General features: G+C 45.1%; 1 protein-coding gene across 1 annotated transcript; it reads left to right on the top strand.

Annotated features, from left to right (window-relative positions):
• Positions 1–66,167: 66,167 nt before the first annotated feature.
• ARHGAP20 (Rho GTPase activating protein 20) lies at positions 66,168–128,347 on the top strand (the record flags this gene model as incomplete). The annotated part of the gene is made up of 15 exons (XM_082305035.1): positions 66,168–66,266; positions 76,050–76,135; positions 95,212–95,382; positions 100,669–100,818; positions 102,709–102,750; positions 103,746–103,830; positions 106,691–106,768; positions 112,507–112,573; positions 114,519–114,701; positions 119,173–119,351; positions 122,279–122,440; positions 123,857–123,966; positions 124,954–125,143; positions 125,609–125,720; positions 127,293–128,347. The coding sequence occupies 15 exons, from the start codon at positions 66,168–66,170 to the stop codon at positions 128,345–128,347; spliced, it is 2,769 nt and encodes a 922-aa protein (XP_082161161.1).
• Between the last annotated feature and the right edge of the window lie 15,832 nt (positions 128,348–144,179).

Below are 144,179 nucleotides of genomic sequence, written 5' to 3'. Positions count from 1 at the left end.
GCTCCATTGAGGGCCTTACCTGCACCATCCCTGTTACTGCTGTTGCTGCAGATACTTGAGGCCACTCTGGAATTAGCTTGTCTTTTCCAGTATTTACTGTTCTTGTGGGTTTTTTGTTTCCTTCGCAAATGTAATCTCGGTATATTGACACCAAGGAACCGCCAAGGACAAATGTTTGCTTAGAGGTTTCCTGTGCAGTAACACAATCCAGGAGGAGACACGAGGCCACTGAAGATGGCTTAACCACAGGTGAGACCTTCCTGGCAGGGAGGCCCCCAGAGAGTGGTTGCAGTGGGACACGTTTGCCCCCTCTCTGAGCAGCAGCCCTGGGATCCCCCCACTAGAGCTTTTGCTGAAATGCAGCATCCACAGCACTTCTTTTAGATAGGGAAGGCAATTACCAGGGAAGGTTTATTCGGGGATGATCAATCATCATCCCCAAATGTTCCGTGTCTTTTCTATCAGCACTTTGATGTGCTGTGTCATAAAAATGTCGGAGAACTTTGGCTAAGATCCAATAGCAGATTTTTACTGTTCAAAACTACTTCTTTAGAAATGTTAAACAAGAGGAAACCAAGCTAGAGGAGGAGGTATTTATACCAGAGGAGTGAATCCCTGCAGCATTTTCCCTCTGTGAACACTGTCCGTTGCTGATGGCCGGGGTTACCTGCCACTCCCCTGTCCCATGCTCAACAGCCTGAGAGGAAAGGAAAGAATGGGTGTGAGAGGACCACGCTGCCCTTCATTTCATACCATAAGCTTTTTCTTAATTTCATTTGAGAAAACATAAATCTCCCCGGCGTGGGCTGTCAGCATGAGCTGGTTTGGGGAGGGGGGGTTATACAGAGATTGCCTTGGGGTAAAATCAACCTCCCCCTCCTGATTTGCTCAAACCTTTGGCAGCCCCTAGGAACATAAACCAAGTAATTTTGTAACTGTGCTTTATTAAAAACAAGTTATAGAGAAAAAAAGAACAAGTTTTAAAAGTGGATAGGAGTGGTGATGAGTTCCAGACCTGGTTCTGAGCGGCAGGTGGTTAACGGGAACCTTCCGAGGAGCCGGGCTTGGGAAGGTGCCCCAGGGACGGGCTCTGCAGTCGTATCTGTTAGCAATAATTTCTCCAGCAATTCTCTGAGGTTGTGAAACAAATATAGGCTTCAATAAAATAGATGGTGCTTGTATTTAATGATGACTGTGCTCAGAAAGAGCTTGCACTGTGTCAAGAGGGCCATAAGGTGAACAAAGAAAGTGAAATGTAACTTGAAGAATATTATGCAGCTATGAAGCTACATTTGGACTGATTAAATGGATGAGGAGAGGAAAAAATCAATGTAGGTCCTCCACTCTGGGATATGACTGTGAATGCGTTACTCCTAAATCCTCCAAAGACAGGTGCCAAGCAAATTCCCTTATGGGCACTTCCATCTTTCACTGACTGCCCTCAAAATGAAGCCCATTCAATGAACTCAATCACTCTTAAGGCACGATTTTTCCAGGGACCCTATATCCAAGAAAATCAGCCTGCTATAACTTCCAAGTACAAAGCACAGATGTCAAGCTCCAGATGCAGGTCCTGGGTTCATTCCCAGGGTTACTCAAGATGCTGGTTTCTGCACAGAGGTTGGGTGCTTCACCTGGCAGTTTATACCCCATCCGTAACAATGATTCACTAGAAATGACTGAAATAACTATAATGAATTAGCCATAAACTTTGTCATTAGACAAGGTGGATGTGCAGGGACACTAATGCCAGGAGAAGCACTGTAGCAATCACAGAAGTCAATCACCTCATCACAAATGACAGCAATACCTGATTAAGCAAAACGAGTGAAATATTTTGGAAGTTTCCTCGAAACAAGCCCAATTCCAAGCCTCACTACCCACAGGCTTCTGAAAAATAGATTTCAACTGGGATGAAGAGTTAAGTGTTACAGATCATTCTCTTTTTTTTCATTCCAGTGTATAAACCAAATTTTAAAAATTGGGGCAGTGCTAATTTTGTTGGTTTCTACCTTAGAACTTTGTCCAAATGCAGTACATTTATTTTTTAAGTTCTTTTCATTATTCTGTAATTATTTTGCCAGTAACGCTCATTTATCTTCTAATTCATAGAGCTGCTCCTGAGTGTTGGGATCATGGTAGGTGATAAAATGGAAGCATTAGCCTTCTTTTTCACTGTGCTCTCTCTTTTTCATCAAAAAGAAATTAAACTCTGTAAGGAAACCCATAATTTTTTCACAGCCATTTTCAGATGCTGTCTCGTTCAATGTTTTCAGTTGGAATAATGATTCTTTAAGAGAAGGCCCAATCCATTTGCGTGTTGTGGGATTTTAAATGGACACCTTGAAGAAACTGCTATGAATTGCAGTGCCCCAGCCAGCATGGGGGAGCATCAGGTCTTCCAGCCAGGAGAACGTCACTGTGAGACATGCTGCCCGGCACTGACAACATGCTGTGTGGCTCCTGGGGAGCCGCTGCAGACTGCCCGGGGCTGTAACTCTTTATTTCAGCTGTAACAGATGAAATGTAAAATTCCCCTTTGCAAGGAAGCCCTTATAACTCAGGTCTGGTTTATTCATTTGATGCTGAACTGCGCTGAAGGATCAGTGCCTTATTGCTATGTAGAGCAGAGAAGGTCAGTGTGAAGGTCATGCCTGGTTTGCAAGGCTGTGTGATGGGGTTCATTGGGACCCACTAGCGACAGAGGCTCACACGTGTTACTGAAGCATTGGCATGACACATGTCTTCCAAGGGCATCACCATCTCTGTGGGAGCGCTAACTGTTGGGCCAACTATGTTCACATATTGTTGGAAATTTAAAAGCAGGTCATGCCCAAGGCAAAGTTCACCCCTGCAGCAGAGCATCAGAAAGAGCCTTGAATTTGCGATAAACAAAGACAGAGCTGTTGACTAGAAAAGCTTGTAGTGTGCAGGCCTCTTCCAGACCTTCGGAGGAAGCCCTTTCCCAGGTTCCCACCAAGCTGCTCACAAATGCTGAATGTGATGGGGAGCTGGGGAAGGGCACAGACAGGCTGAGAATCTTTGTAACGCACAGGAGTAAAGAAAGCTTGGCCACATCTCTCCTAGTAAATTAAACAGGCCAGGGAACATCCCTGAGCACTGCAACTTGACTGTCTGTACTAGCCCTAGCTGTTTATTGGGGGTAGTTTGCAAATGGCTGCAGTTTTAGAGGCTAAGAGATCTACCTGTAGGTCACTCTGGGCCAGCTAGCCTTGCCTTCAGAGGACAGCCCTAGGCACATTTCATTGACCAGTACAGACACAGCCCTTTTGTATATGATTTTTAGATCATGTGTCATCTCAAGAGGTCCTGGGCATGACTGAAGTGCCTGCAGAGGAGTAAAGTGTTGTCCTGCTTCATTAGACAGACAACGTAGAGTCTAGCTCACATGATGTGGGTTGGGTTGATCTCTATAACATGAAGCCAGGTTTTATGGAGCAGGCAATGAAGCCTTAGTCAGAGCATGCACAGCGGTTCTGGTCCTTGCTGCCTTTGCAGAGTGCTGCCTTGTGTGTGTGCAGTAGGTGCCACATCAAAATGATGCCACGTTGGCTCAGGGATTTCTCCAAAGAACAAGTTCTGCTCCAAAGGACTTAGATCTTACTGTTTAGAATAGGTTGAAGAAGTCAAGTTGGAAAACAGAGGGAGAAAGGTTGCAAGATGATGGATGAGATAATCAAAGCCCAACATAAAGGTGTGTTCAGGGAGATGAGGGCAGCCTCAGAAGATCCAGAGCCACTGAAACATATGCAGAGGAACCATCAAATATGCTGAAGGCTCAGTGAGATGAGAACAAGAATGCAAAGCTCACTAAAGACCTTGGAGGTGACCAGCATCAATCGCACAATGCTGACAAATGTAGTAATTTAGGGGATCCAGGAAAGAGCTGGTAAAAGCGTTAGGGGCACAGGTCTGGAAAAGCTTACAGATAAAGGGAAAGGAGAAGGCAGGGTGTTCACTGCATATGCTTTGTAGGGGAAAGAGAGGTCATCAGTGGGATTTTGAGGAACAATGAGAAGATGCAAGAAAAAATTTGATGATGTTGAAGATGGAAGGCTTTCTCTGTAACAGCAGTTATCTTAAATAGCAGTGTGCTGCCGTAGAAACTATTATGTCCCTGCAGTAACACATAACCATTTGTTTATCCCCGCCCTCCTTCCTTTCTTCTTTCCCTCCTTCCCTCCCTCCTTCCTTCCTTCCCTCCCTGCGAACACTTACAAACTGGAACACTGCAGGTCTAAGACAAGCAGATGGTTTGCAGGCAGAAAGAGATGTTCAAGCTGCCTGGCCCAGAGGCATCACTACACATCTATTCAAACCAGGGTCTATTTTGGGCTTGGCCCCCTCCTTGGCACAGTCCCGAGCTCCTCCTGTGACTCTGCCAAACTGTGGGCTGAGTCTCCTTTTTTTGACAGAACTGGCACATGTTGTTCTTCATTCACAATCTGTTTTTCAGAGTCATTTTTATAGCAAATAGCCAAAGGAAACAACATTTTATTGCATAACAAGACAGCCCAGAAATAGTGAAAAGAAGGTGAGAAATGCATTATCAGGAATGAAATTAATAATTAAAAAAGAGGTTTGAGAGCAGGTTAGCTCATGCCTTTGTGCTATTTTTATGACTCCTACTATTGCATTGTCATGTCCTGGCATAGCACCATGTCTGGAGCTCCAGCCTGTGCTTCTGACTGCAAAATAAACACTCACTTTGGAATGCTTTTCTCATTTTGTAAAGCATCTTTCCCTAAAGAAAATCAATGAGCAAGTGACCCAGACAGTGGGGTTCGCTCACTCCAGCGGTGCCTCAAAGCCTGGGATGCCAAGGCCTGGCTTGGCTGTGCCTGACACTTGCTGCTTCCACCATGCGTTCGAACACCGGTTAAATGGAGCAGGAACAAAGCCACCTCCCCCCAACCTCCGAGCAAGGTATGCAAACGAGGGCTCCTCTCTAAGAAAGGCACCTGCCATGCTGCCAGGTTTTTCCAGCATTGAGCTCTCCAGCAGCCCTGTTTGAAACACAAACATCGCTTCCACGTTCTTCTTCTTGAACATGTGCCATCAATGGTACCCAAAGCGGTTGCATCTCTCCCATCAGTCTGCATTGCTCCCACACCTCTCTCCTCTAAGTGCCTTCTCGGAACCACAGCTTTTCCTAGAAGGGTAGCCATGGAGCAGACCGGTCATCCTGTGAGCCCCAGGGCTGTGTCTGTGTTGGCACATGGGACATGCCCAGTGCTGGCGCTGAGGCCAACACTGAAGCAACAGGACAGTTGCACTGAAATGGTGTATCAGGAATGCCTCCTGAACTGTGTCCAGTGACTGGTTGGGGTGGATTAGCTGTTCTGCTCCAAAATGGTGCTGGGATTGTGCTATCAACTTAACAGGGTACACATCCTGGGGATGTTCCCAGGCACTCAGGTACAAACCAGGCTGTCTAGCCAAGTGAAAACGATGGGTGCACAATGTCCTCCCTGAAGGGTAACTGGCCCCTCTGAAGTTGTCTAGGGCCAAGGCTCCAGGTCTGTCAGAGCAGACCAGCCCCAGGTTTCCTAGTCTTGGCCATCTTGAAGTTTTGCCCATCAGGAAACCAAAGGTGTCTACAATGAAAATAAGGATGGGCAGAAGGAGAGAGAACATTTTCCCTCCCCGGCTCATGCCTACCTACAGACCTTGTTCTGCAAAAGAGAGCAGTGCTGGCATGGTGAAAGGAATCCTTTTCTTGGGAGGTTGTGTGGATGGATGGATCAATGAATGGATGGAGAGATGGACGAAGACCAAGTGAGAAAGAATAGTTACAAAATATGTAAAGGCTGTAAATACAAACATAAAAGAAAGATAAAGATAAGGAAAAGGCTGTCTTTCTAGATCTATGTTTTTAATTTAGCCACCACAAGGCATACAGCAACACCTTCTGACTGTAGGGACCCCCACCCCAGTCTCAGCAGCTCTGGCCTGGCCCCCCTGAGGTCCCACAGAGAAATGCCCACTTCCAGCAGCTGCCCTGCATGTGGCATCCAGAGCAAGCACCGCACATTTTAATTTACTTCAGTTGGCTAACACAGACAGAAACTGCTTTGCAGGAGTCTGTCCAACGGGGTTTCATGCCTGCCTCTGTTAGGAGCATATTTGGTCTCGGTGCCTGTGTAAAGCATGGCCTGCAAGTGTCCAGCAGATGACCTTTGGGGCCCGGCATGTCACGCTCCTGGGCTTTGTAGGCTGGCTAAAGCTTGTCATACACAGGCAGGAGTTTCCTCTCACCGCTCTATAGCAGCCACCAACAGGCTCGGTTTGCCCAGTCTGGCTTATGGGAGGCACTACCTGATAACCCTCTTCTAACCACAGACACCGGGTAACTTCCAGCTATAAACCTGTAAACGGGTATTAAATAGGAGCAACTGCCCTTAAAGTCATGGGAGCCATTTCACATGTAACGGCAATTATTTTTAGCCTAAAACTTATCTTGCCTACCCTTATATGCCCATAAATGTTGTTGTTCATATATGCAGACACAGACAAGTACTGGTTTTATACAGGCCTCTTTAACACATACATCAAGAGAACTAAAATTAAGGGCATACTTTTACCTTTACGTGTTTCGTGGGAAAGACTAACATAAAATGAAGTGAGTACTTTGCAATGAGCACTGCACAGGTCAAACATAACATGTTTTGTTACAAACTGACCTTGGCTAGACTGGAGTTTTTAAGAAGGTTTCATATCTCAGTGAACTGAAGAATTGCAAAGACAGCTGGAGAAATTTTAGCCTCTAATTTTCCCTTGAAGTCTCCCTGCTAGGAATTCAAAGTTCACATTTTTGCCCATGGACAGGGTGATGTATGTGGGAATTCATGTGGTGTACGCTGTAGTTCATTAAAAGAGTAATAAAACTTAAATCTTTCTGCAGTCGTAAAAAACTACTTCTCACCTGAATCACCACTATAGAAGGCTGCGAATGTTTTCAGCTGAATTATACTTGAAATATAAAATGTTACTAAATCAAAATAATTTTCAACCCTTTGACATGTGTACACCAATACATCAGCCTTACCATGTATGTCATGAATTTCATCCATGTATTTCCTTTACCTCTCTTTCTTCTCTTTTTACTTCTATTATTAATTACTAAAACCCACAAAATCTAAGAAAGTAGAAAAAAATGTTTTGATTTCTTGGGACATTACTTACTTACCTGCAGTTCTCCCACAGCATAAGGAATACACACTCCTTGTCTTCTCTGTCTCATGGCTCTCCTCTTTGAATGACCAGGCTGGGTTTCCTTGTCGCTGCAGAGAACCATGTCCCACCCTCCTCTCCTTTCTAGCTGTTATGCAAATAATTTAATTGGTGGTACCAGGGCTATTCCAACAGATAAGTGCTAGCCAGCACAATTTGTACACGACAATCTACGGAAAAATACCCTGTGCTCAGTAGCTGGATTAAACTGAACTCTCCTCATGTAAGAAGTTATTCAATGATAAAATCAATTCATGACCTTATTTTCTAACTTCAGATATTGTAATTATTGTTTCTGTGAAACTACTGCAAATTGATTGATAAAATAAATTTTAAAACATTTTTACTTGCATAATTCAAACCTGAAGTGATTTTTCTTTAACTTCAAACTCTGCATACATTTCTCACCGGAAATCTTGCCAGACAAATCTCTTCTTTGAGTGTTTTTCTTTATTACTAACTTATAAATTTCAGAAAGTAAGACAGTGTATCTAAATGTTAACATAACCTTAACTCTAGGCTCCCACATGACATTAGAATAGTTATTTCTGTGGAGAAAAATAATATAGAACCATAGGAAAGAAGAAAGAACCAACACGATGGCTAACACCGTGCTTGTGCAATTAAAAAAAAAGCAAACCAAGAGAAGGTAAGGCATAAAATTCACCTCTGTTTACAACAGAAGCTGTCCCATATCTCAGCGAGCCTGCCCATGGTGGCACAGAGCCTTGCAGTCTTCCACTGAAGCAGTGCCATGCTGGTGGGCTACCATAATGGTATGAAGCATCCCCATGTTGCCACTGAGTAGCCCATGGTCAGAAGTAGACCAAGCTTTCTGTAGCTGACATGAACTACCACTGGTGTAAGTAACCCATGGCTGAGCTTTCCCCCAAACCCAAGAACCTGCCAGTGCTTCAGACGGATGGTCTGAAATGGGAGGATCTGAACTTGCCCGGTCCTTTGCAGCAGGCTGTGTCTGGGCTCCCACAGCCTCCAGACTGGGAAGATCTTGTGAGCATCACAGCCCAGATTTAGGGCCCAGTTTTAGGTAAAATTTTAGGTAAAACTGGCATTTTACTGAGGGGCTGGGCAGAGATTGCCCCACTGCTGAGCTCTTCCACTGTCTTCCTTGGTGGCACTTGAAGTGACTTGTACAATCTAGATCACAAGCAAGACAAGGTGAAGCTGCGCACCAGCCAGAAAGGTAGCCAGGAAGGGAAGCAAGAGCAGTGAGGAGGGCCTGGCTGTGGTTCAGGACATGGGGAGAAGGTGGGGATGGTGGTAGCAGCAAAGGCAGGCTAAAGTAACAGTAAGGATGCCTGGCTTTGGTCAGTGTTGCTTTGAGGCAGGGCTTTTCCCTGGGGGAGCAAGGAGAGAGCTCTTCCCCTGCAAGAACTTTTGGCCAGAAAACTCCCCCAGCTGACAGAGAAGGCAGCAGCTTCCATGCTGGTACTGGGGCTGGATGTGGCAGCGGGCAATCAGGAGCCACTCCTGTGCCAGACATACTTCTTTGCACAGCAAGAACACGTCAGACCAGAAATATGCCCGGATGCCTACAAGTCAAGCCTAGAGCATCTGCTTGTTTATCTCAAACCCTGGATGTTTTTGCTCCTTCCTCTAGTGTACATGACCACATCCACATCTTCCCGGGCATGCAAGCATGCTGCACCCCCACTTTGTACATTGCTCTACAGAAATATCAGGACTGGCATTGCTGCGTGTATGTCCCGGACAGAGCTGCTGTGCCTTATTCCTGTGCACCGAGGTGCTGTGCTTCGAAAAGAGTGGGATGTGAGGGAAAAAAAAGGCATTGGCTGAATCCTGCAAACATCCCACTAATCGTTCATTAGGCTGCCTGGCAAAAACCCATTAACAGCGATAGTCTAATAAAAAAGGCAATTACTTGACATCTGTCTATACGCACAAAAGACAGTAAGAAGATCCAAGATGACTTTTGGTTTAGAAAAGACAAAGACGTTACATTTTGTCTTTTGTCCTAGCAGATGCTTGGTCTCTGCCTTGGTTCCAAAACAGTAAGGGCTTAGCTGATGGTTTCAGGATCAGGCAGGTCCTCTTTCATCCCAGGACGGGATTGCTGTTCTCATGCTTCTGCATTTTCTAATGAATTTCTTTGTTTTTATGAACATGTTTTGCAAGAGCCATCGTGCTGGGTCTTAGCGTGTGTCTGGGCATGCGGTGTAACAGCCACAGTGAAGCTGAACGAGCAGCTTGGCAGCGAAACAAGATCCCTAGGACTGTGTGCAACAGGCATCCCTGAAAGAATGGGAACGAACCTCATACTGGGTGAGTGGGAAAGTATTCAATTGCTGGGAAACAAGCTGAATGTAACGAATGAAAATTGCTCCTTCGATTGGATAGCACAGGCTGCCAGCTTTTCTCAGTATCTGCCTGACAATCAAGTCCTGCACCCAACATCTGACATGCCACGTGTTTTCCAGTTTCTTGACTTTCACCCCAGCTGTTGACTGTGCTTTTTCACTGGTTTCTCTGGCTCCTGCTTGGGGTTGCCCTTTGATTTGAGAGGTGGATGCCATTTCCAAACCTACTGCCACAGACAGTTGATGGAAGTTGAGCCTCTCTCAGGCAAGCATTACTAATAGCTTCCATTTCTTACAGCTGCGATAGTAGTAGGTAAGGGTCTTGCATCAACTGCAGAGTCTTCTCTTAAGTTGTCTGAAATGTCTCAGCCCTCCTGAACTGTGCTCAAGTTAAAACCTTGCACTTAAGAGGTTCATGCAGAACAATGTTCTTGGAAAAATATGTCAAAGGCATAAACCAATAATTTTCCCTGCATCTTTCCTACATTTTCCTTCAGTGTAGTGCTTCATCTATCTCCTCGTACAATCTGCTGTAGATTAACATTGGAATGGAAACTTGTGTAACTTATTTTCTAACACAGAAAAAAGCAACTTGCTTCATTGGTACTTGACATATCAATGTGCATATCATCCAGAGAAAATGTCAATAGTTGGGACCAGCAATTTCATCAGAGGGAATGAAATTAAAGTGAGCAAATGTAATTGTAGCTAATTTCCATTCTCTGGAAGAACACGCTATTGAAGGTTGTTGTAGGCGAAAAAATAGCTTAAATTGTGAATGCTAACAGGCAGCAGATCATTGGGTATGTGTGTGTGGGCGTGTGACTGTCCAAAATTGAATTTTTGAACGCTGAAGCAGAAACTTGCTACTTGCTAGCTGTAGCTGGGATGGTCTGCTTGCAAATTTTGATAATAGATGAGCTAAAGAAAAGCAGAGCAACCTGAATACTCCAGTTAATAGAGCGCCATGAGACAGAGCCACCAGGTAGGAGGCTGACCACGTGCCGGGCTTCTGCACATGGACCATTTAGGCTGGGTAAACAGGGGTCTTGGAGTTCTGGAGAGAAGAGCTGGTCCCAGAAAAGAAGGGTCCCTATCAAGAAGTGATCTCAGAAAGAAAAACAGTGGAGGGAAGATCCTGGAAGTAGGGGAAGATCCCGGAGATCAGGGAGATGCGTGGAGACTAGTGCCAGGGGTGCCTGGGGACCTTGGCCGCTGATGCCCAGGGCCAGTAGCAGGGAGCAGCGGCACAGCAGGAGCTGACCCAGCTTTCTGCCCGAGCATGGCGGCGCAGCCACGACCTGCCTGCGGGAGGGATGCGGAGGCCTGGGAGAAGTGGGGAAGTGAGTGCAGGAGATAATGACAGAGGGCAAGAGCTCAAATCGTGTCAGCTCTTAAATAAACCCCAGTACCCAGATCCACTATGTGGTGTTATTTACTGTCTCACTCCTGGCAAAGCTGTAATTAAACCTTCAGCAAAGCAGAGAGGACTCCATAGATGAATAATGCAAGGAGGTTTTATTTAAACAGGCATCTGTGGAACAGAAAGGGGAGAATGCCTGACTGGACATTTTCTTTTATAAATAAATTTTGGGGTTTTTTTGAAATGGGAAACAGTTGGCCCAACAGCTGCCAGTTATTTGACTGCATAAGATTTGCAAAGTGGGATGAGCGTATTTGGAATACATTTTTGCTACCCTATTAAAAATTTGTTGGCAGGGGAAGAGACACTTAAAACTATTTTTTAAAAGTGTACAGATTTTATTTTCTACATCTGAAAACGTTCTTATCCCGAAAGAGTCCTGTCTGAATCTGAAGCAAGTTGTATGGCAAGCAAATAAAGGCAAGGCAAAGAATGATAATTCTGTGTCAGAGAAAATGCAGGTGTGTGAAATGCAGTTTCCTTCTGACAGGTCAGACAAAGCGAGCTGCTCCTGCAAAGTGAGGCACTCCTCTTTTTTTCTGACCAGCTTTACAGTCAAAGCATGTCTAGAGTTTGGAAAAGTTTATTACTCATTATTTTTTGCATTGAGGAGACTGGGGAAGACCATGTAAGAAGATACATAAGCCACGTAAGAAGATATTCCATGCCTCAGAAAACTCACAAATGTGGAAAAGGAGGTGACTGGGGTAGCTAGCCACAGGAAGCGGGAAGGATGCTGCCCATAACACAGTCACGGCTGCGATGATGAACGGCACTCATATATCCCTGGTAAGTGCATTTCCTAACTAAGGGCTCCAGAACATCATTCCCGAGGTGGATTGATAGTGCCTAAAGCTGTACATACACTATGAAAAGGAAGAGGCCAGGGAAAAGGGCTGAGCATCAGCCTGTATTTAGTGCACACCCAGGCATGGTACTAACCTGTGACACTAGAGCTGTCCCCAATAACATCTGGCAACTCCTGGTAAGCACCTGGGACGTGCTCACCCTGTGCTCCCTGAGGAGCAGCTCAGCTAGAAGCTGTGAGACTGAGGAGATGGAGGCTTGTGCAAATGTAAACCTCTGCCCACACAAAGTACAAGCCCAGCAACCCACCCAGCGCACACCGGCTCTGCTGCCCGGAGCTGGCAGGAGCCACTGGGAAAGGTTTCACTACAGTTCATAATAAATAAACATGAAGAGGTTCTCCGAGCTTGTGCCAATATTTGCCTTGTGCTGGATTACAGCATCTGTTTGCACACACTCCTGGTGCCTCAGCAGCAGTGAGCACAGCATCACTGAATTTTGGAAGGTGTCTGCAGAGGGATGCACTCGTGCCCTGCTGTTCCGTGCCACCGATGCTTTTTGTCCCTGAGGTGTACCGAGGGGTCTCAGAGGGAGTTATTGGGGCAAGTGTGAAGGGAGGTTTGTACAGCCTGCGTCAAAGTCTGAGTAATGCACAACAACAGCTGTTTACAGTGTCTGGTCCAGGCCCTCCTTTTGCTGTAGTTGAGAGGACAGACAGTGAAATAGTTACTTTAAAGACTGGCTATTATCACCCTATTTAACATTTTGCTTGATGATTTTTTTTTTAATTCTCCTCTTTAAGCCAGAGGGTTTGTGTCTGTAAGTGAGGAAAACTAGATCTGAGCACCAGAAAGCTCATTTAAACTTTCCCAGGTTTCGAGGTGGCTCAAATTGGTGTTTTATTGGTGACCCCAGAAATCTGCACTTTTCCCTTTTTGCTGTTGATCAGAGAGGTTGGAAAGAAGGGTTACCCAAAATAAAGATCTTGGTGCTGGCTTTATGTATGACTTAGTCTTGTCATTCCCAATTTTCAGATGGCAAAGTTCATCCACTCTCCACATGCTGGAAGCCCCAAGACACCCCCGGGAAGCTCCAGCTCAGCAGTGATGAGCTTCGGAATTTCTCCATTTTGGTCAATAGTTTCTCCTCTCTCCTCCTCCATCATTTCCCACGGCGAGGTTTATGCCAGACACAAACAGCATTGCTTCTCAAATAACGCAACCTCATAGAAGGAGGCGAGCTGTCATTTATTTTTTGTCTTGCTCAAATAACTCATAGTCTGAATGCCTAATTTACCCTGTGCTCGGAGAAGGACAGGAAATATCAGGGGAATGCAAATAAGCAGACAGATTTTGCAAAGCCAACCTTCAGGCAGGCTAGCTTTCGCCATTTAAATTAATGTCCTATCCCCCTTCTCCTCTCACTCCCTACGTCCAGCGGACCCAGAGTTTCTCTATAGCCTCAAAATGTTTCTCCACTGCTGTTTGCCAGAACAAGCCCTGTGCATTGTGCTTCTCCTTAAAGCACTGCTTAAATGCTACCAAACTGGTGCCCAGGCTCTGTACTGGCCCTCTGGTTTCCCCTGCCCCAGTGCAGGGGGGCCCTAGCGAGTCTGCCAAGCGTGTGCTCGCGGGGGCTTGGGAAATGCACGTTGCTCACACAGAGGGATCCTGCAAATCTGCTGCTACTCATAGACACTTTAATAAGCTGGATGAATGGCTGATTAAAGCCTTGCCCAGCCCTGCTGGAGGCTGGGTTTGTTACTCTGCTCTGGTGTTGCCTTGGCTGAAGGAAAGTGCCTCCTGCAGCTCCACGGGGAGCCCCGGCACGATCCGCCCTGCGAAGGTGTCACGTCCTGAAATGTCAGCAGGGAAACGAGCAATGATTTTTCTGGCACTACAAAGCCAGTTCTGCATGTACTGCCTCATATCACAGCAGGACTGGGCAGATGATAGACAGGGCTGGTGGGAAAAGCTATTTTCTCCTGAAGCTCATGAGGCCAGAGAAAGCTCATGTCACTGCAGCCAGCCAGTCATGCCAGCTCCTCAGATAAAGATCAACTCCCTGATTTTTGGGAGGGCTTTGAATAGTCCTTAAAAGGCAGTACAAGATGCAAGAAGATTAAGGTGCTTCATAGCTTTCACTTCCTCAGAGGCTCTTGGAGCAGGGAATTTTATCTCTCCCATAAGCTGCCCACCATCCATGGCGGTATAACATCTTCCCAGCAAGCAAACGCATGGAGTATCTGGGAATGTTCCTTCTAACAAACCCCGCAGTATCTGCCCTGAAGGCAAGATCTTCTTCCCCCTCACACTTTGAGCTCAAAAATTAACTCCTCCTCGCTGCTGGCTCTACAGAGTGTACCATCCTGGTAGTGATACTGGCTTTCTTTTTATGCAGTTTTATACTAGAGCAACTGTGTTGGGTTCAGTGGTTCAGCCTGCATTTAATTCCACTTTAGTGAGAGAAAAGCTGCCCCTTCATTTTTGAAAATGCTGCATTTGTTTCTTGATTTGGCACTGCATATGGTAATCAATGTTATCAGTCATTTTACCTATCCATCAACTGTATCTAGTTGTGCACATACACACATGTGTCTATATCCAAGTGGGACGCATTTAACCCTGTGCTTTTACTTGCATACTTGTGTGCAAGTAAAGCCCTGTTAGCATCCTTTCCTCCTCGCTGCCCCTCCCTCAGCACATGGGGAGGGTCATTTCCCAGCCCCCTTGGCCGTGCCACGTGGTAATGCGGTAACAAAGTGAGGATTTTGCTCTGAACAAAGACTCATTTTGTGGAGGCTGTCCCCATGCCCCGCGGCCGGTGACCAGGGGCCAGCCTGGAGCGGGACGAGCTCTCTGATGCCTCTGAGGATGCCGTGGGTGAAAGGTGATGGGGTGGGATACCCATCACAGGCACAGAGTTTCGTCCTCCACAGGGAGACTCTGGCTGTGGGAGATACTTGCACATATATGTTTTAATTACAGCTGGCACTTCCAGCTGATGGTAATGTCTCCTGCTGACAAGTCACAGCCTTTGTGGCTGGTGCAGTGGGGGCAACCCCAGTGTAACACTGCAAGGCAGTTTCTGCCAGGATCTAGTTCTGCTTTAACACCCAAAAGGGTATTTTTTTTTTTTTTAATATTGAAACAAAACATGGTTCATATTTACACATACAGGTGCAGTTCTCTTGAGGCTTAAAACTATACTAAAACTGGAAAGGAAGTTGGTGCCTGAAGTGACAGCTATCTCGGTGTGAAAACTGTGATCACAAAGATTGCTGGAGGTAGGCTCAGAGTTTGAGCATAGTCTACCTGCTCCTTAAGTGTCACAATGGACACGCCTTCCCAGAAAGATAGCAACTAAATTCACGATAGTTGATTTTTTCCCTAGGACAGTTCTTCCCTTGGCAAAGAAAATTAATTAGAACCAAAATCCCACCACAACAGCCACCCTGCCCCTGTGCTCTGCAGTTGAATGTATTGTAGCAGATGTCTCTGGTGCCCTCTAAGAGCATAAGGACATGATTATTTTCAGCAGAGCTGAATCCTTAATCAGAAAAAGAGAGCACAGTGCAGTGGCTGTGGGCTTCATGAGATGGACAGAGCCAGAAACAGACTGGAAAAAGGCAAACATGACTGCTGTCTTCACGAAGGGCAAGGAGGAGGCTGCAGGGGACTGCAAGCTGCTCAGCCTTACTGCAGCTCCTGGAAAGATTATGGAGCAAATCCTCCTGCAAGTCACGTCCAGTATGTGAAGGAGAAGGTGGTGATGAGGATCCAGCCCCACTGGGCTTGCCAAGAGCAAATGGTGCCTGACCAAACTGATTGCTTTCTACAGTGAGATCTCTGTGGTCAAGAGGGAGGTGTCAGACACTTCAGAGAGATCTCAACAGCCTGGAGACATGGACTGGAAGAGCCCTCATAAAGTTCAGTAAAGACAAATGCAAAGTCCTGTAGCTGGGAGGGAATAAGACTCTATCACAGTGCAGGCTGAAGGTCCACTGGCTGGAAAGCAGCTTTGCAGAGAAGGACCTGGGGATCCTGTGGACAAACAGTTGAACATGAGCCAGCAGTGTGCCCTTGCAGCAAAGAAGTTCAATGGCAGCCTGGGCTGCATTAGGCAGAGCATTGCCAGCAGGACAGGGGAGGTGATCCTTCCCCTCTGTTCATCCCTGGTGAGACACACCTGGAGCGCTGTGTCCAGTGCTGGGCTCCCCAGTACAAGAGAGCCATGGACATATGTGAGTGAGTCCAGAAGAGGCTACCAAACTGGTGTGGGACTGAAGCTCATGGCTACAAGGAGATGCTGAGGGAGCTGGGCTTGTTCAGCCATCAGAAGAGAAGCCTGAGGGGGACCTAACTGCATCATTAGCTACCTAATGGGGGTTATAGAGAAGATGGAGCTGGACTTTTCTTGAAGGTGCAGAGAGAAAGGCAAGAGGCAATAGAGACAAGTTGCAACATGGGTAATCCTGATTCTGCATAAAGAGAGATTCTTCTGAGCGAGGATGAAGAGGAGAACAGGGGCCCAGAGAGGCATCTCCATCCTTGAGGGAGTTCAAAACTCATCTGGGCAACCTGCTGTAACTTTCAAGTTGACCTTGCTTTGAGCAGGCAGTGGTGGATGAAGGCGAGATTTCTTTCAGCAAAGGGGAAAAAAGTTTCAAGATTTTACCAGGAAGATACTATAGCAAATGGTTCCTATTGTTCAACAACTGGAGTGCTGATGATTTCACTGGTAATATTGTCTGTCTCCATCTTCTCAGCAATGAAGAAATCGTTAGGGGTTTGTTGTGATTCACTTGGTAAATGTTGCCAACAGAAAGCAGAGTATAATGCTGTGACGATGTTACATGGAGTTTCATGGTTAGCTGTCAATCCTGCTTTGCTTTTAAGGCAAATTCCATTTCTTGAAAAGCATGTTCTTTTATTTATTTTCCTTTCCCCACCTGAGTGGGGTGACACAGGCTCCTGTGGAGTTTTACATGGTGTCTGTTGTCACTAATGGACGAAAATCAAATAAGACGAAAGGAAGGACCATTTCTGCTCTGTTTGGCTTGATCTCTGTTTTCCTCAGCAGTAAAAATCGGTTAGGATAACTAACGTATGCAGGAAGGATACATGGACCCAGTCCAGTGACTTCACACATGTCTGACACAACCAGGTTGCCAGATTTGCCCTTGCATTCAGAGGGCAACTCGGTGATGCTGGCTTTGAAAACAGACTTCAAAAACATGGATCTAGCTCTGGTACAATTTGAAAAGTCCCATCTCGCAGGGACATTTTGTACTGATGTCAAGTCTGCTCAACATCAGCGCGGGGGCGTGAACACAACCGCGAAGCTTGTCGTCGCAAGCCAGGGACGCGTACCCAGAGCGTGACAGAGAGCTGGGGAGCGAACCTCCTTCTCTGCTGCTGCAGCAACATTTCTGCACTACTGGGGCTCGCCACCAGCATGCTCTCAGCTCTCACCTCCCTGCCTCCTGCCCTCACCTCCAAAATTAAATTGACAAGTCACCAAAACTAAACGTGTGCAGCCTGACTTGCTTGTATGGAAATAATTAAGTGTCTGGCTGAAGGAGTGCGTTAACTCTCTGATGTCCAGGGGTGTCTGTAGGTCCGTCTCCCGAAGATGAGAATTTCCTGGGGACCTTTGGGAGAGTGCAGTGGCGCTGGGCTCCAACCCACAGGGCTTGAGCAGGGCTGGGCTCTGGGCCATCAGTTAACCCAATACATCATTTTATTCAAGTAACAGCTGAACACGGTCTTGGTTTCCTATTGCACCCTGGCCAAAGCAAGAGGGACAATCAATTTTCAAGAAGGGCCAATTTCCCAAAGCTGAAAATATTTATCAGAAAAATTGACTGTAAGGAAAACTGACCCAGACAAATGTGAGCAATGTTTGGCAGTTAAGACCATGTTACTATATGTCCTAAAACCATAATCCCACAACCACATTAGACACCTATAGAGGTAGGTTGAAAAAGCAATGTGGTGTAGAAAGGAAGAGAAAGAGAGAATAAACAAGGAAGGATGGAAGTTGATCTACCTAATTTAGACACCTGACTGTAGGCAAATAACACACAAAGCTTCCCTTGAATCAACCTGTTTCTCACTGCTGACTGGGGGACACACTTAGGCACCTTCTCCAGGAGGGTTTGTTCATTCACTGCAAACTAGGGGCCCCAGCCGGGCAGCTGACTGGCTCTCACCACTGGAAAAACAGTAAATGGTTAAGAGGGAGGTTATAGCAGTGAAGATATAAACAGCAAGGAGAAAGACAAGAGAAGCAAAGGGAACCAGTGAAGAATTGGTGTCCAGTAAGGACAACAAGGAGGATGCCCTCCTGAGGTCCGTTCCTACCTGAGTGGTCCTCTCATCCTATGATCTTTAACTTAAAAATGCTTTGGGGAGGACCTCAGTGTGGTACTAGACAACTGAAACACATGATCAATAACAACACAGACAGGATGCACATGCTTAATAAACACTTCTGTGCTTAATTTATATTATATTTAGCATTATGTAGTGATAAGGAATTATTTTCTATCCAGCAGTAACTGAAAGGGTTGTTAAACAGTAACTGCTAACCAATTAAAAATCACTGATATCCAAAAGATTGTCTGAGGTGCACTGGCACCGGGAGAGCAGATGTTACCCTTTAATAAATCTTGGACACTGAGGGAGGTTCCAGCATATGGCCGGAAGGATGAGGCTGTAGTGGTGTTTGAAAGGAGGAAATAAACACCTGAAGTAAAGGACAGGTTTGCTAACACCACATACCCCTCGCACAAAATGATGGAATACCTGCCTCCTCCTTGCAGCCTCCAAGCACACAGTAAGGAATACAGAAATCCCAGGGAAAATCACGTAGACAAAATAATTTCTGTCCAACACTGTTAGCCCTATTAGTCACCCAAGAGCTGTCCCCTTACTTAGCAAAACAAGGGTGTAAGAAATGACTGCAGTTTTCTTTTAGGGTTATGCAATGGATCCAAGGAGATTTATAACTAGGTCAAGCCTTTTCTTCTAGGATACCTCTTTAAGCACAGGGCATCACACAATATGACCTTAAAATAATCTTGATTTCATTTGTTTCTGTTAACATGTATTATTCTGTGCCAGTAGTGCCACATCAGCTAAAATGGCCGAAGCTCAGTATTTCAGGGAGCGTTCTTTCCTGGATGCCCCTGGTACTAACTTCTTTCCAAACAGATGTTGCATCAGTTGTTTCTTAACTGCTTTTGTGTATGTGTGCTTTTTCCGCGTTTGTGTTCCGTGTCTTTGAATCCTATTTTGTACTTTGTGTCCATTTTTAGAAAGTAAATATACTGTTTAATCCAAACATTTCCATATTCTCAACAGAGACATTTTAATAGTGATTTGAACAATTTTCTCAAGAGAAAAAACAGTGTTGAGGCTGTTTTATGTTAAAGCTTTCAAACACAGTTGTTTAACTTCTTTTAAGTGTCAGAAATTTATTCTTTAAATAAAGGAGAGCTACAAAACCCTAATGGGGACTAGACAAGTACTTAAGTGTACTGTTTAAATTTCACCTGTTTCCATTACGCATATTGTAAGGAATCTGCGCAGGCTCTCCAGTAGCTGTGGTTTATGTCTTGCGGTGCCTCGTACTGGTATAACACGGGTGTGAAGGCTCCAGATTGCAAAGGAGTTACCATGATGTTTTCTAGGGAGAAGGACAACGTGTCTTGTAAATGACAGCATGTTCTTAAAGACCGCAACTGAGCATTTCAGAGATCTGCAGCCGACAGCTTGATAGCAGGCTGCTAACAAAATAAAAAGCAGAAAGTGCCTTTAAAGAAAATGTATTTGTGTCTGGCTGACCTCTGTGCAGAAGCAACTGTCATTCCTTGCTGTGTGCTCTCTCTCCCAGGGCTGCAGAGGGATGCTGCAGCCTTCTCATGGGTTAGGGTAACTCCTAGGAGTTGTTCAATGTCCTTCAGTTTGTAATGGGCCCTCAGATGTTGCTTCATGAGCTGGAGCAGGTAAGAACAACTTATGATGGGATAGAGTTATCTGAACCTCACCAACAAACTACTTAGCCTCATGGCTGGGAGCAGTTCACAAAATCACTCTATGCACCATTCAGTCCTAAAAGCTGTGAGACGTGGGAGTGCTCTGGGGAGGCAGAGATACAAGATGGACCTTCCTGAAAACCTGAAGAAGCAGGTGTTCAGAGATCTGCTGGGACACCACCAGGAATGGTTCCCACCCTGGCTGCCCCAAAAACAGCAAAGAGGGGCAGGGAGGACATCTACAGAGGAAGTCTAAAGTGATTAAACACCTAATTTCAGGTGTCCAAATTAAGTGCTTAAAAGTAGGTGAGATGACTCTGGGCAAGGATATCCCTATTGCAAAACGCAGGGAGTTATCTATATTTTGCTAGCAGACGTAAAGGACATTTTCACAATAAACCCCAAAGGAAGCAACATTTTCCTGTACTGCAGCTGAGGGCCAGAGTAGTGAGCTGGGCTGTCTGTAGGTCTTTGCTGGTCAGGGCTCCCATCTCAAGAATGAAAGGCTCTTTCACAGTCTTGATGACTTCCAGCTCATTTTGCATGGCAAGTTAACTTGAGAGCAGGTTCTTGTGCTTTTATTCTTGTTGAGAAATGTCATCCTTCACATGCAGCCCCATGGAGCTACCTGAAATCATTTTTGTTGACATCAGCCTCAGTAAGTATATTATTTCCCCATGTGGAAACTGCAATGAAATAAACCTGACTCTGCAGATACCGTCTCTGAGACACACATCAGCCTTGGAAGCTCCATGTACCATTGATTTTGCATTTCCATGTTATCAGTGAGTTTTCTCTGGCTTTGGAAAAAGGGTACCGATTCCGATTCCTACGTCCGCCCTGCTGCTGCTGGGGCCCGTGGGCAGGAGGCACGCAGGTCCTGGAGAAGGGGCTGCTGGCTGCGTGTTCACCATGCCATCATATGCCTGACACAGACCAAAACCTCTTGGCTTCTGTAGCACGTTACAAACTCGTTGTCCCCCAGTCCTGCCCCTTGGGAAGTCAAGAATGGGGGGCAATGAGAGACCCTGATTTTTTTTTTTTTCCTTTTTTTCCTTCGATCTGTCCAGTCTTGTCCATGACAGGTTATTTTAAAAACACAGTTCTGGCAAACAGTAGATTTGCCAGAAGGTATGCCCCCACGCCATCCTGTAATGAAGCATAAAGTTAAACTGAATTCACTAGAGGGTTTCATTTGGAAAAATATTTTTCTGGTTAGGACTTCTGTAATCAGAGGGCAAGATGCCATGCCTCCTTCATCCCAGGGCTCACCCCATTCCTCCAAAATACGCAAAGTCTATATTTAGTGACCCCCTGCAGCCTGAGAGATTTGAGCCCTGCCCAAAGGCAGCTGTCTGCAAAGTGTAAGGTATGGGGCATTCAGGGGTGACCTGAGATGATGTGTTCATGCTTGGTGTGGACCACATTTGACCAGCACTAGGAGTAGAAGACCAAAATCCCACCTCTCCTCTGAGTGCCCCGCTCTGGCATGTAGATGTTTGGGAGCTCTGAGGTGGGTCGGTGGGATGGGGCGCTCCCTCTGCTCAGATATCTTGTGGCTGTGGTTCCCCATGAGGAGTGGGAGCCCTTCGCTTCAAGCTATAGCCTCGACTTCCCTGAGAGAGGGGCTGCCATGCTTGGCCAGATGTTTGTCTCTTTGAACACGTTATTTGCAGAGCCCTACCTTGCCTCTGCCAGCTGGCTGCACGGTGGAGGGGTTTCAGAGTTACCTCGCTGCAACCAGAGCGTTACTCTTGAGCATTCACTCGTCAGCCTAAGCAGGAGAGGCAAAGGCAGGGGAAGATGGATCCCTAACCAGGGTGGGAAGGGCCACACAAACACAAGTGTTGAGGAGTGAAGAACAGCACTGGTGGCCCTCAACCCCTCAGTGCGTGACAAGCGATGGACAGGTGGGACCTCACTACTGGTCTTGGTTTTAAAGAAGTTTTCTCCTAGTTATGCGTGTGTCAGGGCTACTTTATTTAATTCCTGACGGCAGCTTGGGGGCAGGCAGCAGCTCTGGCTCAGGGTGGGCTCCTGGCTCCTGACAGCCTGTTTGGTACCTCCTGTACCTTATTTCTCTGCCCCCTTGCCAATGCCCCGCACGGCTGAGCTGCCTGCAGAAAGCAGCACCGCGGGCACAGGGCAGCCCCCGAGCAGCTGCCGCACGATGCCCTGCTCAACTGGGATGCATGGGGAAAGCCGGCAGAGCCCCGCTTCATTAGCACCCTTCTCAGAGAAAAACTGCTCTCTGTTCACCCGGCAAGGTTTAATGGGCAAAGCAATGACACCCGTGTGAAAAACAGCCGCTGGGATTACAGCAAGGTAAGCGTGGCTGCCTGCAGTGAGTCACTTCTCACACCTGTGCGACACCGCTGACTTTAATGGAGAGCCCTCTGATTTATAGTCATGTCGGTGGAACAAGAATCAGAGGTAATACGTCTTTATTTCTTCCCTTTGGTCTGCTCTGGGTGTAATCAGTGCTAGCCGCTGAAGTCAGTGCAGCTGTACCTTGGGCTGAGATGAACCACAGCTCGCCGCTGGTGATGACCAGCAGTATCAGTTGATGTACTCTTTCTATGGAAACTGATTTCACCCCCTCAACTCCCTACCCTGTTCCAAAAACACTCAAGAAAATATAAAACCTAAGGTGCTGGAATGGCAGAAAAATCTACAAGCCAAAAAAAAAAAAACCACAAACCAAACCAACAGCTCTTCCAAGAGCTTTGGCTCGCCCACAGCTGCCACCACCAAAAGGGAAGGCTTTAAACCAAACACCTTCAGCAAAACCCTCATGCAGAACTGACCTAAGCAAGTGGCATAAACCCCTAAGGAACTCGCCTAAAAGAAACAAAGCAATTTAAAAAATGTTCCCTTTCCTTGTTTTGTAAACATGACAAGCTATAAAGCTTGCTGCTACAGTAATTACTGAAAGATGGCCTATTATCGTTTTGTCTGATATAAAATGACACACAGAAACAGGGTGGAGGTGATGAAGCCACTCACAGTTGGCAACAAACACATCCCCTGTGTTGAACGAAGGAAGACTCGGGGATCCGGCAGCATCCTTTGCCTGCAGTCCACGGGGATGGGTGGTTGCCAAAATGCCAAACAGCAAAAGAGCTCATTTCTCCCATGCTCTAACATAAAAAGGAGCGCACGGGGTCTAGGTGCTGAAAAATTGTCCCAGACCACACATTTTCCATGCGCTGGATGACCCATAAGCTGCTTCGAGTGAAAACAAACATCAAGGTAGATGTGTTCTCACCAGAAAACAGCCAAGAAAGGAAGCAGAGAATGCCAAGGAACAGCCTCATTTTGGTTATGATTTTTAGGTTTATTAAATCAAACAGGGTCCTACTACAGGCTCACTTCATTCCTGCAGCGCCCTTGTCATATGCATGTCATTAAAACTCACCAAGCAAAGATAAAGCCTGATGCGGAGGAGCCCTTTTAGCATGTGTTTCATGTAACCATATCCCTGGGAATGCCTTTCCCTTTAGATCAAAGTCCTGCCTTGACCTGCCGAGGTGAATAATGAGGGGCAGGGAAGTATTTTTAACTCCAACCGTAGGCGCACCCCAGAAGGGAGATGTGGGGTAGCAGTGGCACCGGTCTATAAAAGGGACGGCCAAAACAGCCTGGCCTTGAGCTTGTGGGGCTGCGGGCAGTGACCTGGCTCTGCAGGACCCCGCTCAGCCCACTCCCCAGACAGGGACACTGCTGTGAGGAATGGGAAGGGGATGTTAATTTTTAGATGGGGGTTGATGCAAGGCCAAAGTCAGAGGGCACTGGGGAGGTGACGCACATAGCTCCCGGTGCGTACATGCTTCCCCCGGCAGAGGTGGTGGTGTGGGGTCCCGGCTCCACTGCTCTTTGGGAATCAGCCACCCATGCAGCTGGTGCAGCCACCCATGCAGCAGTGACCCCCTCCTGGCACGGCAAAAACAGGGACATAAAAGCCACACTTCCAATTTCATATTTAAACATCTGAATATGTGACCCAGAAAGGCTCCTTTGCAGCTGCCCATTACTCAGCATCCCAAAAAAACAGATTTAAGTGCTGTTAGTATGAATTATGAAATTAGTGTGAATTTAAAGGTCTAATTCTTGGCACCCAAGTTATGAAAATCTAAGTTTTCTGATCTAGTCCGTCATGGAGAATTCTTCTTTCCAGCCTTTGCCAGCTTTCTTTCCCAGCGTGGCTACATCTGAGCAATGTCATATATTTCATTTTAATTTGTGAGACGCTTTGGGGGGCTAAATGTTACTTGCTATTAATATGGAACTGAAATGCTAGTAGCATTTTTTAATCAAATATTATGAATAGGAAAAGAGAAAATGGGGAGTGGGGGAGAAAGAGTGGAGACATGGCATCATTTACAAAGCAAAAATGGAAACAGTGGTGTATATATAGTTTGTACTGTACTTATTATAAATTGGACAAATCAAAGGAAATGCAGACTTGCTTTCCAAGGAGCCCACTGTGTGAGTCTAAGAGTACAAGTACATGCATTTCTCATCCCCCGACATCCTGGAGATTTGGGGATCAGTTGATTTACGGCCACTGACTCAAGATAATTCTCTTTCATGGGCTTTATTTCAGTAATATGGGTAGCACTAAATTCAGTCTACTCATAAATCCTGTGCTGGTAATTCAGTTATAAGTGACGATGCTTTGTCAGCGCTGTCTGCGCACCCTCCCTGGTGGGACCGGTGCGGTCCCCATGCACGCCTGCACCTCCAGCCCTGGCTGCCCTCTCCATCCTCGCTCCTACGCAAAAGCAAGGGTCCTGGGGAGGGACCCCAGCCCACCGGAGCAGGGAAGACACAGCTGCACTCACAACTGAGCTATGTTTTAATGGAGAAATGTTTAATTGCAACATTGTTCTCAATTAGCACGAGAAACGAAGTTCCTTAGGTGGGAGTGATGTCCTGAGCACGGCCCTCCAGCTGCCCCTGCCCGAGTGGAAGACAGCAATTTTATTCCAAGGGATCTGGCTGTGGTACACATTGTAGAAGGAGAGTAAGTGAATTAAAAACTGTTCTGCCTCTAGGAAAAGCTGCAACACCTTCCTTACCATACAAACACCACTCATCTATATCCCCAGGTGCAATTCTTCCAGTGCCCTGTCAGAACAATTGCTGTCTAAAATAATGACAAAGCAAATGACTATGGCCAAAAGAGGGATCCCAGGCAGAGAGCATATCCTGAAGATATGTCAAGGACTCCATGAGGTCTGTCCACCTTTCATGCTTAATTTCACATGAGAGACACTCAGCTGTGACAGTGGTGGAGGGCAGCAGGAGGCAGGGAGGCAGTGATGTGTTCAAGCAGCTTTGCAGTGATGCAAAATGGGACTAAGCAACAGGGGCTCCTTCTGACGCCCAGTCTCTGATGAAGGTGATTCATCTAATGTTAGCCATCCAAAACACACATCTCATGCCTCCTGCTCTGCTGTGGTCGGTGGGGTGCTGCAGGGTCCCTCACATCCCACCTGCCTGAGGCAGAGGAGTTGCTCTCGGGAGGTGCCTTGCTCCCTCCAGCACTGGAAATTTATCTTTAAATTTATTACCATAACATTAACTAATGAATTAAAGTTACCTTTACTAAAGAGGCAGCTGACTTTTTGACAGTTCAGGTTAGATGAGACAAATCTCTCCCTTGCTGTGTTTAGCTCAGAGAAGGATACTGCAAGCCCTAAAGAGTTAATATTTACAGTAAGCTGAGAATGAGGGGTTCCAAGACAACAATCACTGCAAAAGTTTTAAGCACAGTCACAAGGGAACTGAGCCATAAATAGAGCAGCAGCCTTTCCCATTTGTGGTTGGGGATAATCTTTCTTTTTGTCTTTAAAAAAAAGGAAAGACCAACACACAACAAATTTCTTCTCTTTGATGAGATGTGAGATTACATTCCTTTTAACTTCAAATTTTATGATATGCTGTCATGGCAAAGGGGTGATGAATCTTCTGTGTACAAACTATTCCCAGCTGTTGATAAAACCATGATCACCGGTGGCTCGCCCTGGCCGAACGCTGTATGCAGTCTCTGCAGCCAGATTTAGAGGAAAGGAGCTGCTGCTTTTGTCCAACTCAGGAGGCCTGTTTTACTGATGGGCCCTGCTGGAGCACATGGGGAATGAACGGAATTTAACGTAATCTACCCGTTTTCTGGAGCTGAGTTGGGGTTCATCTAAATTTTAAGTCTTTATAGTTCACATATTTCTTTGAACATTCTTCCTTATGTTTTTCTTTGAAGTTGCATGAGTACAACGAAAGTTACGCTCTGCACCCCTTGCTCCTGGTGGCTGCTGTTTCCCGGGGTCACACGGGAGATGGGTTTTGTAGCCCCTTATTTGATGCAACTGATGGAGAAGGAGGAGCGGGATGACCTTTTTCATCATGCTCCTCTGTTGCAGGGGCTTGGTGAAGGAGCTGTGATGGGTGAGACAGAGCAGTGGCACCACCGGCGGCAACGGGCAGTGCTGGCTGGCCAGTTTTCCAGTGTCTGGCATGGAGAGAAACAGCATATTGCTGACACCCTACCAAAACTCACACTTCTGTCTGCTCTCAGACAAGGGCAGTGCTGAGAAACATCACGATTGCTTTGCGTGGAGGAAGCTTCTCAGGCTGAAAGGGCATCCACGTCCACAGGGGACAGGACAAGAAGTCCTGATGCCTTGATAGGCATCAGGGGCAGTTTGGGCTGGACATGGAGGCTCAGTTTCTAATGGCACAGGCAGCAAGCAGTGGAGAGGCTGCCTGGCGAGGCACTGCCTTGGCCGTTGCTGGAAATTTTTAATTAAACAGGTCAGAGGAATACACTGGGAGCAGCGGTTGCTCTCCTAGGGCAGTGGGACAGACCAGCAAGGAGCACAGACCACAGATGCCCAGGAAATATATCGCTATAAAATGCATCATGTGGTCCAGAAAACAACATTTTTAGGGTCACTAATGCATCTTTCTTCTCCACTGAGGTCATTGCAGGTGTGGTTAATAAGTATGTCTACCTAAGTCAATGAGTATGTTTGATTTTATTAAGAATTGCAGAACTGGGAGGACAATGTGAGATGTAAAGGGCTGTAGTGTCTTCAGTTTAACTCTTCCCTTAAATTGCACCAGAACACATTTACGCTGTTAACAGAAAAAAAAAAAAAAAAAAAAAAAGCCAAACTATTTATTGCTCTTTCTTTGATTCTCTCTGCCAACACTGACACCACATTTCTTTTCCACCCTTTTGGAGTGATACTCTCTTCGCTTTTTGCTCTGAAGTTCTACCGGTCACAGCTATTTTTCCAGACTGTCCAGGCTTTTTGCAGAGGTCTATATGCAGGTCGCAGGCATTTCAATGACTCAAGGCTTGCCTCCCAGGGAATAACTGCTGGAGACATTTATTTTAAAGTAATAGAAGGCTGAAATTCTGCAAAACATATTAGGACCTCAAGAAAGACTAATGCATAGCACTGCCTTAACCCGATTCCTCCCATCAGTGGGAAACCAAAGCAGGCTGTATGTTGAAATTTCTGCACTCATTTTTTAATATTTTTGAACAGCAATCGTATTTGCAAAACACATTTTGCTTGCAGTTCATTAACAGAAACAAAGTGAGTGTGTTGTGAGTTAATGGTGTATCCTGACCACCCTGCAGTGGGCCTGACATCTCTTGGTGGGTGCTGGAGATCTTTCACTTCTCCATTTTAACAAATGCTTTCTGACAGGGGAAATCTGAAGTTGGCGTGTCAGAAATGCGTCCCCTGAGTCTCCTCTGAGGAACAGTGGCAGAGTGGGGAGTCCAAAGTGCATCTAAGTGATTGCCGCCTGCTGAAATTTATTCAGAGCTCTCCAGTCTGTAAAACAGGTTAAACATGTCATGAGAACAAGCTGTTCAGTTCTTACCGAGCTTCTGGCCAGGTCAGTAATAATATAAAACCTCTGTCATACTGTATATAACCTTATCTAGTCAACCTGCCAAGGCATGTGTGCTGTGCTTATCACCCCGATATTAGAGTGCTTCAGCTCAGAAAATAATTGTGGTGGTGTCACCAGAAGAGCTTCAGAGTGGTACGGGGGAGCAGCCCCGCATAGGCTCTGGGATGTGCTGGCTGCTGGATGCCTTCCCAGAGGGACGGGAAGGGCACAGACGTCCCCGGGGGAGCTGGCTCCTGTCTGCAGGCAGCAGTGACAGCTTAGTGTCTCCGTGAGTCATGCCACCAAGCGCCCAGATCTGTGGGAGCTTGCGCTGGAAGTAATAGGTGGGTTTATTTCAGTAACCAGGGTGTGCAAGTAATTCCTCTAAGAATTCCTCTTCTTTTTTTCTTGTCAGTTTTCAGGGTGTTTATTTTTTCTCCCTCAGCTGTTCCTTAGACTTTATCTGCACAGTTTTTCTTACTGATTCAGACATGGATGCTAGGATGAGCTGTTAGGAGATCAGCAGGAGCTTTCATTTTGTTACAGCTGTATTCATGTAAATGTAATAACAAAACGCAGCAGTGTAGTGTACTGCAGTTACACTGCTATGCAGAGTAGACACCTGTGCTACTATCTGCCAGCCCAGCCATATAAGGGGCTCTTACCCCAGACTGATGGAGCTGAGATAGTAACGACAATTCATATACAGCCTGTGCAGGCAGGGTGGTGCTTTCACAAAGCTAGATTATTTTATCTGGGCAGAACAGGTAGCAAAGACAGGAAAGAGTATAGATCCACCTGCTGTAGGTCCAGCATGTATACTGCTAGCAGTGCACTAGCAGGGTGCTTTTTACCCTGGCCTGGCCAGAAAGTGATCCCCTTTTGAATGAATTTGCTTACAGCACTACCAAGTTACAGCTCTTCCAGAAATACTGCCCTGAGCTCACACGACCCAGGTGACACAATGGAGAAATGCCCGTGGGCCTGTGCTAGCACCCATCACCTGGGGAGCATCATCCGGCCCAAAGCGTTTGGGAAGCTCCAGCATGGCACAGACACCTTTGCAAGTGGCAGAAGTTACTGGAAGGACTCTGTTTCCTATGTAAATGCACATGAAATGTGTGTATCTGATGGCAATGCCTTTATTTACTGGAGTAGGGATTGCATGCCTCGCTGGTTCCTGTTATTATTCCCTTAGAGGTCTATGTTCTGTCCATCCGCATTTTAGGCCAGAAAAATGTTTGGTTTTCTCTTTCTTTATCTACTTTTTCTACTTCTTTGAGCATGTTTCCCAAACATACCCCTCTCGTTCTGCACTGGGAACTGGCTCGAAACTAGGTAGGAGGTTTGATAGATAGATTACATCCAGGACTCTGATTTCAGAAAAAAATTGAATATAGGTTTTATAGGAATATAAGGTTTGGGCTGCCTCTAATCAAAACAGTGTTTAGAGGAGATAGGGCCAAAATCTGATGATACCCATACCTGGGAGAGGAAGGATGGTTCTTGGGAAGCTCTGGGGGCTGGGGAAGATGTAGGTTCACTTCCCTCTTCCATGTGGGTTTTGTAACCTTAGCAGTATGCTTTCCCTCATTTTCCCCATCTTTACACCAAACACTGTGGGGTGGGTCTTAACATCAAATGCTCATTGCCCAGATATTGCAAGACTTCATTCATTATTGCTGGCAAAATACTTGGAGTAGAAGGTGCTCTGGGCATGCATAGACATATCTTGATGTCGGCCGATGTTTTAGACAGAGGACATAAACTGCACCTCTCTTGGTACAACCCCTAGTGCACACTAAGTTCTCTCGCTTCCCCTTCCATGTTGTTGCAGCCAGGCATGCCAAGACTCAGTGCAATTCTTTATGGACTGCCAAAGAAACAAATTATTATGCACTACAAAATGAAACTGGCATTTTAAATCTAAAACACATGACATCAGCATTACATGTGGAACCAGATACCATCAAATCACATGCCACCTCATAAATATTCAGGCTGGTGGGGCAAAAGAAATGAGAGGTGGATTGCTGGCCAACAGTGCTCCCAGGGGTCTACTGCTTCGTAAAAGGCTTTTAAGCAATATGAGGAGTGTACATACAGTCCACTTTGAATAACCCACGAGGAGCTGACTTGATAGTGCTTGCAGGTTTGCTTGGGAGGCTGTAAGCAGGGGCCTTTTTGCATCACAGCACTGGGGTAGGGGTGTGTGTCCAGCACCAGGACCACAGGAGGGGACAAAGGCCAAGAAGCCAGTGGTAGGAACAGAAGTAATATAAAGAGCAAAGTCGTTTGGCTTGAAATCCCAGAGGAGCGTGCTGCTGTTCAGCATCGCATCACCAACCTGCCAGTACGCGTGGAAGCGTGTGAAAGTGCTTGTTTGCTACCCCTTCCCTAGAGCATCCTTCAGGGCAGGGAGGGGCTGCTCAGCTTGTCCCAAAAAGCAACACCTGTGGTACCTGCTGGAGGAGGACAGGGCTTCACGTTTGCTTCCCCAAGGGCCCAGGAAACTCATGCACAAGTTGGAAGTTGTGGCTTGGTTTCCTGGAATCAGCCCCCAGTGCAACCCCCCCCCTCCCCCCCCCTCCCCGCCCCCCACAACTTCTAGGTATTTGAAAACTAACCTGAATAAACTTAGCATTTGATTAAAATAAAGTTCACTAATTTTTCTTTCTTTTTGTTAGCATTGGAAAAATTCAGAGAAAGAACTCATCCAGACTCCAAAATACCTTGGTACATTAGAAATGTGATTCTCCCATTATCTCTCTTCGCAGCCTCTGTGAGAAACTCTATTTAAATCACATTAACATAATTCTAAGAACAGGCTATTCTTCTCCTAGTATCCATCCATCCTTAATTTATTACGGGTTCACCAAATATTTGCCCTTTCTTTCTGAATGTAAAAAGGATATGAATTCAGACAAGTCTTATAGCGTAACTTCATGCTAAGCTTATGGAAGATTTGGAAAGCATACTTACTATAAGGCACTTAAAAACTGCTCCTAAGGGTGGTGTAGGGGTCTCTTCCAGCATGTATGTAATAATCTGTATGCTGGAAGCAATATGCTGTAGTAATAATTGTTTCCTGATTTTTATGCTTTACTTGTGAAGGACCATTCCCTCAACTTGGAGAAGAAAAACAGAAATAGCAGAGCACTTGGGAGACAGAGGATGAATTAGGGTTTTCTTTACTCCTGCAAGAACCCTGTCGATCCACTGCCGCAAGCCGTGGAAGGGAACAACTCCCCTCCGGCACTCCTGGCCACCAAAGAGAGGTATGGACAACGTGTGTGCGACCACTGGAAGATGGCGAGAGGGACGGGGTGCTGCCGCTGCGGGGCCTCGCTGCAGAGACCTGGCAGAGCTGTCACAGCCATGGCACTCCCACCCCAGTTTTGGCTCCAAAGGGGAAGGCAGGAGAGCTTTGAAGGAGCTTTGCAATGAACAGAGCTGCGTAGCCTCTGCAGCCCAACATCCTCATGCCGGGTAGACGGTGTGTTTCCAAGAGCTTAGATGCTGGATGGCGAGCAGAGCTGGGCAAAAGTGTGGTTTGAGCTAAAATTTAATGCCAGAAAAAATGCGTGATTTCACGTTGAATGACCTTGCTGAGGTTTTGCAGCCACTTCTGCTGTCTCTGTGTGTGGCTAGATGTCAAGGAGTGGTGGTACCTGATTCTGCAGTGGTGGGCAGCAGACCCCTGTATGAAGCCAGGCTCTGCTTGTTTATGTGGGTTTGAGGGACATGTTTATGTTAAATAAATAGCGTACGCAGATGTATTATGGGGCTGCAGGGGAAGCCAAGGTGGAGACAATCCTCCTGGCATTGCCCAGAAACCAAGTTCCCCTCGGGGTGTATCACCAGAAAGGGGTGTAGCACACAGCAGAAGATGCCTTGGAGGGAAAAGCACGAAGGGTGGCTGTGGTGGCCCAGAGGGGACTGCTGCTGGCCCTGGGCTGGGATGTGCTGTGTGTTTGCCATCTCCTGCACAGCCACAGCCAGGAGAAGGGTGGATTTCGTTTCACTTCTTATGAACAGTAAATTTCCAACTGTACCGATTATCTGGAAAACATGACCCACAAAGGGTCAAACACCAGAAGGCGGGGAACAAGAACCCGTTATTCATAACTTTTATGATACTGAGAGCCAGCCCGTGGCTGGGCAGCAGGCACGCGGTGTTTGGACAGCTGGGGCTGGGAGCGGGGCGTGGGGCAGCTCGCAGCCCCGGGGTGCCCAGCCGCCCCCGGCCCCGGGGGGCTTCTGCCCCACCGCGATAGCCGCCTCTCCCTCTCCCTTTGTAAAAGTGCACGCTCATTCGTCATTAATAAGAATAAAGTGATTAAGGTGCACAGCAACAAACAACAGACAAGCAAGCAATGAACTCACTATTAGAAATCATAGCAAGGCAAAAAATTAAGCTCTTTTCATTTATGTTTTACCTTTCAGTTTACATTTAGTTGGCTTAAAAGTGCAGGAAGGGTCTCTCTTCTTCCCACCTCCTGATACCATTTCTTTAAAGAAAATGTTTTTCCCTCTGCTGCAACCGTACAACAAACCTCTGAAGAGTGAGAGTGATTGTAAATACAAAGAGGCAATAGATGGCTGCCAAGAGATAGAAGGCTGTGTGAATGCACAAAGTAGGGGAAAAAAACCAAAAAGCAAAGAGTAACAGAGACTTTTACTTCTGCCTTGTTTTCATTTATACTGAGCTAGGGTTTTATTTGTAGCAAGGGACAGTAAGTAATTTCCAGGCAGAGACGCAGTAATTTTTAAATTGACAGTGCCCTTGCGAGTGCTCAATTGTATTTCTAATAAATACGTTTAGTACAAATCAAGAGAATGGAGGTGAATCCTTTATAAATATGGCTTTTTGCTGTTCCCACAGACCTCTGGCTTTTATCCTTTTCCCTGCAGAATGAAGGACAGAGTTAGTGTCATATTTTCCCCTCTGCACTGGTAGAACAGACAGAAACTGAAAATGAAATTTTGTTTAAAGAAAAATACTAAATGGAATGGAATAATGTATAGTAAATTGCCATCACCTTTAACAAGCACAGAGAGGATTACAGAGGTTAATAAGGACATATTTTAGAGTGCCTGCTTATCCAGAGCTCCACTCGCAGTCAGTTATCCAGTGCAAATGTTGATTAATTGGAATGGGAAGAGCGCAGCCTATTATGATTACAGACAATTAGAAGAAGCAACAGGAGAAATGCAAGAAACAACAAGATATATGCTGTGCCACAGTGGTTCTGTTTATCCTACTGTTTTATTGCTCCCTCTCGCCAGCACTTTCCAGCATTTATTTCTTAGGCCGTATCTATAAATTTGCTTAACTGTGGTTTAGACCAAGGCTTTCTCCTTTTCCCTGCCTGTGGGCACTCAGAGGCTGTTCAGTTCAGGTAGGCTGTGAGTGTGTGATTTATGGGGGCTTCCCAAGTTATAGCCTACTTGCTCGGGTACCGAAGCTGATGAGCGGCAGCAGCCAACCCTGGCTGCACCAGTGTTAAATTGCTGTAACCAAACATTGAGCACATCTCAGCCCGTCTCTGTCTAGGGGGAAGGAGGACATTTGGTGAGAGGAGCTGTGCCCCAGAAGTGTCGTTCCTACAGGGACAGCTTTGGGTGAAGCCGCCTGCAATGTTCATACCATGGCACACAGCTTGTTGGGGAAGGGAAACACCAGTATGAGCGTGGGTGATATCCACAGGTATCCGAGTGCTGATGAGGCCGTTGGCAGCTCAAGCCAGGACCTGGCTAACCCTGCCCTCAGCCGGCCCAAGCGTTTGGTGAGAGACAGGGACAATGGCCTGGAAAATATTCCCACTTGCAACGAGGGCAGCGAAGCTTGCATGGCACTCGGGGAACATCTCTGCATTACCGATGGTGCTAAGTGAGCATACAGCTGAAGGCTGGTGCCTGCACACTGTCACTGGGGAAGCTGGCAATTCGTTATCCTGAGTATAAACATAATTATAATGTAAAGGGACACCATCAGCCTACCCCTCCATACACACATACACATGCACAAAGTCTGTGTTCAGCGAGGCTGTTCATTTCCAGTGACTTCTGAAACAGAGAGTGTCTCTGTGAAAATCTGGGTGAAGGGAGAGGCTGTGGCTTCATGCTATGGCTGAGCCAGTGCAACCTGATGGTGAGAGGGACAGCCTGGCCCCTGTCCCTATCCCAGCCTGTTCCTTGCTGCGGGAGAGGGGAACGAGGAGGAGCAGAGGAGGAAGGACGGTTGGGCTATTAACAGCTGCCAGGTTTTCTATTTAAGTATATCCACAGCTTGGTAACACGGCATGGTAGGTGCTAGTAGGAATAAAGTCCGCCTCTGTCTGTGGCAAAATGTACTGAAATACTTGTAATATTTCCATTTGGCAGTGGTGACATCACATATGCATAGTGGAAAATGTGCTTTTTTCCCCAAATTATTCCATTGCACATTGGTCCATGGACTGCCTGAACAATTAATACCGGTGGAAAAGGACTGCAAGTTTCACTCAGAACCTCCTTATTTTTTAAGCTTCTACTAGGTTCTTAATTAAAAAAACACACAAGTCTCTAGAAGCACACCTGATGTTGAATTGCCACTGCTCCAAGGACTGACCTACTTCTATCGAAGACTTAAATTGTTCAGATCTCCTTCAAGATCTGTTTTTAATCATAGAATCATAGAATGGTTTGGGTTAGAAGGGACCTTTAAAGGTCGTCTAGTCCAGCCTCTCCTGCAATGAGCAGGGACATCTTCAACCAGATCAGGTTGCTCAGAGCCCTGTCCAACCTGACCTTGAATGTTTCTAGGGATGGGGCATCTACCACCTCTCTGGTCTGTTTTCCACACAAGGTTTTCTTGCAGAGGATGATACAAACATAGGGTCAGCCCTTCTCTGGACATCCTTGCCTGAAGTACAGGGGACATGCCTTTTCGTTGTCAGATAGAACAATTTAAACACGTTAGTTCCCGGTAAGGGATCGTAATTAGATTTTGATCTTGGGAATGGGTCATGCCCATTAGCCACCTCCAGGAACTTGCCTCTCCAGTTCCTGGAGATTAATATACTAACAGGCACAACTCTTCTAAATTACAGAATGTTTATTAGCTGGTTTTGCCTGTTTTCTTTTAATAAAAAGCATTTTAAAAGTATAAGATATTGGTCTAGTGGTACATTATCGCTGTCTCCAGTGGGAAAAAATGGAGTACCTGGGGTTTGGCAGCTTCAACAGGTGTTTTCCAGGTGTAAAGGCTTCTCAGAGTGATGATGCCAACTACCCGACTTACAAGGTTTTCACTCTTTCTTCATCAAGTGATGTGGCTGCTTGTTACCCCCATGTTTCAGTGCACCAGACACCATCACATTTTTCATGGTAGAATTGGATGTTTCACATTGGGATGGGTACAAGACAACCCTCAAAATGAACTCCAGCAATGTGTGATTCATCCCAAAACATCTCATCAGTGAAATGAATGATGAAGAACTTCTGGTACGAAAGAGCTCTCTTAGTGGTGGCACGTTGCCTAGAAAGAACACAATTTTCAAAACAGTTGTGGACCTTAAAACTCCAGAGTGCTGATGTTCCTCAGAGATGCTAAATCAATTACAAATATGATAGTCCTTGCTTCTTCTCTTGATTCAGCTTCAACATTGACCTTCAGTTAAGAATAGGAGACCGGATGTACTGAGGGGTAAACATTTTAATTCAGAATGGACTACTCAAGGCAGAGCCGTGATTTTGACATCCTGTCATTTGGTTAATGCTGCAGTAAATTATGAGCTAATATCCTTTGTTAAAGACCAATTCATCACCAAGACAAATTAATCAAAAGGAATTTAAACTTTTATGCTAATTTTCAAATCACAGTTGGGTTGTGCTGTTCCAAAATCAGTATGTTGCTTAGCTCCAGAGCTGGATGAAGACACTTGGGGTACGGCATGAGCTTTTTGGAGCTGGCTGCTTTGAGTGTTTTAAAACTTTCAGATTCAATTCTCTGTGATTTTGGTAGCCAAGAAGCAGTCTACTTCAAATTGTGAACATTTTTCTGAACCTGAAAGCACAACAAGCATCCTAGATATAACACAGATTCCCCAAAATCATCACATTTTTTGTCAGAAATGTCTTATCAATAAGCATACCTGTTATTGAGCCACAGTTCTCAGCTCCATAAAGGATTTTAAAGCGTCATTATTTAGCCCTGTTTTGATAAGAATGATTCAAATTTTCATAGTGGAACATTGTACCTTGTCAGCCCGATCATCCAGAGACCGATGGTGGCTGAACGACAGGCAGTCCATGACAGATGGGTTTCCCTCCTTGCAGCTTCCAAACTTGTGTCTAACAGTTGTTTCCGCAAATTGCATCCCCTCATATTTCCATTCATCCCATGTCTCATCCTGGTCTACCAGAGGGTGTCTCAGTTTCTGTGGCTTCTGTTTTCTTCAATAGCGTCTCAACGCCCACATCAAGGTTCATGATGTATCTCTTCAGGGTTGCAGAAGAGACCTCCAAACATGCTCTGTGATTGCTGCAGTATTCCTAATTATCTATAAAAGACAGGGCTTGGGCCTGAGATCCTATGGGGACAAGTTAGACTCTTGGTTTCTAGGATTATTTTAAGAAATCAATCCACAATCTTTAAATTAGGACTACCAAAGTGTCAAATTATGTACTTTACACATTTGCTGATACGCAAAGCCATCATTTCCTTAGTGAACCAGACCACCTCCAAAACCCTCAATGGGCATGAACCTGTCAAACAGACTTTGGACCTAAAATATTTTGATGGAGAATGGTATACTTGGTAAATGGGCAGGGATATGGCAGAGCAAAAAGTTCCTGAGGACTAGCCAAAATCAGCTATCTACTCAGTCAATGCATAGCCCTTTCCCTGCTGATTGCATTCAGTGACTACTTTTGGGTAAGTGGCACCCCGCCATGCCCAGCTGCCAAGCACATTGGGTGGCATGGGAAAGAGGGGGGCCCGCGAGGCCAGGATGGAGCCATTGGAAGAGAGACCAGTGTCTCTTTCTTGCCCCATTTCATCTCTCCAAAGTAGGTGTCCAGAGGCTGCCTTTGCCTTGGGCCAGTACAGTGCTGTAGGGGCTGCTTAGGGCTGCGCCGCTACAGTCATACCACTGTAGATGTGGTTTTGTTATCTTGTTCTTATCACACTGGTTTTGGCTGCTGGGTATTTGGGACTGCTGTGGAAGATAAGCGTTACGATCCATTTTTATCTGAAGCGGCTTGCAATCTCTTTGCTTAGCTTGTTGGCTGGCACACTGCAAATCAGTTGAATATTCAGAGCTGAGCGGTCTCTTCTCAGGCCAATGGTTGCTCTACCGATCCATGGACAGAGCTCAACTAGGTAGGATCATTTTTCTTATGATATTCTTATATCCTATGGCATTTTTGACATTTTCTTATGTCCTGTGACTTGAATTCCTTTTGCCTCTGCACAAGGCTGCTTAGCCCTCTTGGTCTGTGTTTCCCTCTGAATTACTGGAATACATGCAAGTAGCCTGACTATCAGATCACTGCAAAGTTGATGAATACAAGATGTGAGTCAGACCAACTTATTTGATTTAGCCTGCTTATCACAGTGACTTCTGCTTTGGGGCTTACTTTAGATGTGACTCATGTTGTACCTGTACTTGCAAAAAGCCTGCCTTGAAAATATTTTGATAGGCTATCTCAAGTAATTGGCAGATTTCTGTTAATGCTGTATCCTGTGAGTGCCAACTGACCTTTGCAAACATGGTTCAGAGCAGGTAGAGAGGAAAAAGAGAATTCTAATTAATTTTGCCAGAGCTGAAATACATGACACCAGCTGACACAAAACTGCTCTGCCTGACCAGCTCCATGTTGTGCTTCTCCTTGTGAGCACACTTTGCACTATAGAAACAGAGTCTTTCACGGGGTGGGCATTTTGGCAGTTAACAAATGCTTGATTAACATGAGCTACTGCATAATTAATTATAAGCCTCAAATTAAATGACTGGGGAATTGATTCAGGTCAGAAGCTGTGAAGCTAAATGAAGGTTATCAGGGTTACGGGCGCTGATCTGCAGTGGAAACTGTTCAGCACAGGAGGCTGGGAATCAGCCTGGTGTGTGAGAGCCGAACATAGCACTTCTCAAATCAAAATGGTTTCCAGGTGAACATAACCGAAATTTCAAAATGTGATGATGAAGGTGATCTGCAAGCAGTTGTCATTGGTGTCCAGTGAACTGAGCTGCTGCACTGGTGTCCCTGGAGCAATGCTGATTGGTGTTGCATCAAGATCTGATGCTCTGACCTTCAGTAATCTTTATCATCTTATTTTACAGTCTCAGTTGGCGTTTCACAGCTCCTTCAACCTAATGAAACAATTGTAAGCTGTGAATGGCTGATTGCAGGCAGCACACTCGAGAGGCACCGCTGGCCATCCGCTTCCACTCTTTCTGGGCAGGTTCCTCTTTTGCAAGTGTCTGAGTTTAATAAAGGAAAGAAGGAGAATAAAATATCTAGTCTGATAGTTAGTAATCCGTTGGTCATTTAGAAAATGCTGAGGAGTTGAAAGCAGTTCAATCTTACCACACAGTGTGTCTGCACGGCTGGAAGACTATTTTTATTTTCCATAACCATTTCCCTCAAGTGTCCCCAGCCTTCCAACATCTCAGTTGTTTAGGAATCATAACATACGAGTTGCTTGGGTAACCAAAATCTGCCTGACCCCCTGTATCCAGCTGCCTGGGAGGCTCCATGTTCCAGGACGTGGATCAGTCCTGGAAAGAAACCTTGGCCAGATGTGGCATGGCTGCCCTGTCACAGTCTCCGGCAAGGTGCTCGCAGCAAGCTGAGAGTCATGAACGCAGACAGTTTGTGCTGCTATGCAAGGAGGAGACTCACATTGTGGTTTCTGGCCAGGGTGAGTCTATGGGACAGCAGCATTTAACATCTGCACTCCTGCACACCACAAAAAAGCATGCTGGCTGTTTCCAAATGGTCATGAGCCCACAGCATGAAGGTCTCGCTCTCCTGGGTAGCACTATCATCTTGTCTTTTGTTTAGGTTCATGGCTAGGGAGCACCTCCCCTACATAGAATAATAAGCAGGACCTGCCCAGCTTTCTGAAAAGCCTCCTGGGGAGCAGCTGATACGTGCATCCCATCAGCTCAACCCACTGTAAGTTCTGCAGGGTGCTGGCTTTGGTCACAGTTTCTTTTTACTCGTGTTTTTGAATCCATTCAAGTTTTTGAACCCATAAATGTGATTTTCAGTCTGGACTCCGGATGCTGTGCTAAGGACACATGTTCAAGGTTGGACTGAACTATTGCAGCACTCATTGGTTGGAGGGACTGATACTCTCGACAATATTTGGTACCATTTCACTGTTTAAAATTAGATAAGTCTCTGCTACAGGCAGTAGGAGATGTGTCCTTGGAGTCACTGAAGACTAAACCAGGTACACCAACAAGCTGCGTACTACATAAGTAATCATACTCTGGAGGGGTCAGGAGACAACCTAGCAGATTTCCTCCCATGAGGTCACTGCGCCCTTCCTCTGGAAGTTTCATTACAGCTCAGATGAACCTGCAGGAAAGGACCCTCACTGCCCTGCTGCCCGGCCCCTCTGCTTGCGGTGGTTTCAGTGGATGTGGGGGTTTGCCCATCCTCTTTGAGAGCTCTTCTGGACTCAGCTTGGACCTCTAGTTCTTTGCCCTGCCTCCATCGTGGGTCCTGACCTCCATGCCGTCCTCCACATACTTTCCTGTTTCGGTGATGAAGTGTTAGCCCCGTTTGAGAGATGGGAACACAGATCCTGTATCATTTGCACAAGACACTGAAAAATCTCTCATGGGGTTGGGAACTGAGTGCAGGGAAATCCTCAAGTACGGACCCTTCTTCTTCTCTCAGCTTCTGGTCAGTTCTCAGAAATGAGACTTCTGCAAACTCAGTGGGAAAAGGCATTAACCAGTGGCTTCACTGAAGTCTCTAGGAGCTTTATTTAAGATTTCATTGGAACCATGGACTTATCCAGCAAGATCAGTAATACCCAGTACTTCTGCATATAATGGATCCTAAAGCATAGTTAGATGTATCATCTACAGTCATTGCATAATTTTCTTAATTTATGTTGGATTTCTAAAGCACAGCTGGATTTGTGAAAAGAAAATCCTACACAGTCCCTACATAGGACGGTACAATCCCAGCTGGCACTGCTGACCCTGCAGCACATCCATGTAACCTAGTTAACCCTATAATGTATATCCCCAGATACATCACACACCATGTCAGACCCCTGCCTTATTGTTCTGCCTCAAAACCATTACTGTTTCATTACTAGTAGGTTGAATGCTCAAATAAATTTGGCAGATAGCGGATAGCTTTTTTTCCTGACAGATGCAAAACTAGTTGCACATGTCCTCTCCCCACAAAGCGTGGGCCGTCTTACAAATACAAAAGCAAGTAGATGAATTTTATCCCAGGAACATACTATTTTTTTTTAATCTTTCCTACTGTGAACTGCTAAACTATAAGGTACAATGAATAAAGTTAAATTTTGGGAGCAGAGGGTATGAGCTGCTCCCCTGGTGTTGGACTAGGCCCTGGTGGTTTTCAGGACCCCTTTCCTGGTTGTTCTTTCATGCATGTTTCGAGCTGTAAATTCTGATTTGGTGATTATATGCTGGAAAGTTTCAGCATGTTCCCTGAAAATACTGCACCAAAAGTATTCTCCTCTCTCTGATATTCAGAACTGATGTCATCCTGGTCCCTCTTAATTAATCTGATTGCTTGTGCTGTGCTACTGATTTCGCAGTTATGCCTATAACCGCTATTAGAAGTGTGATGAATCATTTGTCTTTTCCTGGAAATGTACTTGAATCTTCTGCAGAATTGCCTCCAGTCCATCTTCTCCCTTCCTGTCCAAAACACCACATATGTCTCTGCTGTGCTCCGTGGCTGCAAAGTGTTACTGAGTTCAGGACTGAGCTGCTCTGAGCATAAATTCTCAGAGTTGTTATAACAAGATGTTCTTTTGAAAAATAATTGTTTCCCCCACTTCCTCCAAAAAGACATGCAGGGATAACAGGAAAAATGTGAACTCCTTGCTCTGGGTGTTTGTCCTGCAGGATTATTTCAGAGAGGCAGGCTGAGGGCCCGTTGCAGCAGGTATTGTATAAGCAGATGGTCCTAATCCAAAGCGCTTACAAGCTAATTGCCGTGTCTCTGTACTCATTAGTGTGTGGGCACTTTTCCCAGTCCGTGGTGCAGAGCTGTATGTACGTCTGGCCAGTATGTCTGGCCAGCTGATCCAGCTAACCACACTGGTACTTCTCTGCTCTGCTTTCTCATTGCAACCGCTAGCGATGCTGGCCTCAAGCCGCCAACCTCCAGCGCTGTGTTCACAGCTCCTCCATTGCCCCAGCGTCACCCAGCACACAGGGACCCGCGAAGCCGCCGCACAGATCCTCACCATCCCCGACTTCTGCTGGGATGCTCATCAAACGAGTCCTCCTGGGACAGGGGAGGCAGGCGGCCATGGGGATGGACCCTGCTGCACTTGTTCGACCCTGTTAACAACAAGAGACACTTGAGGACATACCTAACGGCATGCAGCCTAGTTAGCGAAATGCTCTCTCCTGTTACTGCCCCTAAAAACATGCACGTTACTGTAAGCGGTGGTAGCAGTAGATAATAAATGAGCGTGTGTTTACCTAAAAGGCCGGTTCTTTGCCCACTTGAGAAGGAGAATGCTTTCCCAAGACTCAGTTCCCGTGCTTTTGTGGCTTCTTCCTGCTACAAGGGCTGCCCTGTTTATCTCTTGATTTTCAAACTTCTAATTTACTTTCTCTGAAAAATATCTGCAAGTAGTTAAACAGTGCTAATATATAACCACCAAGGGATGCTGTAAAGTTTTTAAATGGTGACTGGGTGTTTGGCAGGCAGAAGGCAAATTGCTCTGTCTTTCCATGATCTCACACATCACATAAGGGTGAACAAGGGATTTTCTAAACTGCAAAGTCCCAGTGCTGCTGTCATTCAGCAAATGCTGGAGCCATACATTGAACAGCTCCTATTTTTATTGGAAATATTTCACTACAGTAAAAGGGGGTTGAAAACCAGAATACCATCCAGTTTCTCAGCCCCAGAGGTGGTATTGTCCAGGTCAGGGTTGAGCAGCTCTGGAGGATGCTACGCTTCGGGAAGTTTGCACTGCTGCGCTGGGTGGATGAAACTCACCCCTAAATACAGGATTTAGTTAGGATATGATTAGCACCAAGGTCTTATATTTTCCCTTTTTACTGAGCTGTGTTCCACCCTGCAGGGACAGAAGCGATCATTCTTCAGTGCTTTCCTTCTGGTACTTTAAGAAAAAAAAATCACATTAATAATACATAGAAATAAATAACCTCTCTGTGGTGCACACACCAGAAAGATAACTGCCACACAGATTGCCATGTCCTTGCTGTCGCCTGTGCTACTGAGTATCACACATACTCAAGCATCCCCGGGGCCAAGAAACAGGAAAATGCGATACATGGTGCTCTCTCACATGCTTTCTGGTTTCAGCTGCTTCCATGCAGAGTGATTTCTCTTTCTTTTTAACCTGTACTGAAATACACTAGCAAGGAGTGGCTGTAGTTCAGTGGTTGCGGCTGGAACAGCTTCATGTTGATGCTGAGTGTATGTTTACATTAATAATAATGACACATAAGACTCATTCCTACGAAGAATCACATCCTAATTAGTCCTATGCATCCAAAGCCAGGGGAATTACTCATTGTGCATTGGGTTAAACACGTACATGTCTGTGCAGAAGCAGGACCTTGGCTGGCAGACTGCAGAGCGCGTTGCAGTTGCAGGCTGCATGGTGATGCTGAACCAGTGCATCCCGTCCCTCTGTGGGCCCCGCCGGAGCTCCTCAGATGTGGTTTTTCTGCACAGAGAGCAACCTGCTCCAAGAGCCTCGGCACAGGTTTTGCATCCAGCATTGCGTGAGTGACAGCCCAGCCCAGCTGATCTCCCACCGGAGAGGGCTGCATCCCAGGGAGCGCAGCTACCCCACCGCCAAGGCCAAAGGAGAGCTTTCTACTGCTTCCAAAAAGCCCTGTCTCGGGAGCACACCCAGTAGCCAATTTGCTACAGCTTTATTATCCATGTGGAGCTGCACCTGCTTCACCAGTTTCTGAGCTGGAGCTGTACAGAGTAGCAGCCTGGGCTGGGGAAGCTTGCTGAGAAACCTTTGCTTGCTGCAAAGGGGAGAGGGTGAGAAGGGGGAATGTCAGATCAGATGTTAATTCCTGAGGCTTGCCTAAAAGTGGTTTCTCAGGAGGGGAAAAAAAGAACTTGTTTTGTCTCTTTTTTTTTTTTTTTTTTTTTGAAATGTAACCTGGTACATAGTGTTCCAAGTTACCAGTGTCTCATATCGTGTGTTGCTTCATCCACTCTAAATATCATCTCTTTCTGCAGTCTGGCTTGATGTATTCATCTTAGATTATCTCATTTTGCTGTGTACAAATGCATCTGTGGCTTTACCCAAAATTACAAAGGAAATATAATGAAAATTGGTTATTCAAGCCAGAGCAACCAGAAAATAAATTTTCTCTTTAGTGTCTAAACACAAATTTCCCCATAATTACCTTGGTACTAGAAAGTCAGTTTATTCAAGTTAAATGTCAAATATTAAATGTGGGTCACAATTCATCAAAAGAAATTCTCAACTTTTGGTGTGCGGCTGTTTTTACAGATGTCTAATGAAGTACATCGGGAGACACTGAAACCCTATTGAAAACATCCAGAATTTGGGGCTAAGTGCCTTTTGTGCCCTTGCTACTTGAGTCTATAATAAAGGAAACATAGATCTCAGCTTTTAGCTTTGAAAATCAGTCTCTGTGTAGGTACCTTTAGCAGGCAGGGTACAGAAAGCCTTGAAAGACTGGATACGCAGTTGCAGTGGACAGCAGCTATAGTAATCCCACACTATACAGTCTGTAGTATCACCGACACGTCCTGCCAAACCCCACGCTGCAGTGTTTCCAAGGAGATATTACATCACATGAGTGTCTTGTAGGAGTTTGAAACCTGCTCCATCTGACATGTTATTTAATATTTCCACTAATAGAGCTTTGTGAAACTACCAGTTTCTGGTCAAACTTCTCTCAGGTCAGAGACCAATAAGCACCCTTGCACATGGATGGGGGTTTTGGTGTCTACATGTTAAAGGATGTCAAAAGACCTGGGAGAAAGTAGAGGAGAGAGCTTCAAAATGCTTTGAGATTAGAGAGGCAACTTGCAGTGAGAGGCTTGAGCCCACTCCATGGTTTGCAAGGGACAGGAATGAGAGCAGAGATGGTCAGAAAACTCAGGGAACCAAATTTGTTCTCCAAAAACTTGTGTCCATCAAAAATGGAAATGTTTTGTGAAAGCCAGCACTTTGCTCATCATCCATTTTGGAGGGAAAAAGGATAAAACATTGACTTTTGCTGTATGAGTTTTTTCTTTCTCAACAGTGACACTGCACTGAATAGTGATGAGCACAGAATACACAAGGTACATGCCCGAGGCAGGTTAGAGAAGCAAACTCCTCTCCTGAGCCCATGGGAGAGAGTCGAGTGGAGCAGCAGTGCTCATGTTCACACTCTGAGGTGCTCATTCGTTTTCCTGCCTGTCTTCATCCTCCAAAATACGTGACTGTGTCAATAATAGTTTCACTAGTAAGGCAGTAATGAAATCCTTACTTTGGCCTGGATTTTGACCCTGAACCCCTATAAAATACCAATGAGGACTCAGAGCTCCCCTTATCCGTCGTTACATTACCTCCCTGGGGACCAGTCTGGCACACAAGAAGTAATCAGCTAAATTTTCAGCTAGAGACATTTAATTTTAAAACTTTCTAATTATAAGGATAATTAAAGATTTTTTAAGACAAGGTCAGAGAAACATCCATCAGGAACAGTCTGGATGTCTTACAGCCTGCTTTCACACCTTCTGGTTCAGTCGGACGGCTGCAGCCAGCTGAGCTCTGGATGCAGCGCCCTGCCCCACCAGCCGTGCTGTGTGAGGCTTTCTCTGACAAGGAAGACAGGAGGCCTTCCAGGTGTGAGAATGTTAAAAGCAAATAAATTTCGCATCGTAAATGACAAACCTCTTCCCATCCATGCCAGAACCATTCTCCTGTCACCCCATTGACTTTAATTTTACTCTCACTTCACACTGGAGAGCAGGACTGGGTCATGGACGATGACTGCAGAATTTGGCTGCCTTTAGTAAAGCCTTTGGGCTGCATGCTTTTGTCTTCCAGCCTCACGAGAGGCTCTCGTGTGAATTACCGTAGCTCTCCAATGAGCGATGTAGGTCATACCTGATAAATTTGCTTACTGGATTAGTGGACGAGGGGGAAACAGTAGGCATGGTTCATCCAGCTGTCAGGGGTGCATTTAATACCACACTGCACGGCAGATCGATTTGCAAGGGCAGAAAGCATGGCATAGAATAGGCAGAAAAATGCTGAAAGGGATTAAAAGATGGCTTAGGGTCAGAGAAAAGGCAATGCCATTAATGGGGAAAATTTTAAGTGAGTTATCTTTATTATTAGATCCCTTTTTTTTTGCTGCCAGTCCCCTTGAGGAAGGTACTGGGAAAACAGTGAAGGGGGAGAATGGTCTAGCCTGGGAGGATGCAACGGATGCAAATGCAGAGCTGAGGTGCCTTCCAGCATGCTCCTCTCTGCCCTAAGGAACTGGGCACCAGTTTACACCAGAGGCTGATTTGACCCAGAAAGCAGAAGTTGATAAGCGGGGGGCTCAGCCTGCTTCTGTGGGATCCTGGGGTCCTGCTCATGCACAGGAGCCACGGAACTGAGGTTTTCCCCTTTGGTCTCATGTCTTCTCCCTGGGCTTCCCTGCTGTTTGAAAAAGGTATTTAAGCCCTCGGTTTCAGTTCACCCAATAAATAATTCTTCATTCTAACAACGCCCAAGGGCTTGTCTTTGCCACCTCTGTGGCCAGGCCAGGCAGCGCTGAAGCACAGAACGGTTTGGGAAGAGCCTACAGAATGACCCCACACAGCTCCAATTCCTCTGCTCTGTACGAATCTTTGAAAAATTGGTTATCATCTGTCACTTTGAACACACCCAGGCTGTAGCCCTCTTCGAGGAGTTCTTGTCTTGAGAAAAAACACAGGCAAAAAGGTGAAAATGTAGGTTCTCTTCAGTGCCATCTTGCCTCGTTGTTACCTTTCCTGACACCACTTTCAAATCACCTTCTGCATGAAATGATTAGGAGGCCTAACGTGGCTGAGACAGCATTGCTTTTGGAAACTTAGGGCTTTTTTTTTTTTCCTGCTTCTTCCTGGTTTTTAGGTTTAACACATTTTCTTTTTTCAGCTATATACTAAGTAACATGAAACTGTAATGAGACAGAATAATTTAAAAAATAACTTAAAACAGCCAAGAGTTATAAAAATAACAAATCCTGTGGGTAGCATCCAAAAGACTTTTTATCATGCTGACTGATTAGAAGGCTCATTTAATTGTCTGTATGCAAATTTTGTGTCACCAATTCCTGACATTCAGAAATCTTGAGGTTTTAAAATTAACAGGTTCAAATCACTTTTATTTGCCTTTTGGCTCATTTTGGGACCTCTGCCCTGCAGGCTCCATTGTTTCAATGTAAGAATCTTTCTTTTTCCTGAAAAGTTCAGGAAAAGAAGCTTTTTTAATTCTTAAAAGCAAGCTGAGATTTGCTCATGTTCACTGGGTTTCAGGAGCTGTGGCCTTAAAATATTGAGGTGTTGGGCATGCCACAAAGGCTACAAGGAACTGTAGGAGTCATTTGTTTTCAAAATAAAGAAAATATACAGATTTCAGTTTCAAAAACTCCCTTTTTCAGTATTAACACATTTCCACCAGGAACTGGACTGACTGGCTGCTGCTGGGCTCTCACTTGGCCAGCGGTGCAAAGCGGACAGAGCCGGGTAGGAAAAACAGGACACGCAACATGATTTTTTAAGGGCTGCATCCCGGAGGATTTAAAATCTTGATTTCACAGTCTCCTGAAATGACTGTAAAGTGTCTCATTGCCTTTCCCTGATTCGGGTATGCCCGTCACTGCTTGTCATACACACCGGGAAGGTGCTCCATTTCTTTACAATAGACTTTTAGGTACTCAGAGGGTGTTGCCACCTTCACCCCTGTCCACATCTCCAATGAGCACCTCCCGCAAGCCTGGGCTGGACTCTCTCAGCTGCTGCCCAGATGGGGCCAGGAGATGGACCCCAGGGAGAGCTGGGCTCCCTGGGGAAGGTGACCCGAGCCGCGTGGTGCCAGCAGAGCTACAGCGTGGGAGCTGGACCCCCATCGCAGCGCTGGTTCCTGGGGCAGAGGACTGAAGCTCTGCATGGACGTTGCCTTCGGGAAAAGGGACTTCAGGAGCACTGGTGCTGCAGTGTACATCTCTGGACACCAGGTCTGCCCAGGATCCTGCTAACTTCAACCAATATCTCAGGTATTAAGCAGAACTGGGAGACAACCAGTTTACCTCCCAAATTTTTCCCTGTAGCTGAAAACACATGCATTGGCCCGCAGTGAAGAGCGGTTTACAGAAGCAGTCCCGATAGCAGTTAAATTGTCCATAGCCAAATTTTCTTTAAAAAAGTTTATCAACCATCCCCATTTCAGAGGGTTTACTTAAGGCAGGGTCCCGCTTGACCAGACAGGCAGTGTCTGAAAGCTGGAGAGCCGTGTAAAAGTGACGCAAGAGGGACAGAGCTGCGTTATCAGCCCTGGTACCAAACACAGCTGAGGCTGTAACTAAGTTTTGCACATACCGGCATTGTTTAAAAACTGCGCTCAGGCCAGGCTCTCCTTGATTAAAAGCAGCCAGATGGACACCATAAATCAGTTGGAAAACCCTGGGCCGAACTCCACGATCATACTGATTCAAACAGCTCCATTTAATGTCACAAATGGGATTTGTGCAAACGGAGCCCAGAGCAGAATTTGGCCTTTCATGTTTGTTTAGATTAAGAAATTTGGACAGTAAAAGCCCGCTTATATTCTGGCTAGCAGGCTGGGTATTACAGCACTCAAATAGTGGGAAGCCCAGACAGATGGTTACATGAATCACAGTGAAGCAGGTCTGATTATCTTGATATTTTCCATGTGATAAAGGGGAGGGACATGGTGCCATATGGTGGAATATGGCTGAGGCACCCTCAGCAGCTGGGCAGGATGCGAGCGCTTTCCAAGGCAAGCGGCAGAGTGCAACACCCGCTGAGACGATGAGGGGGACGGACGAGGAAGGGGTGGCTTTCTGGGACAGCCAGCGATGCTGAGCCATTAGCAGCATCCTGATGGGAGGATGGGCGAGTAAAACAGGAGAGGTTGGTCAGGTCCCCTAGTGCAAAAGCACCTCAGGATTCAGCGAAACACGGAGAGGGAAGGTAAATGTGTGAAGGTGAAGAAAGAAGAGGGAAAGAGGTTTTGCATGGGGGAGGAGGGAAGCCAGCAGCTTCTGTGGGGCTGAATGTCTACAGAAAGGGCAAAGGGAACAGGGGAGCGGTGCTGCTGACAGGGAACAAGTCTGCTTTCTCTTTCCAAAGGCTGCTGTTGTTTTGCTGGACCTCAGAGTTATTTCTTACAGGCTACCCTGGAATAGAAACAGCCTATGGTTTGCTGCTGCATCTTATCCTGAGGGCTGCAAAAAAAGGAAATTGCATAAAAGGAGTGGATTTCCACAGACGTCTAAGAGCTGTTTTTAAAAGTGAACTCACGCACAGAGATTGTTTAGAGCCACTTCACTTTCATAATCTGTTGGCTGGGGTTGCTGGTCCGAGGCTTTCTATTTTGTGTATAGCAAATCTTTTTGCAGAATATCACATTTTAAAAAATATGCTCCCTAAAAGCAAGGAAATTTACTCTCCTGAGGTCATCAAAGGATACAGTGGGTTTATTCGTTTGAACCCAAAAGACAAGGGCTCTCCAGCAGACGTGCCCAGGGCCAGTGGTGCACCAGGGCAGTGGGTGCTGATTGTGTGGAGAGCATCAAAAAGATGCCAGAGCACCGTGGGACCCACCAGAAATAGCTCTGCCCTCACATCAGCATTGAATCCAGAGCACAGCGCTAAAAAACACATTCAGCAGTCAAAAGAGATTTTAGCAGCAACTCCTTGGTTAACCAAGGGAGCAAGGGGCTGGTCTCCGGGCCCTGGGCGCCCAAGAGGGATGGCAGTGGCACACGGTGCAGACATGTGCAGTGCTGCACCACAGCTTGACCAGCGTTTGCCAGAGAGGGTGGTTTGGGTTTTTTTTGCAGGGGCTGGCAGGAAAATCTCACATGTTTAAATTGGGGAAGTGTTGTAGATGCTGTTTGGGCCTGGTCAGGGAAATGAGGAATGAGTTTTCTTTTGTTTGGGTTCTGCGGTTTGCTTGCTGAAGCCTATGGCTGGCTGTATATTTAGCAGACCTCAAAAATAAGGTTAGATACATCAACGAGCAAGTGGAAAAGTACTGGGGAGAAAGCACGCGAGGGCTGTCTGGGAGATACCCATGCGGGCCGGCTGGACCGCAGGGCATGCGCACCGAAGCTCACGTCCCATGGCGCTGGGTCTGGCCGGCGACACAAACCCCACGGGACGGAGCGTGTGAGCCCTGGTGACGCCACGTCGGTGGCCCTCCGCCTCCAGGCCCTCCGCCGCCGGGAGCCAGCCCAGCCTGGCAGGACAAACTGGAAAGGCAGTGCTCAAAATCACTTTAAGGGGCAAAGTGCGGAAACAGCAGAGTAGATGACTCTAGCTAGAAGTAACTGGGATGAACAGTTTCAAACCAGGTGCCTAACTTTACACAGTCACGTGTAATCCAGCATGCAGGTAGCTGCTCTGGTTTATTATCATTAACTGATGTCCAGTAGCACAATTCCAGAGTGAAGCCATAATTCCCACCTTTTTTATAACTGTAGACATCTCTAAAGGCTGCTGGGAGTACACGTGCAGACAGTGCAGTGACAACTCATAATATTTTCAGAATGGAGTTGCTCATTGCTGTTTCATTCTAATAGGAGAGGACTGTACAACAATAAGTTGCTGTAAAGTCGTTACTCTATAAAAGAGTTGATTGCCTCCTGCATGCTGAGGAAATAGCAAATGTCTCTTTTTTTGCCGTTAGAAGATCAGATGGACAGATTGCACAACAGAGGAACCGGGCTCTTTGCATGGAGAAGCAGCTGCATGCAGTAAGTGATGGCCTTTCGAGTCAGCAGATGTCTTTGTCAAGAAAGATGGGGTACATTTGCAGGGATGTAAAAGTGCCAGCGCTTGGCTAACCTCTTACCAGAGGTAGTTAATAAGACAGGCCCAAGGGAATGGAAGTGGTGAGGAGCGACCTTGTTATGCTCCTGAGGTGTGGCTCATGTCATGGCACACGGCATGAAAGGTAGGAATGATTAACTGTGGTTGTCAAAAGAGCAGGATTTAGGGTGAGAAAAGGGAATTGATGTCAGATTTAGTGTCCGAGGCATTTCACGGAATGACTCTGCCAATTTGTTAGCCAGATCAACATATGATTCCTCTTACTTAGAGAGGAAATGTTCATCTCTGCTCAACATGCCAATGCGGGGATGGATGTTAGCAGAGACAAGAACAAGGACCGGTTTGCCTCATCTGTCCTCCTTTTGCAAATGTCTTCACTCTCGGTAGTTTATAGCTTCCATCTTCTCTGCATTATTCAGAAATATCTCCAGATAAACCCAGAATTCAGAGGCCAAGCCACAAAATCAGGTGCCAGCAGTGACCCTGCACATGGCAGAGCCAGGGACCGGCGGCAAAGGCCCGCGGCACCCCAGCCTGTAGCGGCCAGTCCTCTGCCACCGCCATCACCAGCAAAGGCGCAGCGAGAGGCAGACGTCTCCTCCCAGATCTCCTCTGAGCTCAGGGACAGGCGTTCGAGGGATTTCGACATACTCCCAGCCAACAGGGTCTTCATGCAAAGCAGCTGCCTGGACGGGCTGTGCAAAGCCGAGCTCTGGGCAGCAGGACTGAAATGATTTCTTGGAAAGAGATGAGGACTTGCTGCTTTGCTGGAGTTGCTGTGACTGCAGTACAACACCACGTGTGCTGGGAGTGAATGGCAGTTACTCAGTTTCAAACCAGAGGTCACCATCATTACTGCCAGGGATCCTCTCTGGCCATGGATGATGCAGTAAATAATAACATCGATCCAGCCCACGAGTCCAGCGTCCAAAGCACAGCTTCGGAGGTTTGATTTTTAAGATGCTCACCCCTACCCAGTGCCTGTAGTAGCCATTTGAGACATAGTCTTGTCTAATAACAGCAAGTTTCTAGAGTACCAGTTTGATAGAAATACGTTTTGGTTGTTACCTTGTGAGATTATTTCCCCCAATAAGCATCCCTGAGATGGGAAGGGGCTGACCCGCAGCATCCCTTGTCCAGGCTGTTCCTGCAGGGCTCCAGGGGTGGTGACTGCAGCGTTGCTGGGAAGGCTGCAGACGACAACTGAGACTCCCGTCTATTGCAATGCTTGTGCAATACTTTACCAGCACACTTGATGTTTTGGTTCTTTCTGAAGATTAGCCAAGGCAAGCCATCAGAAGGTGCACAGGTTTTGCAACTTCTACCTACGTAGCAGAATTTTATGAATTAAACTGTATTTTAGCAAGTTTCTTAACTAAAGTGATCGTCAGAATTCCAAACATTTTAAACCTTGACCTGCTTGGGCTGCTTTTTTTTGTTTTTAATAACGGGCTTAGCAAGTTAGATTTCTCACAGACTTGAGCCTGATTCTCCCCAATTACTTCCCCTCCCCTGGACATCGCCCCTTCATTTCCAGCTGGATACCGCTGTTCCCCATTCTGCCGCTTCTGACCGTACCACTGTGAGCTGAACTCATTTGTCTGACAGTTATCATTTCAGAACAGAAAAAAGTTTTGAGATAATTTAGTGGTTGACTCAGCAGTTTTCTCCAGGATAACTTAATTTTGAGACAGGATCCAAATTCCCCATGCCCAAGATATTGAAAAGTTGCAACCCCCTCGCAGGTGACTCACTTCACGTCTCAGCGAAGCCCGAAGTCTGCCCGTCTGGGCACGTGGGATGGTGACGACTGCGAAATTCAGTCTCTCTGCAAGTGCAGGAAACTCAGTTGAAAATATTTCTGGGCCAAACTTATGAAAATGCTGAATAGCAGACAGCTCCTGTCCTTGCCTGCAGGATGACTGACGTAAAATATTGGTTTAGCACGGACTTGTCTGTAGTGAAAATCCCACAATGAGGAAAAGAAACAAACTGTTTCTGTCCCAAAGTTTGGTGTGATTATTGCTGCGGTACTGTACGGCGGCAGCACTCACCTCTCCTTGTCAAGTGGATGCCACAAACTCTAAATCAAGTAACATTATCTTTGACATCTTGGCTATTACAGTACCAGATCAAAAGATTTATATCTTGCTCAATGCAAAGTAGTTACAGCTTGTCTCTGCTGAGGAAGAAGTCACAAGTGGAATTTGATGTCATTAAAAAAATTTCTTTCTCTTTAAGTCAAACCCTGATCATTATGGTGATTTAATTCAACCTATCTCCTGTCCGTACCACCAGTTGCTCAGGGATGCCTACTCAGCTTTCAGCTAGGAAAATAGATCTCTCTAGCGAGTCCCACCAGTGTTTTCATGTTATCAAGGCAAAAATAGAGACTCTATTTGAAGAAATTCAACTTTAGACATATCAGAAATACGAGCCACCCCCTTCCAAACAACCAGTTCATTTTTACATGGTATGCTGAATATGCATCTTTCATCTCCTCAATCAAACATGTTTGTAAGATTTCCAAGAACAAAATGTGTATACATATATACACCCCCCCCAGACTCATAGATGTACGAAACTATAATGTATTTACTTGTCCCTGTCAGTTCTCTATTATGTATATATGAGTTTATTTCCAAGCCTGCACTCCTTGCAGTCAGTAGTAAACTATGCAGAAGTAGCTGAGTGCTCCCAAAGTGATCAAAAACTCAGCACAGGGAAAATTCTTGAGTGGAGATAATATACTTAAACCTCAAAAACCTCCATGCTTATGCACTCTGCATATTCAGAAATGTATATATACCTAAATAAGGACCAGAGGGGTACAAAGGTTAAGACTGAAAATACAATCGACAAATTTAGACTAGTCTTTTCCAACTTGTCAACATCCAAATGTTACCTGATTGTCACCCTTTTCCTCCTTGCTGGGAATCTGTGATAATAATTTAAAAAATGGAAGCAAATAGAAAAGCTGAAAGAAACCAGTGCAGCAAATTTCTCCCAAATCTTCCCCCCCGCAAGCAGTGTGTTTTCAAATTGACCAAGACTTGGTTTACTGATTAAAAGCTGTGGCTCTCTGCAAAATCGTGGTAAGCCGTGGCATGGTGGTAAACCACAGCTCTGCATATAGAAAGCTCTTGAAACCATTACTGAGTTGGCATCACTCATGCATTTTACAAGTATTAGATCTGTGATGCAAGTTATGAGAGAAATCTTTTTTGGTTTGTGAAAGTAATAAACATCTGGGGGAAAGGATGACCTTCTCGCTGAGAATTAATGATAAAATAAACAAACAGCCTAAACCACATGGAAAAATAACATAGCTCCCTTGCATATGTGCTCTGCATTATAGGATATGTGTAAATGCATAAAAAGTGATTGGTCAGGTATGAAACAAATGTGTCTGTGTCCCCCTTTCCCTCCACATTAATATAACATTAAGATTGAAAATATAATCATGAAACATCAAGGGGGCAGCAGAATTATGTGCAATAAGCCACGTGTGTTTCTAAATAAAAGATCTTGCCAGACAGTCTTGATTACATTTTATGATAGAGTTTTACCATTACTGGACAAAGGCAATGACGTAAAGGAAATATTCTGGGATTTCAGTAAAGCAAATGATAGGGTATATCACACCAAAGAATAATAATCAAAACCGGTCTGCAAATGAACATTGTCACATGGACTGAAAACTGGCTGGAGAGCTATAAACAAAGTGCTATGAGGGATAACAAAACATCCAGTAGAGAAGCCTCATGAGGGACCAGAGACATCGGCCTTTGATTCATTCTTACAGAAAAACTGGGTCTAACAGCCAAGACCGGGGATAGCCAACCTGCAGATCGGGGCAATATATGCCCAGAATGAAGTACCTGGCCTTCAGCCTGCTTTCTGCTGCCAGCTATCCTCAAAGTCCCCCAGGCACAGGCAGGATGTGAGCACCACTGAGAACAAATGACTAATGCTAGCAGACATTCAGAAAGATGAACAAACAATAAATTGGGACGAAACAAGGGAAAATACGTTTTTTTATGCCTGGGAAAATATTCCTTGCTGTAGGTAACTGTAGAAAGGAAAGAGGAAGAAGTGATTATGTGGAAAGAAAACTTCAACTTTGAAATCAAGCAAAAGCAAAGTTCTCAGAGGTTTTTGGGTGTCACCAACCCTGTCATCCCTCATGCAGGGCAGCTAAGACACCAATGACTTTATATCAGTCACAATTATTCTGCTGAGCTGCACTTCATTTTTTCTTTTATATTTATCACCATCCTGTGAATTTTTCTAGAGTCTTGTGAGAATATGAGCTGTTACCTCAATAACTCTTTAGTACCACTCAGAAATGAACATTGCAACTTTACTGGGCAATATGGAAATGTGCACTGTGGCTGATACAGTGCTACAGTCTGGGACCTGTACATTTATAATGTCTTATGCAGGGAGCTGAGTGGCATTTGAGCCAAGAAAGCTTGTGGTTGTGATCATTCCCACTTGACAACAGCAACAACTAGTAGACAAAACGATACTCGCTCCACATTGATCAATATATAGACCAGAAAGAAAATCAGTTGTATAACAGAAATCCTTCCATGATGTCATTTAGGTATCAATTTAGCAGCAGAATACTATTATTCCCTAACATGGCATTAATTTTACCGCCATACTTTATAGTATGCAAAGCCCTGAGTAAAAGAAGGAGCTTTCAGTAATCAGCCTGCTCTGATTGCTAGCTTTTCGGTGCAACTGTCTGGAAGAGTAAATCATTGTTATCCGCATTGCCATGAACATAATTCATTAGCTAACGCTCATATGCCAATTACACATCAATCCACATGTGCCAATTAAGCAATAAAGCAACCAAAGACACAGGCTGACAAGTCAAGCTCACCTTAGCTCCTACAATCTCTAAGACACGAAGCTTAAAGAAATACCTTTTTGGGTTGGGTTAGGCAGCAGACGAAGGCATAGCTGAAAATACTTGTCACGCTCACTGAGTGCCGTTTGGTCTATAGTGAGCAGCCACTGCTCCGAAACGCGGGGTGGCCACCCCAAATTAGAGGGGATGGACACAAAGGGAGATGGGGACGGTGCACGCTGGTATTGCAGGGTGGCCAGGGGTGGCTGGGGGGGTGAGACATCACCAGCAGCTCTCTGTTTTCAGAGGTTTTGAAAGTTGGGAGAGACAGACGGGGGCTGCAACATTCCAGCATACCTTGGTTATTCAGCAGGTTAATGAGTCTGCAGGTGACCTTGATCTGCTGGATGGTGTGAGGAGCTGGGGTTTAAGAGATGGGCTTTTATGTTACAACTTAAAGAGCTGACATTAATCCTTCAGGTCAAGACTTATGAGGCACAGGAGCGGCTCCTGTGCCCTGCAAACCACCACATCACCTAGCAAAGCACCCCTGAAATTTCCCCACAAAGGCCTGCAAGGCTGCAGCACAGCTTTGCATCTGCACTCCGACCTCCTCCCACTCACCCAGCGCTGGAAAGGGGTCTTAAATGAAAGGCATCTTTCATGTGATGTAAGGAGCCTTTCATATTGCTGGAGTGGTCTAAAGGGCCTGGCAGCAGATGGAAAGCAGCACGGCTGCTGTGTTTTGGGACCTGTGTGGTGGAGCAGCCAGGGCTCTGGAATTTGCAGTGTAAACTATTCATGAGATGTGATGGGGGATTTTTATTATCCTGCCAATAGAAACTTTTGAACTAAAGACAATGGGAAAGCTCTTGCACTGATGTAATTCAGAGGGTTTCCACTGTTAACACTGGAGGTATGTGACCATACATCAACCGCGCTTCTGGCGCCGGTTCCTTCTCAAACATGGTGTTACCCTAGAGTCTTCATTAACATCAGATTATAAAGCCCTCTTAAAGAAATATGATTTATGAGCATCTTGCATGTGAATGCAGAGGTGGAGGTTTCCTGAACCATTTTTAATGGGTTTGCATTCAGGTGGAGGAGAAGAAAAGGTAAGCTAGGAAAGGCCTGGGCTGCTGGCGACTTTGTGTGTGAAATAACCTTCTTCTGGCAGCTTTTTACTTTTCCTCATCGATTCAGTGAGTTAACTGTAAAATTATGGCATCCAAATAACATCGCAAAGCGTTAAATAAAGCATGAGGCCAGAATATATTGTAGAATAAGTGGATAATGTGACATCAGTGTCAGTTCAAACTTTTGAAACTAGCAGAAATGTTCTGAGGACATAAAAATCTGTGCCATTATGTCATACTGCAAAGCATTAAAAATCCAGCAAAACCTAGACTGTACATTTATAAGCATTTTAATTTCAGTTCATTGAAAAGGACTTTTTGCTGCCTTGGTTACTGAAATTGGCCTGGTAAGCACATGACTTGGCCAAAACCCATAATTCACTCGTTTTTCTTGACAGGCCTCTCAGGATCAACAGTTTCCACTGACCTGTAAGTCTTCGAGCCAACAGCAAACCTCTTTAGCGCAGAATTAAGCTGTGAACCTTGAACGGCAGCAGAATCAACATGATAGTCCTGTGATTGCTGTTTCAGGTTTCTTTTTCATAAATGCACAACAATCTTTCTGACACTAATTTTAGCCTGTTTTTTTATTTTTGTAGCCAAGTACACATCCCCACAGCCAACTATGTTTTGACAACTGCAAATACATAAGATGTGAAGCTGGTAGGCTTGTATGTTGTCCCGAGAAGATGGTCCCGAGGCATCTAATAGCAATTATCTATGCTATGTGTTTTATTTCTCCTCAGGCCTGCCATTAGCTTATATCCCAATTACATAAAAATAATTGTAAGGCGTTCTTGTGTTCAAGTTGTGTGCAAGGTATTGTAATGTGTGGTAATGCTATATTGCTGACGCTATACTTTACGGTGACCAGCTATCCGACCTCATGCCTGAGGGTCCTCCAGAGAGAAAGCCCTCCTGAGAACTAGACCATCTAAGTGCAATATTTAAAAGCATCTGGGGAAAAAAAAATCATGTTCCTTTAAGAAAAAAGCATGGCTTTCAGTGAAGTCATTTGAACGTGCCTCACATTAATTAGCTTTTTTCCACACTCTACCCTTGTAACAGTTATAATTAATGCATACACAATATTTACGTTGCTATTTTTAGGTTGAGGGAAGATCCAGTTGTTCCTTTGTCAAGCTGACGCTGCTCCCTGCTCTCCAGGGGGGCCAGGCAAAATGGTCCAGAGGTATCCTGTCCTCCCCATCCCGGTCACCGACCCGCTGTGCGCCCGCAACGATCTCCACGACAGCAACCCAGCCGAACCCATGCTGCTGATGAGCAGACTCCCAGGGCTGTGCCCGCGACGCCCCTGCCACCTCCGCGTCCCCTCTTGCTGCACGTGGTGTTTCTTGACTCGGCAGCACCACAGCTGCCAGCTCTGTGTCTCCTCTGCCCCCGCGTCTCTTTCCCACCCCTTCAGGTCCTCTCCTGCTGCTCCTCAGTCCAAATTCCTGAGTATTCATGGCAATGAATTTTTTCACTCTTCCAGCACCCTGAAGGAATTTTTTTTTTTCCAAAATAGGTTAACCTTTTTTTTCAGATTATTTTTTCCCTACTTTGTGATCTAAAAAAGTTTAATTTTTAACAAAGTTTACAAAACAGTTTTTGTTTTGAAGAGTCTGGGAGTTACTAAAGTAACAAACTCTTCTTTTTCTTGAGCTTGAATCCTGAAATAATTCAAGCCCACAATTATCCTACGGCTTAGGTTTCCATCCAAATGTATGCACTTCAGTAGCGATCACCTTTCTGTTAATTTAAAAGCAATAACCATTTAGCTTTGCTTGATAACCAGGGCCCATATCCTGCTGATTCAGGAGAAATGCTGGGTCACAGCTTTCATATTGAGAAATAAGTGTGATAGGAATATCTGCTGGAATCTTATCTAAACTTACACTATCCAAATATTTTATTAGCTTTACGTATATTTTCTGGCTTCAACAGTAATAACAACACTTAGGAAATGTGAAACTAATACATTTTTTCCTTGCTAAATGGCTTTCTGCATCATGGGGAATAATAAATGTTTTTGTAAAATATTAAGGATGGACTGCCAACCTCCCTGCACCCCTCCCCATGGCTACACCTTTCTTCAGTTAATAAAAAAGCAGAGAAACATTTGTTTTGGAGGTGGGGTGTGAAAGGAAGAGAAACATGTGTGCGGCGTCCTTACAAACAAAACATATCCCCCTTTGGAAATGATGATTTAGAAAGGAAACGTACCAAATGGAAAGAATTCAGAGAACAAGATTGATCAGAGGACCAGGAATCATCAACTGCAAGGAAAAACTGAAGGATTTGGTATTGTTTAGTCTAGAAAAGAGGATTGTGGGGACATAGTGTCCAAATATGTAGAAGGTAGTTCTCAGGAGGAAAGAATAAACTCTTTTCATATCCCCTGGGCTTAGGACAAGTTGTCATAGGCTTAACTGAAGAGGAAGCAGTTTCAGTCAGGCATCAGGGAAAATAGTTCCCAGTTGTGGGAACATATCCCGCACATTCCCATCACCGCTCCTTTCTAAGAACAAGCTATCCAGGAGGCCTTTAGGAAGGACCTAGGTAAAGCTGCTTGATGATGAGATTAGGTGATCTTCTGAGGTCCTCCTAAATCTGCTTCTTATGATTACCATGTTGGAGTCAGGAACAGCTTGGATACACTCCAAAACCATCGCTTTTTCCCTTAAAATGTTAGGATGCTGGAAGTAGCACCTGAGAGGCGGAGGGGTGGTGGTGGGAGCCTGGCAGGGACCACGGGCACTCCTCTGCCCTTGTCCTGCTGGCTGCCCCTTTCCGGCAATTAAACTCCCTTGCCTTGCAGCAAAAGCCAAACTCCACTTGGAGGTCGACAGTCCTTATTGTCCACATCAGCCAGAAGATCCAGGAATTTCAGCCCTCGTATCATGAACCATTTAAGCTGTAAACCGCTAGTGGTGTGGTTAGAGGCTGAGACAGGCAGGAGAGCCAAATCCTCGCTCAGTGGAGTGCAGTAAAGCTTGGGCTCCCACCTTGGCTTACAGAAGCTGAAGATATGTACATCAGATTTTACTGAGTAATTCAACACTGTGTACAAGAAAAATAGAGCTGTTTCCTCTTGGAGCCCCAGTCAGCGGGAGGATGTCTAGCTCATATTTTATTCATCTGAGTCAGTTTTGAAAGCATCCCACTCTTGCAGTTAAAAATTTTGCAGTGTGTTATGAAAGGGCAACTAAAAATCTTGCCCATCATTTTTTTAATGTCTGTCATTCACAGCTTGACAGTCCTACAGGTTGTTAGGAAAAGGGAGTTCTCTACGGTGAATGGAAAATAGTAAATCCAGGGAGAGATCAGAAGTGCAATGCAATCCATCAGTGTGCTAAAAACACAAACTAACAAAAAATATGGCCCTCTGGGTTCTTAAACACACTCGCAGTAAAAACTGTCTAGGTTGTGAATTAGAGAGAGAGAAAGTGATGCCTGAAATGAATCCAGAGCGAGGATGATAATGTGATAACTTTTATGGATGAGTGCATGTTACACTCGAAAGGGTCTCCTGTTCATGGGAGCTTCCTTCATGTTTCCTGAAGAGCCAATGTCAACAGTCCACTTTCTGCTTGCAATAAATTTGAGTCCCACCAGCTATAAAACAAAGATGCTCTATTCTTAATGCAACCCCAATAACTTCCCATTCTAGTTACTATAAATGTTCCTGTTATGAATGTGTAATTCTCACTGGGCACATATATGCCAACCTGACTCATGTCACCTAATTTATCACTCCGTGCCTCAACCCACTGAAATGGGAATTCACTGTCTGCGTGGCCAATGCTTTGTGGAACTCCAGGGAGTCCGTCAGCAACACCTGGCTATAACACAAAAAATAGTGTAGGTTATTTATGATCTGTATGCTGATAGCCATGCTTCTCAACTGTAATTTTGGGACAAGCATGTGAAAACATCCCCCCATCAAATTTCAGGTGATAGGATGTCTTTTCTCAAGAATATGTTGATGAACAGAAACCAACCCTGGTGCTGAGCATCACTGTGAGTGCTGTGGACTGTGGGTTTTGCAGGAGTCAAGTAGTGTGTTGGGTACAGTGAGATCTAAGAAAGTTCGAGCTTGTACTGAAGAGATGTGTGTCCTGCACATACCTGAACACTTAGGAGGTGTTTCCTAAAGTCAACCTCCCTTCTCTTGAGGGCACCTTCATTTTGTACTCAGGATTACACTGCAGATTCAGTTCTATGTATTTCCATCACTACCCACCTAGCTGAGAGCAAAGTTAAACAGCTCCAGGTGCAAGTGCTCAGATATAGTTCAGAAATGTTGCTTACAAAGAGAAGAGATCAAGCCTTACCTTAAATTAAATGCTCTCCTTTCATGTCTAATACTTAGCTCCTATGCAAGGTCTCTCATGGATGAATATCCAGTCATTGACTTCTTTTAACTTTGCCTCACAACTTGCAATTGAAAGGTTGAACTCTGGACAATGACCGTAAGAAAGTCTTTGGCGCAGAGAAACTAAAAATAAACAATCTCATGAGTGTAATAATGTGAACAAAGGAAATAATGCATAAAAATCAGAAATAAGATGTAGGAAAAACAAGGAAAATGTGAATAGTAGGAAAATCTAAATGTCACTTGTTTATGGGCGGTGTTGATATCAGGCCATATGCACATTGAGGTGCTTACACCAGATGTATTTGCTCACAAGCATCGTACTGGTTTAACTACACTGATTATAAAATCAAGCTTAATTAAATCAGAGCAATGTTTGCATGCAGGAAGCATTCAGCCCTTCAAAGGCAAACTTCCCTTTGATTCACCGGACTGAATTTCACACAGCATATGTAATAAGGCTGAAAGGAATATTAAGAATTGGTAGGATCGTTGGTAGGTCCCTCTGTAGGGCTGCGTCGTGACAGTCTTTCCTCATATCTAGGCAGCAGATCTGGCTGGCCATAGCGGTGATACCTTGTGGTGCACCCAGCGCTCGGACTCTCCCAGTGCTTGTGCTGTCCCCGGTTCTACAGCAGAGCTGTCACCTGGGGTCCCCATTCAATGTGCACACTCGTCCCTGCTGCTGCAAACTCGCACTCCGCATTCACACGGGGCCACCCGGTATTGTTGGGGTAGAGAGAGCAGGTAGATCTTTGGTTATTTGACAAGCTTTGGCAGAATTACCCAAGTGAGGTGTTTCTCAGTGCTTATGGAGTCTGTGAGGCAGAGCATCTGGCACAAAAGGCCCTGCAAACTTTAGAGCATGGGAAGAGACAGAATGGGGTATTTCCTGTGAATGGGAACCGATCTGCACAAAGCATTAAGAACTGCTGTGGCCTGAATGCCAGGACCTTTGTGAATTCCACTTAGCAATTACACACACAGCATTTGACAATTTTATTAGCAATCTGCTATCAACACAGAAGGGCAGGGCTTGGCACCTGGGCTTTCTTCTGTCCAGACCCTCTGGGACCACAGAACATGGAGGATGCTCTCAGCTTACCACAGCCTTTTTTGCACGGAGCAGCAGCAAATGCTGTGAAGACGAGCAATGGAGGATTCATACTGTAGGGTAAATACCTGCCACTAAAGCTCCTCAGCTGAATTCCAGAAAAACAGAGGATGCCTTCTAGTCAGCATTCCCAAGAGATGCTCTAATTTACGGTAGGAATCAGCCAGATAACTGCAAGTTGAGGGTGATGTGGAGCTGTTAAGTCATCCATCCTGTTCTCCAACTTTTCTTTTCAACTCAGCTTTTCTCCATCTGAGTAGCTCCAATCTGTACCAGGATATGGCCCTATTTTTAGCTGCTCATAATGTATGAGCAGCATGAGATTCTAGGTATTGGGATATTAAAACAGAAAGCCATTGCATCAGATCTCATTGAAATACAACTGCCTCTGGAGCTTCCAACGCGGATCTACTGCATGGCTTCAATTGCATGAGGCACTTGCAAGGTTCATACAGTTAGTGTTCACGTAAATGTACCCTTTTGGGGAAGATTTGGTGGAATCACATTTATTCAGTGCAAGTTAAGTACAGCTCACTCATTTCTAGCCTCACATAGTTCCTCAGATATCATGATTTTCTTGGAAGGGAATGTCTGCTAGTGCTAACGTGTTTGGAAAGCTCATAAAAACTGGAGGTAGCTGCAGCCTGTGTATATCTAGCATTTGCTAACAGTTCACTGTGGGTTTCCCTAATGTGGCAGATTTACAGGGGTCACATTTCCATCTGGATGGGTTTGCCTGTGAATAATTCTCCTGTGTCCTGTGCACAAACGTGATTTTCCTACAACACCCATATATTTCTCTGTCCCAATCCCCCCTCTGTCTCCCCAGTATTTTTCTTCACACAACACTGTGGCCAAGGTAACAGAAAGCAAATCTTTCTATGAACATGCATGTTATTTTCTGAGCTTTGTACGTCTTTTTTTAGGGCAGGGCTCAAGCAGGATTTTAGTTGGTGGTGATGATAGCCCGTGCAGTTTAAGGATGGTTTGGTACAGTTATACACCTCAGCTTTTCATTGTTCAGCCCGACACGGGTCAGAAATACCCAGGCTGATGTCAAAACCCAGGTAACACTGGTGTTGTGAGAGGAAGCGAAGAGACCCCCCGCAGGAGCCCCGTGGGCTGGTCGAAGTCAGAGCCTGCGCTGTGGGGTGGCAGGGACCGGGGTGGTCTGGGCAGCAGCAGCCCCATCCCTGTGGCTGGCTCTGCACCAGCCCATGCGGGAGTTTCTGCATCCACTGGTTTTCCCATTGGGAACCTCCGCACAGAGGTGGGTAATGGTCAGGCAGAGGCAGCACTGGGGATGCCGCACAGGCTGCGATTGCATCCTGTCCACGGCCTCCATCATGACACCAATTTCCAAGGGGCTCTCAAAATCCAAACTAAAATCAATAAACAAAGTCCTGATCTGCCAGAAAGAAACCGTTGGTTAAGCTCTGAACAGTTCTTTGGGAAAACCTATTTTTCCTGTTGCCTGGTTTTGGCAGTTCTTAGCAGGTTTGTTTATTTATTTTTACCCTTTGAGATTAATCACTGTAAGGTGTGGGACCCGCTTGCTGCCAGCTGTACCCCAGAAGTCTTTTTACAGGCAGGGTGCTCCAGGCTGCCTGTACATTGCTGCTGTACCTCGTGTGCTCCCTCCCCGCCTCCATCGTCCGGCCGCCGCGCTGCTCGGGCTGCAGCAAGGGAAGCCAGGCTTGTGAAGCCCTGCTCCCTCCGAGTCACTCCGGCCAGCTCATGTCTCTAGCACTGAACTTCCCGTCCGCTTTTTCTGCTCTAATGAAAGTATGGGAAAGTTAGCACCAGGGAAGTACTGCAGCTAACAAAAACCTCATGGCCGTATGTTCACATATGCACACAAATGTATTTGTGCTGCGCAGAGAAGAAAGCTGCTTCTCCAATCTTGCTTACCAAATGGCAATATTTTAATCTATTTATCTCAGTGAGTAGGTGAAAGAGTCAGTATTCAATGAAGACTAGGAAATGCGCTCATGGTAGTAGATAAAAGAACACCTCTAAGCATGTGTGAGCATTTCAGAAAGCTTATGTAACGTTTCCTTTGCAAAATAAACATATACTTACATCCCCATTTCCAAAATGTCACCAAGAATATCATCACTTGCAAACATTTTTGGAGAAGAGGTTGCCAAATTGCTAAATATATTCCAGGCTTCAAATAGACGTTTTATACCATTTCCTTTCTACCCTGATAAATCTTTTCTTAGCCCTCTCACAGAAGCTCGGAGACCTGCCTGGGGACGGCATCCCACTGGGTTGGGTGCTGTGCAGTAGTCATCGGAGACTTGCCTCCCAGTTTTATAGATGTGGGCGCTGTGCCAGGGGAAGCTACGACTCTGCTTTTCCTCAACTTGCTGCAAACCACCCCCCAGGACCAGCACCATGGTGGAAGGAGGGGAACAGGGACACGACCAAGGGGACGGGAGTGGAGGGACGGGAGAACCCGCGAGAGCACCGGGACAAGGTCTGCACAGTGCGCAGGGACGCCTGCTCGCTGCCTGGCCTGACGCGTAGCTCGCGCCAAGGCCCCCAGGTGCAAAAATTAGCTGACATCATGGCTTTTGGAGACTCACGCTTTAAAAATTCAGGGGTTTTATACGCTGGTTTGCTTCAGTGATGTGTGGCCATCTGTCTGTAAATTACTGCAGATACCAAGAATGCATCATTTCAAGGTTTTTACACTTCGGCTGAAAGACCGTACAAATTCAATGAAGGGGAAATGGTGCAACTCATGACACGTTAACATACATAATGCATACAAACCTCTGCCCTAACCATCCATTTCTCTTTCTCAAGGGTATCAGGGGCAGCCTGGTGGGCTTTCTGAGATGGGACACGCAGGCACGGTGTTACCAAGTGCTATCCTGGTGGCCTAATGGTCATAGAAGAAAAGTTAGGAGGAAAAGAGGAAAAGTTAACAGTTGGATCCAGGAAAACCCAGTGCTTCTGCATGAGGAGGCAGAAGCACTCATACTGCATCCCAGGCTTTAATATTTCATCTTGCCTTTACTTACACTTACCTGATTCCACTGACTTGCAGAAATGAGGGTGCAAGGAGAGGGCAGGTGCCCACATCCATCTCAACAAAGAGATCACTGAAGCACTATCACATGGACGTGCTGGGCCTAAATAACCTGCCAAGGTGGCCACATGGCATGGAACCAAATAGCACTGTTTACTGCTACTTCAGTCATACGTGGCAACAGCAGCTGCCACCAAGTTATGAAAACGGCACAGACATTTCTGCATCCAGGAGGAGAATCAGGCTGGGTTCTCCAAATGAAAGGTAACCCTATAAAAGCTGGATCAATTCCCAATCCAGTTCATCACAGGGAGATGGAAACTCTTCTTCCTGCAGAAGAAAAGTGGTAGATATGAAAAGATGCACATGAGATGGCAGGATCTCTCTTTTTTCTGCTATTTTTCTGATCAACACGGGAGAAAATGCATGTAGAGCCTGTGACAGCTGGAAAGGCTGGAGATAAAAATATTCTTCGCGACGTGTAGGAAGACAGGATTAGAAAGAACCGCCTGGGTGATCAGGAGTAGCCCCTTGCTGTTGAAGACACCGTATGTAATGAGGATATACGACAACGTACAAACACGACAGGGGTATCAAACCACTGCCGGAGCTACGCCTTTTGCTCCTGGCTGGCAGGGCTCCTCCACAACCTCCTCACCATCAGCAGGATTTCTTCCCATCTCCAGCCCAGATTCATTTATAGCCTGTTTACACCCATTTGTTCTTGAGCCAGCGCCGTCCATTAGCTCAACTAGGGGTTCCTCCTCCTTATTGCTCACGGCTTTCTGGAGCGCAATGGCATCCCCCCAGCCCCCCCGGGGCGGCCCCAGCGGACTGGCAGCCTCTGCTGCCCCGGTCACCTCTCACACCAGGGACCCCCGCACCTGCACCCACACCTGCACCCAACCTGCCGCTTGCTCCTCAAACGGGGACCACCCCCCGGAGGGCTCTGAGGAGGGCCACGTCCCGCGCTGACCTGCCTTCTGCAGCGGGGCGGGGGGGGGATACTTCTGGGGCACTGCAACACCCACCCCACCCCCGGCACCCCGCACCACCGCCCCACCCCCGGCACCCCGCCACACCGCCCCACCCCCGGCACCCCGCACCACCCACCCCACCCCCGGCACCCCGCACCACCGCCCCACCCCCGGCACCCCGCCACACCGCCCCACCCCGGCACCCCGCAACACCCACCCCACCCCTGGGACCCCGCACCGCCCCGGGCCCCGCAGCCCCCCGCTGGCTCCGCGTCCCCGCCGCCCCCCGCCCTGCAGCGCGCGCAGGCGCACGGCGAGGGCGCGCGCCCCCTCCCCGGCACGAGCGCACTCCCCCCGCCCCGGCTCCCAGGGGCGGCGCATGCGCGTCGCCTCCTCCCCCCCCCCGCCACTTCTCCAGAGAGCGGGGCGCGAACCTGCGCGGGGGGGCGTGGTCTTGTGAGGGGCGTGTCCCGCCGGGGCGTGTCCCGCGGGCGGGGGCGTGGCCGGGGGCGTGGCGCGGCGCGCCCTGTCCATGGTGCGGGCGGCGGCGGCGGCGCGGGTGTCCCCGCGGCGGGAGGGCGGCGGCGCGGGGCTGCATGGACGTGATGTCCCCGCAACAGGAGCACCTGGGGCCGGGCCGCTCGTCCTCGGTGAGCGGCGAGAGCAGGGTCTTCGCCGCCGCCGACAGCAAGAAGGTGAGGCCGCCCCCGGGAGACCCCGCGGGAAAGCGCCTCGCGGCCCCCGCCCCGGTCCCGGCGCCCCCCGCGGGGCCACCGCGGGTCAGCGCGTCCCCACGGGACAGCCCGCGGCCCCGTCGCCCCGGGCCCTGCGCCGCCGCCGCCACCGGGAGCGGGACCGGGACCGGGACCGGGGCCGGGGGGAGCCGTCGGGGGAGCCGGGGCTGGGGGTGTCCGCGGGAAGGGCTTGCTGCGCGGGTGCCCCGGGGGGCTGGGGGTGCGGCGGTGCCCGGTGGAGCTCAGGGGGCCCTGCCGGGTGGATAACGCCGGGGACCTAAGGGGGGGTTGCTGCACGGATGTCCCGGGAGCCAAGGGCGGCTGCTGCCCCGGTGTCTGGGGTAGGCACGGAGCGGTGCTGCATAGGCGTCCGGGGAGCTCGGGGAGGGTTTGCTGGGTGGTGGTCGGGGGAGCCAGGGGCTTTGCTGCACGGATTTCCCGGTGAGCTGGAGCGGGGGTGTGTGCTGCATGGGTGTGCTGGGGAGACCTAAGGGGAGGCTTTGCTGGGTGGATGGATGGAGGTTTTGCTGGGTGGGTATCAGAGGGAGCTGGGGGGAGGTTTGCAGAATGGTTATCCAGGGGAGCCGAGATGTGTGTCTGGGGGGAGCGAGGGAAGGGTTTGCTAGAGCTGAGGGGGTTTGCTGGCTGCTCTCGCACATGCTTTGTACAAGAGAAATGTAAGAGCAGCTTCCCGAAGAAGCGTCTTGTGCTCTTTAAGTATACCACAATTGATAGCAGAAGAGCGTCATCCCACCTTCAAAACTGGTTGTAAAATCTGTTTGATGTCTCGAATTGCTTTTCAGCATCTGACACGATCAAGTGCAAAATGCTCACTTCTGCGTACAGCCAAGTACTTGTTTCTGCCTTATACTTCGCTGTAACGAGCGAGCTGTAATAACCACATTCTTCCCACTGTGTAAAACAGGAACTCTTTTTTTCTCCTTGCTTTAGCAAGTGCTGTAGTGTTTTTCTACCAAAGTAGAGCTGGTACCTTCCTGCCTTACCAATTTTGCCTCACAATGACATTTAAGTCTATGCACTGCCTTGTCGTTAGAGGTGCACAATACTACTGACTGCTAAATACGCTGGCAGGATTAGAATGGCCAGGTGACAGTGTCCTTTACTAAATCTGTCCACCTGGTGACATGAATTTAGGATGCCTGGTAGTAGAGGCTGAGCTTGTGTCCAGTCCTGCTGCTGAGCGGTGGCTGGGGCTTTGCTGGACGTGGCACAGCGGTGCGGAGAGGAGTCCTGGTCCCTCGCCTCCTGCTGAAGCGTCTCTTTGGGCTGGGAAGCGATGCTGTGCGTTTCCATGGGATGCATCTGTGTGTGCTGTGTCCCACCAAGGCACGTAGCGCTCCGCCCTGACTGCAGCCCTGGGGACCTCTTCTCATGGCAGCTGCTGCCAATGGTGAAATGGTTGCCTGGAGAGAGTTTGGCCAAGTTTTCTACCACACTTTGCTGCAGTTAATACCTGACTGGTTTCTGAAGAGGGAGTGTGATACACCTACACAAAGTGGTGGAGTACCTTCTGCTGCCCAGCTGGACAAAGTGATGGAGTAGATACTCACCCTCTCCAAGTACTGCGATCTAATTTGAGATGGCTAAATATGTGGCTTTGATTTTTCTTCTATCATTTATTTCATTTTTGCTGAAGACAGAGTACCACGTACCTTCCAACCTGGCAGAGCCCTGATGCCAGGCGCCTGCCTGAAATGAGAAGGGGTGCTCAAGTACTGTGAAGATGAACGTTTTTTTCTTACAAGTTCTGCTTCATGATTCAGCATTCTGAAGACAAATATTAATTGTAGTACTTGTGTTTCCTATTCCTGCTCCAAAGAGCCCACAGTCGAAGGAACACAGACCTTGTTTTTGCCAGCGCTGACAAGGGAGCGGGGATATTACTTTTTACGGATCTTGGCAGCCCTTTTGGAATTCCTCAGCGTGGAGGCACATGCGGCGGGGGTACAGATGGAAATCCTCCTGCGGAGAAGCAGCTTGAGACCCTGGCTGGGCCATGCAGCATATGGCAGCTTTGCACACCAGGCACAGCCAACACAGGCAGCCACCAACATCCAGCCAGCTGCTCAGCTGCTCGTCCACGGTCGTGGTGCTCCCTTGAGACTACTAGCACGCCATCTCTTTGTGTCTGTCTGGGGAAGAAGATTCCTACCTTTATGCTTGTGCAGCAGTGGGCTAGTCCTAATTTTACCTGAAGCTGGATCTCAGTGACAGTTCGAATATTTTTTTTACTACTTGGGTCCTATGGACTCTATGTATACCTCCGTTTTGTCTTCCACTCAGTGCCAAAGCATCGTATTTTTTGGCAGTGCAGAAAGTCTTTCTTACTAATGGGGAGATTACACTGCTTGTGTTGGTTACATACAGTTAAATGGAAGAATGTGTTGGCAAGAACTCAGTTTTGATACTGGTGACACAGCATGTCAACTTGAACAATTTTGTTGCAAATATGTATTTCACATCAACTATTTTAATTTCTGGCACAAATACCCCCAAATATGGGATGCTAAGCGACCACTGAACCTTTCTCCCTTTTTATTATTGTGACTATACCTTTCTCAAATTTCTTCAGCTGAGATTTGCTACATTGTTCTGTGGTTGTCTGAACTCCTACTTCATCTTCTGCTTGGCTGAAGGATCACATGCGTGATCACATCATAGGACCAAGAGACAGCAATTGTCTAGAACTTTCTGTCATGTGTTTTGTGTGACCGTTTAAACCATTTTCCTGGAAACATTTCTTTTCCTTTTCTTGACATGCACAGTGGTTTGAACTGCTAACCTACCTCACAGACACTGGGAGGTTCTCTCTGTTAAATGCTTACAAGGCATTCAAGATGCCCCACTAAAAGGTGACATTGAAGCACAATGTTTTAGTGAATGCTTTGGGAATATTCTGGACCAGATTCCCTCCTTACTGGACTTACTGGAGTCACTGGACTATGTGTGGTTGACCCACAGAGAAGTTTTGTACTGACTGTTTAGTTTAGTAACCAATACCAGTAAATTGATGCAACTCTGAAGTGGATTGAAGTAACATGAGTAAGAGCGATTATACTGATAGAGCTTATTTCTACAAATTTATCAAAACAAACTATGCAGCAGAGACATCTTTTATGCCAGTGTAACTGTGTCAGCAGTAGCAGCTGCGGTCATTTAACCATATTTATAAGTTCCTGGTGTTTCACTTCTCTCTTCTTAGAGGGGATAGATTCCAACCAATCCTGAATATTTTACACAAGACAATATTTGGTAAGATAAGAATTCACTCTTAGGATTTTTTGCTGCCTCCTTGAAGATTTCAAGTGACTACTTATGATTTTTTTGAGGCTCAGCAATTTTTTATATTTACTCATACAATGTGTGCAAAAAATTAACCATTTTGCACACTGAGCAAAATAGTCCTTATGGTTGTAGGCTTGAAATATGGTATCCCATCACCATAAAAATGTGTTTCTTTGTGATTCTGATCACAAATAGAGCAATAGTTTACTCGCAGGGAAAGGAGAGTTATAGTGGTCCCCAACAGCGTACTAAATGGATAAAATTCAAGCAAATTAACAGCATTGGAAGAGTAAAGGTGGTCATACATAATCTTCATCCCTTTACTTGTCTTACTCTGCAAAGATGAATCAAGTATGTATTTGCCGTTATGATGATACCTTGATTTCACGCCCTTATGTATATGTTTTTTAACATAAAGCTTCTTAAGCAGAGATTTCTTCTTCCTGTGAGTCTCTGTCCTCTTTACTGTGATCCTGGCTGAGGATCTGGGGGGTTGCTGTCAAAATCACACCTGGTAGTGCAGGGAGTCTCAGCTGTCCAGGAACACTTCTGGCACTGCTTAGTGAAGTGATGGGCAATTCCTGTCATCCCGTAGACATCTCCTGTAGCAATTTTCTCTCTGATGAGGACTGAAAAAAGCCCCTGTTTTAATGAAGTCATCCACGTAGTTGGTCCTTAGGTTGAAATCACCTTGGCAGGCTGAGCTGGTGTATGATAACTTACTGTTGCGATGTGCCTCCTGATGCTGCTTTAATTATGAACTAGCATTAGCAATCCTTCCCCTGTCTGTCCATGAGAGAAATCGAAAATTATGCATAAAAAAAGTGTTCTAGTTCTTGAGTTTCCTAGTCTTGGTTGGTTGTTTTTTTTTGGTCCCTCATGGTGGCAGTAGGAAAGAGAGGGACTTGGCATGTCATGTGGGATCTAATACCCAGGAACTGTGTATATCGAATTATTGCCTGTTTACTTGATGCTGCTCAAGTATCCATGTGGAGTAGGGGGGAATCTCCTCCCTCTGTCATCCATAAACTGCTCTTGAGAAAGCCTCGCTGTGCAGAAACTGGGGCAGAATCGTGTCCATGCATTAACTTTCCTGCTTTGTGTCAGGCTTGAAAGGAAACTTTGGGCTTCATCAAAGCCACCACAACCAGAGTCGCTGGTCTGAGCACTGTGGGCGCAGTGCAGCTGACAATAGGACCCATAGGCTAAGTATTTGGAGCTCCTCTCCTGCACATTTTTAGTAATCTTCCACACCTCCAGCTTTTGATGTAGATGGTTGAGAACTTTTGAACACATCATGTCAGTGCTTCCAAAGATTGGTATCCTTTGGGAGGTAGGACATCTTTTGCTTACAGTTGCTTTCATCAGTTTTTCTTTCTACTCTGAGGTGGCCTTTAGTGTCCATCTTTGCTGTGCTCTCTAGCAGCTGCTGTTCCATGATGATGTGCTTTTGCTTCCACTGTGTTGATAGCTCTTTCCTCTTGTGCCCCTGCAATTATTTTCTCCTTGGTTATCCATCCAAAAATGGCATTCTTTTTAGGAAGGTCCTTGTAAGTAGAAGTATTCTGTCAGCATAAACAAAAGCACATAGTTTCGTCACCTGCTCTGCCTTTATGGTAAATGGGCTCTCCGTGGGACCTAGACATCTCTGCTGCCTGAGCCAGCAGCTCCAATGCAGTCATCTTCTCGCCCTGTTTATAAGGGCTCGGGGTTGTTATAGGTCAGTATAGGGCCATTTCTTGCTTTACCAAAGTATAAGAGTTTCTTGTTATTTCTGGTGTTTTTAGACAACCATATGCTCTAAGTCTAACAAATGCTGGATTATGGCATGTAGGAAAGAAAGATTTATTGCCTCTCGTAAGCAGCCCGGTGACACAGGGGAAAGAGCGATGCCCAATTGTCCTGGAAAATTAACTGCTAGGTGCTGAGGTTTGTTTTGATTTTTTGATTGTCGGGCAGCTAGTTGAACTTTGCCTTACAGTTTTTGGTAAAGGTTTGTGTTCTGTGCTTTGGTTCATGGCTTTGGTTCAAACCAGAAATGTATGCCACAGATAGGTTTTGCTGCTCAGACAAGAAAAACAGAGTTTGCATGGGTGAAATCCCTCACAGTTATTAACTTAGATAATTTTAAAGAGTAGGCTTTGTTAAAATCAGACTTCCTTTCATTGGAAAAATAAAGCAGCGAGAGGGACAGCTTAGCCACTTGAGTGCAATCCTCAGCTCAAGAAACTGGCACATCTGAGTGTTGTCCCTGTCACCCAGTTAAATGACCCAGGCGCATGGCCCAGCCTTGACCCACTTCTGCAGCCAGCCTGTAAATCAGGAGCCTGAAATCCTTTCATGTCTGGGGAGGCTTTTACAAGGGTGTCTGCACATCGCTGAGGAGGCATTTCTGCTGCGTTCACCTGTCAGTGAATACATTTTTCAACTATTTCGTATATGAATCTCTTAAACAGACATCAGGTAGTATCATTTTCTCATCCTAAGCTCAAACCACTCTCTGAGACATCAATTGTTCCCTATGTTACTGAGCTCCCGAATTTGTCTGTTCCCTGTCCTTTGCTTAGATAGCAAGGAGACTGAGCTGATTAACTCAATTTTCTTGGTCGCCTTAGTTTTCTTTTACAGTCAGTGGAGGAAAACAGCACTTCTAGGACAAGATGAACTGTGCGCTACGTATGTCCTTTTCTCTCCGTTGACTACAAAAGGAGCACAGAGCGAATAGCTCAGGTCTGCAGGTCTGAGGTTGGGTGAGAGGAGTCCTCCCGCACGTGTCTGACAGCATGCAGATGCTGCTCTATGTTACCTTTTTCACAGAATGGGAATGAATATCATAACTTGGCAATATGTTAATTTACATAAATTCCATATACCATTATCCACTTCACCTGCGAGGCAAAATTAGTTGAATACTGGCAGTCAGGAATAGATTTTTCCTCCAGATTATGACTTTTGAGATACTTGTGAAAGTTTTACTGTAATCCTGTAATCCATAGGGGTTCTGATTCCTGAGGAAAGACAGCATATTTTCACTGATGGCTTGCAAGGTTACTGTCCTCAGCATGGTGGGCTGATCTGCTCATAAACCACCTACCATCATAGTTTACAAAACAGTGCTTCGGAGTGTAGGTCTGATCATTATCTGGTGTAAATTAATTCTTTTGAAATATATAGCCCTATGTCTGTTTACATCAGATGAGAAACTAGCCAAATACTAATGCATACCACCAGTCCAACAACTGAAAAAGCAAACCTTTTTGTTTCTGTTAAAAAAGCAGTCAAGACAACCACCACCAGCAATGCAGAAAGTATGAAGTTAAACCTGAATCGGAGGGGAGGGGGGCAGGAACTCAAGCTTTTGAACGTGAGGAAGGCAAAAATAACTCTAGTTTGTCCTGACTGATGCAAGATTATCATCTTTGCATCTGGCACACTGTAAACATTCATTATGGATACCGATTTTATGATACATTTCACATGGGTGTGACTCAGCCAGCAAATATGAGGATTTCTCTGTGTTGACCTTTCTAATATTTACATGAAAAAATGGGAGGTTATGATGTGGGACACATGTTGAGAAATGCTTCTCTGTGTCCCATGCTTAGATAATTGGTCATTGCATCTCCTTTTGCTCCCAGACATCTGCTCTCACTACAGCTGTCCAGGATGTATCTCCTCTTCTCCGCATTGCCAGGGTGACATCTTTGCACATGTAAACGCAGTGAAACTGAGGAGAGCAGGCATCTGGATCCAACTTAGCCAAAAATGAATGTGTCCTCTTCCTTCTCACAGTAAATAAATTCAAGTTACCATGATGGTCACTTATTTTATTTTCTCAAACTCTGTACATAGCAAAATAAAAACAAAACCCCCCTTTCTGTCTGTAGTCAATGTCTCTGTGTGATGTTTTTATTTGCATACAGCTGACCTGACTCACTTCACTTTTGCTGTGAAAATTTTCCTTTTCCAAATCTCATCAGTGATCTTTTTATGTTTTAAGGCTCTTTTTTGTTAAGCTTTGCTTAATAGCTGTATTAAGATGTTGCCTGGAAAGGCTGTGGAATCTCATCCTCGGAGATAACACAGACCTGGACTGCAGGTGGCCCGGAGCAGCCTGCTCGAACAGGTCCTGCTCTCCGCAGGTCCGGAGAGGCTGGACCGGAGACCTCCTGGGATTTGAGCTCTTATTAAATTTCTTGTAGTCCTAATCTTTACCTTGGTCCTCAGGTATTTAAGTCAAGACTGGAGTCTCGCTGCCACGGGCACTACTCAGTGCTGCTAGCCCAAGCGTGAAAAAAATTGCCATAATTGAGATTTTAAAATGCTGCATTTTTTCAGTGGCTTCCTTTTCAGACCTGAGAAGCTGAAGGATTTAAGATAAGCAGACCTCCACTGCACTCACAGGAGCTGAGATGCTCTCGTTTTAACCGCCCCCTGAAAGCCACCTGCCCAATAATCAGACTTGCAGTAAATTTCCAATTGGGAGTTGATGCTTTTGATAAACGCCTACAAAAAATGCTGGTTGGGGGAGATCTGTGGCTTGTCTTCTGTAGGATGTTAGACTGCATAGTTGTACAGGTCTCTTTTTGCCTTCATATTTGTAGATATGCTACTTTTTAAAATGCTAACAGCTTCTCAGATTTGCTAGCAGTAAGACAAACTGATTTCATTCACCAGAAAAATTTAGCAAATTATTTTCTTTCTTTTTTGCTCAAAACTAGCAAAAATGGGCATCTATGTTGTTAGTGATCTCTTAAGTTATTACCCAGTTATTTTCTGATCAGATAGAAGACATCTAAATGTTCCCAGGCTTAATTTATCGGTGTTGAGAAGGTTATTTTTTGATGAAAGAAAGAGGGAGGAGGGGATAATTTTTAAAGGTGAATTGAAATGACACAGCTGAATTTATAACAATTGCTGCACAATAGCTGTAACTGAGTATCTGACAAAACAAACAAGCGTGCACTACATAAATAAAGGAGGAACCAAAAAACCGACACAATAACAAATGCACTGCGATGAGTACAAGAAATACTCTTGTCAAAAGCAAGTAAAGCAAGTAGTACTGTAGAGTTTCATTTCTCCGAGGGGAGCACGCTGTCCACCTGCCCAAACAAAATGGGTGCCACATCCAGCACATACATCTTGGCAGAAGAATCAGTTGTTTCCTAACATATCTGTTCCTGGTAGCCAGTGGCTATTTTTGGTATAAAGGAAGAAAGTCTTGCTTTGTGAGTAGCTGAGAACAGAGACTTCATGACTGGCAAAGGTTCACCTGTTTGAGGGCTCTCGGCGGTTACCTGGCTGGTGTAAGGTACTGCTCCAGCACTGGAAACTGTCCTGTCAGGGCCTCAGGAGGAGTTCAACCCCGGTCCTTTTGTTCACCAGTTTATTTTGAAAAATATTTGAGCTAAATAAGGTAACAACCACCCTTCTGGCGGAGGGTCAGTGAGAGGAGAGGTCGTGCACCTTGGCAGCAGGCTGCACAACCGGTTCTAGGGAGCAGCTCCAAAGTTAGGGCCAGGGCTCCTTAGTCCTGCTTCTGGCTGCAGGAGGGAGAGGATACAGTGGTGAATACATTTGTGTTCAGGGAAACGTGTGGGTTTGTCTCCTGTGGGTGCTTTTGAAAATTTCTACCTCTGGGGAAAAGAGTGTTGTTTATTTGCTCAGTATTTTTATTGTAGTATTCAACTTCACTCAATGGGAATCCATGCTCCCTTGATAGCTACTGACATTTTCATCCCTTCCCTCTGCTTTGCCTTTTTTTTTTCCTGCTGCATTCTCTGTCTTTGAGCGTCTCCTTTTTCCCATTCCCTTCCTAGTTCTGTGCTAAGAACTGCCCTGCCTCTCACTTTCCTATTTTGTCCCTTCCATAATCAGGAATGAAGAAAATGTCATTATTGACCTCTGAGAGACAAGATGTAATGCTCCGGCTAGAGTAGTAGGGAAGGAAAATGCCTTCATCTCTAAGGATTTGGAAAAAAAAGGTAGCCCAATGTAGCACATAAGGTTAGGTGGGTAGAATCCAACCTTAATTCATGATAAATGTCAGACCTGACACAGAAATGTATCAAGCATGTGAAATTTGAACCACCATCTGGATGTTTGGTAAATTTAAAGTACAATACATTATTAAGGGACAAAAAGCGGTTGAGGGCAAGCTCTAGGTGTTTACTTCATGTGTGCAGTGTACCTCAGGTATCTGTGTATAGACACTAATTATCAGCTTTTCTTTATCACTGGCTTTCTGGTCGTGCTCCTGTTTTTCTCAATATGTGATATTTTACAACCGTTTTCCCCCTCCAGGGTTGCTGATGGCAATAACTCAGCCTTTTTCCCATGGTTTGAAATTGGAGTCTGGCTGTGACAACTCTGTATGCATGCAGTTTTTGTTCCGAATCTCACCTATGATTTCATTTTGTTTCTCTTTCCAATCAGAAAATGAAGAGTTTGGCCCAAAGACGCCAGTCTGCACCATCTTTGATCTTTGTCAAAGCACTTAACAGATCTCGATCGGTCTCAAGGTGAGTCAGTGAGTTTTCCTGGCTGTGCTGTTTTGCAGTTTCTCAGCCCAAAACTTGAAATGGTTTTGAGCTATTGTCCACACCAGGTTGTCAACCACAATTCGGGCTGCTTGGTAGCTGCACAACTATAGAGCCTGCTGAAAGATGTGATAGACCCAGCGCAGACGCCGGCTGATCTCCTAGAGGGGGTTTCCCCAGCGCTGCCACACTCAGCTGTTTATATGCAATTGGGCAACCAGAGCTGTTCCCCAGTTTGCAACCAGGCACGCAACGTTTGGGCTGCGCGGTTCTAATTAATTTGTGGCTGGCTACGATTGCCTGCTGGGGAGGCGGCATGGGCAGAAGATGAACGTTTCCTACTTTCTGCCTTGTACACTTACACAGCGCCAGGCATAACTCAGGAGTGGTTGCTGTGGGACTGTACGGTTTAATTTGAGCTAAGTTTCGGTGATGGACTGCTGCATGGTACAGGCTCTCTGGGGCTCTGGAAGCACCTGCTGGTTTAGGACAATGCTGTGGGCCAGGGTCTGGTGGTCACAGCCTTCTCCCGTCCAGCACTAGCAGCTCGCGGGGCTGTGTATGTGGGGGTGTGCGGGTGTGAAGCGTTCAGCATTTTTTGTCTTGATCTTCTGCCAGGATCAGCCGTTCCTCCTCCCTCATACCCCGATGTAAAGCTACCATAGAAATGTGAGTTTCTATGGAGCTAGTGCAGTGTCCAGCCCCAGCCCTGACCTGCCATTTGAACCGCTCTGCATACATAACTTCTGTCTTCCTGCACTACAGTTCATTAGACTTTAAACTTACAAAACGTAAGTGTTTATCGAGAAGGGAACCATCTGGTAGGCTCTTAATGCTTCCAGCTGTGTAGAGCTCTTTGCGAAGAAACATTATTCAGGAAAATTAAAGTATGGCTTTGTAAGGAATATTTTTTCCTACTCTGTGGTGTGTTCAGTAATCAGTATGTGAGCTTTGGAAAGTTTTTTGTGTTTGATCTAACTAATACCTGGTTTCATATTTGTCATCATGGAGAATTCCACAGTATTTCAGAAACCTGTGAAAGTATTCTGTGAAAACATCAGAGTTGCAAAATAGGAAAGGAAAATGAGTTGAAAGTACTTGCAGGTCTTTTTGCTGGCTATGACATAGAAGAGGAAACTTAGAAATGAAGTCTTAAGGGCATTTGCACCTTTTTGTGTAGTCTAGTGGCCTGAGCCTAAGACTTAGAGCCACCAACATGTGTTCTGGTTCTGCCTGTAAAATTTCTTCTCTGGCCTCTCTCTGACTTTGTTTCCAGGTCCTTGAAATAAGATTAATGGATATTTTTTAACCCCTTCATGAGAATACTGAAATTGTTTAGATTGTCTGTCCTACCATATTTATTCTTCATTTACTATTATTTCTTCATTGTATTTGTAGCTATGTTCATAACAGTGATACCACCTTTTGGGCATAGATGACGTGTTCATAACTGAGGTTGTTAAATTAGAGACGGACTATTACTATGAGGAGTAGCAATAAGTGGAGAGTGCAGGGGACAAGAGATGGGACCTCTCAGCCCTTGGACTTTAGGGTTTCCTGCCACTTATACACTTATGTCTCCATAATGCCTTCCCTTCAAGCTGTCTTAAGACTTGCTCCTTGATATTAAGAGAATGAACTATATTTGATGCTTATATTTCAGTCTTCTGTCATTTGCTTGATGGGGTTCAGACGTGAACATTTTTCTTCAATTCCATTTTTATTTTTTTGTTTTATTGCCTGCTCCGTAAATATCAGAAACTGGACATAGATGGAGAGACACTGAGTGTGATAATACTCAGCATGTACATTTTTACCTAAGAATTTTACACTTTCTTAAGTGTAAATATGTCTTGCTTGTATAGCCTGGATCAGAATTATTTCCAAATCTGGTGTGTGGAGGATTTTTTTGTAAGGCCAGTTGGCAGAGACTTTGTGGTGGAGAGGACCGAAGAGGGGAAAATGTTGCCTTGTTCTGCAGTAAGGGCAATGCTTTGCCTCGCCGATGGACCCTGCTGCTTTCACAACTGATGGATGCTGCCTCAGTCATGTCTGTCCTCTGCCTGTGACATGCAACAATTTAGCGGGTCCTGTTGTTTTGAACTGAAGTCTGTGGCCGTAGTGAGAGGTATCGGGTGAAGTCTGAGGACCCTGGAGCCAGAGCAGGTGATTTCGTAGCTTCAGAGTCTGTCAGCTAGAGGGTAACACTTTGGACGGTGTTTATTATTGTTCACAGGAGCAGTAAGTCTCACCTGTGCCTGACTTCCTTGTTTGGCTGTGCAAAACACATTCCTCTTCATCACCGAACTGATGGATGAGTTTGAACTTTCCACTCGGTTTGTTGTGTAAATGCTTAACTCTTGTGAAGTGCTTTCTCTTAAGGCGAGCTGAAGAGCAACAAAATGACTTCTCATGCTTTCTAATCTCCTCCAAATGTTTTATCTCAGACCTCTCTCAACTCTTAGTTCCCCTTCTTGTAGACACAGCCAGCCTGCAAAATCCATTATTCTCCTCTGGCAGTGAACCTTAATACTGGGACTCCATAACACTTACTTGTTAATGGTTGATGAATGACTTGTAGATAATAAAGCTCCTATCTGAAGTTGGCAAACATCTGTGAGGGATTTATATGAATCCTCTCACCTCAGCAGCTGGCTCACCTCAATATTTGTTGAAATTAATGAACAAGTGCAAAGTTTAAAAGGGCAGGAAATACTTAGAAGCACAAGTCAGTTTGTATTTTTATCCCACTTTATATGTCAGGTGTCCTTGGTTTACATACAGGGCACTTTCATAAAATGTGGTGGCACCCAGTTTGGACAGACTTACTTTGGGGCATATTAAAGTTTATTAATGGTATTTATTCAAGGAAACCATTGTGACATCTGGAGGTGGCTATTTAGCATTGAGAGGATTAAGGTTTTTTAATGGTAGTGTTGTTGTAGCTGTGATGGCACAAGGACATAAGCGAGGCGAGATATCTAGCTGGAAAAAGCAGGTGCTTGTTTGTGCCCTTGTCCTCTTCTTCAGTCCTGAAAGAGCAGCAAATCTGAAAGTCTCGTGTGCCTAAAAGCTTGTCTTCCTTTTCTCCAGCTATATCATTTGGTTTAATGAAAGTTAAGCCTTCCTTACAAATCTTGCCTTGCCATGTCAGTCATGTAAAAGGAGTTACAAGGTATTTGGCCTACAGAAGAATTCTGGGATGGATGTATGGCATGGTGGTGCACAGATGTGCAACCACGCTGTAATCCCTGCCTCACTCGACTGTGACTGCAGGCAGCAGAGGAACATAGTAAATTCTACAGATGTGGTAGTGGAATCTGGGCCCTTACTTCCAAGAGATGAAAATATGCAGATTATTCATTGCCTCCTGTTCTTGCTTCTCTTCCTTTTTTCTATACAGTTCCTCTTTCCTCACAAAATAGTAATGAATAGGCATGTAAGGACTGTTTCACATCATCAGATGTTCTCCTTGGAAGCACTTTGAGCAAAGTTATTCTAGAAATACATTGGAAAAGTAAGCTTTTGATATTTTTCTTGGCTGATACTCAGATGCAGAAAAAATAAGTTTGATTGTTAACTCCATTAACGTGTATGAAATCAGCAAAGGATTTGGGTTAGTTATATTTGGCTCTGGACCTGTTCTGCAGCTGTAATTTTCCTCTTACTTTTTCTTGGTGTCCTTTAATGAAAACTGGACAACTTACTTAATGATATACTTCAGCGCAACACAAATTATGGGCTTGAAACAGAAATGTCTGAGGCCTGGATTTAAGGTCTTGTAATCTCAAAATAATTCATATAGAATAATAAAGACTTGTTTCAAGCCAAATTTTCAGCCTTCATTCTGCTGTCCCTCAAAACAATTTTCATATGTGACAAAGCCCAAGCTACCAAGTTTCTGCTCTGTGTTGGCAGACTTCTGCTCGCATCTCGGATACTTCACAGGGACAGCCAAATTCTGTGTTGCAGTTGCTGGCAGCTTCCCCTTTCCTAATGCACGCCTCACCAGATTGCTGAAAGTGATATTTTTACATGCTGAAACTTATTAATATAATTTCACAATTTCTGAGTCTGCATGACTGTTTATAGATACATGTCTCTACACACTAAAGGTGTTAAAATATTGCTAATGAAGCTACTCTTTATTACAGCGTGAAGCATGATTATGATATTATTTTGGTGTAAGCTAGAAGCAGGCGTTGTTTTTTAAAAAAATTAAGCGTAATTTTAAAAAGGTTTTATGAACAAATCTTTAAAGAACCTGAGAAGGAAGTACCTAAAAAGTCACCCCCACCTGATTTTATTATTTGGATTTTATGGTCAAAGAAATTAAAGGTAAAAACTGAGGATTTCACAAGTTTCCAAGGTGCTTTTTCCCCTTCTGTACATGGAAGCGGTATTGTGCCATTCATGGAGAGGCTGCTCTTCCTTCTCCCAATGCACAGTAAGTGATTCTGGCATGTTATCTTCCAGGGGTCCTGTGCCAAATGCAAAATATCCCAGATAACGAAGATCATATGTGTAATCTAGTAATACATTCCACTTGGCGCTAGTCAAATACAGAGTGTTCCCAAAGTCTTGGACATTGTGTTTTCAGGGTTTTAGTCAGAAGATATGTGGATGATCCAAGCTATGTGACTAGATGAAGACAAAAATAGAGACTTTTAATAAATGTAAATTGCCAGAAGGCGTTAACCGTCTCTTTTTCAAGGGGAAAATGAGTATTTGGTGTTTCAGGCAAATCCAATTGCGGGGAGGAACGGAATAAAGGTTCATTGCGAGTAACTAACTTGTTAAGTAGGTATTTCGGTTGTAATAATTTTGCTCATGCTTCACTCGTTTCCATGGTAGCGAATAATTTCGCCTAGCAAAATAATCTCCATGAGGCGCATTCGGTTGGTGAGGCTGAGCACCTCGGTATGGTTCGGGGGCATCAAGCGGGAGCGGCTGCCGCCCCGTTGCGCCCCACAGCCATTTTATTTACTGGCTGTTGCAGGACGAGGCCTTTGCAGGCAGGTACGCCCCGAGCAGCTGCTGTCCCTTCGGCCATCGTGGCAGAGGCGGGTGTTGCTCAGCAAAACCTGTCGAGTGGAGGAGCGGGACCGTTGGCCGTGGCCACCGTGGCCTGGCCCGTCAATAGTGCCATCGCCGGCAGCACGCAGGGCACGGCCTTAGGGCCACCCCGCTGCAGGGCACAGCCTGGGGATGCTGCGAGACAAATGGCGCTTAGCAGCTCAGCCTGAGGGGCTTTGCGAGGCAAAGGCTGCCATATCACATGTGTGCACATTTCTGTGCGTGCCTGCGTGTGTCATACGTGTGATCAGCGTGGGGTTTTGCCTCCGAAGCTGTGACACGCCACCAGCGGTGATGGGAGAGATGGGCTCAGGACCAGGACAGGAGGTGGCGTGGCTGGATACTGTCCCAGCCTCCTTCCATTTCAGATGCAGGAGTCACAGTTTGGGAGGGAGGGTATCCCTTGAAGGCTGCAAAATGGAGGTGAGGGAAGGGGCTAACAGGGTAACAAGTCACTTTGGGCAGTAGGGGAAGATTTACAGTGTTGCCGTCAGGCAAGCCAGGGCCCTGCCTGGGGGTTGCTCCCTGGCGTGGCCCTCACCCGCCGCCCCATGGTGCGTGAGGGGCCGACGCGGGTGGCGGCAGGCCGGGTAGCTACCGCTAGGCTTACACGTGCACAACTGAAACAACATCTCTGAAGCCTCCCCGCCGCGCCCTCGGCCACCCAAATGGCGTGGTCACAAGAGATGAGGGCTCTTAAAACGCCTTCATTCACCCTTAGGAAGAGGCATGCTGTGGAAGGGAGCGCTTGCAAGGCAGTCTTTCTGAAGCCGCTGGGCTCGTGGTTTTTTGGGAAGCACAAGAGCTGTTGCTATTGTCAGAGTGGTTCCCCCAGGTGAAAATCAAAGTGGCAGCACCCCGCGGACAGCCCTGTGTCCTGCACTCCTCATCTTACAGTCCTTTGTCTGAGAGACTCCAATACACTCAAAAATACAGAAGAGCCATTTTATGAAAGACAGGATGAAAAAGGGCAAAATCCCCAAGAGTTTCCCAATGTGAGAGATTAAGTACAGGCACCGCTCGCTTTATCTTGACGTGTGATATTTCATAGCTTTTTCCATAAAGCTCCAGCTCCAGGAGTCATGTGGTTATAAAAATCACAGTTTCATTAGAACTCAAGTTTCTAGTCATCAGGATGGAAGGAAAATCCTGTTCCTAAACACTCAGTCAACAAAGCAAATGAAAAGTTCTTTGCTTCTGGGTTTAGTTTGTAGATTTAATTCAGCCTCGAAACTTCTGATCAGGATTTTTTCTGAGATTTTCCATTTCATGAAAAGTTTTGATGTTTTAACATTTTATGCTTAACCTGAATGGGCAGAAATGTCTGTATGAGAACTTTCCCAGATATTTCTCCTCAGTATGTCATGTTTCCCTATGTAATGTAAGGATACATGAATTTGTAGAAAAATAGTGCTTTTGTTTTAAAAAAAACCCGCGATTTTGTATCAAATGGCTCTTCCTTTTTAATGGAATTGCACATAATTGAAATAACTTCTGATGATATTGTACAAGTTGTCATTTTTATAGCATTTCTAATTCATGCTTGATTTAAGCTAATTATGACACTGGAGTATTGTTTCCTTAAACCATGTGCTTGAATGCAAAAGTTATTTTTATGTAGTAATAGCTGGGGATAAAATTTTATTAACTGTTAACAAGGAACAAAGTGAACTTTCTGAGGCCTCAAATGGCCTTTTAACTCAGAGATTGGCATTCCTGTCCCCCCGCTGTGTTTTTTTTTGTTTTGTTTTGTGTGTGAGCATGTGTGTATGTGTGCATATGTTTGTTTTTGATAAAACCCATCAGGTCTTCATTTATGATGTACAAACTGGCTTATAGAGATGTTTGTACATCTGGAGATCAAAATGCGCTGCGGCTCTCAGAGATACGCTGCCTTTTTTATTAAAAGAAAAGGACTAGAGGTAAAAAGAAGGAAGGCTTGGAAGCAGGGTTTTGGAGGGATTGGAGTTTAAATGAGGGATTAATTTTACAATAAATGACTAATAGTTTAACACTAGCGCTTTAAGCCGATTCCCCTTTGGATGGAGTTGTGACAGTTTTAAGACAAGACAGCGAGGGGCACTGCTCATCGGGATGAGCGCAGGGCTCTGCTTGTCCAGATGTCTTACTGTCCACATGTGCTTTTGGCTGCGGCCCATTTTGGGGGCTTTTTGGATTAGGCCTCGAGGTCTGGCAAAATGCAGCTGTTGTCCAGCCATTGTGTATCCCTGATTCTAGGCAATAAAATCTCTGCCAAATGACAGTCTGGCCAAGCAGTTTGGGCAGCGGCATACCTGAGGAAATCACGGACTGACTCGCTTAGACTGCTTTGTGATCATTTATCTTGTGTAAACAAGCAGAAAGCCTGTAATGATGTGCAGGCTGACATGCAGCCTCTGGTGCTCTCACCTCTGACAAGGGCCAGCATTAAATACGCATTGAACTCTCCTCGTGGCTGATATGGCATCGCTTCTCCCGTTTCAGTTATTTCCTCATGGTGCACAAAACTGCTGGTAAGGAGTTTTTAGTCACACCATGGGAGTAACAGTCTGTCTTTAGATTTCTTCTGTGACCATGTCTTAAGTGTCTGAGTGCCAGGGGCTAGATCCAATAAAGGATAATAAGTCTCAAGGGCAAGACACGGGAATAATTTAGGTACCTGAATCTAAAATCATGACTTAAAAAACATCATCTCAGTGGCTGCCTGACCTCCCAAGTGCCTCTGTTCTTTAGGCACTCTCCTACTGACCAAAGAGCTCCCCAAACACCTGGAGTTGTGCTTTTGCACATCCCAGTACGGCATGACTCTTGGCAGCATGACCAGGTCTGTGTCGAAGAACTAAACACTGCTTCATGTGAGGCTCCCGAGAAGCTCCATCCATTAGTCCACAGACCCTGTTTAGCCTGCCCGGGCAAGAACAAGGCCTTCACAAAAGCAGTTGCAAATGTTGCTGTCTTTTAAACTTCTGGCTGAGTCTGCTTTTCTGGAGTGTTTTTTAATAATCGTTTAGGGCAGTGGTTTCCAAACATGCAGTATCAGGGTTGAAGTGGGAAGGAGTCTGGCTCATTGGGTATTTTGGCAGGGAGAGACCATGGTCTATGCGGCAGCCAAGGTTTGTGCCATCTAGCAAGCTGGGTGTAAGCTATGCTAGGCGTTTCTAGCCTGCTCCTTAGGCAGGTCCCTGCAGACCACCACTGCTCTTTGTGAAACTGCTGGCCTCAAAGTCGGTGTGCTTTCGATGGATCACCCAGGTTCAGGTCTCTGCCTCCTTCCCAGAAGAGAGGTGTAACTACTAAAGCAGAGGGGAGTTGAAGCGAGTGGAGACTTTCCTTCTTCCTCCCACAGCTGGAGCTGGGCCACTGTGCAGAAGGACATGCAGTGTTCCTGGGATCAAAATCTTATGTTCACAGGAGGAAGCTCGGCTCTGTAGATGAATGGTGAAAGCACTTACCTGGGAGGGGAAAGGCCTACGTCCGTTCCCATGATTATTTTTGCCTGTCACCCACTGACACATCCATGTTGAGCCTGTCCTGTGCCCTAGCTGAAAGTGGTTGTAAGTACTGAGATGAGTGTGCTGGTTTGGACCCTCGTGCGCTAGAGCCTGTGCACTGAACACAGAGTGCATTCAGTGGGAGTAGGTATCTCAGTACATCTAGGTGCATCCTAGGTCTTCATGGCAGGATTATTCAGAAAATGCAGAAAAGAATGGTAAAGACCTTCACCTGAATGAATAAGCAGAGCTGAGGTGTTTTCATCTACCTTCCTTCTGCATTTTGTTCTGGTAGTAAAACCATATCCAATATTTTGCAAGGCATCTCATTTTATCAAGGCTCCTCTCGAAACGCATTTGGGTGCTGAGGCCCTCCGGCTAAGCAACCTCACCCTCATTCCCCTCAGTTTTGCTGTCCAAGAGCAGGGCAGGTTTCCTGGTGGGTGGTGTGTCAAGTGTGACGTGTTGCTACAAGGAGGTCACTAATCAGACACAGGCAAGCTCTGCTGCTGTAGCAAAAGCTCAAATAAACATGGGAAAAAAAAGTCATCATGGGAAAGGCTCTTGTGTTTCCCCCTTCCCCAGGCTGCCGTTCTTTGCAGGTAACTGGCCTGTGCCTGCTTCTCCCTTACGTAAAGTAGTTACCATCGGGTGCAGGGATGCGGGGGATCTTCTAACAGCCTTTTTCTCCAGCTCAGATCACTGGTGGAACAGAAACCTCTGACTAACCTGCCTGAGTAGCTATGCAAAAAACTCACTGAATATGTAGGCAGTTAGTTATAGGAAAGCAAACCGGTGCATGTGGCTACCACTAATTTGTCTGCTGGCTGTTCGTAAGGAATCTGGGTCATTACACTTCCAATACCTGGCAGCGGCAGGCATATCAAGTAATCTCTTCACTGTAATAGGATAATTCCTGTGCTGTAGTACTAGTATCAAAATATCGTTTAAAGCCCTTGAGGCAAACCAAAGCCAGATCTGCTCCTGTTATGGCTGGGACAGGTGCAGTGAAGTGACAATCCCGTCTTCCATGCGGCATCCATATCGGTCGTCCCTCATAGGGAAGCGGCCCTTAAAAATTTAAGCCAATGTAAGGGCTGGGCAGATCTTCCCTTCACGTCTGCGGTGGAGCTTTGTGGAGTTCACCCCACAGTGTCCCACAGTTGTGGGGATATGGGCAAGGCCAGGCAGCAGCGCCTTCAATGAGAGCTGCAGCTTGCGGGAGGATAAAGCGTGGTGAAGGGGCTTATCTTTTAAAGGCAATACTTGCAGCTATTTATAGGTCACTTTGTATGTGATTACTTTGTTTATAATCGGCACGTTTTCTCCTGAAAAAGGGCAATCAGGAAACAGCAGCCGGTGGATTCCAGGTTTGCTTTACCTGGCCACATACTTGAAGTCTTGCACTGTTTTGAACGCATTTGTTTTTCTTAAGATTCATTGTTGCCGACCTGCAGACTCTACCCAGGTGGCACAAGCCGAGGAGGGGAAGAGCCTAGCTGAATTACTTCTTGAAGAATGGGAAAATCAGAGGCTAAGGGGGAATGAGTGTTGAGCAATGAGACTTTGAGAGACGGTGAGCAGCCCCCCCCGGTATTACCTGATAATTGAGTGATGTGACTGACAGGCAATAAACCTAGGCAGTCACCTAGAAAATGCTGTTTCCCTGTTAAAAGGACATGGTCAGACAATTCTTGCCCATCTACAGCCTGTGTAACATGTAGCTGCAGATGACAGGGTAGGCAGATACACACAGGCCCACTAACAGCCATATACGATGGTCCAGAAGGGATTTCTAAAGATGCCCACACCAATCTTTTCACCTCATGTTCACCTCAGCTTGAAATGACCTGTTTCTGCAGAGGTCTGCAGCATGTGCTGGCTATTTTTGGTAGCCCAGAATTCCTGGCTGTTACATGACCTGCGCTGAACTCTTGTAATACAGTTTGCAAGAAGATATTCGAAACCCCCTTTTGAAGGAAAGGTTTGTTTCATCCATGAGGTAACTCAAAATCAACGGAGTTGAGCTAAGCTTTTAAATGTCCCAGCTGTGATTAAGTGGGATTAAATGTCCCAATTGTGATTGCTGCTTCCCCCAAAAAATAAGGTAGGACAGAAACCTTATCCCTTCAGGCTACTAAAATAATACTGGATCCTCCGAGGGGGACGTGGGTGAAAGTGAGATCCCAGAGTGCTCCCCTCTATGCCTCCTTGGAATGGGTAGGAAGGAGCCACGGTGGAAGTGGCAAAGGTGGCCTGTGCCTCCAGACTTCTTGTAGGCCACAAGAAGCTCCAAAAAGCCCAGACAGCCATGGTGCAGAACTGCAGTGCTGGGGTGTTAAGTTCTGGCTTTTTCTTTGCCCTCTGTTCATCCTATTTTTTTCTTTTTTTTTTTTTCTTTTTTTTTCTTTTTTTTTACCCCCAAAGGTCACTTTTTCCCTGACTTTTTTTCATCTGAACAACGAAATCTTTGTCTGGGTAGACAATGCCTGGAATGCCATTTCCCTGGTGCAACTGGAATGGGAAAGTAACTCAAGGTGGTGGTGCTATGTCACTCAGTAAAAACGAGTGGGAACTGCAGTGGGGAACAGAGGATCAATTCTTCCAAAGGCCAAAAAAGGTTTTATTGACTTCTACATGTGAATATGTCCTCCCCCAAACTTCTCTCTTGCTCAGGGAGACTTGGACCAAAACCCCTTGGACTTGTTGATTGCTAGCAGAGCTGTATAGCAGGACCGGAGGACACCCACACTGCAAAAGCTTTCCAATAGGATTTAAATAACTTGCACTGAATTCTTTTCTGGGAGAAATAGGCAAAATATGACCGAAGCGTGTGGTGCTAATTTATACCAATAGAGAATTTTGCCCTTGTGCCAAATTTTCAGAGTAAACACCTTGCAGCTGTTTGTTAAAATAAAACAAAAAACCTTGGAAGTAAACCAAACCACAAGCATGTTTCCTGTCTCCAGCCACCACACTGTAGTACATATTTGCTCTGCAGATAATATTATCCTTTTGGCTATGTAGAAATTACTTAAGTGCAGCTTGTGTTCAGTTGAGCTGCCAAGCTTCCATCCTGAAATGTATGAGGATCTTTTTTAATGATGCATTTTACCCTACAGCTATGTGATATTTTATTGTTTACTGATTTTTGGAAGACTACAGAAAAATAATAAAGTTGCGTGCCTCAGCACCTTGAACATTTAGTGTAAACCATGTTATTCATCATAATAATTGTTATTACTTCTAATAAGATTTTGACATTGTGCAAAGATGATTTCAGATACTTACAAAACAACTTTTAGAATCCTAGAATAATGAAAGTTGGAATATTTTCTCAATGTATTTAGAATTAAAATGTGCACACTGAGTTTTAGAAGTAGAAGAGTGGTACCTGATATCCTAAATATAAGTGGTAGCCCTGATTTCTGCCCTAAAATGTAAATTTATCTATCTATCTGTGCAAAACTTGCTCCCAATCTCTATTAATATTCATCTTCCTTCCGTTGTCCAGGCTTGTGCTTGCCCTGCCTGTGCTGGAGAGGGGGTTGCAGTGCATTTTGATCCGAAGGCTCTGTGATGCTGTTGGGACTTACTGTTTTATCCTGGGTGCAGTGCTTTCTGCTGTGGCTTGCTGAGGTCCAGCCACTTGCACGGCCAGAGTGAGGGTAACCCTGTGCTAGAGGCTGTGAACCGGGGCCAGTGCGTGCCTGTGGCAGAGGGCTTTCTGTGAGATCCACAGGCACAGTCCATGAGGGAACACACAGGGGTGAGAGGTGACCACCTTGGATTTGTTCCAAGTAATTATTTGTGAAAAAGGAGTTGCAACCAGTAAAGCACACTTATCAAGTAGGAGCAGGCATTTTAATACTTAGAAAATAACTAACGCTCTATGAAAAACGGAGCACATCTCACTTGTTTTATTGTACAAAAGCTACTGTACGCGATGGTGATGGCCTAAGAGACTTTAACGGAGCGGTGCAGAAAATAGACTTGCTATTTCTGGAATGCTGCGCTGTTTTCACAAAGTGCTGCTTCAACTGTATAAGATTTACCATAGATAACAGAAAGCAAACATGCCCAGCATCCTCAAAAAGAAGCTCCCTTAGCATAGCAGGGATCAAGTTGACAGCAGATTTTCAGAAATGGGTTGGCAGCCCATGTGATTAAGAGAGTTTTATGCTTGTCTCTCCAAGTCCCTTCTATAAATAGTCAGTGTAAGATTCCAACAGCATGCTAACTTTGTGTTGGCCCATATCTTACCCACCACCTTTCTGGAAAACACTCCTGCCCTCCAGGCTGGTACTTTTTGTGCTTACTTTCACTCTCCAGGTATAATTATTATTTATTAGAATAAAGTGCTGCATAAATTTAGATGAAAAGCGTATTCTGAATCATGCAGAGTCAAAGTGGGAAGAAGCACCAAAGATCCTGAGCACGTGGGTGACTCCCCGAGGGCACTGGTCATGGCTGGAAGGCAGTGACAGTAGTGAGTGGTTACCACCTTTAAAAATGCAGAGGATTTTTTTTATATATAATCTGCCTGTCTAAATAGGGCTCTGAGCTGCAGATTGCTCCGTGTGGGTGAGCCTTGTCTGCATGGAGCCTCGTTCATGGTGAGAGGAGCTGCGAGTGCTCGGCCCCGAAGCCAGCAGGTCTTTGCATGACTGTGCCGAACAGGTAGTGGGGACGGGGGAGGCTGGGCCGAGCAGCTCTTTTCAAACCATGTGCTTTAATGAGCTGTCGGTATGATAGAGGCTAAATTCATCAGGAGTGTAAGCAGGACCATCTCCGTTGTCTTGCGTTCAGTCCCAAGCATGGGCATTTGGTTTTAGTGTACAAAAAAAGTTCTTTCACTTCGTTTTTCACTCTTCTCCTTTCTCACACAAAACGTGATGATCTGTTATCATGATATTGTCAAGTTGGCCAGGTTACGGTACAAGTCATGTCCAAACTATCATTTATGATGAAATTAGATATGTGTTGAAGTCCTGAAATGTTAATACTGCACTTGAGTGCAACCCTGTGGTGCAGATCAGCACTCACTGCTGTGTTACAGGTTTGGGTTTTTTTTTTTTCCACCTTATCTCAGGGGGGACAGGGCTTGCATGCCAAATTAGCACTCTTTTATTTTTGTTGGTTAAAGAATTGTTCTGTATACCTTATTAAGTTAATTATCTTGAGTGCAGAACACCCTCTAGCCACACAACATGGGTAATATGTGCTAAAGGTTTTCCATCAGTAAACCATCTTGGCTCCCAAGCTCCAGTTAGCAGGGCCTGCCTCATTAGCAAAAATAGGAAGCAAGCATCTATTAAGCTGCTATTGAAGTTCCTTCTCACTGGAAGTTTTAGGAGCTTAAGGGTCTGAGTAGGAGGCACAGAAAAAAGTGCAAATATTCTTACCTGATTTCCAGTATAAGCTCAATTAAGAAAATGAAGGAACTCGACTTCTAGATCAGGCTTGCTTTTTGGGGGCATCTCTGCTGGTCACAAATCACATGTCATCCCTGACTGATATATCCATTTTGGCAAAAATCCGTAATGTGGGCAGGGCTGTAGACGTTTCTTACTGAGCAGATAGCTGCTGTTTTCACTAGCCTTGAAAGGGCGTGAATAGCTCCTGCTTCTCTCAGTGGGTTGCTCTAGCCCAATGCTGTGACTCGGTGATGATAAAATAAATGCTTTACTGAGAGACACTGAAGTTGAAAATTCATTGGCCTTGTTTTTCCTAAAAGATAAATTGCTGGTTCCTTAGAGCCATCCAAAACTGGCCTTTGAGAAACACAAAAGAAGCCTGTTGTCTCTGAACACCGTGAGGAGGGTTGGCAGGTGCTCTGCTTGGTGGCCTCTCTAGCCTGTAGCCAAAACAAGGTTAGCTTTATGCCGTAAGCTGCAAGCTCTACATGTGTAGGCACAAAACTGGAAGGAGCTTCTGGTCCTTACCTGGGCTTCAGCACTGGCACAAGCATGCAATATTTTTGCTTGTGGTACCTATGTGTGAAATGAGCGTAGGCTAAGTCGTTCACTGTGAGAGGAATTTGGAAAGGTAATATGTATGTGTAAGTATTGGACAGACCATGTGCAGCCTCTCATGTGACTGGGCTGACTCAGATTTCAGCCCTTTAAATAGCTGCTATTTTACTGCTCTGGTAATGAGAAGATGCATTTCTCACCTACGTCTTGTGAAGGACTTCAGAGGTTAAAGAGCAAAGTGATATTTTATTTCAATAGGTATCAGTCGTGCGGAGAGCATTGGTGCTACATCATTAGAGGGAATCAACTTCTGCGGCTGCAGAGATATCATCAGTGGAGAGAAGTTCTGGCAGAGGATGATAACCAAAAGAACAGAGTGAGACTTAGGGTGGAGCATGAGCAGTCTGTGAGAGGGATGTCGTATAGCTGAGATACCTGCAATAGCTCATCCCAGCTTAGGTATTCCCCTGAGGCATCTTATAGCTTAATCTAAATCATAGATAGGCTGAAGTCATCATCGACTGAAATCAAGGGAAAACTTCCCATTGGCATAAATGACGTTTGGATCATGGATGTAGTAACCACTTGACATGGGCTGTTAAACTCTCCTTCGGAAAGTATAATTTCTTTCTTTTTTTTTCACTACAAATAGAGAATAAAGCTGACATCTCCATTACACCAAGAATAAACATTTTGGGGGTCATGCTATTCAGGTATCAGTTTTACTGAGAAACCCCAAGGAAGCTCTGCAGGGGGAAGAAGAAGTATTTTTTGTGCTTTTGTGGTTTCTGGTAAACACAGGATTGATGAAGTGAGCAGTGATGTGTTTGCTTTCACACTGAATGCAATGAGGATGTATTTTTCAGTGTTTGGCTGACTACTTTGGATTTCAACTTCATATGTTACACCTACAAAACTGAAGAGTTCTTTTAAATCATTGTGTCTTTTAAATAGGCATAAAATGCCTATTTTGATTAATTTGAAAAAAATAATAAGTGTAAAAATTTAGGCTCTGGAAATAGCAGGAGAAAAATCTTCCATTAGCTTTCTAATAATTTCAGCCAGTACAGTGACTTTAGTCTTTTCCTGAGTAACTCAAGAATATCTCTGTAGATATCCTCAAATTACGGAATTTACTCCTTGGTTAAAACCACACATGGAAATTTCAGACCCCCCAAATAGTACTTTTAGGAAGAAATGTCCACCTGAGACTAGAATTACAATGACAATGACATCTAAACATCACTATCAGCCTTGCTTCTAGTGGAACATGCAGGATATCCGCATCTTGTGGAAATCAGTTCACAGTTCCTTCTTAACAAACCCCAAAAAAATGTTTTTTTTTTCTGCCCAACTGGAAAGATGTTACATTGTGGGATTTTTACATGTGTTAGTCACAGAATGACTTTTAGGGGAACACACAGAAGGCTCTATATAACTTATTTTACTTTTAAAATTATATCAGAAATCACGTAGACTTAAGTACCGATTTTTGCATAATTCTGTTAAAAGGAATTTTCAAAGAGTCAGTATTCAAGTGCTTAGCACTTTTTCAAAATTAGACCCATTTAATGGCCAGAAAAATCAGTGAGCCATTAAACACTGAACTCCAAAAATACTTCTCTTATATAAATCCCTACGCCTGAGGGTATAGCTGATCTGCATTTTTTTCAATGTAACAAAACTTGGGTTTCATTCATGTTGTATAACAATGGAACATTAATTGAGAGGATCAAAAGCATGCTTTCTAAAAGACATTTTCTGTCACTGCTGGTGAATTTCCCCTATATTCCTTCATCCTGAGGCTTTAGAAGGTTCTCGTTGAATTAATGGCTTTGATTTTTTCCACTTTGTTTCAACAAAAGAAAATATTTTCACTTTTTTTTTGATAAGGCTTATCAGGTAAACTCTATGTATGCAAGAGTGGTTGTTAGCATTCAGATGACAGAGAAGTTTGAAAGGCATTGGGTCAAAAGGCAGATTTCGTTAAAATAACTGATTTATGTTATTGTATTTTCCTGTTCTAAAACCAAGTTCAATTTGCTTGACCCCTGCTGTCATTAATAAACATACTGCACCTTCCTTTGCTTACCTGCATGACAAAGATTTTGCTTGGTTGGACTTGGGAGGTTCCTGGGCTTACAAATCAGGATGTAGAAAATGTACAAATGGGAATAATCAAATAGAGTTGCCTATATGGAGACATATGAGCCTGAACCTACAGGAAAGTCAGTAGGGGCAGGCCCTTCAGTATGATTTTATGAGTGTTTCTGCTGATTTGGTTACAGCAGTGTAACATGAAAGGGTTTTTTCTAATCATTGTTGTTACTGGGTTCAAATATAAGTGAGTATTTCCCTGACTTAACCTTTGAGGTAAAGACCATGCATGGCTTTCACACAGGTGGACTGGTCATCATTCCTGATTTCTGCTTAAGTTTCTGTGCCAAGTGCTGCTAGGAAGCTTATGAAATTGAGTCCCAGTAACCTATCAGGCACTGATGAACTGGTGAATTGGTGAATTCCCAGTCCCATGGCAGCGGCAGGGTAGGAGAGATGCTTGCTGTTCCCCTGACTCCTGTTGCTGGCCACATGGCATGTGTCACTGCTGTATTGGACCAAAACTCCTCTCTCTGCTTTAACTCCACACTCCTGGACACCCCTTCTGCTGAGGAATGATCAAATAACTTCAGGTTTGCATTATTCATTCTGACAGTCATTCCTCTTCTTTCTCTCTTCCCTGAAGAGGTAGGTAATGAAAGACAAGATTAAGGCACAGTTTAAGACAAATTATGTTGAAGAATTCTTTCAAAAACTCAGGCTCCCAGCCAGAAAGGGGAAACCAAGGCCAAACAGGGCTCTCCCCAGCAGGTAGAGATCCTCACCAGCTCCTTACAGATCAGTGAAAGTGTGTCCTGCTAATGTAGGCCAATCTCAGAGCTTATCCTTTCTCTCCCAGCTGTCAGGATTTCCTAAATAATTTCCTGAGTAATCCAGCCATGGGCATCAAGGAGAGGAGGGTCGGGAATCATCCAGGCTCTAAGAGAGGTACAAGAAGGTTTATGACCTTTTTTGAAGGTTTTCTCTGCTCACTCTCATTTTCTTTCGTATCTCTTCCATTTGTTTTGTGACTTCCACTGTATAAGGTCCATTTCTTCTCCCAGCAAAGTCATTAGGTGTTTGTCATTTATTCTAGTGGGACCAGGAATAAACTATAATCGCAAAGCTGCTCACTCCAGCCTTTCCTTGCCAAGCTGATCCTGCCAAGTTTTAGCTTAATTTTTCTTTTTTTTAAACAAGAAAAAATAAGTAAATACATTTGAATAAAAATTGAACTGATTCATTCAACCAAAGGGAAATTGTTCATTTGGAGGCACCTCAAGGGAAAGCAAATAATTGAAAAGTTGTGTTTAAAAATCATGAGTAAAGACGCTGATGGGTCCTGGTTTTAATCCAGGAATTAATTATTTAAGGTACACCAGCGTGTAGAAGACCCAGGTTTAGTTCTCTCACCTGCCTGGAAGAATTTGAAGCCATGTCTCTGGCTTTCCAAGGGAGAGTCTGACCTGCAACCAGCTTCTAGAGAGCCGTCAGACCCTCACGTTCATTCAGTTCAGCAACATATAAATAGACATTTGTTAGGGCAAGGCTCAGAAACTAGGGATATCCTGTCTGGGTGAGTGAGCTGACCATCGTGCTAGAGAAACTCTCATTTCTGCTTCAATAACTATTCAACTACTTCATGTCATGCAGAACAGTTAAATCAGGAGGGGTTGAGGGAGTCATGCCTCCACCATCAGTAACCTTGGACTGCAACCTACTCGATACCTCCTTAGAAAAGGTCAGTGTCTTCCAGGAGGGAGCCTGATCTGCCCCGCATAGACCTAGGTTTGGATTATCCAGCAGCCTCTACGCACCACAGACCGGCATAGCCATGCTGCAGTCACATAAGTAAACCCTGCAACGGGAGCTTACTTCAATGCGGGTCGTGTGCTGGGAGGGAGGCCGAGCTGCCTCTTCTCATGTTGCATCCAGTACGTGGTCTGTCTCTAGCAAGGTTCAGTTGCACCTTTTCTTTGTCTTTGGTTCTGAATAATTTCTGTAAATTGCTCTTGACCCCAAGTATGAGTCTCCTGACCAAGGTGGGTAGGCAGTTATCCCTTTGTCAGGCATATGTCTCCACTCTCTTTATGGAGAGGCTACAGAAGGTGCGGTATTTTCTGTAAGACTTCAATACAGAGGGAGACAAATACAAATAGACAAAATGGAGAGGGCTGTATTTAAATTTTGCTAAATGCTTATCCATGTGCTTGGGCTGTAAAAGATTCAGTGAGGACAGACCCTAACAGATTTTGTCTCAGAATCAGACTGGATTACCTTCTTGTCCCTCTCACCTTTCACTGAAATGTGGTCAAATAAATTGCTTTTTGGCAACGGGTGTGGGAAGTCGCTGCCTGGTTCTCACTCACAGGCAATCGGCTGATCTACTTTCCTTTATTCCCTTTATTTCCTTTTGCAGGGAAGGCTGCTTCTCCCCCATCAGCCCAGAGGCATGTCCCCTTGTGCAGTCTTTCATGTGCCACAACCGAACGTTCATCCTGGATGGCCATGTGCAGCTGAAGACGGGGCTGCAAACCCAGGAGCGACACCTGTTCCTCTTCACAGACCTTCTGGTTGTTGCCAAGTCCAAGTGAGTACAGCACCTCAGGCGCTGCTCCTACAGAGCAGCCCTTTTTCTCAGCAGAGCATAACATGGATTTCCATAATGCCTTTTTAACAGCAAATCTTATTTAAATCATAAGGAAGCTTTTTATTTGGTTGATGGAATTTGGGTGCCTGACCTCTTCAGGCACCTTTGAAAACTCCATAGCCATAGAGGAATTCCAGGATGCAACATTTTAAAGAAGTATCAGATGTTCTTGAATATATTGCTTGTGTTGTATCATCTTCCCTGCTTTGGGAGCACAGTGTCATAGAAAAGACTCATTGCTGCTCGACTGTGTCCATTGCACTGGCTTCTACTGACTGTTGTGTTTTGGATACAGTCCTATGGGGTGTGCATAACACCACTGGCTGTGCCACAGAAGAGCTACAGGTCTTAACACTTACCTGGAAGCTGCTTTGATACACACCAGTGATGAGCAGCTGTATAAAAATAGAGATTACAGGCAGCATTGCAGTGTCCATCTCTGTAGGTTGTGCTGTGCCAGGAGGAGTGTGGGGAAGGGGAAGGAGAAAGGAAGCGATGCTGAGCAGTCTGGGTAGTGTTCGTGTGTAATCAGGCTTGCTCCTGAGCTCTGATTATTCACTCTACCATTCACAATTAAATCAGATTTACAAGCTGTGTCTAGCATGCCAGCTTCATGCAGCATTTGTGGTTTAAGGCAATTTTAGAGGGTTTTTTCACTTGTTGTTATGGGGAAATAATAATAAAAAATCGTGATGCAGCTTCATTCTCTGTTAGGCAGTGTGTTTGTGGTTTCACAGGGTGGGTAATTGCAATGCGAATCCTGGGCTTTTGCAATGTGTCTTTTCGCTTAAGCAATTGTTTCAGAGGCTGCTGGGAAAAGCCAGAATAAATCTGTGTTTTCTGTAGAAATCTGAGCTGTGTCCGTTTGAATCACACATAGTAAATGTAACCCCCCCCAGCTGAACTCCTTCACTTGATGTAGTGTGACAACACAGAAGATATTTTACCCAAAACATGTTCCACTACGGGTAGGTGGTGAACATAAGGATATTTAGGGGAAATCTTGCTATTCTACCAGCACTAGCAGTAATAGCATTGTTACTCTATTTATGTAGGTTTGTGTCATCTAATTTAAGCTTTCAAATGTTAAATATTTGCAACTTACCTAGGCTTCTAGGCTCCTTTTATAGTCATTGAGGGAAAACCAGCACCTTCCTGCAGCAAACTCACCTGACCCTGAAAGACTGCTGGCAGTGGGTGAGGGGAGTCACGCTCTGTCCACTGGCTATTCAGCAGGCATAATCTCACTAGTTTAGGTCTAAGCTCCTAAATTGTAGAAGACTAAAGTCAGGTGAAATGAAGCCCTCTCTCCCTGGTCAGCATGTTGAGTAGAAGCAATGTTACAGCCCCAGGCTGAGCTGCACATTACCACAGGTTTGGCTGGGTCCCAGTGGGACTATTTGCATAGTAAAGCATTACTCTGTGTAACCACTCCAAAATCTGGTCCCCAAGGAGTAGTAACGGCTCTTACGGCATTTGATTTAGTGTGGTGAAGATTCTGCAATGTTTGAAGAAGGTAGAACAGAACAAATTGTGCTTCTGCGTATGAAGAAGGGGGAGGGGGACCAAGTCTTTGCTAGAAATGGTAAAAATAGTATTTTGAGTGATATTACTTCATGTATTTTAAAGAACTAATTGGGATGTTCTCTCTACAGCTTCCCTGTCAGCAATTAAAGCATCAGAGCTGTCACTAATGAATACTACTTAAAAATCAGCATTTTTAAAGATGCCTCACACTAAAATACCATTGCTGATTCCTAGAGGGAAAACCTGAGTGGTGTGTATTGCTATGCAGCCGTGACTATTGATTGTTATTGACTTTTTAGTAGCTGATGCAGAGTCAAGACAGCAGGTTACCAGGACAGAATTAATGATAAAGTTGAATCTGACTTAACTTCAGAATTATTCCTTGTGAAGGTGCTAAAAATTTGTAATACTCTCTTGTGTTAAGTAGTTTTTCAGCTTGGGGCATATGAACACCTAAGATATCTTAGGCACAGGTTGGCGCTGTACTGGTGTCAGCTCAGCTGCAGGTAGCCAGTCACTGTACAAAGGGAGCTCGTGTATAAATAGACTTCATATGATCAGCAAATGGGTACAAGTTTTTCCTAAAGAGAGCAACAAGTATCTTGTGTCCTCTGAGCTTGCTGACTAAACTCTTGTACAGCACTGAGCTCCTGCTTAAAGGCAGCGAATTGGCATTGCTCCCATGGAAATTGGGGGGGGTAAGTCCTCTCTACAACGGCTCTGTGTATGACTTTGGACAAGGTGCCTGTAGGTTTGTTTTCTGCTACTGTCTAATCATTTTTGAAATGTAGACTGTTATCTTTTCAGATCATGCATTAGCCCAGCTTATAAAAAATAATACTCACATGCTGCACTTCTCTCTCTGCTGCCCCACCTTTTACTGCCCTCATGTGAGGAATAAGTCATAAATTGATTGAAAGAGTTTTTCTCACTAAATCAATGTTAAGTATGCAGAATGTTATACTGTTTTTTATATATTGATTAGATTTCTTACAGAGAGCGTGTGTTTTAATTTGGCAGAGTAAATATTTCAAGGATCCATGAGTTCAATGATCAAGGTTTCTTACATAAGTTTTTGTGTGGGAGGCACAGAGAAATGCCTTCCTCTTTCTCCATTGTAATACCTACATGCATATATACACATACATTTTAAAGTTATTTTCCCAATGTGGCTGGACATAGAAATTGATGGTTGCGTTCATACATGGAATTACGGGAGCAATCTCACAGTAGATCCATTAATGCTTTTGTCAGAGGGTCCTATTAAGGAGATTAGCAAACCTAGCGAGGAGTTAATCTTCCATCTGTTAACAGCCACAAAGTATCCAATTGCCACTTACAGAAAGCAAAAGGAACTGAGTTTACTCTGCAGAGGTGGCACAATTTGGGGTGCGTCAATACCTACACCACTGATGTTCATTTTTCTATTGATTTCAGTGGACTCTGGATCAGCCTGATATTTACAGCATAACACTTGCAGGGGAACTTAGTTCCTTAAAAAAATAAAGAAAATCTTCATTAGCTTGTTACTCTTTCAATTTTTCACACGTTCAGTCGCGCTGCTTCCTTAGTCAGTTCATTTCTAGAGGCAATGCTCTGGCACTTAAATAGAAGACCCACATTTCACAAACGATGAGAACCCATGGATTGCATAAAGGACATGGCAGATAGAGATGAAATTATACTTCAGGCTCTTTAGATGTTAATGGAGGCTACTGTTTCAGCGCCTCTGGAAACCAGGCCACTTGAATACTGATGATAGCTGAGAGGTGTGACTAGGCATGGCAAATGGGGTAAGAATATACATCAAGCATGATTGGAGAACATCTTTGTCCTTCTGCCAACACCCTGCTGACACCCGCTACTGGCACTGTAGGGGTCTGGCTTTATGAACTGTAAATGTTAAAAAAGTGAAACAGCATGTAGTGAGTTCACTGTACTGGGTAAGGGGAAAAAGAAATGGAGGAGAAAGGGAGGGTCAACAGATGATTGATTCGGTGGAGTCAGACCAGGCATCCATTTAGTAACATCCACATGAGAATTCACAGCTGTATTTTTTTTAAGCCTACATTTTCACAGTTCAGTCTGTGGTCAGTCAGTTACAGGTATTTCTGTATTCTTGACAGATCTTACTTGTGGCATCACAAACTGATTTGTTGACGAGGGCATTGAAATGTTTTCCTGTACTTTAAGTTTCTCTCTGATGGAGTAACAAAACGTAATAAAGAGAGGAGAAATATACACCTGACCAGGAAACACTATGGTATAGTTTAAAAAAATACATGCACTTGAGATGGTATTTTACAGTATTTTATGGCAATCTAATTGAAGTGCACCTTTTTGCCAGGTGTGATATGCACTGATGGTCCTTTCTTGCCCACCACTGTAAACGCTGCTGGGTTATTAGGGTTGCTCTACCCCACTACACCTGTTAGCATAATGTCAGCTGGAAACCTCAGACCGGTCAGGGTACTGCAAGTTCATCTATGTCCTCTTTGAAGCCACAAGGTTCAAGTACTTTCATGTTTCATACTGTATTAGTTCAGTCTCTCCTAAATCAAATACCTTGTAAATGAGACTAATCTCAGAGAAGGTAGTCCACGTGTATAAAAGCTCTAAGAAACTGCTTACCTGACATGTTTATTTATAGAGCACTAATCACCATGGTGCCTGGCACTGTCCCCATCCACATTTGCAACACGGTGTTGAGCTGACATGGTCTTGCTTGCAGTCCTTGGATTAGAAGGGCAAAACATTTTCGAGGGGGGACACTTTTCCTGCAGCCTTTTCCTGCTGGCCCAGGAGAGCTGTAGCTCCGCCAATGCAGTCTGCAAGGCGTCTAGTGCAAACCTGCCTTGAAGTGACTGGCTGTTGCATTGCTACACAGCTGGACTGACTTAATGAGATTTTACTTGTTTCTTGCATAGCACTGGTGCCCACCAATCCTACAAAGGAAGGAGACTTATCATGAGAAATTAAGTGGAAGAAAGGAGTTGAAATAAAAAAGTGCAAGTCTGTAAATTTGACCTTTATTGTACTCTAATGTTTAGTAGGATAAAATACAGGAAGGGCCGAATTTTTAAAAAGTAATTATGTCGATGACTCGATATTTTGAAAATGCACAAAGTCCTGGCTCATTCTCCAGGTGGTGTGGGCTTAAAGCTACCATGCAGCTAGTTCATGGAGGCTGTATGTGACCTGTGCTGCAGTTAACACAAATGGCAGTTTTCTGCTTGTTCTTTCTTCTGGATTGCCTAGTTGTCACTACTTAAACTCACCATAGTTGTTGACCCTGGGGCTAAGCAATCCAATGATCCTGTAAACTCCTCAATGACATTAAAGTCACTGAAAGGAGAGTCCAACACAAGTGGCAATCTTTGCCTCATGGCGAGATTTGGAGGGGAGCTCTAGACATGGGGAGAAGTCTTCCCCCAAGAAGGGCAATGTCCAGGGATGCCACAAGCAACCTATTTATCCCACATATAAGATATCTGTTGATCCCATTTAGATGAGAAATTGATATGTTTTTATATGCAACCCAAATGAAACATTGTTTTCTTTAACTAAAGCAGAAGTGCTTCTTCCATCAGCTCCAATGCAAGCTTCACATGTGCCTGAAGGAAGAAGAAACTCTGATTTGTTTAACCTGCCTTGCTATGTTTTCATGTGTGTGACATACCTGTGAATTTCTGCCAGCAGGTCACACTCTCATTTCAAACTAAAGTGCCAAGCACGTCTCTGTGAGATGTGGACAGCATTTTGTACAGAAGAAGTCTGCGAAGGCAGCACAGACCCAGAGAGGTCCTTTGTTTTGGGCTGGCCCACCACAAACTGTGTGGTGAATTTCAGGTAAGAATTGAGATCTGTTTTATTTACCAAGTTACTTAAATGTTTTTAGGCTGACAGGTCATGAGAATATCACGGATTCATTTCAGCACCAGGGAAGGTGGGAAGCAGGAACTTACTGATTCTTAAACCAATTCCTTCTACTGCTGTGAGCAAGTTACTTACCCTCCATGCCTCATCTCCTGTCTCTCTGCAAATGTGGCGGTGATACTCGCTTATCACTTAAAAAATTGAGAAAATATGTGATTTGGCAAATCATTGTCTGTGCTGCAAACTTGCTCAGTGGAAATTCTGTTTTTTGGGGGTATAACTTGACAAACACTTTGGCTAATTAATAAGATGAACTACAAATAGTAAACAGCCAAGCTAATGAAAGGACCAAAGAGACCATCGTAGGACACTTTTAAACAGAAGAGCTTGTATTGGAAATAGTAGGAAACATACAGTGAAATACTGACCTTGTCCTATTTCTCTTTTTAATTTAATTGCACCAGAGAAAATGTCAAAATTCCTCTTAAAACAGAATCTCTGAATTTTAATAGAGAGAAAGACTTTTGGTCTGTCTTTGCAGCATTGACTGTAGGACACATAAGGGCTGTAGAGGTAATTTTAGTGATTAGGCTAATTTTAGTCTCAGCGGGAGGGCTCTGTCGTCACTTTGGATAAGGGAGGGCATCGTCCCCCTGAAATCCCAGCTGCTTAGCCACAGTAATTTGGCTGGGTCTTGGAAAATGCATTTTCCTCTTTACCAACAGAGAGCAAAAGCTGATGCATGCGGCTTAATTTGTATGTCACATTGTCCCTATCCAAAGAGAATGCTGTGCACAAACTGCTCTCTGTTGAGCTGGTTGTGCTGTTTATGTTTTTTTCACTTAATAGTCCTGAAACAAAGCTGAAATTTTCTATTGATTTTCAGTTGAACTCTTGCCAATAAACATGAGCTCTGATCTAGAGACAGTACGTGGTCCTTTATAGCTATCAGAAAGTAGTTGGATAGGAAAGCAATAGCTTCAATCAAAACAGAGTCAGAGATTTTGTAGAAGTGAAGTACACAGAAAAATCTAAAACACCACGCATGAGTCTGTAGGTGCATATTCGACAGAATTGAAGCAGCCAAAGCAGAATCACATTTTTACTGTTTACAAAGTGCATTCCCCTCACAACAACATTCAGTAGGTTTGTAGCTCCCTAAATGCCTGCTCTGAACATTTGAAGAACTTGATTTGCAGAAGCAGCAGTGAGAATGGCAGTTACTCCATCTGGGGCAGGATTTAAATCAAGAAAGTTGAAGCAAAATTAGGTTAGATTCCTTGCACTGTCCTATTATTAGCTACATTTAACTGGACAGTTTGTAACCTTGAAAGTGTATAAATGAGATAAAGATAAATGAGATAAGCCTTAAAGTGTCCAAAGTTAAACCCTACTAAGTACAATGGGACCTTTTTTGATTGTGGCTTATGTGTACTTTGTAATGTGGTGATAAACCAAGTAATAAATAAGAAGAGAATTAGAACACTGGAAGTGGAAAGAAGTCTATATACCTGAGGAAATACCTTTAAACTTCTGAATTAAGCTCTTATTTTAAAGTGCCTTCCTCTTCTATTTGGACATTACTTTAAGAACTCAACCTGTTTCCTACTGAATTCACTGGTAAAGCTTTAACTTCTGTGATAAAAAATGGTAACTGGGGCTTTTGATCTCCATGGCAGGCTTTTCACTTGATTTTGCAGGGAAACAGATTTTTCATTCAAATCTGGAAACACTTTTTAGTTTTTCTAGGTATTTATGGAAATTGCAACCAAGAAGCAGTCTGTGCCACTGTGGTTTGTACACAGGCTATTTTGGTATTAGAATGATGGCTGATTTGTCCCCATTTTTCTATAATTCTTGCAGGTCTGCAGAACAAAAGGAAACATGGCTGTCTTTTTTGCAAAGGTACTTTATTATACAGTCTTTGAAGACGCTGAAAAGAGTCCCAGTCATCTAGACCAGTGATTCCCAAGCTGTGGTACCTATGCCATCATAATAGATAACCTCTTTCAAAGTGATATTGAGAAAAAGAAATCTCATGTCTTCTCCCTGCAGAAGGTGGTATGTGCCGTTCATGCAATGATCACTGCACAAGGAGGGAAATGCTCCCCTGTGCCTGAACATGGCTCAGCACAAAACTGGGGCGATTCCTATCACACGTGGTCCCTTCCCTAAGCAGTTGTAGGAGCCTCTGCACCATCGCTCTAGTTGAGCCTGGGGCTCTTCCCATGGTGATGGCATCTAAGCAAGCCCAGCTCAGGAACCTCTGCTCTAACCTCTGCTCTCAGGCTGCTCATGGCTGGCTGTATTTTGGTCTTACAAAGTGGACCCCAAGCTGGAGAGTATGATGGGAGGCTTTGCGTAAAAAGAGCTGTCTTCTTTCAGTCAGTGTTTGGCCAGAAAACAAAAAGTGGTGCGTTTGTTTTCTGGTCACCTAGTTCTGCTGGTTGAGGTTTGTCTCTTTATCTGATTCTTCAGGGTTCCTGGGGCTGTTTAAATCATCCTTGCTGGGGATGATTTCTAATTCACTCTTCTCCTGTTCGGTCCTTTGAGCTGGTCTCTACAATGGGATGTAACATTCCAGTAGGAGCCTGTACTGCAGACTGAGGCATCACAATGATGGGTAGTTTTAGCTTGATTTTTTTAAATCCAGTTTCTCTGCTGCTTACACGGATTTCTACAATGAACTTTAATACAACAGGGCATTACTGGGGGCCACGGTCAGCATCCCTTCCAGATACTGCTGGATACTTTCTTGTCCTCAGAGATCTTTCTACTGCAGTACATCCGCAAACAGTCTGCTTCTTATCCAGTCATTGCTTGATTGCTATTTAAATCTCCATCTTGCTATTTATGTTTACGATGTTAAAAATGTACTTGTTTTGTACTTGTTTTGTCAGTCGAATAAGAGAAGAGAAGGAAAAAGACTATCCTAAAAGCATTCCTCTGAAGATAATTGCAAAGGACGTGGGAACTTGTGCATATGTAAGTGCTCTTGAGCTAAACAGGGGTCTAAATCTACATCACCTATGAATGCTAGTCACCTGTAAATCCTTTGAATATTGGGGAGGCTTCCTTTGGGTTGCACCTTCCTTTAAAGATCCAGCCCCTTTAAAAGACTTGGCATATGCAGCCCTGAAATGTTTGTTTCCTGTGTTTAATACATGAGTTCCTTTTTAAAGACAGTGTGCTTGGTAAGAAATACTGGTTCTGGCACGCAAACTAAAGACTGTAGAGTGTGAAGTCCCAAGAAAACACCTTTAGTGGAACTTACACATAAGAATCTTCAGAAATGCCAGTACAATGCGTCCTTTTTCTGCTTGTAAAACTGATCTAAACCCACAGCTGCCTTCATTCAATTCAGCAAAGTTGCAACGTGCTTTGTTATTTATAACGATTTTAAGTCAGTAAAGCTGTGTATGTGAACACCCTGAAATTGCTTTAAGCATGTTTTTCATCAGCTAACTGATGTTGGTAAATTTATAGGCACAAGGTAAATTGGTAAGGAAAGGTCATCCACAGGGTGATTTGCACCTTTTTTACTAAGTAATTTTTAACCAATTTAAACTAAATTCTTTTATGTAGCCAGTTCCCTAGGGATACCCTAGCATTCAGTGATAATCCATCTGTTCTTCCTCTGCTTCTTATACATTTGTCCTTTCTTTCTAACTGCGCTTTTAAGATCTGTATTTCATGCTCAGAAGCCTAAATAGCATTTGCAAGGATACGAGAAATTTTTACAGAAGTTAGACTTCATTGGAGGTCTTTGCCCAACAGTGAATCTCCACTTAGAATTCTGTATTTGCATAAGCATAAGCATAAAGGAGTTCGTCTTTTTTCAGATAATCATTATTAGGGTAAATGATAATAGTTAGAATTGCCAGGTTGCTAAGACAAATGTTAATAAACAATAACAATAATTGTGATAGTTCAAATGCAGGACTGCAGATCAAGCTGTGCTCAGGTGTAAATGTCTATAAATCATACACGCACTCAGGTGTTGCACCTTTGTACCAGGGTTTGTTTGGGTTTTTTTTAAATGTCTTTTCTCCTTAGCTATAATTAGCTCATGTGCCAAATATGGTTTCCTGATCCTGACAGTCCTAGAAACAACACACTGTAGTCCAGCTATTATCAGTAATAAAACAATGGAGGAGCAGACGGAAACTTCTGATGCAAGTAGTTCTTATGGCACTGTGGTCCCTGTGCTCCAGCAGCTGGAGATGCCCAAGAATTATTTCATTTTTGGATGGTAGGGAAGGCTGAACACAAGACACAAACCATTTTATTATATTCTAGCCAAGAGCAAAACTTATGCAAATGTGCTGACCTACTCCTGAGAGCCAGATGTCATTGCTTCAGGCAAATGTTAAATTTTTTATGGTATGAGCATTTGGATATGTCCTGAAGCAAGATATACAGTATTCTCACTACTTTCTTTGATTGCCATGGCAGCTTGTTACCATCAGAGACTTATACAAATGTACAGCTCAGATCTTTTCTAAATGCGAAATGTCAGTCGTTTGTTTCACCCGAACACCCTATGGCCAGTATAAAATTGATATGCTACACAGGGGAGCAGCGTATAGCAAACTGTCTTGGGACTGGCAGTGAACATTTGCATCCCAGCTCTGCCACCTTCCCTTCCTTGGGCCATTGGATACGCCTGGGCGGTTTGCTGCAGCGGGCATGCGTTTGTTCTGCCAGGGCTTTAGGCTGGCCACGAACCAGCTGCAATCCCAAAGCTGTGTAGTCTTGTTAGCAGAGCCAAGCTAGCATGCTTCTAAAGAGGGCTTAGTAACTTATGCTTGATGTGTGGGAGCTGCCTGCCGGCTTGGAAGGGAGGCCAGTGTGGGTGTGATGGTGCAAGCAAAAACCACTCTGGACACTCTCTCCCCACTTGTTTCTGCCTCTGCAAGGGGATGGCAGCGGTGCTGCCACATCCCGGCGGGGCTGAGGATGGAGTTGTTAATCCTGGTGTGTTTGAAATGCCCTGCATAAAAGCAACCCATGGTGCGGAGGTACAGAGCATTGCCCAGCTGTACGGGGGTAATGCTGGTGCCAGGCAGCAGGTGCTGAAATCTCACTCTGGAAAGACTGCCCTGTGGAAAGCGGCACTTCCTCCGACAGGAAGCTCAGCACTTCGTCCTGGTGGCCGTAGCTATTTAGAAAGAGGTGTTTCTGCAGATCCATGCTTTTCCATACTGCTGATCAGCAGATTCTGGAGGATGCCAGAGAGGTAGCATTTTAACTGGATGGAAGATTACCAACAGGAAGCGTTTCTGGTATTATTAAGCCAAATCTATCTTTGAGAAGTCTATATAGAAAGTGGCAAAGGATATAGAGGTGAACAGCCTGTGTACAGTATTTTCCTACCAGGGAGACCTTCAATAGAAAAGGACGGAAATGATTAAAAATTGGTACAAGAACCTCTTATTTCACTGAAAAACTAATTTTTTTCAAAGAAAACTGTTATGCTTTTAAATTAATGAAACCATTAAGTTTCCCTCATGCAGTGTCTAAAGTGCAGTTAGTGGCTGTGTCTTTTTGCATATTTTAATGTGGAGGTCTGTACCCAGTAATCGTGGCACTCTCCCGTCTGATGGAGATGTTGGGGAAGCGGGGAGCAAATACAGAAAGTATGTGACAAAGCAGAAGAGTCAAACCTTGGTCTCAGACAGTTGAGTCTTCCTCTATGTAGTATAACTTATTTATCAAGTAAAATTTTAACAGGATACTCTCCATTTTTGAACAATGAATTGTGCAGAGCTATTGCACTTCAGATACTCTTTGCAAATCCAAATTTTTAATGCCACTTTCCCCTTCTCCTTTTTTCTGTTCACAGTCAAAAACCCTGAGTGTAACCAATGTTGATACAGCAAATGATGTAATTCTCATGGCCCTGCAGCAGCTGGGAATTAATGTAAGTCCTTGCACCAGTTTTAATGAGTCTTTTTGTAGTCATTTTAATAATCAAATCTTCTCTTGCACTTCTTCCAAGTTTTAGGATATGAACATTAATTGAATCCTTTATCATAGCAATTCACTGTTGTTGAAATGAAGCAAAAGTGCCTAGCTATTATATAGACCTCCAGAGATCATCCGGTGCCTTAAAAATTTTGAATAATTCTTTCATCCCTGTAAGGGATCCGTCATGTTTGAAGTTTCTTTTAAATCTGTTTTGCTGATGCCTAAGAGGAGATATCTTGACACACAAGAAGTGAGAATTTGATACAGCTCCTTTTGCATACTTCAGTATGAACAGGAAACCTACTGACCCGCTTGTTAGTTGGTTTCAAAATGTGCAAACATGCATGATCAGCTGTATCCCCAGATTACACGTACAAGCACTGTTCTCAAGTGTCCAAATCAGACACTCTAAATATCCATGGACCTTTAGTGTCATGTGAGATATGAATGTAACTGAGTGAGTGCACAGAATCTGAATGCACCCAATTTAAGCAATGGCCTGAAACTGTTTTGGAAAAAGGCTTTTACAGGACTTAGGATAATGCAGGGTAGTGCACCGAGTAGATGCAGTGACTCCTAGTAGATCAAATACTGCCTCAACTGTCTGCCTTTGCTCTAAACCGGACAAGGTAGTGCCTCAGGTGTACTAATGAATCAGTGCCAGGGACAAGAATTCTGCTCCCGTATTCTGTTTCTCTCATTGTGTCACACTGTGGCTCCAACCAACACCAATGATTATAGAAGCCCCTGGATGACAGCTTTTTAACTGGCCTGTCAGTCTACTGTGTGGGTAATGAGATTTTTTTAAATGTCTTAGTCTTGATGTATGCATTGAGCTCATTGCATGGACTCTGACAAGTCTTTCCGTACCACAGCCCTGAGTGCGAAGAGTCAAATATGACCAAATGCCACTCTTGTGCTTCCCCGGGGCTTCCGGAGACCCCCAGCAAAAGTTAGAGTAACCTCAGAATTTGCCTTCCCTAGCATTCATTATCCCTAATTTATACAGGCTTTCAATGAATCCAGGGGCCTATTCTGCTAGCTTGGTATTTCCTAGGTACAGCAATTTCTGTCTACCTGTCTGTCTTGTTATGGCTCAGACATCCCTTTTACACCAGGGCTGTGGCTCTGGCCTGAGCTTAGGATCCAGCAGTTTATCCAATTAAGGTAGCTCTGGAGTTGATAAGGGACTGCAAGGTGAAAAGGATAGGATGTGAGTTAAAATCCATCCCATTGTCTGCCCCAGTCTGCACCAAAAATCAAGAGACTGTGCTGTATTACAACTGCAAGTCTTTACTATGATGTGTTTCATTTTTACCCGTTTTATGGCTGTCATTTGCACGTCCTCATTTTGCGTACAGAAAAAACAGGAAAATGGTAGTATTGGAAGAGAATATTTTTTGTTTTAAATGAGCAGGAGGAGGAGCTGGTTAGGTTTCAGCTTTGTGTTCTTTTGTATGTATCACGATCAACCCTTTCCTCCTCTTTACATTTTTATTTCGAGTGGAAAAAGAATGAAAGCCATCTGAAAGATGTAAAATCTTGCCTGCAGAATTATTTTCCCAAGTAATATACCACATTTTTTCACTGCATCTTCATAGCATAAAGCCTTTTTCATTAGAGGCATATCATAAGATTAGCAATAAAATCAAACAAGCTAAATAAATGAAGCTATAGCCTGTATATCAATCAAACACCCAACCCCCTCGTAGGATTGTTCTGACTGCGAGGAAGCTTTTCCTTATGCGCCGTCTCGAGGGTTTTTATTTATGTCCAGAGAGAACCACTTGAAAGGAGCTCTACGACTTTTCAATGGCAATTATAAAAACTACATTTCACATGTTGTGTGATTAATGGGGCTATTACTTTGGCTGAGTTCACTCTGGTTTAACGCATCAGGGTTTTTCCCTCTGTGGTTTGTCTGGTAAAATGACAACTAGTTCGTGCGAAATGGCATTGATCATCTGTTCCAAATTACCAAGTGGGGCAGAAAGAAGGGCCTTGGGTTTCCCAGCTCCGTACGTACACTTGCTGATTTTTCTGGGACGGCGTCATTTATACTGACAAATGGCCTGATAAAACCCATAAAGGACAACATTTGCAATTGAGAGATGAGCAGTCTGCCTCCTGAAACTGCTCTGACTAGCTCTTCCCCTTCCCCTGCTTCCCCTTCACAGCAACGAACCCTTTCATATATATATTTAAAAGGAAAAGTAAATACCCTTTCTTGTGCTCCTCAGCTGTATTTATTTGCTCCTGGCTGCTTGCCCTGAGGCATCAGAGATGTCTCCAAAGCCTATTTATTTTCCTTCTGCCCCCTGCTAGCTAATTTAACAGCAGTGCTAATATGGGCCAGAAAGCTCTGTGAGTCAGAGAGCAAACTGCGAAGACTTTATTGGGTGTATCAGCATTACACCGGGTGTGTGCAACAAGGAGAAAAAGTCTCAAGAGCTTTGGGGACACTCATGAAGGTCCAGACAATGCAGGATAGTAGGCAAATCTCTTTAAAAGGAGGTAGGATTTAATTTTAGAGCTAAACAAATGCTGTCATGAGGTATTTATCACCTTTTGTAGCCAGAAAACTTTAATTATCCTGATTTAGCAGTGTCACTGAAAAGGGATTTAAGGTATAATAGATCACTTCTCATACAGTGTATTTATCCACTTGCTATTACCTTTTGTCCTGAGAGTGCTTTATATTAAATGTCATTCTTTTTATCTCTACCGTCTCACCGTCGTACCTGAAATAATGTACTATTCTTCAGTTAAACTGCAACATTGACTTGTATATTTATGCTAAAGGCAATATTTAGAATTTGCTTTCAAATCAGCGGTTTTACACAGCTTCTCCCAAAGATGTTCACATTTTCCAATCCTCTGGAAATTGTCTCCTTTGATGTAAATTTATCCTCTCCACTGTAAATTTTAAAAGAGAGCTCAGCAGTCTTAAAGCACCATCCAGCGCTCCCAAGTCCTTCCACACAAAAGGGCTGCACAAAAGGGCTGACGGCAGCCCTACGAGGAGATTTTGGGACAGCGTTGAGTGCCAGGAGCTCCTTGGGTGCCATCCTCGCCTTGGCATCATCAGTGCGGGCTCAGGTCTCAGGCGAAGGTGCTCCTGCCCTGCTGTCCAGCGCAGGGCACGGGATGCTGTCGGCTGGCGAGCCTGAGCTCCGTAGAGGAGCTGGGGAGATGGTGGAGCAGAGGTCTCAGGTGTGAAGCTGCGGGTGCCTGTGTGCCAGAGCACGTCCTGGAGGATGCGATTACCCTGGTACTCAGGACGGAGCTGAAGGGTCACCTTAGCTCACAAGAACTGCCCGCTGCCTGCCACACGCTCTGCAGCAGGCCTCCACTTCATGCTGCTTATCTGTAATCCCTCTGGGGGATCAGACCTGTCTCTCCGCAGGGCTGGGTGCTGCTCAGTGCCAGCGGGGAGACGTGGGGCACAGAGGTGCTGGGGGCCAGGAGCGGCACAGAGGTCCACTCCACGCTGGGGGCTGTCTCATTTACAGCCTCCTGGCAGTGGGGAGGCATGCAGGCCGGGGACCAACTCAGCCACATGGCGGAGGGGTCTGGCATGACTAACGTCTTCGTCTGACCTCAAAAGCAATCCTGAGTCCCAGCAGGCTGTGACCTCCATCCCTCTGCTTTCAGGAGCATTGAAGGAACTGGGGCTACTCTCCCCCTTTTCCTTCAGAAATAATGGGCTCCAGCCCCTCTCACTGCTCAGAGCTGGATCCTGATCACATAAACCACATTGCACATGACATGTCCATCCTTTATGGGATGTGGGGGGAAACATAGTGACAAAGGATGAGGAAAAGGCTGAGGTACTTAATGCCTTCTTTGCCTCAGTCTTTAACAGTCAGACCAGTTGTTCTCCAGTCACCGAGCACCCTGAGCTGGAAGACAGGGACAGGGAGGAGAATGAAGCCCCCATAATGCAAGGGGAAATGGTTAACAACCTGCTACACTGCTTAGACACACACAAGTCTCTGGGACCGGATGGGATCTGCCCAAGGGCACTGAGGGAGCTGGTGGAAGTGCTCACCAAGCCACTTTCCATCATCTATCAGCAGTCCTGGCTAACGGGGAGGTCCCAGTTGACTGGAGGTCAGCAAGTGTGATGCCCATCTACAAGAAGGGCCAGAAGGAGGATCTGGGGAACTACAGGCCTGTCAGCCTGACCTTGGTGCTGGGGAAGGTTATGGAGCAGATCATCCTAAGTGCCATCATGCAGCACGTACAGGACAACCAGGGGATCAGGCCCAGTCAGCATGGGTTTATGAAAGGCAGGTGCTGCTTGACTAACCTGATCTCCTTCTATGACAAGGTGACCCGCTTAGTGGATGAGGGGAAGGCTGTGGATGTTGTCTACTTGGACTTTAGTAAGGCCTTTGACACAGTCTCCCACAGCATTCTCCTGGAGAAACTGGCTGCTCATGGTTTGGACAGGCGTACTCTTTGCTGGGTAAAAAACTGGCTGGATGGCCGGGCCCAAAGAGTTGTGGTGAATGGAGTTAAATCCAGTCAGTGGCCACTCACAAGTGGTGTTCCCCAGGGCTCAGTATTGCGGCCAGTTCTGTTCAACATCTTCACTGGTGATCTGGATGAGGGGATTGAGTGCACCCTCAGTAAGTTTGCAGACAACACAGTTGGGCAGTGGTGTTGGAGGGTAGGAAGGCCCTACAGAGGGATCTGGACAGGCTGGATCAATGGGCCAAGGCCAACTGTATGAGGTTCAACAAGGCTCAGTGCCGGGTCCTGCACTTGGGTCACAACAACCCCATGCAATGCTACAGGCTTGGAAAGGAGTGGCTGGGGAGCTGCCTGGCGGAAAAGGACCTGGGGGTGTTGGTCAAAAGCCAGCTGAATATGAACCAGCAGTGTGCTCAGGTGACCAAGAAGGCCAACAGCATCCTGGCTTGTATCAGAAATAGTGTGGCCAGCAGGACCAGGGAAGTGATTGTCCCCCTGTACTCGGCACTGGTGAGGCTGCACCTCGAGTACTGTGTTCAGTTTTGGGCCCCTCACTACAAGAAGGACATGGAGGTGCTGGAGCGTGTCCAGAGAAGGGCAATGAAGTTGGTGAAGGGTCTGGAGCACAAGTCTTATGAGGAGAGGCTGAGGGAGCTGGGGTTGTTTAGTCTGGAGAAGAAGAGGCTGAGGGGAGACCTTATTGCTCTCTACAACTACCTGAAAGGAGGTTGTAGTGAGGTGGGGGTCGGTCTCTTCTCCCCAGTAACAAGGGATAGGACAAGAGGAAACGGCCTCAAGTTGCACCAGGGGAAGTTTAGGTTGGATATTAGTAAAAATTTCTTCACTGAAAGGGCAGTCAGGCACTGGACCAGGCTGCCCAGGGAAGTGGTTGAGTCCCCATCCCTGGAGGTATTTAAAAGAAGGGTAGACGTGATGCTTAGGGACATGGTTTAGTGGTAGACTTGGCAGTGATAGGTTAACGGTTGGACTTGATCTTAAAGGTCCTTTCCAACCTGAATGATTCTATGATTTTATAATTCTATGACAGACACAATTCAGAAGCTTTGCTGGTGGCAAATTTGGGCACTGCAGAAGTAAAGGGGGTTCCTTTGACCCTGCTGGCAAGGTGCAGATTATCCTTACATTTTTAGAGACCTAACGCGAACCTGTTCTTAATGGCTGGCAAACTTATTCTTAATTTTGGTTTTAAAGGGCTCTGAAAAAGACTACAAACTGTGGGTGATTTCAGGAAGAGAAGATGCTCCTTATCCTCTTATTGGTAAGTTCTTGACATGGTTTTGTTTTTCAACATTCACTCAGTTTTTAGTGCTGAAGGAAGCAAAAAACACAGAGAAGACTGAAATACAGTTTCCTCTTTTGTTTTGTTTTGTTATTCCCGTTTTTTCTCTTACTTCCCTGTCACACAAGTTTGCCTGTTTGGGGAGCTAGTCACATGCTGATCCTTTGTTTTGAAGAGCATTTGTCTGCTTGTGTCACTAAGAGGTTGAAAAAGTTCATTTATTTCTGCCCCAGTTTTGCTGCATGAGCCTCAGTCTTTCTACAGATTCAGCCTCTCCGCTCACTCACCTCCTCTCCTGGAGCCAGTCCAGCTTTACCATATTTCTTCCTACACTTCCATAGCACTGTTTACTCCTCTCCTCAGCAAAACTCAGTAGAGTTTTGAGAAATGTTCTTTTCTCCCACAACTCAAGTTAACTGATTCAAGAGGTCCTTTCCAATTCCATATTTCTCTTACTGGGTGACAGCTCCCCTCTGATTAGGGGCAAATTATTGCTTATTCACTTTCTAAAATGCTTTTTGAAACATTTCCTCCCCAAGAATCAACCCAAAGCTCAGAAGTGATTGGATGCAGTGATTTGATTTTGGCCCATGATTCACTGAGAACAAATCCCTTCCTGTTATTAAGAACCTTTCCCTGTGGAAGCCTGGCATTACTTGTGCTATATGAGTTCACAGATGATTAGAACAAGAAAAATTTGTGGATTTTGTGTTTTCCTCCTGCAAATCTAACCCCAGTAAATCTTAGCATTCCTTCTTAAAGCAGCCTTAGGTACAAAATGCTTTGCTGGAGTCAGACAACATTAATATTTATGAAATGTCTAACTTGTGCACCTTATAGACAGTGCAAACTGTTTTGTCTTTGAAACATACCAGACTTTGTCTTTCTGACTATTATGTGTAGCTTCTTCGGCTAAAATCACAGCCATGGTTTTAAACATAGAACCAGAGAACTGAGAGATGGGAAAGGCCTTTCTAACTGACTGACTCTATCTCACTGAAAATTCAAGTTACAATCCTTGGAAAAGAAGAATCTGATATAAAATTGATGCCGCTCTTGATATTTATGCAAAGGTTTATTAGATAAGGCCAGCTTTTATCATAGGCAGACATCAGAAGCAGAGTTTGACTGTGCTTCAGCTTCACACTACCTATAATTTCAAATAACGTCTCTTCCACTATCAGTGTTCAAGTCTAAGTGCAAGTTAACTAAAATGTCTTAACATTGTGCCCATATTTAATGTATTTCAACTGCCAGGTCTTTATACAAGTCCAAAAAATATCTTTCTGGTGGCATTTTTGAATGCTCCTCCAGAAATGAATTGCCTCTGTGTAGTCCCCAAAGATGCTGGTTAATGCCAAGCGTAGCTCATTTGCGTTAGCCCTGTGATTAACGTTTCCTTCCTGTTTCAGCCTCAGACAGGAACTGTAATTGTGTCTCCTTTGACTGAGTTGATGGCTGTTGCATGGCGAGGGAGGGAAGATCACTTTCACACTGGATTTTTTGGTTTTGCACGCTCAGCAAAAATTCATTAGATGGCTGCTCCCAAAATCTCATTTGTTGCCAGAATCATGTGAGCAACCAGCACCTAAACTTTCAGCGTCACGAGTAAATCAGCAGAAAGAATAAACACTGAATTCAGAAGGTCACTTGTATTTTTTCTGATGGGCTTTTATGTGATACAGCTGTAATAGGTCTGGTTTTACTTTTATGTCTGTTTAACTACACTGGACACAGTAACTCTGTATCTGCCAGCGTATGATTTATGCCGGTGTAAATATGCAGAAAAGCATCAATTCTGAGATTACTGAGAGAGAAAGTGCTGCAGGCCAGCATGCAAAATCTGCTTTTCCTCCAAGGCAGATGAAGTTTTGCAAGTCTCCAGTCAATCCAACACAGATTATTATGATTTCTCTTTGAACAGGACATGAATATCCCTTTGGAATTAAAATGAGCCACATTCGTGACGCTATGCCCCATGGATCAAAGCACTGTGCCTGCCCCAGGCAGCTCCAGGGGTCCTTCTTGACGGAGCAGCTGCCCCAGGAGCTGCAGTGCCAGTTTGTGCTGAAGCCAAGCCGCCTGGCTGTGTGCCAGCAGCTGAACGGTACGTTGCCCCGCTCGCCCCAGCATCGTCCACCCACAGCCCAGCTACCTCCCTGGCTCTGGTATAGAAAGCAAACGTGCCGGAATGGGGGAGGGGGTGGGGTGGAAAAAGAAGAGCAGTACGCAGATGTACCTTCCAGCTGCACGGGGGATTTTGCAGTGTAGCTCTCCCTGATTTGAGTGTGCTGTTGTATGTGTGTTATCTTTGTAAGTTACATTTTGACAAGCTGCCTGTCAAATGGTTGTTCTAAAACCAGTGAAAGAAAGACAAGATCTCTCCTGTGCAATTTTTTATAAGTCTATTAGCTGAGCTTCTCTTTACAGCCCTTGCTGTGCTCTGTAGCAAGGCAGGGTGGTTTTATGGTTCAGGAGTCAAGGCTTGACTTCAGCCGAGAATTCCCATGCAGCGTTTGTCAGCATCCTTTATCTCAACAAGGTACTTAGGACTACACACCTACCTCACTGGGACCCTCACATGGCAAAGCCTAGGCATGTACTTGAGTACCTAGATGAAGTGAGCGAATAAAACTTCTTTGTTTCAGTTTTCTTTGAGGAAAATGAAGACAGTAATGTTTTCTTCTGCCTTTGGTCTTGATGCTGCAAAAATATGAGCACCTGCTCTCTGTTTTGTACTCTGCCATCAATGACGCAATGACTGCTCACTGCTCATGAGTAAAACAAACAAGGAGATCTTTACAGGATTGGGGCATTAGACTAAAAACTCTGTCAGGCAAGGTTGCATCCCATGGTGTGTTTTTATTGTGCTTAACACACTGGCACGCTCAGCTCAATAGAAACTCTGCCTTACTTCACCATTAAGGACCGTATAATAATAAAAATAACATATGCACACTGTCATCCTGTGCACTCCCCAATAGCTAAAATCTCCCACAATATGTGAATAGAATCCATTTGAAATGTTTTTAGAAATTAAATATAGTGAGGCTATACCAGTGTCTATTACAAATTATTCCGGAAATTGATTGCATTTTGTATAAATTAATTTCCTTTCCACACTCCTTCATCCCCCCTTCCCCAGTAATTTTATCATATATTACTTCATGGCATATTTTAAGAATGAGGCAATCTAGCAAAGGGGTGTAATTAGGTTTACAGGCCCCGCTTGGCAGCTGATGTTGACTGGCAAGAGAAAATAGAAATGCAAATCAGGCCTGTAAAGTTCTAATGCAGATGTGTTGTCAGCGGTGCTGTGCAAGCCGCAGAAGGGGAGGCGAGGCTGGCCTTGGGGCAGCAGAAGCCTGGGGCAGCCTGCAAGTCATGCACAGGGACTGCGCTAAGTGGGAGAAAGAGGCTTGTAGTCCATTCACCTTTCCTACTTTCATCAGACAAAACCTTTTAAAGTGATGTATAGGTCTGGCTGCTTGCAAACCAGATTATCTTGCAAACAGAGCTGTTCGTTGTGCTCTTCCTAACTCTTTCTTCTCACCTATTTCAGTTTTGGAAAATGGCAAAGGGTAGCTGTGTGCAAGCCAAGGCTATGATCTGCCTTTGGGTTTATCTTCCGATCAGCAAGCCAAAATCTGTGTTGTTGTTAGGTAACCACTAGGCACACCACCACATACAGGGAAAATTTACAGGGAACGGAGTCTATAACCCCACATTTCACTGCCACACATGCTGTGCTATCCTCCCTCCCATCACTTCCCTGCATTGATACCGCTGTGCTGGACATGCTATCCCTTCTGGAGGCAGCAAGGGGTAGCTGCCCAGTTGTACCAGCATGCACCATCGTTAGGCAGCACTGTAGGTTTTGACAGGCAGACATGACTGACAACTGGCTGTCATGTCAAATAAGTAGCTGTGTGGACACCAGCTGTGGTAGTGTAGTTGCATCAGCTGTCCTGGCAGGATGGTTAGAAAAAGTACAGAAGAATTTACTGTGTGAAGGAACTGGAGTGTTTCTGTTGCCTCTCCTGCAGCCTTTCAGCATGTAACAGGAATGGTCATCTACCAGTTAAACATAGCCATTAAGTAATGCTCATGAGCACATGTCTAAAAATTATTGTAAATACTGATTTGCTTAAAGTTTAACTTGAAAGAACTGCCTGCTGTCAGTGGCTAGTCTGTAATCCAAATTATTAGTTAATCATCTGTTAAAAGAGAAAGCAAAATTTCAACAAGTTGGTCTCAATACAGAAAGCAGGTCTTTGAAAACTGTTTGACAGTTAGGGGGTTGATCAGAAAGGATGCTACATTGCTAAACAGACCTGAGGTTTTATTTAGAAGTTTCTGGCTAGTTTGCAAGAAGAGGAAATGCCACTTGCATGGCTGGGACACTACCTATGATGAGAAATTCCCTTCATGTAAAATATGAGCAGAATAGACGGCTGCTGTGAGCTCTGAGCAAGATCTACAACCAAAGAAGTACTGCTTTTTTTCTGATTCTGGCCTAGAATAATCCACCAGAGCAAGGCCCTGATGTTTTTGTATGGAAGCACTTCTGCAGAGCAATAATTGGCATCTGTCTTGGCTGAGAGGAGGCTGGGCTTGTGTTGTAATTTTTCACAGGTTCAAGAAAAGAAAGTGTGCATCCTCCCCTTCTCATCTGCTCTTTACCTTAAGACTTCTCAACCCTTTTAGAAAAGGGGATATGAAAAGGATGAGTTTTCCTGTTGTTCAGTGAATGCTAGCTTTGTAAGTGGCAGGGCATTTCGTTGCCGTACATCAGTTGTTGGTTTCTGCCCTGGTATGTTGAAGAACACTGATTAAGATTTCCTTCCTGTCCCAGGGGAGAGCTGCAGTTAATCACAATTACCCCTTGCTCACATTGTCAGTTTGGGCCATGGCTTTTAAGAGTGGAGCAAACAGTGAGAGACTAAGAAAAGTTCCTGATTTTAAGACCCATTTCTTCCACTTCTGCTATTCCTTGTTCTCCAAAATAGCATTTCTTCTTAATTTTTACTTCCACTGAGATCTACAGGGTTGCCAGAAAAAAACACCAATATGTATTTGCCATTGTGTGAATAGAACTCCAAGTGAAGCAAACCATATTCACGTGCTAATATCCAGCTCATCTGAAAGAAAAATTGGTGTTTTGAAAGTTATAGGTTAGTTATGTTCTCCCAAAACATGATGTGTCAAGTAAAGCCTTAGATACTGCCAAGCTTATATTTCATGAAGCTTTGGACTGCTTAAAATGTATATCCTCCTCATTATTTTTCATTAAAAGAATTTTTCATTAGGCTTTCACATTCATATGTTCACATTTTGAGTTAAACTGTAACTTTTCATCCTGTAAGCCTCTAATGAAAAGACTTCCACCCATTCCCAAAGGGAGCATGATCTAGAATGGAATGACGTATAACGGAAATCACTATTTGGGCTAAAAAACAAGTGTAGTAAAGTATAGGAGAGAAAAATCTGGTATTATACCATAATCCTTACTTCTGCAAGCCTTGGTTCTACCCTCTGCCCTCCACAACAGCAGAAAGCAAAATGTTTGACCAGGTGGAAGAACCAGCTAATAGAAAGGTGCACAGGGTAGGTAAGCTACTAAATCAAAGCTGACTGGCTTTGACAATATCTAGAAAAGGAAAAATATATCAGAATAAGTTTTTTCTCGTTAGCACTTTCATGATAAACAGTTTCAACCCACCCTTAACAGTAGCCCATGCTGTTAAGAAGCATTTACACTGGCTGATGTTGAGAAAGGTCGTATAAAAAAAACCCTTTTTGTATCCTAATACTGGTATTTCCTTCTCCGTGCACTGCAAATAAGAGCTTCAATTAGTGATACTCTTTAGATATCTCATGAAATACATTAAAATAAATGAAGACAAATGGCACCCATCAGTGTGTTAGCAGCATGCTGAAATGCCATCTGGAAGGCGTTGATTAAAGGGCAGGCACCGTCCCTGGGCCATGGTCAGCAAATGCTTGGAGCGATGCCACTAATGATACGCTTGCTTTGCAGAGAAGAGAGCAAAGGCGGCGACTTTTCCTGGTCTGAAAATGTCTCACCCCATTAGTTGATTCTCTGGTGTTACTTGTGGAGAGAGCGGGTGCTCTCCCACATTGCCAGGGGAATTAGGGTGCCTCCAGACAGCAAGCTGAGGCGAGGGCAGTGGTGTTTATGGATTTTTTTTTTCCGAAGAAGGTCTGTGGTTTTGCACCTGCGGGTAGGAAATGAGTTACTTAGCACAGTCCAGCTCCGTGTGAAGTCAGTGGGCTGAGGTTTGCCATCCTGCACTTAGTGGTAAGTGCTGACGCTGTGGTCCAGCAGTGCAGTGCAGATCCTGGTGATCCTCTTAAGAGCGTAAGCACATTCTCCACACACACACACACACACACACGCAGGTGTGTGCATGGTGGATTAGGCTGAGCCAGATGCCAAGAAGTTGGTTGAGTTCATGACATTTTTTCCTTTGAAACCATAGCAACCACCACAAAACAAATACTGGAATTAGAATTGAAATGCATTTCTTCTAATAAACACCTTTCTCTTTCCCCAGACTTAAGCCAAAAGTCATTTAAAAGGAAAAGATCTATCATAAATTGGGCTTTTTGGCGTGGCCCAGGCACTCACTTGGACAATGCACCCCTCTCCTCAACATCTGCTGCTCCGGGGAAGCTGTTTGGCCTCTTGCTAACAGCCATCTGTGAGGATGACAACCTGCCCAAACCCCTCTTGGTGAGTCCTAGGCTCAGGGCTGGCTCTTACAGTGGTGGAATTTCTTTGTGTAGTGAATGAGAGCATGGGGACACTTTGTAAATGGGACACTGAAATTACCCAAGTAGAGAAACTAGAAGGAAACCTCATTCGTGGTTCTCGGCAAGAACTTTGGTTTTTAATGTATGCTGTGGTCAGGCCTGGTTAATAACAAACAGCTTAAGAAATGTGTGTGTTCAGTGTGCTGCTCTGGGCTAATTCTTCTTTGTAGCCCATGCTATAAGGCTGGTTCTGTAATCCTCACTTACACAGTGTAAATAAATGCCACGTTCAGACATACTTTTTAAACCACTCCCAGGATCTCTGTAAAATCCCCAGCTCCATAAATGTGGCATCTACTGTCCCATATAGAGAGCACACACGTGCATAGAGATGCTACCTGGCCTTAAGTAGACAGTTTCAGAGCCTTTCTTGAAGGCATCCCAGGGCAGGCAAGCACTCTGGGTCCTCATTTTTCATCTGACAGCACCACTGCAAAAATAAGCAGGAAGGCAGAGACTGCAGGAGCATCTTTTCATCCTGTCTCAAGGCAGCGCTAGCACTGTGGGTGCTCTCAAAACCAGTCGAGGAACATGAAAAAGGTTGTCCTAGAGCCCATTCCTAGGCGTAATTAAGGCAAATGTGTGGCATTTTTGGTCGGGACTGAGAGCTGCAATTGAAACATTTACAGAGTGGGAGTGAGCCCCGCAGGACTGGGCCTCTCGTCCCAACAGCCCGACTTTCAGCTGGAGCAACTTGCCAGGACCCCACTGAGATCAGTGGGGTTACACCAGTTTACAGGAAGAGATGGTTTGTCTCCTAAGCTTGTGCTTGATGTGCTGCTTTATCACTGCCTGAATAGCGAATCATACCAAGACTTTTCAGGTCTTTTAGTAGTGTGGGTTTGTTATTTTCTTCTGAGAAATTTTTATAATTTAGGTTATTTAAATAAGCCCTCCAGAGATGGACTCTATAATAACCTGGTCTCTCATTCCCTCTGAGAGATGAGCCAATGCTGCATTTCAGAAATTTCTCCAAAACATAAATATTAGTAATTTTTTGTCTGAAAAAAACCAAAGCTACTGAGCACAGAATCACAGTTTGGTAGACATTGTGCTTTGAATCTTGAACACTGTGTTTATGCTACAAAGTATAACTTCCCTTTGATTTCATGCAGCATCTCTGGAGAATGGAATACTGCATCTGAGGGACTGTGTGGGATTTACCTGCTAGAGAAGGAAAATATGAGGGATGAATGCTGCAGGCATGTTTGATAGCTCTGCTTCAGAGCTTCAAACGTGCTTTCACAGCTGAAGGGCTCTCTTTTAGCCATTGCCACACTGAATTGTCTTACACCGTTAGCTTCATTCATGTAATTATGTCTGGGTTTACCACTTTAAGAGGGGCTTTCCAGATTTATCTTGTGGGTATTTTATTCAAAATATATTGTCAAAGCATTCGTTCATGTGCTAAGATCCTGTGCTGTGGGACTTAGCCTTCTTTGACAACAGAGCTCTAAATCCCTGCAAAGAAAACGGAAATGCTGACGCGAGTCCTGCTACCATGAAAGGTGCTCCTCCAAAGTGTCTGCACTTACATGAATGTTTGGCTTTCAACTTCTGCAAGAGTGAGAAAGAAATGTTAAAGAAGAAAAGTAAAAATAATAGTTTCCATTAGACTTATTTGCATCGCTGTGTGTCAGGAAGACCTGCCTTACAGCCCAGACTAGGAAAGTCACCAAAACCCACTGCTTAGCCATTACTGTTACAGTAACTCAGTTTAATGATGACAGACTCTCCCCCAGTGTCCATTTTCTTGCCATTTCTTATGATAACTCGGTCCTCAGACGACGGTGTGCATGCACTAATCCCAGAGACTATCTGCACGCGTTTCCCCCTTGGAAGAGACAAACATGACAAATTCCACATCGCTTGGAGCAGGCCTGGGGAGAGGTGACCAGCAGGTCTGAGAGATGGCCCACAGGAGACTGCAGAGAATTAAGCAGCTGGAAAATATCATGTACATGTTACCTCAGGAGAGGTCTCTGATTTCAGCATTTCCTTTTCTGCTCTTTTTTCTCTCTTATTTAGCAGAAGAAATGAGGCCCTCCTGTTATTTTAAAAGCTAGGCAGGAATCTGCTTGTTTTCCCTTTCCTTTTAAATATCTCATTTAGTGAGCTGCCTACCTGTTTACTTCTTTGCAGCCTCATTGGCTTCAGCAGAGCCATAAGCAAAGCTTTAGCCCCCTCTGGGTGACCTCCCAGGCCCACCTTGCCCCAGAGGTGGTCCTGCTAACAGCCCTGAGCTGCTTGAGGAGTATGATACCACACACAAGAAGCAAAGGGGGTAAAAATCCGACTCTGATCTGCTGTAGAAGTGCAGATGGATATTAAACAAAGCACTTTCCAGCTTAGATAAAATCTCATTTTTTTCAGACATTAGGCAGGGAACAGAAGTCTTCGTCTCTGGTCGGTGATAATGTCAAACACACTGATGAGCAGTGAGGGTCTCATATCTCCCTGCAAAGTGGTGTCTGGCTGAGGCCACTGTCAGATGCAGAGCTTTGGATTAGGACCACTCTCCTTTTCCCATACCACAGTGTTCATATATTTAAATGACTTGGCTAAAACTTGCAGATATCCTGGAAGATCTTGTAGGAAATTAGTGCTCAGCAGTGGCAGCACAGTATTTCTGAGGGGATGTTTTCCAAAATCAGTGCCCCGGACCACAGCTTCGCTGTGCAGTTTGGCATGGCTTGGTGGGTGCACCTTGACTTGTGTTTGATTTGTGAGCTTTTTGAGGACTCAAAGGTTTTGACCTGTGGCAAAAGTGGCAAAACTACATTTGAATGGCACTAGACAATAAAATACATTTCTGAGAAAGCCTCTCTGCCTTTTGATTTTGTTTAGGACATGCTTTCCCTCCTTTACCAAGAGGGCCCTTCCACTGAGGGTATTTTCAGACGCTCTGGAAGTGCCAAAACCTGCAAAGAGCTCAAGGAGAAGCTTGATTCAGGCGCTGAAGTGGACCTAGCCTGCGAATCCATATTTGTGACAGCATCTTTGTTTAAGGTTTGTGAAGAATGTTCCTTTCCCCCTTTTTGGGTGAGAGCAGTGCAGATCCCGGGCACAAACAAGTAGGACTTTTCCCCAGGGACAGCCCCAAAGAGGACGTGGTGGGCTGAATTAAGAAGAACAGGCTGGCTCATTAACATTGTGAAGATCTACAAAGGAGGCTACCACTGAATTAGGATGGAGAAGAGAACTAGCCAGCTTGTTTTGCTGCCAGCTTTCCTGAGGTCTCAGCTACAATCTGGTCTTCTTACTCTCTTTCTCTCTGCTAAAAGTCAATGAAATACTAGAAAGGCAGGTTTGCAGACCTGTTTCCTTACTCATCAGTCATACCCTACACTACAGACCCTAGCAAGTGTATAGTGTTGCCCAAAATATTTGGATTAATTTTCCCATGCATTATCTTTTCTTACAGACTTGTACGTTAAAAACAATGTTCCTTGTGCAAAAAGCATCCCAAGCCTTCAGTAGAATTTCAGCTACGAGGAGGACTGGCATATTTCTTTTCACATTTTAGTACAGTGAATCTGTTTATGTGAAGTTTTGGCTTAAAAGAAATAATAATCTCCATTCTCAAGCAATCACTGCTTCAGTGGAATAATTTTATTGTAGAAAGTCATTCCTCTTGCAACCATGTGAGAGGTTTTCATGAGTGAGACTTACACAATTACTTTCCTGCTGGTGGATTTAGGACATGCACTTAGGGCAGGACAGCTGCACCATGCAAAGTGCTGGTGTTTAATACTCATCCCATGGTAACAGTTTCCCTGAGGGGCAATTGCTTAGCATTTATAACAGTGAAGAGCAAATGTGTTATTCATGTGCATCATAGCTTCCCTTACCCTAGCTTGTTTAGGAAGCTAGGATTTGGGCTTCTTCCCAAGTTGCAACAGTTTGCCCGCCAGTGGTTGAGGTATTAGGAAACAGAGCAGCAAGACTATCCGTGACTAGTGTAAGTACTCCATTACCAAAAGGGATTGATTAGGGAAAGGAAGGTAGGGGTGCCTTGGAGTGCTTATGGTCCGGTGGTATCAGAGCTTGTCAGCTAAGGAGACGAAATGGGAACTACAGATGAAGTTAAGTGAAAAGTAAAGACAGACATTATGCAGCATCAAAATATCTGGTCCCGCTGCAGATTTTTTAGTTCAGCAATAGCGGATGAAGCATCCAAATACCTATATTTTGACAGGAAAGGGTGAGGAAAGAGCAGGAAAATATTCACTTTAAGCATGCTCCAAAGTATGTCTTTATCTCAGATCATTTTCTGCTGGTTTTGGTTGCTGTGTAGAACAAGATGCTTGTCAGCTAGTGCTGTCCCACTGATACATCCTCTTGTATCTACATATCTTATTCCTACTCCCTCCCACGCTCCAGAACAGCTGTTCACATGTTTTGTTCTTCTTTTCTCTTGATAAGGATTTTCTTCGCAACATCCCAGGCAGCATTTTGTCATCCCAGCTCTGTGATAAGTGGGTCTCTGTAATGGATCAAGGAAATAATGAAGAGAAGATAAAAAGCATCCAAAGGTAGAGTTACTTATATTCTCTGTATTCTTTTTCTATAAATTTATATCCCAGAATGCAGAATCTCAAATATTCAACTTACAACTGACAATTAATTTTTCTTAAAATAGATTTGTATATCTTTTGTATATGCTAAAAATAATAGAATCATAGAATCTTTGTATATGACAAAGCATTCAAACTTACATATATACTTAAGCGATTGCCTGTGTGGGACAAGTTTGTGACTTTCTTTTGTCCTGTTTTTATGCCTTTTGTGGATACCAGTAAATAAATACAATATCCTTTCATGAAAAAAGAGATTTGTAGTATTTATAAATACACCATCCAAGACCTGGATTTCTGCCTGATACCAAACCCAAAATCATCCACAGGGAACTTCAGGGTCCTGGGTGAAAGGGTGGCTGAAATCAGTTCCTCATATATTCCCCCTCATTCATCTCAAATTTTAGTGACCATTTTGAAGCCAAGATGGAATTGTGAATGAAATACTGGAGCACAGGGACAAGGGAAGCCTCCACCCTTGCAGGTGATATAAAACAGAAACTGGGCAAAGTTTATGTCATGGGAAACAAAGCTTTGTACACTAACTGACCTCACGCGTACTTACATACATAGATACTTAGGGCAACTAGATGGCATGGACAGACAACTGAACTGTTCAGTTAAGTGAATAGTGAATTATCAGGCACCTTAGGTGAAATACAGTTTCATGTCATACATTGTACTTGGCTCATTAGTTTGACAGAGTGTAATTTTAATTCTGTGTTAGGGTGTTTTCTGTCCTCCCACAGAACTGTTCAGAGATGTGTCTCAGTGAGGGAAAGCAGCTGAGCAATAACACCTCTTTAATACGCTCCTTGGTTTAATTAGTGGACCATGTTACCCTGTTTCTGTATTTCCATTATCTTGACTTGTGTGTATCTATGGAAAATGGTTTTATTTCGTCCAGTCACTAATTTGAAGAATTACATTTGTATATGTTTTCAGGTTAATAGAGCAGCTCCCCAGAGCTAATGTTGTTCTCTTACGTTACATCTTTGGAGTACTGCATGGTATAGAAATGCGATCTGAAGAGAACCAGATGAATGCATTTAATCTGGCTATTTGCATTGCACCTAGCCTGCTCTGGCCTCCTGTTTCCTCCACTCCTGATATAGAAAGTGAATTTACAAAAAAGGTAAGAGGCAGCGTAGTAAAAAAACAAACTAACCTTCATCCTGTTCAACCGAGCTGTTTGTTACAAATGTGAAAACAGTCAGTACCTCTTCAGATCAGGACTTGTCCTCTTATCAGGGCTCCAGAAACATTCATCGATCCATTCTCATAATCTGCCTGGAAGAAGGGGAGGGAGATCATAAAGCAATACCCAGTGTATTAGCACAGTGCTTCTCTCATCAAAAAGATCTCTGGCTGTGGTGACCTTGGATCAGCACAGAGTAGAAATGGAAAAGGTGTATACAAGGATGTATACTGGGTCATTTTATCTGGGCCCGGCTGTTTTCCTCAGGGCCAGGAGATTGGGAGACGAGTTCCTGGCTGTCGGGGGGCGTTTGCTCCCGTTCCTCATTTGTATGGTGAGCTTGCCCTGAGTGGAATAATGGAAAATCTGACACGACATTGCTTTCTCATTGCTTCGTTGCAGATTTCTAGTCTGGTACAGTTCCTCACTGAGAATTGCTGCAGGATTTTTGGAGAGGAAATTACCTCCCTCTTTGGAGAAATACTGATGACATGCAAGAGAGAGAACGGCTCAGGTAATACAGATGTTTTGATCGTGTTAGACAGCTAAACTCAGCCAGGCAAAAGAGCAGTATATTCCATGGAAGAATGCTGTTCCCTCTTCATGCGAGGTTCCCAGATGCTGCTGTTCTCTTTCCTTTGCCCAAAGTATTGGTGATAATCACTGATTCAACTTATCATAGACCTGGACTGTATCACAAAATGCTCTCCCAAAGAATCCCTTGCTCCTATTCCAGTCATCTGAGCCACTATGTTAAAAAGGAGGGGAGGGGAAACAAAGAAAAAGAAAGACAAAAATCTGGGGAAGGTTCATCTCAAGTCAAGAATTTTTGTCCCAGCCTATGTTTTCCCAGAATATCGGGAAGTCGGTGATCAACAAAGGTTATAATACAGCTGTCACACCATTATATTAGGGCTGAAAGCATCTATTCTTCATTGTCAAAAGAGAGCGAGCTCCAGGGTTTCAATGGGACATCCAGATTTTGCTCCTAGCACAGAAAAATCATGGAACTGGTGACTGAAAATGTCTGACAGACTAGTTGGCAGGGCATTCCAGAATATCATAAATGCTCTTTTTCTCTCCAGCTCTGTGATAGTATCAATTTTGACTAGAGTTTTGGGTCTCTCCTTAAAATATTTATAAAGCAGCATTTCTGTAAAATAAATTTTGGCACAGCTGGCCTATACTAAAAGTGAGTGGCACTTGCTCTGGCATACCAGACTGACTCGGTGTGGCCATCCCAAACTCCTCATACTCTGCCTCCAGTGAAATTTGGTGAAATCCAGTGAAATTTGGCCTGCCCCCTCCCCAGGAGTGGAAGCACATGGGATCTGCTGTGCTGGGATGTGCTGGGACTGAGAGCTCAGACCCACGGTAGGTTACGGCAGCTGAACAAGTTTTCAGGCACGCAGTGAGGCATGGTGACTGCCCATGCGTGAACTCCGTCTGCTGCAAATGTGAGATAAGTCAGCTTAGCGTAGCCCAGAGCAAAAGAGATATAATGTAATTCCAATTATCGCATGTATGGAATAGGGCCCAGGTGTGCACTGCTCAGTGGAAATGAGGTGACTGTTTAAACTGAGACTAGAACTTTCTTCGTAGTGTTGCTCTTAAAAATATTGTATTTTCTGGAAGACCATAAAAGTACCAAGTATGCCCTGTTTTCTTCATTTGCCTAAAAGAAGGAAAGAAAGATTAAATGTTGCTTTCAATATTCAATAACAAACAGAAAAATTCAATAAATTACTGATTCAATATACTGTATGTAAATTATTGTTTACGGCTGGATTACCTACTACTAAAGTTCCCTACTTGAAAAAAAAAAAACAACACAAAAAACCTAACCCTTATTTGTGCCATTATCCTGTATTTCTGGACTGAAGCGAACTTAGCACTCATTTCAGTTTTTCCATTTCAAAATTAGACAGCAATTTTTTCTGAAATTATTGGCATTTCTGCTTGAAGAATTTTTAAAGGGCAAATGCTTCTGAAAGTAAAGAACACTTGCCAAAAAAACCAAAATGCAGCTGCTTGTCAGCAGGGTGGTTCAGTCACTGATGTGTTAACACTTGGTTTGTCCTTGCAGATGCTGCTTCTCTCCATCTGAATGACTCTTCCTACGACAGCCTGGAAAATGAGGCGAACGATGAAGCTGACTCCTCTTCCAGCGACTGGATTAAGAATCGAGATCAGGATAACAGGAGCAGGGAGTCTGTCTTCACTCTGAGCGATGGTGATTCGGAGCAGACAGAGGTGGATGAAATCCAAAGTAAAACCAAATCGAAACAGTTGGCAATTTCTGTTGATGTACACCATAAGTTTTCATCACAAGAAAACTCGGAGAACGAGTCTCTCTGCTCCAATGCACTGGGCTTCTCTTCAGCAGCTACCTCAGGCGCTCTCAAAACCTTGAGGAGACACAGACGCTCCTCAGAGCCGGCAATTGGCCTCCTCGCCCCCAGCTTTGCCCGCATTGGTGACAGTCATGAGAAAGCAACACGCAAAGCCAGCTGTGACATTGTCCTGTCTCATGAAGACGAAGACTATCTCCGTCAGCTTCGGTCATTGCAGATGGAGGGGCAAAAGCTTATCAATCAGAGCTTGATTATAGGGATTAATGTTGGTAAAAGTGACAACACAAACCAAAACGTCGAAAAGAAAGACTTGTCCCATTGCCTCCTGCCTCCAACGCCAGAGGGATTAAATATTTGCTCAGGATTTAGCTCTTCTAGCCTGTCTTCTCCTGGGACGTCTCCATCTGTGTCATCAATGAGCTCTCTGGACAGTGCTTTCTCCCAGTTTTCAGACCAATCTGTGTTTACCCCAACTGAAACCTCCTCCCCTTTCGATAGCACTTTTCAGTCGCTAAAGAAACACGAAGACACTGCCGCTGAAGCGGCTGATGACTATTTGGTTACACCCACCAGGCTGCCACCATCTCCACAACCTACCGATGCTTTGGCTGAGGGGGGCTTGGTGGAGCCCCTGAAACAGCCCCTGAAACCTACTGACGGAGTTGACGGCTATTTGATTAAGCCTGACATTCAGCCATTACCTCTGAAAGTCACAGGAAGAGACAGACTTCATGATCCAAGATCAAAGAGGAGGTCTAGAAGAGCATTACAGCAATCCAATGTTTGAAGAGACTGACCAAAGCTTTTTTGCGGAGGAATCTTAACACTTAAAATAAACACCGTAAAGAAAATGCCTTTGGTGTTAATGTGTGTTCATTTTAAGTTCAATATCCAGGTTGTTCAAATTTAATTGAGCAGTCCCCAGATTTGCAGGTTTTCTTTTTTTAGGAAACTGTCTGAGTAATGTTCCCAGATAAAGCTTTGCAAGAACATTGTAAGAATAATAAAAATTGCTAAAAAGCAAGCAAACAGAACTCTCCCGAAAATCCGGAGGGGTCCCAGGAGGTAACTAAGAGAAGCGCCCTGTTCTCTGAGCCTGCCAGGGCAGCAGGCTGCCTGCTGGGCCTCTCCCCTTCACCACTCGTGTGTTGAGCCTTGTGGATGTGAGTCCCAGTCCTTTGTGGTTTTGATGTAGCGTGGAAAGTCAGCATAGATTCCATAACTGTGGTATTATACTACTGTTCTGAAACTGATAGGTATTACCTTCATTGTCCTCCAAGGAATAAGTGTATTGTTTTCTGTATGTTTATAAGGTATGGTCGATAGGTGTAGTTATTTCTTTCACGCTGCAAAAGAAAGAAAAAAAATAAGCTCAAAAATATGTAAAGAGAAACGCTGAAGCTTGTAACTGACACCTCGCAACTCTGTGTGTTTCATTTATTGTGCTTCGTTGGCTGTTCTGTTCGTGTTTAAGTTGTGAATAGTTTCTTAACATTGCTGTAAATGGCATTATGTATTATTGCAAGCAGAACACATGTAATTTTATTATGCAGCATCTAAAACATCATATAATATATTAAAAGTAATGCATTATCTAAATGCTTTGAGTTTGTATAATATATCCTGATAAATTTTGCTATTATATATGTTCTGAAAAAAATGTGTATTTTTGTACTTGCAAAAAACTGCTGCTAATTTTACGAGTTCTGTTTTGTTGTTACAGCACTGGTATTGATGTGTATGCATTCAATGCTATATATTAAATATTATTTGTTATGTCATAAATTCAGTTTATATTCTGTGTAATTTTTTTTTAGGTGTCCGTTCTACAAGCTATTGCTGAAGCCAAATTCCCAGTGATGCCACTGCAAATCTTGCGGGAGGAAGGACTGCAGCATTTTTCCCCCTCTTTGGGTGGCATTGTTCATACTGTATGCCATCATCCTCTTAACTTTTGTAAATTTTAGTACTATTCAAACTAGAATTCCTACCCTTTTGCTCTTCACCTAGAGAGATGAGGGTGTCTTCAGCTAATGGGATGCAGTTAACAACATGGAGGTACAGAGGGATCTTTTTGGGTAATAGATATTAGGGTTGAGAGCAAGGAAAGGAGGGGAGCAAGACACTGGATGAGAGCAAGATTTATTCTTTAATATTGGGAGGGTTATAGAGAAAGCAAGAAGGAATGGCAGGGCTAAACTAAACCCATCTGGGCATGCGTGCATTCGTACAGTGCTTCTGAAATTGCATTGATTCATTCATTAGCTTTCCCTTTTCAAAAGCCCTCCCCCACTCCAGTCAATACTGGCCAGTAAGGGAGTTTCAGATCCTGTTCTGCTTAACTATGCTCTTGGAAAGGCGCTTACTCTCCTCAGTCACTACGCATTTCAGAAAAGTGTAAACATTGCCTAGTGCTCTAAGCCATTTCCAAGTATTGCCAGCAGAAAAGGTTTTTAGCTCTGTATCAGACAGAATGGATACTCTCCAGCAGACTGGGGGGGAGGGATGTGTGTTAACAAAGTTGGAAATATCCTTAACTGAAAATATAGAATCAGAGGGTTATTATTTTGGGTTCTAATCCTGCAAATGTTATATCTGTGAGCAGAGCTACATTTGTGGAGGCCCACGTAATGCAATAAGCCATCGTGCACTTAGAACTATAACAGCATGTATAATTGTGCACAGGCTCGAAGACTTCACTGCAATTTGTTCTTTTTCATCTTTCTCAAATTCAGCTATTTTAATAAAAATGGTAATATGCAGAATCTGATCTGTAATAGTCACCTTCCAAAGGTAAAATCCTTTGTATGTGTTTTGAGACCTGTCATTTAGTAGCCCTACATAGGCACTTCCTCTAAAACAAAACAAAACAAAATGCTATTTTGAAATAAAACAGCTACTCTGCATTTCTTTTCAAAACGGTAAAAAGCATATTGCCGTGCTGCCAAGATTACATCAAGTAGCAAATGCTGATTCATTGCAACAATAATAAAGCTTTAGAAAAATCCCTAGTCTCTGCAATATAAATGTTCTGTCCTACAAATGGTATCTTCCAGCAAGTCATTTATCTCTGCTAGTCTGAAGTAAAGGTATATCCAAGAATGCTTCGATGTGAAACAAATTATGTGTCTGCTTTTGAGCTGTAGCTGTGCTAGAGTGCTTTCAGCTTTAAACATATGGTGAACAAGCTGGATGTAGACCCCGTGCAATTTAAAATGCACTCCTGCCTTACAAGACACGCACCCCGCTGCCGCACGAGGCATGTTCTGTGACAACCACAAAAAAGAGCGCTAATGGAGAAGATCACTGTCTGCAACTCCTCACTGAAGGAATGAAGTGCTGTTAAGATCCAAAATGAGTTATACTGAACCTTTTCAGAGTGTCAGAAGCAACTCTGAAGACTGCAGTAAGCAGCAGCTTCAGGTATGCTGTTGTTGGGAGGTCAGTGTTTAATATACCGGGGTCCCTGCTTGCTCTCTTCCCCTGGGCACCCCCACGGGCCGGGATGGGGTCTCTGGTTCAGGCAATATTAAAGTTTTGGAACTTTTTTTTTTTGGCTCTGCTGCTGGCCTGTGAGAAGGTGTTGGGGTAAGGGTGGCCCCGAGGGCTGAGCCCTGCTTCTGCCCCGGCTCCAGCTGGGAGCCCCAATCGCTGGGGTCCCTGGTGAGGTCCTGCCCGGGTCCCGGGCACCGCGGGGCACCACGTCTTCCCCAGCCACCTGCCTCCCTCGACTGCTTTGCAGAAGGTGCCTGAGTTTTAGGGACAAATGGTAGGTAAGATGTTTCCAAAACGTTTTCTTCTTCCCCGGAGTAGCAAAGCTTCACAGAAAAAAAAAAAAAAATAGACTGACTTAGGGAAGAAATGGTGGCAATGACTCCTCATTCACTGCTGCCAAGCACACAAAATGAACCAAACTGACAAATTAGCTCTCTCACTTGGACTTTCTGTCCCACAGGGGTTCATGATCTCATCGTTAATGAGCATCCTGCCTCTGCTTCTCAAGTACCAACCATCATTCCTTTCAGGTGATTTCAGAGATTAATATAATGAAAATTTAGAGCAATTTGTTCTCAATCTGCATTGAAAGTTTTTGCCTTTTTTTTTTAGCCCTCTAAAGGGTTTATGTGCCTGAAATGTCAAGGTTTGGGGTTTTTTTTTGGGGGGGGGGAGCTGTGGGCTTTTCCATTTCTCTCCATTGGTCTCATACATGCTATTGCTTCGTCCCTACAAGCTTTATCTCTCCAGCACAGCGCGATTCAGGAAGCAGGAAGACGTGTCCCATCTATTTTCTGCTTAAACTAGTTTGCAGAGTTCAAGCAAAACAGATTATAGGTCCTGGGGCTGAAGCATGACCTTTAAACTGAAGGTGGCTGTCTATCCATGCCTCCAAATCACCAGATTTCTGTTAATACCTGCTGGTCCAGCTCCTGTCTTGTTCTGGGGACATAAGTGGCTCCGGACCCTGGTGGTCGACATCTCCTTTCCAGCTTTGCTCCTGAGCTGCTGCATGACATTTGGCAAACTTATTTGCCTCCTCCGCTCCCTGTTTTGCACCACTAGTCTTTTCTCTAAGTATCCTGGTTTGCTGGGACAGGCTGGTGGCCGCTGGTGTTTGCCCAGCGCCCAGCCCAGGGCAGGGTGCTGCGTGTGTGGGACCTGGACAACGGTGCTGTTGCACAAGGAGCAGGGTGAAACCTGCTGACAGCCCTGAGTTTATTACGACTGTGGCGACCTCTGTGTTAGATGGGGAACTTGCTAACCAAGTTGTTTGGTAGCACGGAGCTGTTATTTAACTTTCTACCACATCCACAGCCATGCCCGTGCCCATTCAACTAACCTCCTTCACGGATGCAAAGTCCAGGAGGGCGGTGGTGAGAAGTTCTCTCTTGAAAAGAAAGGGAACTGCAGATTCTGACTTTTTCACTTTCATCCATGCATAACCAGATGTGACGGAGACTGGGAGATCAGGAGGTGGCCAGTGCTTTTGGGAACCACACACGCATGTGCACTCACACATATGTGCACGTGGTGTGGCTGCCGTGACCCAGGCACACAGACCTGCCTCACATGCCTTGCAGGCTGACCTGTGCATCTACAGCATTTCCAAGACAACCTCAGTGAGCTGGACCTATCAACCTCCTCTCATTTTCATTTATAAAAACACAGGGACGTGGGATAATTAATGCTGGAAGAGACCTCAGGAGGTCTCTCGTCCAGCCTCCTGACACAGGCTTACACGTCCATGTCTGGAAGAAGGATAGCAATACTCCAGCGATTCACTGCTATTCATCATGGCTGGAGAAATTTAGCAAAAGGTAGCTGGCTAAGACAGCTAAATAAAATCTTTTGGAACAGATGATGATGATGATTTTTTAAAGAACCCAGAAAATGTCTAAGGAACCAGCAAAAGCAGTAGTCTTACACCCAATCTTCAGGTTATCCCAATAACATTTTGTATCGGGAACAGAGACTATATGATACACATTTTCCCTCAGTATTTAACATCTCCCCGTATCCTGGATCCAAAATACCTGAAAACGTGTAAGGAGATAGCCTCGGTGACACCACTGGATAACCTCATGCACTCACAGCATTTTGAGGAATCATCTAGAGGAGGACCCAAGGCGCTGCCCACACTGGGGGCTTTTCCCTCGCCAGGGGCTGCTGCGGGGAAAGGCTGAGCAAGCGGCCGTGATTAGCCTCGTCTTTGGCATTTGTGCAAGGCCACTTCCCCTTGGAAGAGTCCTTCGCTCCTACCAAGTGTAAGGGGCAGTGGAGCATGATGTCTGCCGGCTAAGCGCAGCCCTACATAAACATCAAGGGAAGCGCGCCAGCTCTCCCATTCACAGAAAGGCTTGCATGATTTCACTTACTCTCAAGATTAGTTACCAACGTCTCTGTATTGAGGCCACCGTCAAGCTAAACTAAGTGACCCGCTAGTGTCCACAGGGGAAGACTCTTTGGTTAAAGGTGTTGAATATTTCTGTTAAGACACGGTTACCACACAGGGCCTAAAGGTTTTGGGCATCGTTTGTGTTTTATAAATATGTACAATGCACTCTGTAACGATTTTTCCTTGATACTAGGTTTGCTCCAGGCCTTATTTTGTCTGGGTTTCATAGTGGCTTCACTGCAAATGTCAGCAGTTCCTTGAGGACAAGTACTCCAGTAGCTGCTGCCAGCTGCATTAAGTTAAATATTTCAGAATTTAGCCATTCAGTGACCCTACGTAGGAGAGGTGTCTTCAACACAGAAATGATTTCTCTGCACTTTATTCTCTTGTCACAAACTATTTCCGTCAACCTGCTGCAAAACTGCTCTCAGAAGCAGCTTAATTCTGATGTGACCATTGAAGGCAAGGCTGTCCTCCTCCTCCTCCTCCTCTTCGACCTCCTCCTCCTCCTCCTGGGTAGCGGGAGCTTCTGCAGGGTTTCCTGCTGCCCCAGGGGCCGGGATGGGCAGGGGGTGGCCAGTGGTCTGCCAGCCGGGGAGGGACGGGACGGGACCACACTGCTGACATACGCAGCTGGGGCTACACGATCCCAGCAGAGGGCTTAGGGAGGGAGCCCCCATGGTAGGGGCTGATGAAGCAAGAGCGACCTGTGGAGGGCACCCGCTGGTGTTCAAGCCTGGCCGTGGGAACGTAAGGGATGTTCCAGGGATCAGAGGTCTGTGCTGGGTGCAGGATCCCAGGCACCCCACCTGTGCCAGGGGAGCCCCGACTGGCTCCCTGGGACCGTCGGAGGAGAGGGGTCAGCCCACGGTCCCTGGGCGAACCCCACTGAGGAGCCAGCGGGGCCACCCCCTCCCCAGGCTGGCGGGGGTGTGGGGCTCACGGGGGGCTGCAGGGGAAAAGCATTTGGGGACGTTGTACAACTTCTCATAAGTGTATTAAGCGGGTTGTGGGAATGTGCAAGACTTGTTATGGGATGTTTAGGGGAAGGATCAACGGCAGGGAAAGGGAGGGAACAAGGTCGACTGGGGAGGAACCAGTGTGAGAAAACAGAGGGAAAAGGGGATAAAAGGCACTGGTCCTGGGTAACAGCTGGCTGGTCAGTACGCTTGTCTGACCGGGGCCTGCACCCCATCACCACAGCCAGCCCTACAGTCTTACTTAATATTCTGATAGAATGATGTAAACAATTATTTACTACTACTAATAATTACTCTTACATTCTTTCTACCCATGTTCTGTGTGGGCACATCCTCTCTTCTGAACTCGTGTGAGAGACCACCAGCAGCCTCCAAGCCAGACTGGTGGGCAGCAGCGAGAGCCGAGTGCTGGCAACTGGAGCGGGACCACGAACCCCAGAGGCTGGAGGGCGCCGGTGCCGGCACCTGGGGAAACCGGGGCCTGAGGCCAGCTCTGGGGCGGACTGAGGAGCTAATGCCAGCTGCCGGAGAGACCCGTTTTCCATGTGTGGGTACGTACTAGCAGACGTTAATTGTAAGCAGCCAGAGAGGAACAGTACCTGCCACCCGTGCTGTTCACGTGTGTGCAAGCACTGTGTGTGTGCAGCTACCTTACAACATCGTCAGCAAACAGTTTTGAACAAGAAGGTTTTTTTGAATGTCAAGGTCCCCACGGACAGCTTGCACAAAAGATGTGGTGTACAATGTATTGAAAGGACTTAGAGCAGGAGAGGGATGATCTTCCCACATCTAGCTGGAGCCACCAAGGGGCCAGTTGCCATTGCTACAGGGAGCAGCTCATGTGGACCCCCAACCTCACAGCAGTCAATAGCAGCTTTGCTAACGCGAGCAGCCTACTTAAAATGCTTTACCTGAACAATCCGTTTTTATCTGAAACACCACTGAAAGCACCAAGATGACCCATTCCCCCAGCAGAGCTGGGGAGCTGGCTTGATGGGGGTGGTAGGAAGGAGGCAGGGCTGCGGTCAGGTGCTTTATCGGCACATCTGCTTAGGAAAGGGATGTCTGACACCACCATCCCATGTCCACAAGCACCTTTGACTCGAGGAACCTGAGGTGACGAGGGAGCCGAGGAAGTTCATGCCCCAAAGTCACCTTTGCAAGCAGGGCTTGGTCTCCACAGATCAGAGCAGTGAGGACAGGTTGGCATTGAAAGATGCTCTTTGTTGCTCATGCCCATCTGAATACTTCCATGGCATTGTTGTCCCTCTAGTAAATATCCAAATACTTGCAGAAATGTGCAGCATCTGAATAATGTCATACTTCTCATGCAGAGATAGGACGAAGAGTCTGGAAGGTCAACTTCAGCAGAGTGCCTGGGCTTGGGCTTAGCCTAATGCATAAATAGCCCCAGAGAAGTCTAATCATCATTTATGTGCTTAAATTCCTTACTGGGCTGGAGCCCATGTGCCTATTTTCTAAATAAATTAGAAACCATACCAGATGTTCCCATACTGCTGGAAAAATTGCTCCCTATCAAATTTCCATTTACAATTTTAATTTCTATTACAGAGATCTATCTAGTATTTTATCAAGTAGAGACTTTGGAAATATTTTTTCATTGTGTAAGAACTGAGAAAAAGTATTCAGTACTTATGCGTCCTGTCTAGATTTAAAAAAAAATGAAGAATTTATCCAATAAAATGTTTGGCAAAGCCAAAGTCTGACTTTTTTGCATTTTTTTTAACCTTGGGATACGAGTTTACAGTATACTTGTCTGAGGTGTGTAAATTCAACAGTATAGTAATTGGTTTATTACACAGAAAGTGGAGGCTCCAACTTTGCCAAGAATTTTTACTGTGTATAAATTCTTCACTTTTCTCGCCTTCAAAAAGGCCATAAAAGCCACAACTCTGCAAACAGGACTCTGTGAACAAAATTCCAGCCCTGCCTTGTGGTCAGGGGACCCACATGATGTGGGTGCAGAGCAGGTCCCATTATAAAATAGGTTGTTAGGCCAGGCCCATCACTCCGAGGTATTTATAGCCTTAATACAGTCCCCATATGAATTCACTTAGCTTTCTGTTAGGAATGTATAGGCTCTCATCTCATAAGGGGATGGATGCTCTCAAATCTGATTTTCTTACATAGCTGGCGGAGAATCAGGGCCTGAAACTTATCTATTTTAAAATATATTTGTTTTACTGAGGTTTATTGCAATGAACTGAGCAGGTAAGTATGGCAGTGCTGGGAGATGAGCGGGGTGCATAGAGGGCTGAAAGATGCCCGTGGTCAGGGCATGGACTAAGGTATAAAAATGCTCTGTGTGTCCACGAGGTGAGAAGATGCTGAGGCCATGCAATGGGGCAGGGCGATGGCCGGCTCTGGGGAAGCGGCCATGGTGCCCCACAGGTGTCCTGGAGCAGCACGGGCACCACAGAGAAGGGGAGAAGGTGGGATCAGCTGCTGAGCTCCCAAACGCAGGGAATAGCACCTCTCTTCAGGTCTGGGTCCCCAGCTGGGAAGCAAAATGCCTCCTGAGGAGGGACAGGGAAAGGACAGCCCTCCAGAGCAGGACAGGGGCACCTGAAGCCTGGATCCACGTCCAGAATGAACACTGATCTGCTTCTCCATCCTTGAGGCATCCCAGGAGACCTTTCACTGCTTGTTTGCAATAGAGAAACAGTTCAAAAGCACCTTCTTCTGAACTACTTTCTGAAGAAAAAAGGAATTAATCTCACTGCAAGCTGCAGTTCCTCTGGGCCAGAGCATCAGATCAGGAGCAGGCATACAGGTGGGCTGTGTCCACAGCTCTGCCTGACCCTGCTGCAAGACCTCAAGTGCTCAATCCCCTTCCCTGGAGCTTTTTCCTGGCCGTACTTTAGATGTGCAGTCCACGTAAGATGTAAGGGGGAACTGGTCTACCCTACCCTGGTCTATCCTCTCCATCTGTATTTAGACATCTCAATTCAGCAGACACAGGTTCCCTCCAAGGAGCTTTGATGCCACTTTCTTCTCTCCATGCCTATAGAGGGAACACAGGCACTAACTATGGGAGGAATGATTCATTAGTCTCCCAAAATCACGAATAAAGAATATGCCTAATCCATGGGAGGGACTAGATCCCACCCCTGGGAGGGAGAACCTGTCTCATGGCATGTGGATCATCTACCTTGTAGAAGAGAGTGTCTATCACACCTGGAGTCATCAGTTACTAGTGGTGTAAACCACCAGCCCTTGATGGTTCTTGTATTTCCAGTGACAAAGTGGCTCCAGTATCACACTTGTCACCTTCACTGGAAGAGCTCACAGTCCTTTTGTTGTTACAAGCACCCTGCTGGTTTTGTTTCTGCCAGTCTCTCATCCATCGGTCTCCTACCCAGGTGACACTGGAATAACTCAACTCCACAACGTGACTGCGTGTGCCAGACCCAGCGGGTCGGTCTTTGGTTCCAGCAGGCAAGTCCATGGGGAAAAGCACGGCCATTTTACCATGAATTTCCATACATCTGCAAGTCAAAATGGAAATGAAAATATCTCACATCCTACAGGGGTGTAAAGCAAAGGGACCTCAGGAATGAACCATGTTTAGGAGGCTCCTTCCCAGGATGGAGAAACACAGCTCTCACCATCTCCTGAGCATCACGTTCCTGCTGGACCTCAGCCAAGGTGTCTGAGTGCTTTCTTCACCCAGCACGGAGGGCGTTCAGGTGAACACCCAATGAACCCAAGATAACGCATCAGGTTTGAGGCAGGAAAACCAAGCCCTTCTTATAAAGGTGACCTTATTCTTTAGAAGAAATAAGCAGGCAAAACAACAGCGACAAACAGCAAGCGAAAGTTTTGTGCTAAAATCTTGGAAAATTCATGATTGTCAGTCATGCCTTTGTTTACCATGAGGCTTAACCTAGAGATTTAGTGACATCTTGCCATGTGCCCAGCATTTCGGCTGTTGGCCAGGGAATTTCCATGTCCAGCCCAGCTCTAACATCCCCAGTGGGGAGCTGTCCTTGAGATGCTCCTGACGGCCATCACATCTGGGTGGTTCATTGCTCATGAACACATAGAAATACATCAAATACTGACAGAACTGATGCTTTTGACAAAATTGCCTGGAGCAGCAACTCTTTCTGGCAGTGGCAAGGTGAGGACAGGGCTGTCCCACGTGCCTGCTCGGTGATGGGACCACCCATGGCAGAAGAGCCACCTTGCAGCATCGGGGCTGGAGCCGGTGCTGCCTCTGCCTCCCTTCTCCCTCCTCAGGGGCGGACGTGGGCGAGAGGGACCAGCTGCGGTGGCCTTTGACTCCTTGCACAAGTGACGCCTGCGCATTTCTGTGTAGGTGAATTAGGCAAAAAGCTTTCTGGGTTCATGCCAGCTTTTGGCATCTCAAACCTGCTGGTAGCAGTGAGTCCACTGCTGAGCTCTGCCTGTGTGAAAAAGGCATCCTGGGGCTTTGTCTGACACCTGCAAGCCATGCCAAAGTGCTGATGAAGAGCTGGCTGGCATCACAACCAAAGTGTCCCCAGAGCCAGGGCATCCGAAAAGCCCTGGGATCCAGCCGTGGACATGTCTGAACCTACATACTGCAGGACCTTGTCCTCCTCGAGAGGCCAGGTTGCATACAGCCTCCTGATGCTTTTCCTGAAGCAATGGGTTTCACACTCACTTTGAGGAATTAAATCTCTCTGCTTTTCAATACAGAGTTTCTTACTTGTTGAGGGTGTGGGGAACAGGTTTTTATTTGCCTGACTATCAGGAAATGGATGTGTTTTGTAGGTTACATTGAGCCTTATATCAAAACCAGTCCAAAAGACTGCCATTTGAATCCCTTATTTGTAGGCTTACAATGTGCGATTGGTCTTAACTGGAGTCTGGGCACTCCATGAACACCAGTGTGCATATGAAAAGCTACATATACGTATGCATGTGTGTGTATTCATCTATGTGCACAGATGAGGAACATGCTCAGCATTGCTTATTGCTTTCTCCCCTGTTCAAAGGTTCGCTCATCCCATGAGCAAGACCTGGAGGCTGCCGCCCTTCTCCCGCCTCCCTGACACGTGCACACACACTCTCACAATTAGCAAGGGCACAACAAGCTGTGCGCTGTGGGTCCGTTGCCCAAATCATTGCAGAGACACTGCTGGCTATGGAAAAGGGCGTCAAAGAAAGGAGGCTGGGCTCGCAAACAGCAAAAAAAAGGACTGTATTCTTCAGATAATTTATTTGCAATGAATAATTCAGCTAGCTTTTGTTGTGAAGCTGAATTAAATACAGAGCATTAAGCACACTGAGATCCCCAAATAAAGGGCACTATTCACTCCTAGCACAAAGGAATATTATTTACTGTCATTAATTAACTTTCACACAGAGCCACGGCCATTTCTTTAGATTCTGAGAAAGAGTAAGAAAGGAGAACGTGAGGACAGAGCTGCTGTAATTTCCCTTCGCTTTTTTCTCTCCCCGCAGACACAGACTGGCTGTAGGCTGAGCTTGGCTCACTACGGCATTTTTGGCAACACCGTCCCTGTGCTGGAGCGCAGGCAGGTTGCTCGTAGCGGGGAGGGATGCACCACTGAACCCACCGCCCCCTTGCCGCTTGCGGCCGGGCTGTGCCTGGGGTCCTGCCCCATACCACCGCGGCACCGGGCTGGGACGGTGATGGCCGTGGGGCAGCGTCCAGGCTTCCCAGTACTGATGCAAAAACTGTTAGATGGTATACACTGGCATTCCCTGAGCGTACGCAGCTTAAAGAATTCACATTGCTGTGAATAAAGCTAAAGGAAGCAGAGATGCGTTTGCCTTTGGGAAATGGGTCAAGGGCCTGGATGCTCCATCTACCTAGGCAGCGAGAACATTTTTTAGCATTTAATGAGCCAATGTGCTAATTAGTTCTCTGAAGTCTCTCATTTGAAATACCAAGCTTTAGGACAATCAGAAATGCAAATTCTTGGCAATATCGGCAATTATTATTACTGCTGCAGTGACTAGAGAGCAGCTCTTTGCAAGCAAAAAGGGAGATACAAGGCTTCTGTTGGGTGGTTACAGAGCTTCTTCAGCAGTTACATCATGCTCTTTGCAGGTGACATTGTAGATCACAAAAAAAGCTGAGTGGAGATTTTTGGCCAAAATATTTTTCTGTTGGAAGACAAGGGTTTAAGTTATATTGAAACATTTCATAAACACACATCAATTTTGCTTAATTGTTTCCATTTAAAAGGTGCTGAAGCCCTGTTCCCTTTATTCTTCTGATATTTTAGATGAAAAAAGCAAAACTAAATTCTACACCAGATCGTGCTTCAGTTCATGAAATACTTTTAGACAAGTCAAGAAAAAAGTCAGAAATTCAATATCTCAGGTTGAATTAAATGCTCGATTTGATTCCATGTGATTTCTTTCAACTTCTCTGTTTGTTGAGAAACCTCCAAGGCTTTGCCCCCTTGAGCCTGCTGGGAGGAGGACGTGGGTGGCTGAGCAGGGAACAGAGCTGTCAGCGATCACAGTGTACACCCGCCAGCCCATCCTGAATCTGCAGATGTGCCCCTGACAAAGGGCAAGACAGGGAGATGTAAAATGCCATTTTTAATTGAAGAAATATCTGGCTAGGATATCGTTGGAGAACAGGCCCTAACTCTCTGCCCTGAGTCCAAGGTGGTCACCTAGTCCTCCTGCGCTGTGATCCAGCCCTGGATGTCCTACAGCCTCTTGTGGCTGAACCTCATCTTCCTGATGTCTTGTTATTACTCCAGTGTCATCAGGTCATTTTGAATTTAGATTTTCCTATTGGGATTCACTTCAAGATTTAGACCCCTAATTTCAGGTGTCTACACATGTGCCAGGCATCCCAGCTCCCACTGCAGTTAGTATGGTCAGTAGAGCGTAGACAGCAATTTGGTCAACGACTAATGGCATGAAGAGCTGTTTGGCAGGTGAGATACGTTGCCCAAACATGGGTACTTGCTGCTATTCAAAATGTCCTAGGACAGTGGCTGCAGCCGTGCAGGGCTGGCAGATGCCACACAGGAGGTGCAGGATCCCTCATCCCCTGGGACAGCACCTGGAGACCAAGCAGCGTCGCCTGTCTCCAACGTGGCAATAGACACCTATGCTTTGGCAGTCAGATCCTTCCCTGGTGCTTCCTTTAGGCGACCTGAGTCACCCTCTGGACTCCGCTGACCACGTTGACTGGATCCCCAGTAGATACCGTGGGAGCTCAGGACTTAGCTCACGTGTGGACACCCATGTATATACCCAGGTGACTGTCAGAGTAAGAAATTAAGGAGAAGGCAGAAGAGCCAGACAAGAAGCATTTTTTACAATAGATTTTTCTGAATCAAATAATATTGAAATACCCATCTGTGTTTGAATTGGGCAAAGTTTGAGCAGGAGAGGGAAAGGCTCCTGGCAAGCACATGTGTGCATATGGGGCAGGAGAGCTCAGCTGGGCTCAGTCAAGGAGAGCTGCTCTGCTCCTAAAACCATAATTACTCTTCCTCTCATCACAACAGCGGCTCAGGCTTTATTAATTATTTCTGTGTAATCAAATGAACTCTTACTCCTTAATTAGGCCATTGAGGAAATGCTTCAACAATGACCATCAGTCTGTGCCCTCAGCAGCCAGTGACGCACTGAACAGCATCTAGCGGGGCAAGAAGAGCAAGCATCTCTCTGCATCAGAGAAATTAGCTCAGATGAGGAGAGCAAAGCAAGCTGATGTTGCAGTACTCTAAAACATGGAGGTCAGAGCTCTCTGTTCAGCAGCTTGCTTTAGCAATAATTATTGGAGGAGTTGTTCTCATTAACCGTGAAGAACAGATAACCACAGCCCAGCTCAGGATGGAGGATAGCTCTTCTCACACTGAGCACACCCGCATGCTGCACTCATGGTTATCTCCTGAGGGGTCTTCAGGCCCCTCCATTGTTCCTGCGACACCACAGGCTCCCAGCAGGTTCCTGCTCCAGAGCAAGCGGCGTGCTGAGTGCCAGGTCCCACCTCGCACAGGGCACCCCACGCATCCCACAGAGCCGTAGGACCTCTCAGGAATGATGCCCACAGCCCTGATTCATGAGCTGGCTCAAGGCAAAGCTGCCTTGCAGCTGAAGGAGTTGAACAACTGGATCCAGCCTACGTTTTTCTCTAAAGCTGTATTTACTTTAAAACAGTTTGTTACACAGCTTTGGACTCCAGCATGGCATGACAAAAGAGAACACCATGCTGCGAGGGCTGTGCTCAGCCATCGGTGAAGGGGGAACTGATGCTAACGCACAGCAGAAATAGGGACCTTGCCTCTTAATACTCCTTCTTGAGATGATGCACTATTCTTCTTTTCTATTTCAGAGCTCCTTTGCTTAGATGTTCATAGAATCATAGAATCATTAAGGTTGGAAAGGACCTCTGAGATCATCAAGTCCAACTGTTAACCCGAGTGCCTGGTCCACCTCTAAACCATGTCCTTAAAAGGGGACATGTTGAAGGGTGTCAGGAAAGACATTTCCATTGCAAGCTTTACTCAGCAGCTCCCCACCCAGGGTTATGTGCTGTTTGGGGAAGGGGAGGAAGAGCTGGCGCCGTAGCTGCCGTGGTCCGGCTGTGCCAGAGGAAACAGCCAGCAGCAGAGGCACAGCCGCTTACTCCCCTGCCTGCCAGTCTTGGTAACTGCTGAAGGTCTTGTTTTCTAAAGGAAGGTAATTCCAGGGAAAGCGTCAAACGCTTCTACAGCGCGCCCTTAACTAACTACATGGGTCCGATTTTTTTACATTTCTCAGATCCTTTCCTCCAGAAAAACCGCACTGGCTTCTGCCTGGAGAGTTTGCCGAGCGAATCTCTGGCTTTCTCTCTCTCTCTGCTGTAAGCTAACAATAAATTAAGCTGCCATTCTTTTGGTCCGTCCCCTCATTAGGCCAAGAGCACATTTCACTCTCTCGGGGTGGCTGCGGGACTCTCTGTAGCCCAAATGGTTTCTGTGCTCATTAACGCCCAGGGAAGCCGCTCAGGGGTTCAGGGGCAGTGAGCGAGGAGCGTGGGTGCCTCTCTCCCAGCTCCATTGATTTTGTGGGTCTCAGACTTTCTTAACCCCTTTCAATTTAAACTTGGGCTGATGCCAGTCAGCCACCACATGTTGGAGAGAGGTGATGTTCACCCATCCAGCGGAGAGGTCTTTCCTAACATGACTCATTATCTGTCTAGACTAGACGTTTAGAAAAGGGAAAAGGCCTCACTGAGGATTCTTGCATGTGGGACAAGAAAATGAGACAGAACAGACCAGAGAGTAATGGTCGGAGAACCCAGAGCTCAGTACAAGATGTGTGTGATAGAGAGGATACGAACTGCAACACAAACGAGCCAAAGCTGCTGAAGGTACCTCATATCGGAGACTTAATGAGGACATGTGCATCTATAATTTCCACATTTTTCAGACCATCCAGTCATAGACACCTCAGATTTTCTTCTGAGCCACGCTGCACCATTTTTACTGAGAATCCTGCCTAAGGAAGTGCTGTAAAGCAGGGGCTTGACAGCCTCAGGGGCCACAGTGCAGAGGCAGGACATTCATACCCAGGAACGGGACTTAATGGTACAGGAGACTCCCATTCCTCAGTGATTACTCACAAGTCCATAATGATTACTCATTTTGTTTGGGACAATCACAGACAGTCCCAAAGAAGAGCTAGTTATATCCTTAACGTTTAACCAGTAAACATGCAAAAATCCATTTTCTTTAACTGTGCCTGCATCAGAGAAA

Source organism: Platalea leucorodia (genome assembly GCF_965183815.1).
Source record: "Platalea leucorodia genome assembly, chromosome: 2".
Taxonomy (NCBI): domain Eukaryota; kingdom Metazoa; phylum Chordata; class Aves; order Pelecaniformes; family Threskiornithidae; genus Platalea; species Platalea leucorodia.
The sequence above is the reverse complement of the archived record's forward strand: the minus strand, read 5'-3'. Positions and strand labels throughout refer to the sequence as shown.